Source organism: Brassica napus, chromosome C8 (assembly GCF_020379485.1).
Source record: "Brassica napus cultivar Da-Ae chromosome C8, Da-Ae, whole genome shotgun sequence".
In the NCBI taxonomy this organism is placed as follows: domain Eukaryota; kingdom Viridiplantae; phylum Streptophyta; class Magnoliopsida; order Brassicales; family Brassicaceae; genus Brassica; species Brassica napus.
Window position 1 is genome coordinate 30,824,490 of NC_063451.1, and position 143,272 is coordinate 30,967,761.

The following is a 143,272-nucleotide window of genomic DNA, read 5'->3' on the forward strand; positions in this document are numbered from 1 at the left end:
AGGTAAAATTGTTTCTTAGTTTGTGAGATTGAAAAGCGTAGATTGATTTTAAGCATGATTGATGAGAGGTTTACTTGCATCAGCTTCGTCTGCCGTGGGTGTTGAGTTTCGTCGGCGCCAAATGTTAGACATGCAAGAGAGAAGATCTGAATATGTTAATTTCGTGTTTTCTTTTTTCTTCTCTCTTGTTTTGTGGGTTCCACTCTTTGCTCAGACTGTACAAAAGATGAAGTCTGGCTAGGCCGTCTCACTTCTCTGAAGTATTCCCTTGATTAACCTCCCACCAACATCTATCTTCTGATTCTGTCTTGAAGTCGAGGAGCTTCCAGAAAAAATTAGCTTCCATCTGTTGTTCTGCTTGGAATAGAGAATTCTGAAATGCCGCATAAAAAACATATTGGCAAATAACTAATGATTGTCAACAACTATCACTATACTAAATAGAAAATAAATCAAGGTTTTTTGTTCTGCACAAACTAAAATCTTACAACAGGGTTGTCACGGTCTTTTCTCAGAAGCAAGATTTTTTTCCTCCCAGAAACCATAGTCAATGCAATTCTTGGGAGAGAGCTATCCATGACAGAGGCTAAAGTTGCGTAGATGAAAAAATAGATCAGAAACACAATAGATTTTTTCAGATAAGGAAAATATGGGATAAGTTGTTGACTAATTATCAGTTTCAGTTGTTGGTATGTCATTCCACTTGAATTTGCCTGATTGTAATCTTGCTTGGAGCTGCCAAATATGCTATGTTTACCAATTTCTGGGTTTGTGTTCGCAATCACTTGGAGCACCTAGCAACCTCAAAACGATCGACTTTCACAATGGAATCTGCTTTCAAAGATGGCATGTAATGATTAGCACGTCCGACGGGAGTAAACCCATGAATCACGGAATCTGCAAATAGTATTATCCAACAAAGAATCAGGAAATAAATTAAAACAATTATGTTAAATAAGGGTGATAAATCGAAGATTAAATTACCTTTTCATCAAGGAAAAGAACTGTGATTCCCACAAACTCCCTGTCTTTCTTGAAGTTCAGGGAATCCCAAAAGCGGAGGAAGCCAGAGGCTATGCTCTGACTACTAAGACCAAGACGGAGAGACTCGAAGGTTGAGTGACGGACGCCGGGACGCCGGTTTGACGAACTGGGGAGGCAGAGAGAAACATTTTCTAAAAGATTGTTAAAGGTAAGAGTAATCAATGAGTTTTGTGGAGATGCAGATTGGGTTCATCAAAGATGAGAATCATATATATATGGTTTACAGAGGGGCTACAAATCAGGAATATTTATGATCAAGCGATTTAAGATGGGGACATGAAGAGTTCACCGGTGAAAAAATAGATTACGAACATACACACGGCGCAACTCTGTAACTCAGACTTGTTTGAGACAATGATGAAAATAACTCATATTAAACTACAACAGTTTACAATATAGGAAAACCATAATTGTTGCAACCTTAAGTTTTTTTTCATATAACGTGATGAATCTCATTTAAAAATGAAACCCATAACACACTTGTAGGTCCGACCCTCAGAGGAAGCTGAAGAAGCAAGGGCTTCCGACCTTCATAAATATATATTAGGTTCGGCCATCAATGTACAAAGGTATCAGTTAGCTTAGTGGTATAAATGTTGGTGTTTATATCTTAATAACCCGGGTTCGAGCCATGGGTTTGACACTTTTTAAAAGTGGGACCCACAAAACGATGACGTGGCGCGCTGAGGAGTGAGCAAAAACTGATCTATTATAATACTAGGGTCGACCGGGATATAATATATTTGTGATATATAAAATTATAATATTCTATATAAAATATTCTTTTTGTATTTATTTTTTTGTTTTGAAATTTTTGGGTATATATTATGTATAAATCATTATTTTTGTTATTGTTTTTTTTAAAACGATTGTGTAGATTATTTTAGTAGAGCTATGTTTTATTTTTATTTTTGGGCTGTAAAACTTTTAGAGTATTTCATTGATGTTTTTTTGTTAAATTGTTTTATATTATGTCTTTAATTCAGTAAGTTAAATTATATATATATGTATATTTATTTTTTAATATCGCTATTAGATTTATGTTTAAGATTCTTTTTTGGAATTCGTGACATAAAAGTTTAAAAGAGGAAAATATATTAGATTCAATGTTTTTAATTTTCATTGATCTATGGGAATTGTTGTTTGATTTTTTTGTTCGTGTGTTATGACTACTAATGGGGGTGATATTGTATGTTAATGTCTTTTTGTATGTAATTATGTTTGGGTGGATTGTTTGATTGAAAGAAAAAATATAGGTGGTATGCATGGTCGTTTAATAACGTGTGCTAGTGGAACATTTGAGCGAGGTCCAAGTCTAAAAATAAAATTAAAATATTAAGAAATTTTTTCAAAACCAATATATAAATTTGGTTTAAAATTTCATGTATTATTAAATTTATAGTTTATAATTCGAAGAGAAACCTCAAATATTTATAGATAAAACTATTAATTCTTAAAATTATTTCATTACATTGTTAAATATATAGTCAATATTTTTTTTTTTGAACAGGGTCTTACTATAATCTAGGACGGCCTTGGTGGATTAGAATTGTCTTGATGTTAGTTGTTTTTAAAGATGTTTAGCTCATATTTGGGGGTCACTTGGAGTTTATTTTGTTGTGGACTCGTAAGGAGTGGTATTTGGGTTTGATTTCTTGTTTCAATTCACAGATCTTTCATGTTAATCTTGTTCAAGACAACTCTGATAGTTGACCCTTAAAACCCCTTTTTATTTGAAGTAGAATTTGAATGTCGCGTACTTAAACTAATCCTAAGTAATGGATCCTAGACAAAAAACAAACAAAAAAACTAATCCTGAGTAGTTAAATGACATGAGTAATATATCGACTAATTTAAACTTAGACAGATTTTGTTTTAAAAAAGAACTTAAATTTTATAAAGATTGTCCGAACCAAACATAGCTCCAGAGGGGGAAAACAAAACTAAAATTGTAAAGAAACACTGATGTGTTATTTAAAGAGGAAATACTGCATCCAGAGCTCTTATTATCTTAACCTATGCCGTCCATGCTTTCTTGGCCATCTTGGAAGCTGCTCCAGCTGGAGACTTCTTATTGGCGGCACCACTTGGAGCTGCTCCAGTAGTCAGTGCTTCCTGCATGTCTGCAAAAAATGGGGGGGGGGACCTGAGTTTCCTATGGGTTCACAAACTCTCCAACCAAGTGATCAATGATTGGTTGGAAGTATATTAGAACATATTCAGAGCAAACTGGCGGATAATGATATGCGCTGAAATTGACGTACCAACAGAACCAGCTTCACAGGCACTGATGTTATGTAAGTTTGTCATTTCCCAATCAAAACCATCAAATAGACCTTCAGCAGTATCATTAGCAATGGTCATCTCCACACGATATCAGTCAGTAAACATGCATTTAAAATCATGGGTATATCTGCGTGTGTGGACTTTTGGTGCAAATGATTGATAATAAAATGTTACTGAATGATACATACCGGAGGACACCAACAACATTAGTATTGTTGCAGTGCACGCAGGTAAAGGATGAGACAATCCACTGAAGTTTCTTGGTACACTTGGAGCAAGAAACTTAACACCACCCTTTGTCCATCTCGATGCCGTTGACCTTCCAGGTGCAGGCAAACGAAGTCAATCTCCTACATTCTTTGAATATTAGAATCACATACAAAGTTCAAAAATGCAGGACTAACAAATTCTAAAGCTAGTTGTACAACCTGAGATGGAGTAGTGATGATAAACTCGTTGTGATCAGCCATGGTCAAACGTTCAACCTTTACGTAGCCTCTAAAAAGTGAAGCTGCTGATGTATTCCCAGTGTCTTTGGAGACCAGCCTACATGGATGAACAATATCCAGGCAGATTGAGTGCAGGATAAGTAATATAACGTACTCATATAATTAATCATTTAATAATCACCAAGATACTTACTTGTAAAGTAACTTTCCCCTGCATAAGTCTCCTTGTCGAAACAGCTATGTGTCTCTGATGTGGCATTGTGAAACAGACGTGAAGAAGAATTCATAATCAACTAACGGGTTCTAAATTTATTATTCAAAAGAGGTTCAATGAAGATATGAATACAAAAGTCTTATAATCATGAGGTGAAGAAGAAATCATAATCAACCGACGGGTTCTAAATTTCGCATTTAAAAGTGATTCAATGAATATATGAATGCAAAGGTCTGATAATCATGAGTTTTAAGAACATAATAACCTTAGAATCATGAGGAGAAGCATATCGATGCCATCAGCTCACCACCGAGTTTGACGTTCCTTGCTGCCAAGAATCTGAGCAGTCGCACCTCAACGGTGGAGGAACATCGCCCGTCTTTCAAATCAGCAAGAAGGATTGATGAATTAGCCATTATACTTTAAATAAGTTTTCTTTGGTGTTTTACGAATGAAGAGAATGATTTTCAAGGGATGAAGACTGACCTTTTATAGTTGTGAATACACCGCCTGGCGTAAGGAACTGCTTGTAGATTGGTGAAGGACCCTAAACTAAGTCAACAGAGGCAATTTTTGTCCATATAAAGATGCCATTGACAGAGCTGCTGTTGAAGTTCTAAAGGAAAGAATCCAAAAGGAGTTAGGACCGAGAAAATATATTCATCTCCAATGTCCATCTTAACCATACTAAACCAAAGTCTCCAAAAGCTCTGTACCTAACGCTCTTTGTATTACATGTTACAGAGCCGCATGCTCAATTAGATTAAATTAATATGGACCACAAAAGCATCTCAGAAAGTGTGTAACTCAATTATTTTCTTACTCTTTTGCAAAGGATCTGTCGCATAATCAGCTGCTTCAGCCTAAGAAAAACAAAACAAAAACTATAAATAGATAAAATAAAAGTGATTAAAAAGAAGAAGAAAATTACATGGGTGGATGAAGTGGAGCATCTCTTGAGCTCTCTCGTCCATGGATTAATTCAAAAGAGAAGACACATTCAGAGAAAGAAACGAAACCATCGTTGTTTCAATCATGAACATACATGTCTCTTTGAGTCATATTCACGATCCTTTGCGGAAGAATGCATATTCCACTCAGTCAAATTTTTCAAAAAATCAGACATATGAAAATGACATGAGGCCGAAAGATCTAAAACTTAAAGCATATCAAAACTCAATATTTTCTATCTCAGTCCAAGTTCTCGGGTAGCATAAAGATGATGTCGTGAAATCTGCAGTATAACATATAAGTCACGTTACCGAAAGCACTGTATTTTCTGATGAGTTAAGAACGAATGAGATGTAGTCTCCGAGAGAACCATGCATACCTTTTTATAGTCGACTCAAACGCCTTGCACATCAACAATATCGCATTGAATCCAGATCGTGGGTGATAGATTAATGGAAGGGGGGGATTAAAGATGATTGATTGATCGGTTTTTGAGTGCTTGCAACGAAGGAGACGGAAGGTCAGCTGCGCAAGAGGTGTCGCCTTTCGATCTGGAGACGCGAGAAGCACTCCGAGTAAACCTAATCCTTAACGGGGCGTTTAGTCACCATTATGTTCTAAAACACGTGATGGGCTGCATGCTGTAAGGCCCAACAAAACAATGGAACCCAGAGACAACGACTTAAGAAACGCTGACGTGTCACGATTTCCCCTCCTCTCCAGAATGACGTTGACAGCCTAAAAAAGCAGATACTTCAACTTTATAGTTATAGATAGATTATGACATATGTTTTACAAATTACATAGACTACAAGTTGATTTCTTGTCAAGTTTTGTCATCAGAAATATGTACATATAAATTGAGCTATATGACTCAAAAAGAAAGATAGGGTGAGCCGAATAAAAGACTCTTTTTGGTGGTAAAATTGTTGAGGTCATTTCAAAAGGTGTTTTTACATTGACATTGAAATTTTATGGTGAAGATTAACTAGGATATTTCCATGATCAACACACAACATGCTAATAAATTAATAACGTACATTTGGTCCCTTTCTTTGCTAAAAGATTAATAAAAGTAAAGACTAAAGAGTCATTGAAATGTTTAGCGTTTTGAGTCGTGTTTTAATTAGTTTCATATTTTTATTCGTGTATTTTGGGTTTTAGTGTTCACTTTTATAGGTGCTTTTCCCTCTTTTCCTCCCTCGAGGTGCTGATTTTATGGATTTTTCTACAAGAAAATAAAAATAAGAAAATGATTAATGTACTTAGTTGTATCATTCTCCATTCACCCAATTCATTTTATACTTTCGTTTATACCTCCTTTTTTTTTTACAATTTGCAACATTTGCCAAGAAAGAATAAACAGAAATGATGAGATTCTTTGTATGTATCCTTTTTACTTCCATGCACATACTCAAAATTGTTTTTAGGACATAGGTCTCTGGGTCTCTGTGAGGTTTGCAAGTCATCATCAGTCCAGACAAACTTATCTCAACCATTTGAATTTTTCCTTAACAAAACAACTCTTCGACATGAAACTGTATTGTAGCAGCACAATAGTATCTGTATTAATTGATTAAACCTTACTTAGTATATTAAAATAGTCAGCACCTTGTTTGTATTGTAGAAGTTATACATATAGATGCCGCACTAGTGTCTAGTGACTTGATCGAGATTGATTATGTAGTACGACGATAGATTCGTTTGGGACTATTTTACTGAAGTAATTTGTTTTATTTAAAATAAATCATAAACTTCAAAGTGGCATTTTGGACCCATTTAACGGCGGATATCTCAAAAGGTAGTATTATATAACAAATGAGTTGATATGCAAATTGTAGATATAATAAATGCAAAAGGGAGAATAATTTGAATTTGATATATCTTGTAAGCTAAGAGTATACTTTGCTTTATTTATGTTATTACTGTTACCAATACTGAATGTACATTAGTAGTAGCATAAAAAGTTCGGAATATATAGATTATATCAGAAACAATTACATTCATCGACACTTTTTGAGTTTGTAATATCACAATAAGATATTTCACACTTGACACACATTTTTTCATTGTCCAAATACCAAAATACCCTCTAGACAACTCACTATCGTTATCTCTTTCCCAACTGAGGCACGTGCGTTATCTAGATTTCAAATAAAAAATCAAACCGAAGTAATTTGAATCGAACAAGAGACGGTGAATGAAACAGAAGTGGAGCAAAACTTATTATATAATAGAGTTACACTGTTTTAGTGGGAATTATAGAGGAAAAATAGGTTTGGGTTGGAGATGGTCTTGTGGCATCTCCAACCCCATTCTATTTTCCCCTTTAAAATAGAGTTTAGAGTAAAAATTTTCTAATGGTATTATATTTGTTACTCTTTAATAGTGTAAACTTATTTTTTTACTCCATATATAGAGTAACTTTTTATTTTTTGTGCATCACTCTATTTTCACTCTAAAATAGAATATCATTGGAACAACATCCGACTCTGTTACAGAGTTACTCTATTTTAGATGAAAAAATAGAATAAACCATTACAAGATGGTCTTACATCATCAACCTGTTAGTTGTCAACGTCAAACAAATAGAAATTTACGTTTATGAAAAACCCAATGCAAGAATTGCGTTTGAAACAACCAATGCTTTAGATAATGGTTGATAAAATTTTGCATTACAAGTTCAAAAAGGCAAATGCATAGCTGTTTCGATGTAGCCAAAGACCTCTGTCGATAAATATACACATCTATATATTAATCAAACATGAATGGCAGTTCTGTATACTTCGTGGAGACAGATATGTACCTTTGCGGTTATGATACATTCGTACACATAACAACTGGTTCCTGATGTGGTCCAAATTCTCATAAAAGCGATTAGGATTGATGATTTTGAGTGTTTATCCATTGTACATGACAAGTGCTTATATACAATTGTTGATATATACAAAAAAACAGGACCCCAAGGAAAGCTATAAACTTGGTTTGGAAGTAATATATCAATACCGTTACTTCTATTCTAAGCCAAGAAAGATTTCGAACTAAAAGACTAAGAAGTAGTAACCAACAAAATGCATGAACTGGACTCTTTCTTAAGGTATTTATTATATCTATATGCATATTATATCAATTAGATATTAATCATATTATTATTATAAATATCAATCATTTTGTGGAGAGACAGAGATGGGTGGTTACTAGAAGAGCGAGAAGGAAGTGGCAGAACAAGTCATTTCAAGTAGAGACAGCTGTAACTTCGTAAAGACATCAAGTGGTAGAGACAAGTGTGATGCTTAAGGTTGGTAACATTTTTAAAAAATAAAAAGTTATTACTTTTCCAAAAGCATTTCTGCTTCTATTTTTGTAGTAGTTGTTGTTGTACTCACCTCGACTCAATCAATATCACATTACATCATCAGACGTAGACAAAAGTAAGAGAAGCCAGATTTGTCAAAGTAAGTGCAACATTGTTAGAAGGGATCTTCTTTGTTCTTTGATTAAAAAAAAAGGGGATCTTCTTTGTTCATAACTTCATATGCTTATACTTTTTACATTTAAGCAGAGAAATATATGATCCAGTTGATGATACATAAGGATATAATTGTGGTGGTACCATTAACTATTCTCGTTTTATGATTAGTAAATGTTAATGAGTTTCTAACAAAACCAAGAAGATAAAGAAACTTCTCGAAACGTGATATTGATATTGATATCGAAGGATTTAAAAAAGCAAACTAACAGATCATGTCAGGTTTAGTGGGTGGATGAAACTAGGATTTTAATAGTTTGATTTTAATATTTTGTTCAAAACAAACTTGTAACCGTCTCTGATTCCTGATCCATTTTAACATTAGAAAAAAAACTTATCTATCAATTAATAAGGCATTACCTAATCACAAGATAGTGGTCTAGTGGTAGGCGGACATTGGGATTACCAAACAATTCAGGTTCGAGAAAACCCAACTACACTTCACCTTGTGTCCACGCAGATATGAATATACTTTACGGTCCATTTGAATACCCGGAATAAAAGTCCATACATGGGTTGTATCATCATTTTGGATATTAGTATGGACTTCTACATGAGCTTGGAATACCCAAAAATTAAACAAAAATAATAATAATAATATTAGGGTTAATGGATAGAGGTAGTACTTGGTTTACTAGGTTAATAAGTAATGGTTTATGGATATAGGAGGTACTTTCGTTCATTCGGTTAACAGGTTACAGGTATGGGTTTTAGAGGTAACACCGTATTGAACTTTTGATGTGATTTTATGTTTAAATGTGTAGTCAAAGTTTCTTTTTAGTAGAGTTTACTCTTAACTATAAAACTAAATTGAAACTATCATCATTAGTTCTATCATTCTATGGTTTTGGGTGGACCTATCTCTATATATAAACCAAGGTCGCCCCCCTATAATTCTACTACGACTACTCTCCACAGCTATTTGACATCATTATCATTATTCTACCCTACACTTTTCTTACCCACATCAGAAAATAAAAAATATGAATTTTTTTTTACCAGAAACTAAGTAAAAGGTGAAAAACTAGACATAACTTTGTGTAGATGATGGGAAATGTGTAAGGTGTGAAATGTGAATATGAATAATTTCATGTGGTACTGAGTATATTGTACCAAGGGTTCCTAAAATCAGAACAAGGACCAAGACTTAACTCTAACGTTCATCATTCATGCAAAATGTGGCCCTTTCAAAGTTTCCTTTTGAACACACAAGAGTGTCATCTTTTATAAAGAAGATATTTCATATGATATGCTAGAGATTGTATATTCTCTGTAATTATAGCTTTCCTTATCAGTCTGCTTCCAATGTTGTATATAAACCTATTCTCTATGTTAATAAGATCACGCTTCACGTTCTTTATCTTTGTTCCTACTAATTTTTGTCCTTTTATAAAAACCGTGAGCGTTTGTGTTCTATGATTTAACAAGACACTGGTTTCATGTTTGTTCAGTTGTTCTCACGTGCACGTCATTGAAACAATGTTATTAGTTGTCGTGAAAGATTTCTAAAGAGATTATGTACAACAAGAAAGATAAAAGAGGATTCTCACATTAGTGGCACAAAACAGAACAAGATTCAACCTTATGGATCTTTTAATATCATCCACCCTCGACTTTGCGTTGTGGTGGATGGTGAGTTATACATTTTTGTATGAGAATGGGAAGATAAAAGAGTACGTTCAAAAGGAAGATACTTGAAAAGTTGTCATCGGTGAAGTCCCTATTTGTGATATGACAGATTCAAAATCTTTTTGCGAGAAATATATTTTTTAGCACGTCAAGTAGAACGTTCCAACATGATCTTGATTTTTTTTTTTTTTCCCAAATTGAAATTCATTCATACGATAGTTTAATACAAAAGCTGGCAGATAAAAAATATCTCCAGAACCAAGAGCCTAAGGAACAGACAGCTAGAACCCACGCTGGGGCAACTTTCGAACCCACCCCGGGGTAACTTTCGAACCCACCCTTAACTAACCAAAAGAACAACAACACACTACAGCTCAATAAACTAAAACAACTACACCAAAGCAAATGACAAATCAGTGCAAACGATCTCCGAAGAAGCGGATAACAATAATCTAGATAAATCGATGCTACACCGTAGCGCCTTTTCAACCCGGATCTATCGCTGCTGTCTATGGCCCGCCAAACGATACCATCCCCACTCGCAACTAAGAACCAAGACTTCACAACCCGACCAGAAAGATCGCTTCACGATCCACACATCTCTCGGATACGGCATGAACGCACTGACGTCCACTTTACACCTAGATAGAAGTCCACCAAAACCTCCACACAACCGAGCTTCGTCGCTCAAAACCCATAACCATGATAAGCACTAGCACACATAAGCGACGAAAGATCATTGCATCCACTACAACTCGAAGATAATTTTGCAACTGAATGATTCAATGCACTACCCGCTGAAACAACACTGCCCTTTTGCACCATAATGAGAACAAAACATCCTACAGCAGAGAGGATGACCCTTACACAACCTAAATAGACCAATCGATACAAAAACAAAGGCTCAACCGAAAACCCTCAAACCAATTCGGAACCAATTTCAAGAACAAAGCTGATGGTCGCCGTTTGATTAGAATGTAGCCCATGTACCACCGGCTGCTACACCGAGCGGCGCGCATCCGAGTTTGGTTAGCTTTCCCGAGAAAGCTAGGTCTTGATCCTTAGCCAGACACAGAACCGAGTGGATAAAATGCGGACCTTGACACCTCAACCGGACAGGATAAACGAATTCCCAGCTTCAAGGGTGTGGAGCAGAAACCGCCGACGATGGGATGTATGGCTCCACCACGCACCTGCAACAAGGTTCACATTGACTACTCTGTCCTCGTGAAACCTTCCGGCGCGTTGCCTCCGAGAACTGTAGAAGCAAAACTCTTTTCCACCGGCCACTAAACCACTCCTCCAATGATCTCACCGCCGTAGGGGAAGCTAGATCGATGGTGAAAAGAGAATGGAGGGGTGCCTCCGACACCGGCAAACACCGGGCCGGAGCTAGACGATTTAGGTGGAGGCGTGAGTTAATACTTAATCATAACATGATCTTGATTCTAAAAATAAAAATGTTTCTTAATTTTTTTAATAAATATACAAATTAATTTGAAATGTATTTCAAAATTTAAGGCCTAAAATTTCACCCTAAAAATTATATATATATACGAAACTATTAAATTTTAAATCTAAATATTATTACTTCTTTAAAATATATAGTTTTTAAACAAAATTTTGAAATGATTTGAAACTGCACTGCTATTTATCTGCTTTCTGGTTTCGTGGAAAGCTTCATTTCACTACTAGAGACCCTAATCGTACCGCTACAGAGTCAAGGGCCGATGTACCTGATATCCAAGGTTCTTCGTCATCATTGTCTATCTAGCTCCAAGTCTGTTTTGGGTTCACGCTCTTGAAAGCAAAGGGCAATGCACCTAACAAGTCAGACATTGTTGTCTGAAAAGTCATTTCAAGCAAGGACTTAGGTACTGCTGACAGAGTCGGATCTATGTTGGTGGGAGTGTCAGCTGACACCCCTTAAATTATAAACCTTTGTTTTTGTTATCCGTTTGTTGTTAAACACACTAGCTCAGTTGGTAAACTCTGCCCTTTTGACACCCCTTTCACCCGGGTTCAACTATCCCTTGACTCCTTTTTTTTTTTTTTTTAAGATACGGGCCTAAAGCCCATTATATTTTCTTTTGTTTTGTCTAAAACAAACTTTTTTTTAGGCTAAACCTATAAATATAATTTTGTTATTTATTTTGTGGGTCTTCTAAATCAAAATTGAACATTTGTGTATGTGTTTATATTAAAATTTGATATTTTAACATTATTGAAATATATATTATATTTTTTGTTAAATATTTATATTATTTAATATTTAAATTTATATTAATAAATATTAATAATATTTTATTAAAATAATAATTAAATTATGACATCAGTAAAAAAAATTTCTGGATACTGCTGAACTTGTAAGCCGCCAAGTGATGATGAAAGTTTAAGAGCATTGCTTTTCTAGATGCCCTAACGTTCTTAAGAGTCATCATTAGCTTTTGTCTCTCTCCTTCAACCTCTGCAAACTTGCGGCTTAGCTGAGAGTAACGGTCATGCATCTCCTTAAGCTTCTACCGATGCATACCGGCCTTTGGTCTCCAACATTTCTTCTATTAGATCGCTTATATCTCTGAAACTCTGGAAGATTCCACACCTGAAAGCAACTGTACAAGCTCCTATTACAAATCCAGAAATCTAGTGTCTGAATCATTATCATTTTGAGGTTGTAGTAAATTCTCATTCTTCATCCGTTCTAGCTGTAAAGAAGACAAGAAAAAAAGATTCACTGACGCTATGAACTAACATAATATCGTTCTCACTATACTAACCAATAAGTAGACATTGTGATACAAAACTATCACCTCATTGTTTAAGTGATCCAAGCTAGACCTTGAAGTCTCTGCCCTACAACTATCATTGATCCAAGTAGCACTCTGAATCTCTGATGAATGAGAAACATATATTAATAGGTATAAACATTATAAGCAAGATAAGAAATATAAAAACTAAAGGAATAGAAAGAAAGAGTGAAAAAGTTCTCCCGGGCACTTTTGTCAAGAAAGCTTCGAACCACTGGTCTGAAGAAGTCTTCATACCTTTACACATCACTCTTTTTCCTTTTACTGCAAAAAGCCACTGCAGCGATCCGGAATATTTCAAAGTCACAGCCGAATTTGGCAGTACACGTTGGTCCCTAGCGGTCTCTGCTCTTAATCCACCGGGTTCAGCCCCCGACCTGCGGTCGGAGGGTCCGCCATGCTCCGGCCAACTCGCCGCCGATGAATACTTTGTCTTCCTGAAGTTAGTGATACAGGGATTCCTGTCTGCTCCTTTTGATACTAAAACTCATCTCCCCATAAAATTTTTAAGGATTGAGTCAAAATTGCTCTGTAACCACCAAACCACAGTACAACCGGAGCTTAACGATGCATAGACGACTCTCTTCTGCCGAGAAGGGTAAAGGAGTGGTAACGGAGAACCACCAAGCCCCCCGAACTGGTAGAATCCGAGCTCAAGCCCCTAACAACCCAGATCTTCTACGACAACATGCCCTCAAGCTTATTGGAAAGGTAACAAACCCCTCTGTTCAACGGGTAACATCTCTTATACCCTTCTTCACAGAGTTGTGGAAAGGCGAGACAAGACCAGTGGGTTCAGACTTAGGGAATGGCATGTTCCAATTCATTTTTGAGACCGAAGATGACCTGACCTCAGTACTATAGAAGCGCCCATTTCACTATGCGAGGTGGATGATTATAGTTCAACGGTGGGAGCCGACCTTCTCTAGTGATTTCCCCTCTCTCATCCCATTTTGGATTAAAGTTCAAGGTATACCGGTACACCTCTGGTCTGAAGAAACCATCAAAAGTATCGGAGAGGACCTTGGAGTGTATGAAAAATCAGAAATAACGGCCTCAACAGTTAGAATGCGGGTGCAAGTAAATGGCTGACTACCTCTATTGATGAAGTATGTCATAGATTACTCAAATGGAGAAGAGGTGACTGCCTCACTGAAGTATGAAAAGCTAGAAAGGCATTGCTCAAAGTGTTTTCGCCTAGATCATGAAATAAAAGACTGCCTTGTAGCTAAGGCTCAACTTCGAGCACTGAAAGAGAAGCAGCAGGAGGCCTCTGGGAAAAACAGCAAATCAGGCCTACACCGTTACGACGAAGGTGAATCAAGGAGAGAGAACAATACCTTCCAAAGTACGGTACAGGCACCTCCAGAACGGAGATATCCAAGAGGCTTGGAGAGAAACGAGTACTATCCTCACAGAGACCTGTCAGGGGTTCACTCTCGCAACCAGTTCCACCCCCCCCCCCCCCCCCCCCCCCCCCCCCCCCCCCGCGGACCGAAGAGAGGAGCACTCCTCGCGTAGAGAGAGCCATCATTCCACGCCCAGACAGCAAAGCAGGGACAGGGAGGAACACTCAAGACCCCCTCGATACAAAGAGAGAACACGGCCCCCAGCTAGTCTCCAGTGGCGCCCCCGACAAGTTAGCACCTCCCCAAAGGATAGAGAACGGGACCAACTGCACAATACTACGAGAATGGTAGAAGCCAGCTCCTCTCCAAGGTGCCAGAGTCCTCCAGTAAGGGGGTTCCCCTTCGGAGTGAACAATTAGAAGCATCTCAAATGGCGCTAGAAAAATCTGCAGGAGAAGTAAGAGAGTTCATGACTCAGTATACCAAATGTGTTGATCCCACGGAGAGTGCAGCAAGACAAGAAAGACTGCGCCTAGCTGAGGAACAAGGTGAAATAGAAGAAACAGCCTTGATGATAGTGCAAACTACAGGGCCAATGGGGAACCAAATACCCATCTAGGAACCCAACCCCACTAGTATTGAGCGCATCTCAGCTTTATAGAGGCTTGGTCCCCAAGTAAAAGATACAACCATAACCGGACCTTCTGGGGCCCCTGAAGCTAAAAGAAAGCCGGGAAGACCACCGGGGAGGAAAACAATTAACTCAAGTCCTAAGCAGCTGCCGGGGTCAAGCACCAAAAAAAGAAGGATTCCGAGCACAAGGCCTCCACTGAGTAGACGAAAATTAGCTACTGATGCCTCCAAAAGTAATAGAGACAAAAAGCTCTCCAAGGCAAGATCGGATGCATCGCGGAACTCCTCTGAGCATACAAATAGCGCCAACTCGGACAATCAGCCACTAAGGAACATGATCCCACCAGTGTCGTGGAAGAAGTCGGGTTTTCGTACCCCGGCAGATCCGCCTCCTTAGCAATAGGGAGTTGGAACTGTCAAGGGTTAGGGAATCCCGCGACAGTTCGACGTCTCCGGGAGATCAAACGACAGGTTGATCCGGATATCATCTTTCTAATGGAGACCAAAAATCCCGATGACTTTGTAAAAAAGAAGCTGGAGCAGCTCGGCTACGAATCGACCTATCTATTCCCGCCCAAAGGCTATGGTGCTGGAGGACTTGCTCTACTCTGGAATTCAAATATCAAAATTGATATCATGTACTCAAATGCAAATTTGATCGATACTTTTATTGAATATCAAGGAAAATCCTTCTTTGCTTCGTTCATACATGGTGATTGTGATAGGAAACAAAGGTTGTTACAATGGGAACACATGCTACAGCTAGCCTCGCACCGAGACTCCCCCTGGTTTGTGACAGGGGATTTTAACGATCTGCTCAGCGAAGAAGAAAGGTGGGGGGGCCAGCGAGAACTGAAAAATCCTTTGGAGACCTCAGAAATTTCTTTTCTGAAGGCGACCTCTATGACCTTAGACATTCAGGAGATCCATTATCATGGAGAGGTAAAAGAGGCGACCACCTTGTCCGGTGCTGGCTGGACAGAGCGGTGGCTAATAGTCACTGGGCAGAGAATTACCCGACAACACGTTGCCAATACCTAGATTATGAAGGGTCAGACCATAAACCACTTCTGTCCTTCTTTGAACCTGACTCAAAGCGACGCAAAGGAATCTTCCGTTACGATAGAAGATTGAACGAGAATGATGAAGCTAAGCAGGTTATCCTTAAGGCATGGAAAAATTCGGGGAACTGTTCCGTTAGAGAAAAAATAGCAAGCACCCGAACTGCATTGACAGAGTGGAACAAAACACAACAGTGAAACAGTAGGCTCATCATCGAGCAGAAACAAAAAGAACTGGAACTAGCTCTTACATCCCCGCGGAACGACACAGAACTAATCCGTGACATAACAATAGCGCTGAATGAAGCGTATCTGGCGGAAGAATCGTACTGGAAGCAACAGAGCAGATTGCTCTGGTTATGACTTGGGGACCGTAATACGGGTTTTTTCCATGCCACTACAAAAGAACGTAAAAGGGCTAACAGTTTCTCAGTCTTGGAAGACTCTGACGGCAAAGAGTGCTATAAAGAAGAGGAAATTGTAAAGGTGATAGTGAAGTATTATCAGGAGATGTATACGTCCACAGCTACAACCAGTAATAAGGAGGAAACAATAAGACAAGCGCTTCAGCCGTTGGTCACGGAGGAGGAAAACGCAGCTCTGATTGCGGTGCCTACGGCGCAGGAAGTCCGGGAAGCGCTTTTCTCCATACATGCAGATAAGGCACCTGGCCCGGATGGATTCTCGGCAACCTTTTATCAGACACACTGGCAGGAGATTGGGTCGGACATTGTCAAAGAGGTCCAACACATGTTTGAGTTAGACAAGCTACCCGCCAGCATCAATACCACTCATGTTCGACTCATTCCTAAGATAAAAAATCCGCAGCGGGTAGCGGACTACAGGCCCATAGCCTTGTGTAACGTCTACTACAAGATCTTCTATAAAATCCTCACCCGACGGCTACAACCCATACTATCATCCATTATCTCTGAGAACCAATCGGCCTTCGTGCCGGGAAGGGCTATCTCCGATAATGTGTTGATAGCACATGAGGTTCTCCACTTCCTTAAGACATCAAAAGCGGAAAAACGATGTTCGATGGCGGTTAAGACCGACATGAGCAAAGCCTATGATAGGCTCGAATGGGATTTCATTTCCCTTGTGCTGCGACAGCTTGGCTTCCACCCTAGATGGATTAATCTGGTCGCACAATGGATCTCAACGGTTACATACTCCTTCCTCATTAACGGCTCGGCTAGAGGTTTGGTTTCACCGAGTAGAGGAATCCGTCAAGGAGACCCTCTATCACCGTACTTATTTATTTTGTGCAGTGAAGTCCTCTCGGGCCTTTGTAACCGAGCACAAGAAGATGGAAGCCTAAAAGGCATTAGTAGCAAGGGGATGCCCCCGGGTCAACCACCTACTATTCGCGGATGACACTATGTTCTTCGTACAAGCGTCACGAGAAGCAGCAGCAACACTCTTGAAAATCATCCAGCGCTACGGGGATGCATCCGGCCAGGCAATCAATGTGGATAAGTCCTCGATCACATTTTCTAAGAGAACTCCTCAGCCCCTAAAAGCGATAGTGAAGAACGTGATGAACATCCAAAAAGAGGGCGGAGTAGGCAAATACTTAGGCCTCCCGGAACACTTTGGCAGGAAGAAACGAGACCTTTTCTCGTCCATCGTCGACAGAATCAAACAGAAAGTAGGCTCCTGGACCACGAGATACTTGTCTGCGGCAGGGAAAATGGTCCTGTTACAGAGTGTGCTGTCTCCTATCCCCTCTCACGCCATGACAGGTTTTCAACTCCCAGTCTCACTATGCAAGGAGATCCAATCGGCCATCACAAGGTTCTGGTGGGACGACAGCTCGGGCAAGAAAAAGATGGCATGGATAGCTTGGACGGAATTGACAAAACCAAAAGCTTTGGGCGGATTAGGATTCAGGGATTTTCAACGATACAACGAAGCAGCACTTGCAAAACTCAGTTGGAGGATATTTGAAAACCCTGATTCTCTGCTAAGTAGAATGCTAAAAGGGAAATACTTCCCAGAGACTGATATCCTGAGCGTAGAAGCTGTTACAGCTATCTCACACGGGTGGAGAAGTGTACTAGTTGGTAGGGATCTATTGGTTCAGAACTTGGGTTGGGTTGTGGGAAATGGTCAGAGCATCAACGTTTGGTATGACCCTTGGCTTGATCACTCGAAACAGAAGCGACCTTACGGGCCAGCCTCAGAAGCTTTTGTGAACCTTACTGTGGCTGATCTGCGAACAAACCGTCAAGGAGAATGGGACGTAGAGAAAATTCGGTTGTTTCTACCACAATACGAGAAGGACATCCTGACCATCAAACCAAGCATCAAAAATGCCCAAGACAAACAGGTCTGGCTAGGAACCAAATCAGGAGCTTACTCTACCAAATCGGGCTACTATTTTGCTAGCTCAGGAGGAGGGAGAAGAGGACACAAGACCGAGTGTGAACTGCCCCTGGTACAAGAATGTTTGAAACCTGAAAGTTGCTCCGAAGGTAAAGATGTTCGCTTGGAAAGTCCTGAAGAGAGCAGTACCAGTAGGAGCACGCTTAGTCGAGCGCCACATTGATGTCGATCCTCGGTGTAAGCGCTGCGGAGAATCTGAATCTATCATTCATCTACTATTCCACTGCCCTTTTGCTCAACAGGTCTGGCGTGATGCCCCCTTGGCTTTGGGTTTTGATCATAGAGGAATCGTAGATTTAGACACACGATGGACGTCCCTCTGCTCAACTCCAGCACTGCCCCCCACAGGGCTAATTACGAGTCAACTAGTTCCATGGATCCTCTGGACCTTGTGGAAAAAACAGAACAGATTCGTCTTCAACGGTGCTTCTGCATCACCAGAGGACACACTAGCTACCGCTATTCGAGCGGCCAAGGAATGGGAACAAGGGCAGAAGATAGAGAAGGTTACTCCTCCTCAGTCAACGCCATCGGCAACTGAAGCGTGCACTGCAGCTACCATCGTTCGCACTGATGCAGCCTGGAGGAAGGAAGATAAAAAAGCTGGGCTCGGCTGGACAGTGAAGACAGAGAGGTTTGAAATTAGAAGGAAAAAACCCCACGGGCACGTATCTTCACCGCTCGTTGCGGAAGGGCTAGCCATTCGGGAAGCTCTGTTGTTCTGCAGAGAGCATAATTTGAACGACATACTCCTAGAGTCTGATTCAGCACAGCTGATAAAAGCGATAAACCGAAAGGAAAGCATCGCGGAGGTGCATGGGATTCTCTCGGACATTCTCCACCTGAGCGGACTCCCCGACATTTCGATCTTGTTTTCTTGGATCCCTAGAGATAAAAATCTTGTTGCTGATTCCTTATCAAAGGAAGCACTTTGTATGGTTGAGGGTGTTATTGCCCCTACCTAACTCTTTTCGTTTGAAGTTAATGAAAGTAGTGTTCAAAAAAGATAAGAAATATAAATTGAGAGATATAAATAGTAAACATTAATGCTGTAACGAAGTTGTTGTGAACAAACGTGAATCAACTTTGAAGAAAGCAAAAGAAAGATCAAAACGAATTGAGGCAAATACCCGTTTAGGATTTTTTATTATTATGTGAATGTATAATTTTACAAGCTCTTAGATCCGTATTTATAGCAGCCTCAAAAACTCGATTTCCTTTTTCCTATAGGAGTACATACTTATCTAGAAAAAGTAAATTTTCTAAACCGAAAAGGCATACCGTACTGTGGAGGCCGCAAGCCCCCGCATCCCCAGATGTCAACCTTGATAGCGAGTTTATCTTCCTAGCACCAACGAATGCTGGGGTTTTACTGGTGCAAAGAGATTTAAGACACATCCAGATGCAACAGAAGTTATTACCGGTATGATTAATCACATAATGTTATCCCCAATATCTTTAATTCTCTTTAACAGGTTGGATTCTGCCTTCTCATCAATGGAATCTTGTAGTTTCATCAGAATTTCCTCGCTTTACTTCTTGGACATGGTTAGTTTATGTTGAAGTTCCTGCAACTAAGTTTCGTATCGTTCTTTGATGACAATGATTCTCAACGACTCCTGCTGTGGAGTTAATGGGGATTGATAGCCCCGCCTTTTCACGGGCATGAGTGCATTTAGCTTCAGCATCGTCCTTAAGATCTCTCAAATGGATGGACAAGCTTTTGAACTCTTTTGTTTTCAGAATCTTCCGCTTCTCAGCGAGCTCATTGCACCTATGTTTCAGTTTTTCAAACTCACTGGCACCTTTTCCACACACAGCTCACCTAGTTCATCTTTTAGTACCTCCACTGTAATTTCAGCCTCAGCCTTTAACAATATCAATTTTTATGTCTAACATACTCCAAACTCTGAAAAGACTTTTCAGATTCCAGTTCAGCTACCATCTTCTCCAACAGAAAATGCTTTTCATCTAACTCGGATGCAAGTTCTTCTATCTGCTGTCTAATTTATTTCTCTCAGCATTCAATTCTAATTTTACAGAGTCCAGATATGTCAATTATCATCCATATACTGAGCACCTACACATTACGAGAGCCATTGAGTGCAGTCAGTACCTCAAAATGTTCCTTGTGGTGCTCCTCAGCATAAGTCTCCTACTCACTTCTTGTGAAACCAATCTGAATATCTACTGCTATTGAAAATTCCATCATTTCAAGTATCTGAGATTCCAGATTGGAAATATATGATGTGTTAGGATCAAGCTTCTCAGAGATGTTTCATATCCAGATGTTTTTTATTATTATTGACAAATCTTTTATACTATTTTTTTTTGTGAAAAACACACCATCTTAAAACAATAGGTTTCTTTCTGTGTTTTTTAGGGTCTAAGAGCATCTCCAAAAGAAACTCTGTGACTTCAAATATAGAATTTTTTGCTCTCCAAAAAGGAACCTCAAAATTTCAAATTTAGAGTTTTAAAAAGTGAAACATCATATTTGAAGTTTCACTACTCAAAACTCTAAATTTGAAGTTTCATCTTTTTATTTGCATCTTGGTCCTTATAATTAATGACACATCACATTTATGATTCATAAATATTTTCTCATTATTCATTTTAATCCTTATAACTTTTGTATATTTTAAATATTTCAAATTTATTTTTATAAATTTAAAATTTATACATAAATTTTTTAAAAATAAAAATAAGATTAATAATAATTTAAAAGTAGAATTAGACAACAAGAATATTACAAAAGAAACTTAATAATTTTTTTTTTAAAAAATACATGAAGACATAATTATCACACAAATTTAAATATTACAACAACAAAAATAGTCTAGTAAATTTGCTCCGGAACTTCTAAAATATTGTCCAAACAAATTTTGTGTAACTGAAAATGGAGCACTAAGAAAATAATTTTATGTAATAATGCAGTATTTTTCTTGTAGTTTAATATTTAATTATGTATTTCTATTTATAATTTTATATTTTAGTGTAAGATTTTATTAATTAATATTACTATAATATTTTTATATATGTGCTAGTTATTTATAAAAGTTGTATGGAATTATATTAATTATGACAAATATAAAGACCATAATGTAAATTACAAATAATTTTGAAGTTAAATTTGAAGTTTTGCTTTTGGAGAATAACATCTTGAAACTTCAAATATAGAATTTTACAAACTCTATAATAGAGAGTCTTTTTGGAGATGCTCTAAATGGTACTTCCTTCGTTTCTTAAACAATAGATTTGTTTAAAAAAATTAACATCTTAAATGTTATATGAAAAGCCCAAAAAGACATATAAGCGGTAATGTTTACAACTCCCTAGTTTTAACACTTTAAATAGATTTGTATTTCTGTTAAATAACAAACAGCAGTTTGCTAGTATAAAGCTTTCTAAATGTCTATTGCTTGCTTTTATATTGGTTGTAGTATGTATATGGAACCAAAACACTTAATAAATCAATTCTTTAAATCTAGGAATCAAAAAGAACAAAAGCATCATCATTATTATATTTCTTGATTTTCTTATGTACTTAAAGTATAAAGTCGTGTGCAATTGCGATCGATTTATTTACTATACTAGTGGTTTTCCGGCGCCACGCGCCGGGTTCGTATGTTTTATTTTTAAATTAATTTACAATTTATTTTGTGGTCTTAGTAAAAAAAAATTGATTGGAATATGAAGATGAAAATATGTTGAAAGAAAAAATATTTGATAGTGGTTTGCGACTAGTGTATTACTTTGTTTTCAAGTTGCTTATTTTTAAACGGAAAGAGCGGGGCTATTAGAAGAGTCAAGTTGCTTATTTTTAAACGGAAAGAGCGGGGCTATTAGAAGAGTGCAAATTTCCTCATTTGTTTGTCATAGTAACATAAATTGCAAACTAATCTATTTTGGTTTTCAATATTCCAAGGAGAATTTTAAATACCATGTTTTACCTCTAAGCCAGCAAAAATGCCTGAAAACTCTATGTAAAGGATTTGACATTAATATAGATGACATTGTTTTGCCCCAAGTGTGACAATCTTAAAGGAATAAAGAAAAAGTTGCATGGACCTGACGAATGAAGGGTGTCAAAAGGAAATAAGAAAATGTTGCATGGACCTGACAAATAAAGAGTGTCAAAAGGAAATAAGAAAATGTTACATGGACCTCACAAATGTTCCATGCAAACCTAGTGTTTAATTGAAACATTATATGAAATAATTTGCACTAATATTCATAACATTATAACAATTTAATAGGGGTTTAAAATACTGCCTTGCAGTTGAGAAATTAGTAAGGCTGATTTAAAAAAACAAAAGGTGAACAGAAAACATTGCAATATAGTTCAATGACAACTCTTGTTAAACGCTGTGAATTAAAGGTAAAAGAAGCGGTTGTGAAACCAGAACTCCAACTTTCACTTCGATCTCCTGGAGTTCAACCATTTCGTGGCTTCTCTGCAGAGGTCCACAATCTTCAACAGGGGACTCCTCGAAAGGAACGCCGTCCCTTACAGCCGGACACGGACCATTATCTTTACCCTTTTCTCATGGAATGTCTTCAACCTGCACTTCTGCAGTGATTTCAAGTGGTATTGACAGCAACAACAGTGTGACAGAGGAAGCTAGTAAGCAGGATGGGTTTCATTACAAAGGTTTACCAGCGAAGGGGAGTTGGTGACATATGAATTCAGTTCCTAAACAGTCAATGATTCAAATTTCTTGACCACAGTAATTTTTTTGGGTGAAGAGGAAGAACCCTCATCAACGTGAATAAAAGGAAAATGATGGGTCTAAACATAATAGGACCTTTACAAAAATGATAAAATTATTAAATGCATAAACTCTTACCCCTTGATGCAACTTGTGTCGGCCTCACACTCACATGCAAAGTAGAAAAGGGTTACTGAGGCTGGGTTTAGGAAAAGACGTCATGCAATAAGGTCAAAAATTTAGTATGTAAAACTGTAAATCATATTACTAATCCGGGACATGCATACCTCCAACCAATTTTGGATTGATATTGGTAGCTGAAATAACCCGTGGTTCTACGCCATGGATAACCAACTTATCAAGGAGTTGCATAGCAAGATTGTCAAAAATAAATGTTTGCCTCCCTGCGCGATGAAAGAGTAGATTAATAACTCAGTTCTAAAAAGTAAACCATCCTTTCTTGTTAGTAGTCTAAAAACATAGAAGATAGTAGGTGGGCAGGCCTTAGAATGCGTATTGTTGCCTTAATACTCTCCCTTTTTTTTTGGGTTTCTTCATTGTAGGTAGTTTGATTCCAAAACACGTCACCAACAATATCTGCAGGCATTTAAAATGGACATTTAGGCAGACTACATGATAGATATAAATGGGGAATATAATGAATTACCTTGCAAGTCAGTGTTTGTGTTAGCCAACAACATTGAATGATCGTAATTTCGGAACCTGAAGAGTTCCATCGGGATCAAGGCCATGTTTTTTTGTCTGGTTTGTAAAACGAATTGATACATGGGAGTCTGAAAGGCGGAAGCTTTGGTTGGTGTTTGTTACATCAAATCCACTTAGATCATACAGCCTGCCTTGCTTCAAAATGTTTCTGAAAGTAACCATTCCAAAGAGCACGTAATCACCTTATTTCAGAATGAGTACATGTTATTAAAGCGAAATAAAGACCAATATTCGTTACCTTCCTTTCTAGCAGTACCGTAAAAGCCTTCTGACAACACTCTGCCTGCAGAGGCCAGCTTTGAGCTCAAATAAATGGAACTGTTGATTTGCCATCCTCGGGGCTAACTTAAAACGATTTAGGTTTTCTAATCAAGAATCAAGAACTGGATTCTCGGTGAAGCCTCACAGAAGGGCTCCATATATCGGCATGAGTGACGATGAAAACGAAGTAAAAAAGCAATGAAGCAAAAGTAGTGGGGATAATTGATGATTGATTGCCATAACGACAACTGTTTTGCAGAAAGAAATTTGTGGGAGGTGAAGTGAAACGACTGAGGCAAGAGACGTGGATTCATCTCTGCAGAGTTTGTTTCTGAAAATGTAACCCTAACTTCTCGTATTGGGTTAGTGGGCCAAACTTAACACTGAAGTCCATTAGTCCAAGTTAAAATGAATCGAAAACACAATTTTGAGAAAGTTTTTCAAACAATGTACACGTGTCCTAAAATGATCCGTCCTACAGGTGGCACAAGGAGAAGGGAGAAAAGTATCATTTATTAGTATATATAGATAGATAGATATTGTGACTTTCTTCCATAATGTCTGATAATATTTATTAGTAATTTATTGACACTCAGGTTGCTAATGGGCAGTGAGTAATACAAATATAAATAAATAAAAGGGATTTGATCATTATGGTATTTAGATGCTTTGTTTCTTAATACCATAATACCCTTACGGATGCAAATGCAATGGATTTGGTTGCTAAACCTGTTCAAGTGGCCGAGTAATCATTAGCCAAATATCTGAACTGTTCTTTCTTGTAAAAAAAGCTACAAGTTGTAGATTGTATAGGTTATAAAGACTCTTTATTGGTGGTAATGGTTTTACAAAAGATAAATGATCGTTCTCAAGTAGAGTTTGAATTCAAATTCGACAACGTTGAAACAATACGTTATCTATGACTTATAACGTCTTGTTTAGCATGAGTCTTTCACTGCAAGAAAACAGCGACATACTGAAAGAAAAAATCGTCGGTATGTCGTCGGAATAACGTTATTCCGACGACATACCGACGAAACAAGTCCTCAGAAATAACTCCTCAGAAATTCATTTTTCTTCGGAAATCCCTCGGAAATTTCCGACGGAATTCTGAGGAAACGAATTTCCGAGTAAAATCCGAGGACCACCAGTTCGTCGGAAAGCTCCTCGGAATATACCGAGGGAGGACATCCTCGGGATATTTCGATGGACTTTCCGATGGTCCAATCCTCGGAAGTTCCGACGAAATGTTCCTCGGAATTTTCATCGGGAATTTCGAGGAACGGAGCCCTCGGAAAATTCCGAGGAATGAGTCCCTCGGTATATTCCGAGGAAGAAGTCCCTTGGTATATTCCGAGGGTTCATTTCTTCGGAATTTCAAAAAAATTTAATATTTTTTAAAAAAATAAAATTTTGAAATTTAAATTCGAAAATATAGGATTAAAATTAAAATTGAAAACATATTAGATAATATTCAAAGTTGTACAAATAAAAATAAAACATTCCGAGTTTTTGAAAAAAAAAAAATTACGGGTCTTGCACGTTCGGAAACACCTCGTTCGGGTACATCCTCTGCATCATCTCCATCATTTGCTGGTTCAGCCTCCTCTGTGCCTCATAGCCCGCCTGTTGAGCCGCCATCTGGGTCTCCAACAAAGATATGAGATCATCCTTGTCCTTCAACTGAGCCGTAAGTACTTCTGGATCAACAAAGGGCGGTGGTGCAGAAGAAGGAGGAACCGACCGGGTGCGATGACCCAAACCGACCAAACGTCCCTTCTTCTTTGGAACCGACTGAAATAGAAAATAGCCAAATTTAAATCAAGAAATAAATGAATTGAACTTTAAAAAAAAACTTACGGATTCAACGATTTCATTGATTCAAAACCGGAACAAGTTGGTCGAAGCTGTCGAATCGTCATCCTCGGTTTGAAGCTGAGACACTTCGTCTTGCACCTGAGTTTGGACCAGGGTGACCACTTCCCTCACAAGACCGTCATCAATCTAGCCGGTCTTCTTGTTGGTATACGCCCTCTTCATTGGGGCGAGATATCAACCGGCTCGCCATCATTTTCTTCCGCCTTGAAAAAACATAAATTAAAGAAACATTAGAAATTAGAAGAAATACACAAAAAATAAAATTTCAAAACTTAAATAATTGAAGAACAAGCGGCTGAACTTACCATGCGATCCCCCAGAGAGGCAATAGATTGAGCACCCAAGTTATGCTTGAAGACGCCATTCCCTTTACGGTCGCTCCAGCGGTTGTTGGAGTTGGTGGAAGAAGTTTCTTTCATCTCTTCCTTATCCCAATGCGCACACAACTCCGTCAAGACCGTGTTATTTATCGACTTTGGGACCTTTTAATAAATTAAAAAAATAGTTTAATAAATTAAAAAATTGTTTAATAAATTAAAAACAACCTTGTTGATTTTCCACTTCTTCTTCCACTCGTAGATCTGTTTCTCATAGTTATCCATAACTTTATGGACGAAGTGGTGATAGATAAAGAGCGTTTCATCGGAATTCCAGTTGAATTCTTGCTGGAAAAAAAAAACACAATTAGTAGAAAATTTATATTAAAGATTAAAAATATAAGTAAAAAATTAGAATACGTACCGCAAACTGACGAAACCACAGATGCTGCTTGTCGGTAGGGAAGTCAGTGAAAGTTGGATGTCCCTTGTCAAGGGCCGAGTACATCATACGGTTGATCCATGCGCTGATCCCGTTTCCGGATCGGTTAAACCTAATAAAAAGAACAAACGCTTAATAATGAATCAAATTTTAATGAAAAACAAAATATGTTTAATTACCATGTTTATCCCACTCCATGTGGATACGGAGTGAGATAGGGAAGATGGTCACGACCGGGCTGTCGAACCAACTCCGCAACATTCATCACTCCCGGAGGACCCGGAGGAGCAGGAGCGGGTGCAGCAGCGGGAGCGAGAGGAGCAGGAGCGGGTGCAGCAGAGGGAGTTGTATGGTAGGAGCTGTGGGGCGAAGGAGAATCCTGAAAATGGCTGGAATCCCGAGACTGGCTCCCCGTACCACCACGACCACGACGCTGTCGAGGCCGGGTCTGATACTCATTAGACCTGCAAAATTAAAAAAAAAATATTTAATAAATATAGAAATATATAAATTTTTTTTTTTTAAATCCCAAATAATAGTTTTTAATCACAAAAAAAGTTTTATAGATATTAAAAATGTTTAATAAATATATAAAAATAGTTCTAATAAACAAAAAATAGTTTTAATATATAAAAAATAGTTTTAATAATATTAAAAATGTTTAATAAATATAGAAATTTACATTATATATATATATATATATTTTAAAAAAAAAAATCCCAAATAATCATTTTTAATCACAAAAAAGGTTTTATAGATATTAAAAAAGTTTTGTAAAATCCAAAAATCCGATTTATATACAAAAAACGTTTTGTAAAATCCAAAAAATGGAATTTACATACAAAAATCATTTTATAAAATACAAAAATCGAATTTATACACAAAAATCGAATTTATATACAAAAATCAATTTTATAAATACAAAAATAATAAAAAATTTATAAAAAAATTCTAAATCAATTCAACAAAGCAAATTATTCAACCAAATCACAATTCTAAACCTATTATACAACCAAATCACAATCCTAACCAATCACCCTAACAAAAATCTATCAAATCTACACAAAAACCTAACAAATAGAACCTAAGAGAGTGGGATAGGGTCCTTACATGATTTGTGTAGGTTTAGAGAGGATTCGCCGGAGATATCGTCGGGAGAGACGGGGGAGATCGCCGGTGAGGAGGGAGAGGAGCCGGAGAGGAAGAAGAGAGAAATGGGGAAGAAGAAGTGTTTCGTCGTTATAAAACCTGCGGTCCGACGGATAGTTTTCGTTGGAATTTTCTCGGTATTTCAATTTCAATTTTTGCAAAATATTTCGCGGCTGGTTTGCCCGGTTAAATGAAAATATTCCGAGCAGACACTTAAATATCCGTCGAAATTTCCTCGGATATTTCATTAATTCGAGGAAAAAGAATATCCTATGCATGTATTTCTGTTGGTTTATATTGTTCCTCGGAATTTTCTTGGAATATTTCGAGGAAATTCCGAGGAACACATGTTTGGGGTTTCAAAACATCAAATTTTTTTGCCCCATATCATTTCTTATACAAATGCAATGCATACCATTGAGGAATCTTTGTATAGATGATCATAAACTATGAAATAACAAAATTTCAAAACGAATTGTAAGTATTCCCTTTACCGTTCATTAAAGTGTATAAGTGTTTCTCTTATGTTGTGGGGATTTCGTTCATACAATCGGAAAAGTGTTTATTATAGGGTAAGGAACAAATTTTTGACTTCATAATCAGTTTAAGACACTTAATAAGAGTTATATAAGTGTTATTCAAACCGCAAAACGTTGTTTTCGGTTTAAAAACCCTACTTCCTTGGAATTTCCTCGGAATATTCTGAGGGAATTCCGAGGAAACCCTTATCTTCCTCGGAATTCCGTCGGAATATTCCGAGGAAATTTCGAGGAAAAAGACTCTATAATCAAATCCCTAAATCGACAAGGTCTATTCCGAGGAAATTCCGAGGAAAACCTATCTTCCCTCGGAATTTCCTCGGTACTTCTATTAAAAAAAAAAAGTCGATGCTAGTCTGTTTCCGAGTCATCATCACCAGATGAATCTGAATTTGGATCTTGGTGAAACTCTCCAATCACTGGTTCATCCTCTACGTGAACGACGGCTTCCTCTCCGAAGTCGGTTAAATCGACTACAAGGCCAACTCCAGCTAAATCTTCTGCTGCACTTAAGTTGCCGGATGTGCTTGGTTGTAGTGGGTCTTCCTGCTCAGAACTTCCCTGAACTCGGCCTCTCGGGTTGAGTCTTGTAACAGTAACCCATGGATCATTTATGTTCCTTACCCGGGGGTACTTGATATAACAAACCTGTAACATTTAAAAAATTATTAGTAAAATTATAAATTAATACACATAATGATGAATCATTCTGAATAATTAACATTTAATTACCTGATCGGCCTGAGAAGTAAGAATGAAAGGATCATAATATTACAGCTTTCGCCTCGAATTTACTGATGTAACACCAAATGCATCTGTTCTCACACCTCGATCTAGAGTGTTGTCGTGCCAATCACAATAGAAAACAGTACAGCGCAATCCAACCATGCCCAAATACTTGATTTCCAAAATCTCATGTATGTGTCCGTAGTATACACCATCTACTGATGCAGAACAAACGCCAGCATCATAAGTCGTACTCGAACGTCTCCTCTTCTGAGTTGTGAATGCATATCCTCGAGTACAAAATCTCGGATATGACTTCACAACAAAGTTTGGTCCAACGACCATCTCGCGTATCCAATCGTCAAATGTTTCACCTCTGGCCAAACCAGCAGACACCTATTAATAGCACATATATATGTTATGTCAATAAATGTGAATTAGAATAAATATGTGATAAATGATATTTTAATTTGTTTAAAGCACTCACATAAATAAACATCCATCCAGAAAATTCTCTCTGTTTCATTTCTTCTAGTTCGTCCTCTGTGGCGTAACTATATTCAAACCGCTTTTCTGCCATGAAAATTCTGTACATATGATGACAATAATGTAATTAATTAAGATTTAAATTTCAACTTGTTAAAATAAAAATTTGTAAGCTAATTTATTTACCTCTCATATTGAAGAACATCTTCGCAGTTGGTGAGCAAATATGTTTGCAAATTACTGCGCTCCTGATCAGTAAGTCGACGGTCCTTTGGTTTTCCGCTAAGTCGTCCAACGTCTGTGAAAATGTCTAGAACCGTAACATGATATGTTGCCCGTTCGCCTCTATCATCATGCTGAGCAGGTCTTCTGTTTTTGGTCTGAACTTCTGCTGGAAAGTAGTACTCGGCAAAGTTTGAAGTTTCTTCATTTATCATCTGTGCGACTATAGAACCCTCCACCTTACTTAAAATTTTCACGATCTTCTTCAAATGGAACATATACCGCTCATACAAATACATCCATCTATACTGCACAGGACCACCAAGTTCCAATTCTCTTGCCAGGTGAATAACAAGATGCTCCATAACATCAAAAATGAGGGAGGAAATATTTTCTCAAGGTTGCACTGAATCACGGCTATGTTAGTCTTCAAATTTTCAATACCTTCAAGAGTCACTGATCTCGTGCATAAATCACGGAAGAAACCACTTATCCCTGCAATTGCTTCATGAACATTTTGTGGTAATAGTTCCTTGAAGGCAAACAGAAGGAGGCGCTGCATCATTACATGACAATCGTGGCTTTTCAAGCCAGTAAAATTTCATTCCTTTCTGTCGATACAGTTACGCAAATTAAATGCGTAACCGTCTGGAAATTCCACATCGTTTGAAATCCAATCAAAGAACGCATCTTTTCCCTCTGCATCAAGTCGGTATATGGGAAAAGGAGCCCTACCATTCTCATCAACATGAAGTTCTGAACGAGCACATATATCGACTAAATCCAGTCTTGACTTCAAATTATCCTTTGTTTTACCTTGAACATTAAGGATCATGTTCATGAGATTATCAAAAAAGTTCTTCTCAATATGCATGACATCTAAATTATGCCTTAGCAGATGATCCTCCCAGTATGGCAGATCCCAGAAAATATTTTTTTTGTGCCAGTTATGTAGGTCTCCAACAGCATCTACCGGAAAACGCTCATGTCCACCGACGTCTGGCGTCTTTTCTGCACCAAAATCTCTTAGTTGTGTCTTCAAATCTTTCCCACAAATTTCCGGAGGTGGACTGTCAAACACCCTCTTGTTCTTCGTAAACAAATTCCTACTCCTACGATATGGATGATCAGGTGGTAGGAATCTCATGTGACAGTCAAACCAACACGTTTTTCTTCCGTATTTTAGTTGAAAAGCATCAGTGTTATCTTGACAATATGGACATGATAGCCTTCCATGCGTTGTCCATCCAGATAACATATCATATGCTGGAAAATCACTTATTGTCCACATTAGTACTGCCCGCATTTGAAAGTTTTCTTTACACGAAATATCGTATGTTTTAACACCTTGAGCCCATAGTTGTTGCAACTCATATATTAGTGGCTGAAGAAACACATCAAGTGATCTCTTAGGATGCTCTGGTCCAGGAACGAGAATCGAGAGAAACAAAAACTCTCGTCGCAAGCACAAGTTTGGGGGTAGGTTGTATGGTGTAAGAATGACTGGCCATAGAGAATATTGTCTTCCACTCTTGCCAAACGGGCTGAAACCATCAGTACATGCACCAAGGTAGACATTTCTCCTCTCATACGCAAAGTCGGAATACTTTGATTGGAAATGCTTCCACGCTTTTGCCTCTGAAGGATGTCTGATCTCACCATCTGTTGAGTGCTCCGCATGCCATCTCATTGGTTGCGCTGTGCGTTCAGACAGATACAACCTCTGCAACCTTTCCGTCAAAGGCAAATACCACATCCTTTTATATGGCACTGGAACTCTTCCACTCGTATCTTTATAACGAGGCTTTCCACAAAATTTGCATGTAACCCGCTGTTCATCCGCCCTCCAATTAATCATATCATGCAGTTGTCGCTGCATACATCTATTACCTGATACGATAAACCAAGACCAGCTACGAGTTTCTGAACCTCGTAGTATGAATCAGAAGCTACATTATCCTCGGGTAGAATACCTTTTACAAAATCAGCAATCGTTTCCACACAGTCTTTAGCCAAATTATAATCTGTTTTAATGCCTATCAATCTTGTAGCAGATGATAAAGCTGAATGACCATCTCTGCAACCTTCGTACAATGGTTGCTTTCCAGCATCCAACATATCATAAAATCTCCTAGCTTGTGCATTGGGTAAATCTTCCCCTCTAAAATGATCATTTACCATCTGCTCAGTACCTACACCATAACCTACATCCGTTCTAATTGGTTCTTCTAATCTAACCGTTGGCTGAGGTTCGCTAGTACTACCACGTTCATAATCAGTTTCCCCATGATGATACCAAATTTTGTAACTTCGTGTAAACCCACTCAAATATAGATGAGTCCAAACATCCCACTCTTTAATAACCTTTCTATTTTTACAATTAGAGCAAGGACATCTTAACATACCTGTTTTTGCTTCCGGTTGTCGGTGAACTAACCCCATGAATTCGGTTATACCTCGTTGGTATTCTTCCGTAAGCAATCTCGTGTTCGGATCCAAATGAGGTCGATCGATCCAAAAACGAAAATAATTTGAAGAAGACATGTTTTTTATGAATCAAATTCGTGTGTAAAGAGAGTAAGAGGGAGGATGAAGATATGGAGTGAATGAAGAGGAAGAGGGGTGCTTGTATTTATAGTTGAAATCCTGCCGACAGACCGAGGAAATTCCGACGGAATTCCGACGCCAACGGCTAGTTCGTCGAAATTTCCTCGGAATTTTTAAAATCCCCCCAACGGCTCTCCAACGGCTCTTTAACGGCTATAATATATCCTCAGAATTCATCGGTTTTTTCCGAGGAATACATTTTTCCTCGGTATTCCATAAGAATATTCCGACGGATTGATATTTTCTCAGAATTCCGTCGGTATATTCCGAGGAAACCAAATTTTGTGTTTCCTCGGAATATCCTCGGAAATTCCTCGGGATATTCCGAGGATTTCATTTTCCGTCGGAATGTCCGTCAGAATACCGCTGTTTTCTTGTAGTGTTTGGGAAAGTTTATCACTGTTTTGTTTCTTGTACTAGTAGTTGCATCTAGCACGACTCTTCAAATATTTAGACAAATTAAATACGCTCTAATTACCTAACTAATTAAAACGCTAGTGTGCAGTATTCCTCGCTGTATTATATGGTCACTTTGTATGGACTACGAACAGTGTCCATGAGACGGACTATGTTCATTGCTTCAACAGTTGTGCCAGGTGTGTTTTAGAATAATCCGATGCTTAATACTTCGTCTTTGTGACATTATATTATATACACCTCTCTAGATAATAATAAATACGCTTCTTTTGTTTTTTATATAAAGTTATAGTACATCTACAGTTTATGCATTATATATAGTACAACGTGGATGTAATCATATCCGGATCTAACGTGGATTTGCATCAAATTCATATTTTCTTTTGTTTATCGTATGACCACCGATTTAAGTTTCTATTTTAATGAAAGATTGTCGTCTATATGATGTCGGACAAATATTTACTGTTAATAACATGCATTTAAACAAACAAACAAAAAAACATTCGCTCAGCATGACTATATCTATATGTAAACATGATTTCTATAGCTCAATGATCAGAGATTCATGATCGTCGCAAAAAGTTCTGAAACGGGTCATCACAAATTAGTTATCATCTATTTATGGAAAATCGATTGTCTAGCTCTCAGTCGTGATAGTTTACTGGTATATCGATTAGTCTTATATATATATTCAGTTAAAACCTTCAATCTAAATTAGCGATCAATAATACATGGGTTTAATGGTTAGTTTACCAGATTTGACCGATCAACAAAGACGTTGCAACATATTTTGCTTTAACTAATAGAAGTAAAACTGTATTTGTCTATCTGCTCGGGATAGAGGAATGACACTGGAGAGTGGAGAGACACTACTAGAAATGAACGCAACAATAGCATTGATGTAGTAGATTCGCCACTATATACGTACGCATAACAAGTGGGAAACATAGGCAATATTATTTTCAAAAACGGACCCACGGATTTATCTATATATTCATCCCAACCCCTCCCCCCCCAAAGTACCAAACAACATCTTTCACCAAAATATTTTACATTTTATCATCTCTTTTCATATTTTAACATATTTTCTCCAAGAGAAGATCTATAGAAAATTTCCTGTGATTTTTCTAGATTAACTGAACATGTCGCTAGACGGACTAGGAGGGATGGCTATGGCGGAGGCTTACACGGCGAGGAAGTTTCATAGAGAAAACATGAAGACTTTGACGGCAAGCACATCCACAACCGTCGGTGGTGGAACCGAAGACAACGGTGGAGGATATAGCCTGTGGTTCTTCGGAAAGCGGAGCACCAAGAAAAACTCGGCTAAAGTTTGTGATCTTATAACTATAGAATAAATCGATGGTCACATCCATATATAATCTAAGGAATAAGAAACTTTATATATCTTTTATGTTACTTTATTTCTGCTTTATGTTTGATGATGTCTATTGTGATTTTATTTATGAAATTTTAGGTGAGATTTTGTAAAGCGATGACATTTTCTTAAATTCTATAGTTCATGTGATAATTTTTCGTTTCTACATATTAAGAAACAGAAAAAAACATGTATTAATTCTTAAATGTTAGTGACGTTAACGAAAATGTTAACGCTACTGTTATTACCTTATACAATTCATCTGATGACGTCGAAATTCAGTTTCGACGCTAATGATGTATATAAAAGGAATGAAACATGTCCACTAACTAGTAGACATGTCAATTAGGGCCGAAGCCCGTAGCCCGTAGCCCGTAGCCCGATCCCGCACAGCCCTAAAAATTACCGGGTTTGGGCTTCGCTTTATAAGCCCAAAAAAAATTGGGCCTTTCGGGCTAAGTCCATTTGGGCTTTGGGTATTTTGGGCTTAAGCCCGTTTGGGTTAGGGCCGGCCCGAAAACCCGAAATTTATATTTTAGCGTAAATATTATCCTTTTTTCTTGTAATCGAAACTATTATTAGTATTGATATATTATTTTAATATTTTTATCCAAACTCTAATAAAGCAAATATAAAAGTTGTTAATGCACTTTATTGTTTCATCGTTACAAGTGTTACATTTTAAATTTTACAAAAGTACCTTCTTCTTTCATGTACAACATGTTTTTATTTTCAAAATACAAAGTATGAAACGTTTGACCATGTTTATCATAAATTTTGTTCTCTTATATTTTTTGTTTTAATTGATAATTGATTATTTAAATCTTATTAAATTTGGTTTGTGTATAAAATGTTTTTAAAGCATACGAAAAAATAAAAAAACTGTGATAGAGAAGAAAATTTTAAACTCACTTTATAAATTTTTTATTTTTAAAAAATGAAACCCTTTTTTTTAATTAAAATTCACATATATTAAAACGATGGAAGTGACAATGACAAATTATTTTTTGAAAAGCCCACAAAAGCCCGAAAAGCCCTATAGCCCTATAAGGGCCGGGCCGGGCTTTGAATTCTAGGCCTAAATAATTTTCGGGCCGGGCCGGGCCGGGCTCAAATATTTACGGGCTTAGCGGGTTTAGGCCGGGCCGGGCCGGGCCAGCCCGAATTGACACCCCTACTAACTAGTAACTACTATTCAGAAAAGACTAAAGTTGCTATAGCTAATGACTTAAGTTTTAAACTTGGCGCACATATGTAGCCGTAAAAACCATATACTATATGGTTATGGAAACTAATACTGTAGTTTCAATCATCGTGGAGACGGCATATAGCACGAGCCACGAGGTTTCACTCATCTTGATCTTGCCTAGGTTAGGCCACACAAGAATATCAGTGGGCTTTATGAGCTAGGCCCAACTTCGCTATTTAGGCTTTTGCGTTGCAATTAAAAAACCTATCTTTATTCATAACATAGAGGTTCTTTATATATGAGATTACACCGTCATAGATAAATGAAAAGATTACAAATCATAATCTCTTAGTTATGAGTCATCTACAATCTGGTTCATAACACTCCTCTTTGGATGCCATAACCATTTAGAGCTTGTAATGTGCTTTAATGTTGCCTCTTTAAAACCTTAGCAGGAAAACCTAATTGGGACAAAACCAAGGTGAAGGAAAAAGAGTACAACACACATTACTCCCCCTGATTTGGACATTACTAAGGTCCCTTGGACCTCTCCAATTTTCTGCAATCTGTGGGTGATGAAGATCTTGGGCAGAATATGCTTCGTCTATAGTTGGTTCTTCTTTACCATCGGCCATGCCACAATATGATCGAACATATTGAGTCATTGACCTCAAATACACACACGAAATCTTGGATGATTTCGCTGTGATATACGTGTACCACCATGTGTAAAACATAATCTGTCTGAAAACAAATCAACAAAACCAAATAACCCCTCTTTGGGCTGGTTAGTATAAAATAAACCAAAATCAAAGGCTTTTTCATCGTCCTTCTTATGGACCAATCAGATCAGTGTCTAAAACAAGATTTCTGCATCGTCCATCTCATGACAAAATAGACTTCTTTATCGTTCACCTTTGGACTGAATGGATCAGTGTCCAAAACAAGTGATCTCACGCCCATGTACTATATAATGGGTGAGACTGGTCCATATTAAATCTCTTGAGTACCCTTTTCTGTATATACTATTTGATGCACAAAGATTTCATTGTTAATGTACTCAAGCTGTAATCCCAAACAAAACTTTGTTTTCCAAGATCTTTCATCTCAAACTCTTTCTTGAGATATTCAACTGTTTGGGAAATTGTATCCAGATGTTCCTAGGATATTCAGATCATATACTTTGATGATTATCAATATTGTTCTCGAGAACTTGCTGTACTTTCAGCTCAATACCCTCTAGTACTTTCATTATCCAGTGGACCATATAAATATGCAATTACTACATCGACTTGCTACAAGTCTAATTTTCTCTCTTATATAGTCAGACTTATGAGAAATCTAAAATTAGTTGCATCCACCACATGGGAGTATGTCTCCTCATAATCTATTACTGGTCTTTGTGAGAATCCTTGTGCAACATCAGCTTTATATCTCACGATTTTTATTCCTCACAAGACCCATTTATATCCACTGGTTTTAACATCATATGGTGTCTTAATCATATGGTCAAATACGCATTTCTTCTTTAAACTATTTAACCCCACGTTTCCATTCAATCCAATCTGTTCTACGAATGCACACTCTTATATTGACGTGGGTTCATGATCCTCGCTTATATTCATAAATTCAAGTGCTACCTTGTATGCAAATAAATCATCTTATGTCGACATTCCTTATTGGTTCCATTATGTTCCAAACATGATATAATCGATTGAGATTCATTATTATCAGGACCTTTAATACTTTGCAGCTTGGCGTCCCAAGCTACATTGTTTGGTACCTGTACCTTAGAGCTGGCCGGCCTTATCTCCATGTCTGGGATGGTTTCCTTAGTAACCTCGGATTTGGATTTTGATTATCATTCTCTGCACCTTTATTTTGTTTCCGAGGATTCTTATCTTTTGGAACCTATTTGGTCTACCACGTTTCATACGTTGTCTAGACTCTGTAGCAACTTGACTGTGTCTCTTCTTGGACATCAAATTCGTTGGTGCTTTACAAGATGGTTTATATATGACTTAGTCATTTTTTTTCGGGTCAGCAAATGTGTCTGGCATTTTATTAGCTAGCTTTGTAAATGTATAATCTTTGGACGTCTATTTCACATTCTTTAGTCTGAGGATCTTGCCAAGACATTGATGGTTGATTCCATTCTATTTCTTTTACCATTCTTTTACCAGCTTTATTTTTTTTTCTCCTCCTGGTCTTAAAATAATCCGTGTACCTGGCCTCAAATATAATCATCCATAGTTGGCTCAAAGTACTTTATTATTGTGGGAGAATAATCATATCCAACATATATCTCCATCCTCCTTTTGAGGTCTCATCTTAGTTCTCTGTGGTGGAGCAATTAGTACATATACAGCACATCCAAATGTCTTATGATGGGGTATGTCTGGCTCTTGACCCGTTAATAATTGTGATAGGGGATATCTATGCTCACTAAATGGCCTGATGCGTATTAACTTAGGTGCATGTAAATTTCGTGTGACCCAAGCTGTGGATGGGAGTTTTTCACCTCATAATTTATGGTCTATCAATCAGCTATTTGCGTTTTAAAAGATTTTGTTCAAGTCGTTCTTGGTATGAACATGTATCACAGAATTTTCTACACTTACCCCCATGGACATACCATAATGATTTAAACGCTTGGGACATGTATTCACCAGTATTATCTAGACATATAGTCTTTATTATGAAAAAGGGGCTCGTAGCCGTTTTACTGGTGATGGCCTAATGAGTTTCCCTTGTGTACATGCTACACACGTGAGATTCTTTGGGATAACTCTTCTTATCTTTTAATGTGTGCCTTTTGCATCATGTTTGGACCAGGATGGCCAATTCGGTCGTGCCATAAAGTGTATATTTTTGCAGGCTTTTAGCCTCTATCATACTGATCTATGCATAGTCTAGGTCAGTAGAGAATGCATGTATAGTCTTTAGGACGTATTATGGCCTTGGGCAATTTTGTACATATATCTGAAGGAACTCTTTGTTTCCTTCGCCCATTGTTTCAATATGGAAACCATTCATTCTTATATCTTTAAAACTCAATAGGCTGCTCTTGCTCTTAAAGCTGGGTGAATATAACGCATCATTGATTTATAGATGCATACCCTTAGGCAATAATATATTAGCCTAGCCATAGTCTTCTTTCAGACTGGCGATACCTGCTTTAGTACTTATATTGGCGTTTTTTAGTGTACTCGTATAGAAAAATCATTCATTCATTTAATCTAAGCAGACAATGTAATAGAAATAAATTCAAGGAGATAAAAATCAGAGAAAACATACAAGCAAAACAATCACACAAGTTTGATGTCGAAATAAGATTATCAACTTGATTCTTTTAGGCAATCATAAGTCTCATATTCCATAAGATCATCTTGATCATGTTCAAAATTATTTTTACCATCTTTATAGACCAAATGGGTTTCAGGATTCTTCCCTTTCAGACTATCTTTGATAGAGGTCACAAAAATGTTTGGGAGTCCTTCATATCTTAGCCCAATGGTTCTCCATTCCACATCTACGGCACAATGATTTGGTCGAGCTTTGTGGTTTAAAGGATATACCACAGCCACTTCCTTGACCATGGCTCAAATTGGGTTGATACCCACGGCCTCTGCCATAGTGATTCCCACGGCCAAATGTGCTATAGTGGCCATGGCCACGTCCTTTCCACCCTCCACGGCCATGACCGTGTGGTCTATCATTCTGGACGTGATTACCTTTTTTTTTTCTGCGGCCTTATTGGTATCAGGTAATGGGGTTAATCCAGGAGGTTTCAATTCACTGTTTCTCATCAGTAATCAATTATTTTGCCCAGCTAGCAATAGACTCATCCACAGACTTATAGTCCTGGATTCTGGGATTCCTCCAATCAAATAGGGTCTTTGGTAATAACACCGTTCTTTGGTGATCATATCTCGATTTTTAACTCTGTCCAAAGGTCTAGAGGATTCTCTATAGTCAGATACTGATCTTTGAGACTCTTAATAAGATGATGACTAATAATTAATATTGTCATGTATCAATCTTTCTCGTTGGCATTATTGCCTATGATACATTCACCAAGTCTTTTTTTTTACTTTAGGATAATCTTTGTATCCAATGCCCACCGTAAATAATTATCTCCAGAGAGATTTATGGCTGAAAAATCCAGGTTGATTTTCGACATCTCAAATCATATATCACTCAATATTTAGGTATAATTTTCATGCGGTCTTACTCTTAAAAACAATCAATTCGGATTTCAATCTTGTGAGGACAATGAGACTATCAATTTTAAAGGCATTTAATCAATCAGTCAATTTCTAGCAAGTCTCAGCAATACTATTTCTATACGCTCATAATATTATGGTTTATCAAGACTAGCAAAAACGGATTCAATTAATCATGCAATTAGGGTTTAACAATCAATGGATTTTAGCAAGCCTAGTAAAAAGATTTATTAATCACTCAATCAGTTTCAAAGCTGATTTTAGCAATACTAGAATATAGATTTCAAGCATGAATTTCAATGAATCAGTTTCAAAGCTGATTTTAGGAATACTAGAATATATATTTCAAGCATGAATTTCAATGAATCAGTTTCAAGGTTGATTGGTATTTAGCATAAACCATGTGTAAATAATTTATCTAATATCAGAATTTATCAAACCTCAAAAACATATAATCAGATCAATCAATTTAATCGAACTTAGCATACAATCTTAAACCCCAATACATTAGATTTTATCATGAATCTATCAACCTAGTATATGGATTCTCAATTCTCAAAGACATCCAAATCAGATCAATATAACCTATCATACGGATTATTTAGGGTTTCTATTTAAAACAGATCAGATTACAAAACTATCAATCCTAGCAGATGATATTAAACCTCAAGAATCATGCAATCAGATCATTTGGATTTTAAACAAGTAAACCTCAATCAATCTATCAACCTATCAGATTCAATCAATGTTTTAACAGGCTGGTCGGTTTAAACAATTTAAAATCAGATGAACTATTAACCAAGTAAGATGAGAAAATAAATCTATCAATCATAACTGTGATTAAAGCATTAATAAAAACAAGCAGGTCAGATTTAATCAAGACTTAAATAGATCAAAATTATTAAACTAGGAGGATGAGAATAATAAATCTAGCAACTTAACAGTCAAACAATTCTAGCAACATAGCATCAGATTCAATCAAATTTAAAACCTCAATGATCAAAACCAAAAACAGTTTTGATTTCAAAAATATTCGATTAGAGTTTTAATATGTGATTTGTGTTATTATAGTATAATTAATTATGATATCTATATTATTTAGGGTTTATAGATATAGGGTTAGGGTTTATCGGATTTTAACTTGTAAAATCCGATTTGGGGTTTTAATCATGTAGGAAAATGATTTAGGGTTTATCGGATTATTAGAATCCGATTTGGAGTTTTAAGGTTTTAGGGTTTAGATGTTTACCTTAACCTCCAAACGGGTTGAACGGACCACCGAGAATCGAGAAGAACTTCGCGAGCTGGTACGTGCCGGATCGGATCGTCGGGTCGCGAAGAGCAGTCGAGATCGTCGGGTCGCGAAGAGCAGTCGAGATCGTCGGGTCGCGAAGAGCAGTCGAGATCGTCGGGTCGCGAAGAGCAGTCGAGATCGTCAGTCGGATCGTCTATCAGATGCGCTATCGGGATCGCCTGGTCGTCGGTACGTCAGGATGCGAACAGATCGTCTAGTCGGGTACTTATCTGATCGTCGGATCGACTGAGCTTCTATCGGGTCGTCGGATTGACTGGTCGTATCAGATGGCTTTATCGGATGAGAGGGTAACCGCTGAGAGAGAAAGAAAAATTAGGGTTTATGATGATCAAGGTTTCAAAACGAGAAAGAAAAGAAAAATAGGGTTTCTGGTCGATTTTAGAACTCATGGAATTAGGGAACTTCGTATTGATAACATGTTATAAAAGTAATGGAAAAATCTATCTTTATTCATAACATAGAAGTTCCTTATATACGAGATTACACCGTCATAGATAAATGAAAAAATTACAAATCATAATCTCTTGGTTATAAGCCATCCACAATCTAGTTCATAACAATTATATTTTTTATTAATTTTTTGTTGTTGGCGTACACTCATCAACACTGTGAAATATGATTTACTTTAGTTCGGAATTTAAAAGATAAATGGATCGTTTTTCATGTCGAAAACCTAATCCTAATGTTACAGTAAAGTTAAGGAAAGCGTTATTCTAGAAGAAACATGTTCCTTTTAGCATGTCATCAACCAATATGAATAATGAATCTTATTATAAGGAAATAAGGATTGAAAACTATATAAGAGTCTTTATTAAAAAGCAAAACAAAAGTATACTGGGAAAAAGGCATGCTTGTCTCTGTCGAAACACAGATTTTATTAGCCAAGTGGTGCAATTAAAGAAACCAAGCGTTGATTAGGCAAAAAAAGCAAGATTAGATTAAAAATGTTATCTTGGAGAGTTGGGTAGGTCATTAAGGGCATGATTATCGCTGAAACTGCGAAGGAATTTCTTAAAAAAATAAATAAATTTTGTTTGATTAAAAAATAAAAATTAAAAATTAAAAAGAGAACTAATCGCGGACCGCCATGTGTCAATGAGATCCGGAAACAATACAAAAATGATCCTTAACCGATTCTTATGTTTTTGTGAGGCCCAAATCCTTTAAACCTCTCCTAAAGATCCCTTTAAATACCCTGATAAAAATGGTCTAAAAACCCAATTATTTCTCGCTAGGCGTATGAGTGATACTTATAAGATGACACTAACACTGGACTACTCCAGACCCCTTCACATTAGAGTGAATAAACAATTTAATAAAGCATTAGTCTTGTACATTTTGCGTTGTAGTCCACAAAATACGACCTAATTTGTAGAAAAAAAAATTAAAAGTTTTTGTGGCAAAAAAAACTTTTTGTGACTAAAAGACTTTCTAAAAAATCTATTTTAAACTAATTATAAATATAAATTTAATTAATTTTGTCCTATAATATAACTTATATGTCAATTGTTGAGCATTTTTCTCTTAATAAATAGAAACGAATATTGAAGAAAAATACAACAACAACAAAAGTCTATGCGATTAAGATTCTAAAAATTATAAAAAAAAAAAAAACAGAATAATTCACGAAACTGTGGAGCCGATTGGGAATATTCACACGAGCAGTGACGTGTCGGCCGACGATAAGAAACCAGCTCATCAACGGTGTGAGTTACGTCATCAAACGCGTATTTTAGATACATAAGCGCATGTTAAAAGGTAAGCGGAAAAGACTACGACTTTTCTCCCAGTGCTTGTGTCGTACATCTTCTTCAACTTGTATTTTAGATACATAAGCGCATGTTAAAAGGTAAGCGGACTAAGACTACGCCATGAACTATTCAAACCAAAAAGGAAGGAAACAAAAAAAGAAATATCTTTGCTTTTTTTTTCTCGTTCTTCTTTGTGTGTACACGCCTTCACCTCTAAGCTTTGACCAAAGTGTCGTTATTTTCTCTTGTCTCTTGAAACGGAATATAGACTCAGGAACGCGTTTCAGCTAGAAAAGTCACTGTTCATATCTCGACTTCGTGATGAATCAATGGTTGGTTGCATTGTTTTGGTCAAATTTTGTAATGATTTGTATTTTGCTTTATTTGGCTAGTTTTCTTACAAGACTCGAATCTTTGATGGTGTTTGGTCTGATTGTTGCGTAAAAGGAGCTTCTTCTATCTTCTGCGTGTGCCTTGAGCTTGTTATAATTGATTTTTTTTTTTCTTTACAGATGATGAGCTCTTCATCTTCTAATACACAAGCTGTACCATTCAGAGACATGGGGATGTATGAACCGTTCCAACAGTTGTCTGGTTGGGAAAACACTTTCAACACCATAACTACTAACAATCATAACAACAACAATCAGACTTCTTCCACAATTGCCAGAACAGAAGCAGATGCTAACAATAAGGTCAGATTCTTCCCTGATTCATGTTTAAGATTGGTTACTTTTTTTGTTTGTTTAATTAGCGGTTAATAAAACGCGCAGGGAAACTACACTTGTTTGTATAATAACTCTGTTGAAGCAGAACCGTCTGGTAACAATGACCAGGGCGAAGTTCAAATCAGTGATAAGGTAAAACAAGAAGACGAGTATATGAGAGAATGATAAAACTAATGAGCCTATTTGTTTAAAGGGGGAGACACGGCGTGATAACATTAATTCTTGTTCATTCTGTATCCACAGATGAAACGGAGATTGGCTCAGAACAGAGAGGCTGCTCGCAAAAGTCGTTTGAGAAAGAAGGTAAGACATGTGTCCCTTGGTTGATTCTTTCTTTTGGTAATGAAGTAACAAAGCTTACATATCCTTTTTCAAAAAAAAAGAAAACAAAGTTTACATATAATTATGTGAGTTATGTATATTGCCCCTTTAGGCCCATGTCCAGCAGTTAGAAGAAAGCAGGTTAAAGCTATCACAGCTCGAGCAGGAACTCGTAAGAGCTAGGCAGCAGGTAAGCTCAAGCTTGTTTCCTTTTTTGTGTTCTGTCTTTCACCAAAATGTATCTGTTTTTAATGTTCACTTAGTGATTTTTTTTTCTTTGTTTCAGGGATTGTGTGTAGTAACATCAGACGCTACTTATCTTGGACCAGCTGGGACCATGAACACAGGGATCGCTGCGTTCGAGATGGAACACAAACACTGGCTAGAAGAACAAAGCAAGAGAGTCAGCGAGATTCGAACCGCGCTCCAAGCGCACATCAGCGACGTGGAGCTCAAAATGCTCGTCGACGTTTGCTTGAACCACTACGCCAATCTCTTCCGCATGAAAGCTGCTGCTGCGAAGGCTGACGTGTTCTTCTTGATATCCGGAATGTGGAGAACTTCCACCGAACGTTTCTTCCAGTGGATCGGAGGTTTCCGCCCCTCCGAGCTCTTGAATGTAAACAAGCCTTTGACACGTTACAGTCTTTTCACTCGTGAGAATGTGTTCATCTATTGTTTGTTGTTTGTAGGTTGTGATGCCGTACATTGAGCCTTTAACTGATCAGCAACTCTTGGAGGTGACGAACCTTCAGCAGTCGTCTCAGCAAGCAGAGGAGGCTCTCTCTCAAGGCTTGGATAAGCTTCAGCAAGGTTTGGTTGAGAACATTGCTGTTGTTGAGTCTTTGAATCATGGAGGAGCTCAGATGGCTTCAGCCATGGAGAATCTTGAATCTTTGGAGGGCTTTGTGAACCAGGCGGATCATCTGAGAAAGCAGTCTCTGCAGCAAATGAGTAAGGTCTTGACGACAAGACAAGCTGCTCGTGGCTTGCTTGCTTTAGGAGAGTACTTCCACAGGCTTCGTGCTCTAAGTTCTCTTTGGGCAGCTCGTCCACGCAATTAACAATTTTAGGAGGCACAAGGAAGAAGAGTCAACCTCAAATGGTTTTAGCTAGGCATGTATGGAGATGTAGAGTGATTTGATTATCCATTAGAACATCATCTTCCTCATTGATGTTTTGTTTGTTCTTGAGAGAAAATGAATAAAGAAGATATATATATATATATCTATGGGTTGAAACATTTGTAAAAAATAACACTCTTTATACTTGCTGCATAATGTCATATGGAAATTAAAATGTCTAAAGTTTATAACGGAGAGATAGATTGTTGCGAGAGATCTTTGCAGGTTTCAAAACTGATGAAGATTAAGCAAACCGAATGTGACTTACAACTACCAATCATGAATTTTTGTAAGCATATTCTATGAGATAATGAAATGTTGCATCTCATCAGCTTATAGTTTCATTGACGCTGAGCTCTCCTCTCTCCCCGGGCTTCTTTCTTTTTCACCATCTCCAAGTATGTGTTCATGATCTTCTTATCTAGTTCATAATAGACTTCCATTTTCTTCAAAGGTCTCATATCAAGATCAATGAAATGTACCTGCCAACATAGAGCTCAGTGTATGAGACGCATTTTAGAAGCAACTCAACAAACCAAAAGATCAGGGTCTGAATGGCAATAGAAGAAACCGCATTAATTACCCCGCAGTAAATAGTAACAAAAATATCTACATATACATATGTATATATACATTTTTGTTACTATTAAAACCTCACCTCCTCCGCATATTACTGTTCGGATTAAGTATATGCAGATAAAAGAACTTACCTTGTAATCAAATTCTTGCTTTGCTGATTCAAGATGCAGATTACTATGAGAAGATGATCTAGAGATCACAGCATCTGTTGATCTAAAGCTTATCATCACACTACAATCTTTTGCGGTGGCAGATATCAAGAACTCCTTCAAAACATTCACTTTCTCAGCCATCGGAATCGAATGCATGAAGCTAAACTGACTTGTTGATGATGTTTTACTCTTTTCCAACTCTTTACACACTCTGCATGGCTGGTTAATGAGGTCATAGTACACGTGAACCGCTCCTTCGATGTTATACTTGTCTAGCTTTTGAACGTCTAGGAGATGATCTAGAACTCCAGAGGTGTAAACGGTTTCAGCAACAAGCTCTATGAAATGATTTGCACGTGAACCATCTTTGGTCTTGATGATATCTTTGAGTAGATGCTCAAAGTCTTGTTCAACCTTTGAGGTTGTTTTGCATGTGCCACCACCTAAGCCTCCAAATACAAGAGAGCCGTTCAAGAACACGCGGAAGTTGTTCTGAGGAGTCGCGTAGAGAGCTCTTATTGCTTTGTGTATTCTATCTTTTGATCCAGAGAAAAGGTCCAGAGGATCATATTCACTGATTTCTGAGATCTGCCACACAACTTTTAACGTGTTAGACATGGCCGGTTCTGGATACAGCGGATGAAACATTCACCTCTCAGATTTTAAAAGAGCTATTATATAATATCATATGGCTTCCAAATTGTCAAAAAAAATATTAAGATTAATTTTAAAAAAAATTATAGCTCCCAAAAATATCAGATCCGGATTTGTTATGCTACAAAGTTTGGTTGTAAAGAGATTTTAGGGGGGCTTAGGAGAAGTACCTCATTATCATGAAGCTTCAGAACTTGGTGCATCTCAAAACGAGTTATACTCTTCTTGATAACATTTTCTTCTGCTATGAAGCTTGAAGATGGAAGGAATCCACATTTTGGCTACTTAATCAGAGCAAACATGCAATGTATATCAACTGAAAAGTCGCTGGAAAAAAAAGAAGAAAGAAGAAAAGCACAGGTAATGACCAAGAACACCTTTATTTCAACACTTAAGCATGGTTTATCCTCAACACGACCTGAAAGCAGAAGAGATCACTAACGTGACATATATTTATAAATCAAAAACCATAGCTACATGGACAAATAAACACTTACCGTGTGCGAAAAGTGTCAAATCATCCATGAGAAGAACAGAATTGCGGTTAGTATCCACACTGGCTGCATCAGCTCGCCAAGAAGGTCGCTGTGATGTCACAATGTTCTCAACAGACTCAAGAAACTCCTTTGCTACAAGAAGACGCATCTACAGAAAAATATGCAATAAGAAGATCTCTAGAGACACCGCAAAACGCTTAAAAACATATCCAGTACAGAAAAATAATACTCCATTTCATGATGACAAGAGAAAGAGGGAAACATACTCCAGGATTGACATGTTTATGACCCAACAAAGGTCTCATGACATGTTTGACAAACAAAAACTCCACAATCTCCTTGTTCTGGCAAGAAACAAGTTCCTTGCATTCTCCCCATATAACCTTTTCATGTGACGTGAGACCATTTCCACTTGTGTTTCCATTATCTTCTTTCCCATCATTTGGCATTTTCTGTATTCTCATCATCTTTCCCAACTTCACACATTACACAAACGAAGAGAAAAATAATTAATGTAGAATCAATGCTAATTAACTACTACCTTTTTCCAATAATCAAATCAAGAACAGATTCAAAATATTGAAAATGAGAAAGAAAAAATGGAAGAGACTAACGAAAGAGGGAGAGGATCCAGTGTAAGCGAGAACCAAATTAACAGCTCCTTCACCTCTATATGACCAATCAACTGCATCCTTTGGTTCCAAACCAATCTCCATCTGAATCGAAACACCAACACAGATTAACAAAACTCACTTTCTGATTATTTTTAAGTAAAATCCAATATGATAAAATGAAAAACAAATTACGTACCTTGCGAGGAGTGATCTCGATCACAATCAAACCGTGATGAGATTTCGTGAGTTAATTAGGTCTACAGATTTCTTTTGCGATTGCTTCGAAATGAATAGGTATCATCACTGTATCAGTGTGAGACGGCCGGATTGATGTATGTATTTTATTTGTTTGATACAGGTTACAAAGAGTGCGGTGAAATGGTTAACCAATCAAAATGTCACGTAGCACTTGTTAAAAAAAGACAATAAAAAAAATCTTATATATTAAAACAGAAATTAGAACAGAAGTCACAACTTTGATTCATGTGTGATTTTTTTTAAAAATGGACTTAATAGACATATTCCTAAAAAATCATATTACATTTAATCTCTAATATTATTATTTAAATTTTGGGCCTAACAAAAAATTTTATTGGACTATCAATAATTGGATTTAAACAATAGATGATCCATTAGATTTAAAAAATAGTATAAATTAAATAGATATAATTTAATGTTGTAATATTATACCTCCATATGTTAATTATTTAAATATTTATCGATGTTAACTTTTAAAATTATAAAAAAAAAATTAATATCAAAAATCATATTATCTAACAATGATTAATATTTACTACCTTAAACCAATGAAAACAAATTTTAAACTATATAGTTTATTTTAAAAATTAAACAAAAACTAAATGTTTAATTATTTACTCGATAATATAAATCTATGAAGCTAAAAGTTTAATTTTTTAAAAACTTTCTAATTTTGTGAAATGTTACAATATCTTTGAATATGACAACACAACAATATTTTACTAATTTTTACATATATAGTTACGATTTTAATAATGAAATAATAATCCGAAAATATATATATAGAAGAAGATACAAATACAAGTGAAAGTTTGAAATAATCTATTCAATGAAAAAATATATCGTAAACTTATTATGTTTTAAAAATTGATAGACACATATATATTATAATATATATCCATTTAGAATTGAAAAAAAAATATTTATATGAAAATAAATGAAAATAAAAATCTGCGCGGTTGCGCAGATCGAGATCTAGTTAAATAGTTAAAAATAACAACACCTACGTTAATTAACACTGTCTGCAAAATTCTAAATTTTAAAAACATGAACTCTAAAAATATAAACCCTAAATCAAAAATACTAAACCATAAACCCCAATCTTAAAATCTAAACCTTAAATTTTAAAACCTAAACCCAAACTCTAAATAATAAACCCTAAATCCTAAAACCTAAACCCTAAAGTCTAATCCCAAAACTCTAAACCATAAACCCTAAAGTCTAACCCCAAAACTCTAAACCATAAACCCTAAATCCAAAAATCTAAACTCTAAATCCTAAACCATAAACTCTAAACTCATAAACCATAAACTCTAAACTCAAAACTCTAAACCCTAAACTCAAAACTCTAAATCTTAAACCCAAACTCTAAATCCTAAACCCTAAACTCAAACCTCTAAACCGTAAACCTTAATCTTATTAATTAAAAGTTGGGTTTACAGCTTAGAGGTTTGGGTTTAAGGTTTAGGATTTAGAGTTTAGGGTTTAGGATTTGAAGTTTTGGGTTTAGAGTTTAGGTTTTAAGATTTAGGGCTTATATTTTAAGATTTAGGGTTTATGGTTTAGAGTTTTGGGTTTAGAGTTTTGGGTTTAGGCTTTAGGGTTTAGATTCTAGGATTTAAGGTTTATTGTTTAGAGTTTGGGTTTAGGGTTTATATTTTAGGATTGAGATTTATGGTTTAGTGTTTCAGATTTAGGATTTATGGTTTTTACAATTTTGCAGACAACGTTAATTAATGTCGGTGTTGTTTTTTTATTTCGGTTATTTATTTTTTTTATTTTTATTAATTTTTTCAACTATTCTTACATGGTATTTTGATTGGTTACGAAGAGCGCGGTGAATTTAACCATTTACCATGGACACGTGACTGGGTGTGCATAACAAACGAATGAATCGAATATATTATAATTAAAAAGATTTTCTAATGAATGATTTTTTTTTACATAAGGAATAGGATTCATACGATATATGACTTGATAAAAGTAAATAAAAAAAAACAAACAAAAGAAAGAAAAGGCTTAAAAATGTCTTTCTATTTAATGGTTAAAACTTGGTTTAGGCTAAGTTGAAAGGGGTTAAGATTAGATTTAATCAAACAAGTCAAGTCACTCATATATTAGTTTGAAGATGTCGTAAATGAGCCCGATATCTAATTCCATGCATCAAGGGACTAGATTGCAAAACTCAGTGTGTTATGTGAGCTAATGGCTCCTCAGGTGAGTGCTGATGTAATTTGAGGCCATGCCTGCCCAGAAGTCGGACTAGATTGCAAAACTCAGTGTGTTATGTGAGCTAATGGCTCCTCAGGTGAGTGCTGATGTAATTTGAGGCCATGCCTGCCCAGAAGTCTTTTGCATAATTTCCCCGGGAAATTTAATTAGTTGTAATTTTTAGAGGAGTGAAGAAGACCGGTTAAAGAAAGTAAACCGGGGAAGTGGAAGATGACAAGATATCAGGTGGTGGAAAAGACCAATGATGAGGAGCTGGTGAAAAAGAACAGAACAGAAGTCAGTCAGTGACTTAAACATCAGTCTTCTTCATTGGGAAACCCTATCTTTATATCTTAGCTGTACTTTTACATTTTTCTCCGTACCGTATATTCTCCCTTATTGGCTTCTCTTTTCCGATAAATAAAAATATATTTATATACTCATATTTCTTTCCTTGACATAGTTTATCTTACATGGATTTTGTATATTTATATATATTATAGTGAAATATAGAAGAAAATCGCTGGATTTAAGGTATAACCGTATAAGTCGATTCAAAATCAGACTAGAGGATTTATCAAAAAAAAAAAAAAATCAGACTAGAGGAATGGTAGAAGCTCTGAAAATATTTATATGAAAATAAATGAAAATAAATGAAAATAAAAATCTGCGCGGTTGCGTGGATCGAGATCTAGTTAAATAGTTTAAAATAACAACACCTACGTTAATTAACACTGTCTGCAAAATTCTAAATTTTAAAAACATGAACTCTAAAAATATAAACCTTAAATCAAAAATATTAAACCATAAACCCCAATCTTAAAATCTAAACCTTAAATTTTAAAACTTAAATCCAAACTCTAAATAATAAACCCTAAATCCTAAAACCTAAACCCTAAAGTCTAACCCCAAAACTCTAAACCATAAACCCTAAATCCAAAAATCTAAACTCTAAATCCTAAACCATAAACTCTAAACTCATAAACCCTAAACTCAAAACTCTAAACCCTAAACTCAAAACTCTAAATCTTAAACCCAAACTCTAAATCCTAAACCCTAAACTCAAACCTCTAAACCGTAAACCTTAATCTTATTAATTACAAGTTGGGTTTACAGCTTAGAGGTTTGGGTTTAAGGTTTAGGATTTAGAGTTTAGGGTTTAGGATTTGAAGTTTTGGATTTAGAGTTTAGGTTTTAAGATTTAGAGCTTATATTTTAAGATTTAGGGTTTATGGTTTAGAGTTTTGGGTTTAGAGTTTTGGGTTTAGGCTTTAGGGTTTAGATTCTAGGATTTAGGGTTTATTGTTTAGAGTTTGGGTTTAGAGTTTATATTTTAGGATTGAGATTTATGGTTTAGTGTTTCAGATTTAGGATTTATGGTTTTTACAATTTTGCAGACAACGTTAATTAATGTCGGTGTTATTTTTTTATTTCGGTTATTTTTATTTTTATTTTTTATTAATTTTTTCAACTATTCTTACATGGTATTTTGATTGGTTACGAAGAGCGCGGTGAATTTAACCATTTACCATGGACACGTGACTGGGTGTGCATAACAAACGAATGAATCGAATATATTATAATTAAAAAGATTTTCTAATGATTTTTTTTTACATAAGGAATAGGATTCATACGATATATGACTTGATAAAAGTAAATAAAAAAAAAACAAACAAAAGAAAGAAAAGGCTTAAAAATGTCTTTCTATTTAATGGTTAAAACTTGGTTTAGGCTAAGTTGAAAGGGGTTAAGATTAGAATTAATCAAACAAGTCAAGTCACTCATATATTAGTTTGAAGATGTCGTAAATGAGCCCGTTATCTAATTCCATGCATCAAGGGACTAGATTGCAAAACTCAGTGTGTTATGTGAGCTAATGGCTCCTCAGGTGACACTACAAGAAAACAACGGTATTCTGACGGACATTCCGACGGAAAATGAAATCCTCGGAATATACCGAGGAATTTCCGAGGAACCCCATACCGACGGAATTCCGAAAAAACCTCAGTCCGTCGGAATATTCCGAGGAAATTCCGAGGAACAATGTGTTCCTCGGAAAAAACCGATGAATTCCGAGGAAATATTATAGCCGTTGGAGAGCCGTTGGGGGATTTTACAAAATTCCGAGGAAATTCCGACGAACTAGCCTTTTCCGTCGGAATTCCGTCGGAATTTCCTCGGTATGTCGGCAGGATTTAAACTATAAATACAAGCACTCCTCTTCCTCTTCTTTCACTCCATATCTTCATCCTCCCTCTTACTCTATTTACACACGAATTTGATTCATAAAAAATATGTCTTCTTCAAATTATTTTCGTTCTTGGATCGATCGACCTCATTTAGATCCGAACACGAGATTGCTTACGGAAGAATACCAACGAGGTATAACCGAATTCATGGGGTTAGTTCACCGACAACCGGAAGCAAAAACAGGTATGTTAAGATGTCCTTGCTCTAATTGTAAAAATAGAAAGGTTATTAAAGAGTGGGATGTTTGGACTCATCTATATTTGAGTGGGTTTACACGAAGTTACAAAATTTGGTATCATCATGGGGAAACTGATTATGAACATGGTAGTACTAGCGAACCTCAGCCAGCGGTTAGATTAGAAGAACCAATTAGAACGGATGTAGATTATGGTGTAGGTACTGAGCAGATGGTAAATGATCATTTTAGAGGGGAAGATTTACCCAATGCAGAAGCTAGGAGATTTTATGATATGTTGGATGCTGGAAAGCAACCATTGTACGAAGGTTGCAGAGATGGTCATTCAGCTTTATCATCTGCTACAAGATTGATGGGCATTAAAACAGATTATAATTTGGCTGAAGACTGTGTGGATGCGATTGCTGATTTTGTAAAAGGTATTCTACCCGAGGATAATGTAGCTCCTGGTTCATACTACGAGGTTCAGAAACTCGTAGCTGGTCTTGGTTTATCGTATCAGGTAATAGATGTATGCAGCGACAACTGCATGATTTATTGGAGGGCGGATGAACAGCGGGTTACATGCAAATTTTGTGGAAAGCCTCGTTATAAAGATACGAGTGGAAGAGTTCCAGTGCCATATAAAAGGATGTGGTATTTACCTTTGACGGAAAGGTTGCAGAGGTTGTATCTGTCTGAACGCACAGCGCAACCAATGAGATGGCATGCGGAGCACTCAACAGATGGTGAGATCAGACATCCTTCAGATGCAAAAGCGTGGAAGCATTTCCAATCAAAGTATCCCGACTTTGCGTATGAGAGAAGAAATGTCTACCTTGGATTATGTACTGATGGTTTCAGTCCGTTTGGCAAGAGTGGAAGACAGTATTCTCTATGGCCCGTCATTCTTACACCATACAACCTCCCCCCAAACTTGTGCTTGCGACGAGAGTTTTTGTTTCTCTCGATTCTCGTTCCCGGACCAGAGCATCCTAAGAGATCACTTGATGTGTTTCTTCAGCCACTAATATATGAGTTGCAACAACTATGGGCTCAAGGTGCTGAAACATACGATGTTTCGTGTAAAGAAAACTTTCAAATGCGGGCAGTACTAATGTGGACAATAAGTGATTTTCCAGCATATGGTATGTTGTCTGGATGGACAACGCATGGAAGGCTATCATGTCCATATTGTCAAGATAACACTGATGCTTTCCAACTAAAACACGGAAGGAAAACGTGTTGGTTTGACTGTCACAGGAGATTCCTACCACCTGATCATCCATATCGTAGGAGTAGGAATTTGTTTACGAAGAACAAGAGGGTGTTTGACAGTCCACCTCCGGAAATTTGTGGGAAAGATTTGAAGATACAACTAAGAGATTTTGGTGCAGAAAGGACGCCAGAAGTCGGTGGACATGAGCGTTTTCCGGTAGATGCTGTTGGAGAACTACATAACTGGCACAAAAAAAGTATTTTCTGGGATCTGCCATACTGGGAGGATCATCTGCTAAGGCATAATTTAGATGTCATGCATATTGAGAAGAACTTTTTTGACAATCTCATGAACACGATCCTTAATGTTCAAGGTAAAACAAAGGATAATTTGAAGTCAAGACTGGATTTAGTCGATATATGTGCTCGTTCAGAACTTCATGTTGATGAGAATGGTAGGGCTCCTTTTCCCATATACCGACTTGATGCAGCGGGAAAAGATGCGTTCTTTGATTGGATTTCAAACGATGTGGAATTTCCAGACGGTTACGCATCAAATTTGCGTAACTGTATCGACAGAAAGGAAGGAAAGTTTACTGGCTTGAAAAGCCACGATTGCCATGTAATGATGCAGCGCCTCCTTCCGTTCGCCTTCAAGGAACTATTACCACGAAATGTTCATGAAGCAATTGCAGGGATAAGTGGTTTCTTCCGCGATTTATGCACGAGATCAGTGACTCTTGAAGGTATTGAAAATTTGAAGACTAACATAGCCGTGATTCAGTGCAACCTTGAGAAGATATTTCCTCCCTCATTTTTTGATGTTATGGAGCATCTTGTTATTCACCTGGCAAGAGAATTGGAACTTGGTGGTCCTGTGCAGTATAGATGGATGTATCTGTATGAGCGGTATATGTTCCATTTGAAGAAGATGGTGAAAAATTTAAGTAGGGTGGAAGGTTCTATAGTCGCACAGATGATCAATGAAGAAACTTCAAACTTTGCCGAGTACTACTTTCCAGCAGAAGTTCAGACCAAAAACAGAAGACCTGCTCGGCATGATGATAGAGGCGAACGGGCAACATATCATGTTACGGTTCCAGACATTTTCACAGACGTTGGACGACTTAGCGGAAAACCAAAGGACCGTCGACTTACTGAGCAGGAGCGCAGTCATTTGCAAACATATTTGCTCACCAACTGCGAAGACGTTCTTCAATATGAGAGGTAAATAAATGAGCTTACAAATTTTTATTTTAACAAGTTGAAATTTAAATCTTAATTAATTACATTATTGTCATCATATACAGGATTTTCATGGCAGAAAAGCGGTTCGAGTATAGATACGCCACAGAGGACGAACTAGAAGAAATGAAGCAGAGAGAATTTTCTGGATGGATGTTTACTTATGTGAGTGCTTTAAACAAATTAAAATATATTTATCACATATTTATACTAATTCACATTTATTGATATAATATATATATGTGCTATTAATAGGTGTCTGCTGGTTTGGCCAGAGGTGAAACATTTGACGATTGGATACGTGAGATGGTCGTTGGACCAAACTTTGTTGTGAAGTCATATCCGAGATTTTGTACTCGAGGATATGCATTCACAACTCAGAAGAGGAGACGTTCGAGTACGACTTATGATGCTGGCGTTTGTTCTGCATCAGGAGATGATGTATACTACGGACACATACATGAGATTTTGGAAATCAAGTATTTGGGCATGGTTGGATTGCGCTGTACTGTTTTCTATTGTGATTGGCACGACAACACTCCAGATCGAGGTGTGAGAACAGATGCATTTGGTGTTACATCAGTAAATTCGAGGCGAAAGCTGCAATATTATGATCCTTTCATTCTTGCTTCTCAGGCCGATCAGGTAATTAAATGTTAATTATTCAGAATGATTCATCATCATGTGTATTAATTTATAATTTAATAATTTTTTAAATGTTACAGGTTTGTTATATCAAGTACCCCCGGGTAAGGAACAGAGATGATCCATGGGTTACTGTTACAAGACTCAACCCGAGAGGCCGAGTTCAGGGAAGTTCTGAGCTGGAAGACCCACTACAACCAAGCACATCCGGCAACTTAAGTGCAGCAGAAGATTTAGCTGGAGTTGGCCTTGTAGTCGATTTAACCGACTTTGGAGAGGAAGCCGTCGTTCACGTAGAGGATGAACCAGTGATTGGAGAGTTTCACCAAGATCCAGATTCAGATTCATCTGGTGATGATGACTCGGAAACAGACTACCATTGAACTTATTATTTTTTTTTTTTAAGAAATACCGAGGAAATTCCGAGGAACACTTGATATAACCTCTTTCCTCGGATAATAGTTATTTGGTTTATCTAGCAAGGCAAAGCTGAATACGAATTAAAAACTACTCAGAACACAACCAAATAAAACGAAGAAACCATGTAAAAGAAATACGAACTCATAATTAAGAAACCCAAAAAAAAACTCAGTTCAAAATTAACAGAAAATAAGACCATAAAACGTTAGAATAGAAAAAAAAATAAAATAGCCGGTGATAGCTCCTACTCCTCGTCTCCTGCTCCAGATGTTCCTGCATCGTTGGGTCTCTTGGACCTCTTTCTTACCCTGTGTGTACCACTCGAACCCGAACCAGAGCTGGATGGAGAGTTGTCCCGATGAACTACATCATCCTTTTGGCAACGACACGGCCTGATACGTGAAATGGCAGCCCAGATCTTGTGTAGCATGTCGTTGTTTGTCTTTATGCTCTGATCTCTCCAATGTTGTTGCTGGCGCGAAGTGGCGTTCGGTGGAAGCTCTTGCAGCTTGTACTGGCTGGAGTCTGATGGGAGTAGCTGATGGGGTTGTGAATCATCTGGAATGGCTTGTGCAGCCTCATCTTCTCCTTCTTCATCAACCACGCCCTTGCCTTTGGTCTGATATTTTGGCGTGAAGAAGGATGGCTTGTCTACTAGTGCGGTAGCAGGGGGTAGGAACTCAACTGCAGCCTCTGAAAGTAGAGAAGTCAGACCGATCTGAGGCAGGTGGCAGTAGAGTGTTTTCTTCGCTCGGTCATGGAATACGTAGACGTAAGGACCATCCCGATGGATCCTCGAGTGGGGACCAGCTATGAACTCCTTACTTACTAGAGAAATGACATCCAGGTAGTTCCAAGCAATGTTGTTCGATCTGTCCAGTGCTACCTGTTGGTTCTTGCAGTCTACACCCACATGTCTAAGGATCCGAGTAATCACTGCACCAAATCCACATGCATTGCTCTTGGAATTGGTTACTTTCCCCTTGTATCCTGCTAAGTTTGCGGCCAGCACCGCTCCCATGTTGAAGGCAGTAGCAGGTGGGAATGTAGAGTTTCCAAATGCCGGTAGCAAATGCCTCACACCTTGGTACAGGAGGCACAACTCCCATTGCGTGACTGATGCGGCTGTGGTTGTCCCGTATAGCAATGAGCCAATGAGGCGTGTGGCATATCTCAGTACTGGGCTCCGGATAAGTGACTCCTTTGCCTGAGAAGATCTATAAACCCCTGTGCCAATCGTTTCCCAGAAGTTCAACAGCTCTGAAGTCCAATAAAGACCAGATGTCCTCTCCCCTGCACTCAATCCAAATAGTCTGCAGAGGTCTGTGAAAGATACCTCATAGTATACTTTCTGCACTACGAATGCCAGAAAACCTTCCTGATGGCTATCATCGGGACGGGTGACGTATGCGGATGCTATGAACTGGCGTACCAACTCCGGATAAGTGGGTTCGTTGAGGTTGCATAGTTGGCCTAGACCCATGTTCTGGAACAGTCCTTCAATGTCTGCTTGGATTCCCAATATTGTCATCGTCTCAGGACATGCTAGTTGTGTAGCCGGAACGGCTACCTTCTTCATGTTGTTGTAGTGGGTGGTATCAGACTTATCCCACTTCTTTGGCCTTTGCTTCTCCAGCTGAGACAAACCCTCTTCTTGTGTGTTCTTCTTTGCTGACATTTTCGTGCGCTTCATTCTCTACAAAATAGAATCATTGCTCTCAACATGGTTATAATCAATTAAGAACTCAAAGCAACATGAAAATGAAAAGCGAAATCGAGTTGTGATAAAAAAAAACCAAATTGAAAAAATTCTCAATCCTTAAATCATCTCAAATCCTGTTCCAAACTCGTTGATCACAGACAATTGTGTTCTATTCCATGTTTAAACATCTGTTTCATGCATATTTGATCAAGGAATCAACACGGAAATAAGAAATTCACAAAACCCAAAAAATTGCTCAAGAACACGATTTCAGAATGTGGAGATTCGCGGAGTATACCTGTCTTAGGGTGAAGACGAGTGTAGGAATCAGGTAGAGCTTGAAAAATCAAGTGAAATGGAGCCCAAAATTGTTCAAATCGGATGATTATAGAGAGAGAAAGGGGGGGGCGAATTATAGGGGAAATCGGAGGGGATGAGAGTTCTAAGGTTTAGATCCAGAAAAGGTCGGGTTTTGCCTTATAATTCTGTTTTCCGAACAGGCATCGATCGATGCGTTTTTGTTCTATAACGCATCGATCGATCACAATCTTACGGCCCGGTCCATCTTTGTAATCGATCGATTTGTTTTTGTTCAGAAACGCATCGATCGATGCGTTTTTAAAAAAACATACAAGATTTTCCGAGGACATTCCGAGGAACAATTGAGATTCTCGATCGATCGATGGGTTACTCTCATCGATCGATCACAATCTTACGGCGCGGTCCATCTTAGTAATCGATCGATTCGTTTTTATTCAAAAACGCATCGATCGATGCGTTTTTAAAAAAACATACAAGATTTTCCGAGGACATTCCGAGGAACAATTGAGATTCTCGATCGATCGATGGGTTACTCTCATCGATCGATCACAATCTTACGGCCCGGTCCATCTTAGTAATCGATCGATTCGTTTTTATTCAAAAACGCATCGATCGATGCGTTTATTTAAAAAAAATTACGTTTTGAAACCCCAAACACTAGTTCCTCGGAATTTCCTCGGAATATTCCGAGGAAATTCTGAGGAAGAAGAGGGTTTCCTCGGAGTTCCCTCGGAATACTCCGAGGAAATTCCGAGGAAATAGGGTTTTTAAACCGAAAACAATGTTTTGCCGTTTGAATAACACCTATATAACCCTTATTAAGTGTCTTACGTTCATTATGAAGTCAAAAATTTGTTCCTTACCGTATAATTAACACTTTTTCGATTGTATGAACGAAATCTCGCAACATAAGACAAACACTTATACCTTTTAATGAACGGTAAAGGGAATACTTTCAATTAGTTTTGGAATTTTTTATTTCATGGTTTATGCTCATCTATACAAAGAATCCTCAATGGTATGCATTACAATTGTATAAGAAATGAAATACGGCAAAAAAAATTGATGTTTTGAAACCCCAAACACTAGTTCCTCGGTATTTCCTCGGAATATTTCGAGGAAATTCCGACGGATATTTTACTATCCGTCGGAATTTCCTCGGAATATTTTCATTTTACCGGGCAAATATTTCGCGAAAATTGAAATTATAATTCCGACGGATAATGTCCGTCGGACCCTAGGTTTTATTACCACAAGCCCGTTCTTCTTCCCCATTTCTCTCTTCTTCCTCTGCGCAAATCCTCTCTTCTCTCCGGCGATTTCCCCCTGAAATCCGACGATATCTCCGGCGATCTCCCTCTTCTCTTACACAAATCATGTAAGGACCCTATCTCACTCTCTTAGGTTCTATTTGTTAGGTTTTTGTGTGGTTTTGATAGATTTTTTTTAGGGTGATTGGTTAGGATTGTGATTTGGTTGTATAATAGGTTTAGAATTGTGATTTGGTTGAATGATTTGTTTTGTTGAATTGATTTAGAATTTTTTTATAATTTTTTTTTTTGTATTTATAAAATCGATTTTTGTATTTTACAAAACGATTTTTCTATATAAATTCGATTTTTTGGACTTTACAAAAAAAATTTCTATATAAATTCGATTTTTTGGATTTTACAAAACATTTTAAATATCTATAAAATTTTTTTTGTGATTAAAAACTATTATTTGGGATTTAAAAATATTTTTAATATATATATATTATTAAAACTATTTTTTTGTAATTATTAAACTATTTTTATTTATTACAACTATTTTTTGTTTATTAGAACTATTTTTATATATTTATTAAAAATTTTAAATATATATAAATCTTTTTTGTGATTAAATTATTTGGGATTTTTTTTTTTAAAAAAATTAATTTATATATTTCTGTATTTATTAAATATATTTTTTTAATTTACAGGTCTCATGATGATCAGACCCGGCCTCGACAGCGTCGTGGTCGTGGTGGTACGGGGAGCCAGTCTCGGGATTCCAGCCATTTTCAGGATTCCCCTTCGCCCCACAGCTCCAACCATACATCTCCCTCTGCTGCACCCGCTCCTGCTCCTCTCGCTCCCGCTGCTGCATCCGCTCCTGTTCCTCCGGGTCCTCCGGGAGTGATGCGTGTTGCGGAGTTGGTTCAACAGCCCGGTCGTGACCATCTTCCGTATCTCACTCCGTATCCACATGGACGGGGTCAAACATGGTAATTAAACATTTTTTTTTCTTTAAATTTGGATTCATTATTAACCGTTTGTTCTTTTAATAAGGTTCAACCGATCCGGGAACGGGATCAGCGCATGGATCAACCGTATGATGTACTCGGCCCTCGACAGTGGACATCCGACTTTCACTCACTTCCCAACCGACAAGCAGGTTCTGTGGTTTCGTCAGTTTGCGGTAAGTATTCTAATTTTTTACTTATATTTTTAATCTTTAATATAAATTTTCTACTAATTGTGTTTTTTTTTCAGCAAGAGTTCAACTGGAATTCCTATGAGACGCTCTTTATCTATCACCACTTCGTCCATAAAATAATGGACAACTATGGGAAGCAGATCCACGAGTGGAAGAAGAAGTGGAAAATCAATAAGGTTCGATTTAATTTATTAAACCATTTTTTAATTTATTAAACTATTTTTTAATTTATTAAACTATTTTTTAATTTATTAAACTTTTTCTTTCTTTTTTATTAAAAGGTCCCAAAGTCGATGAACGACACGGTCTGAAAGGAGTTGTGTGCGCATTGGGATAAGGAAGAGACGAAAGAAAGTTCTTCCACCAACTCCACCAACCGCAGGAGCGACCGTAAAGGGAAGGGCATCTACAAGCATAACTTGGGTGCTCAATCTATTGCCACTCTCGGAGATCGCATGGTAAGTTCAACCGCTTTTTCTTCAATTATTTGAGTTTCAGAATTTAAATTTATTGTGCATTTCTTCTAATTTCTAATGTTTCTTTAATTTATGTTTTTTTTCAAGGCGGAAGAAAATGATGGCGAGCCGGTTGATGATCTCGCCCTAATGAGGAGGGCGTATACCAACAAGAAGACCGGCCAGATTGATGACGGTCTTGTGAGGGACGTGGTCGACCTGGTCCAAACTCAGGTGGTAGACGAAGTGTCTCAGCTTCAAACCGAGGATGACGCTTCGACGGCTTCGACCAACTTGTCCCGGTTTCGAATCAACGAAATCGTTGAATCCGTAAGTTCTTTGTTTTTAAAAGTTCAATTCATTTATTTCTTGGTTTAAATTTCTAAATTTGGTTTTTTTCTATTCAGTCGGTTCCAAAGAAGAAGGGACGTTTGGTCGGTTTGGGTCGTCGCACCCGGTCGGTTCCCCCTTCTTCTGCACCACCGCCCTTTGTTGATCCAGAAGTACTTACGGCCTAGTTGAAGGACAAAGATGATCGTATATCTTTGTTGGAGACCCAGATGGCGGCTCAACAGGCGGGCTATGAGGCACAGAGGAGGCTGAATCAGCAAATGATGGAGATGATGCAGAGGATGTACCCAGACGTGCCAGACCCGTAGTTTTTTTTTTCCACAAACTCGGAATGTTTTATTTTTATTTGTGAAACTTTGAATATTAATTAATATGATTTCAATTTTACTTTTAATTTCATATTTTCGAATTTAAATTTCAGAAATTTTATTTTTTTTTAAAATTAATATTTTTTACATTCCGAGGAAATTAATTATATTTTTCACTAGATCGATCGATGCGTTTTTGAACAAAAAGCATCGATCGATGCGTTTTTTAAAAAACGTTTGGGCTATACCGAGGGACAGGTTCCTCTGTTTATTCCGAGGAACCAGTTCCCTCGGTATATTCCGAGGGACTAGTTCCCTCGGAATATACCGAGGGAAAAGTTCCTCGGAATAAACCGAGGAAAAGGTCCGTCGGTATACTCCTATCGATCGATGTATATATGTCCAAACACGCATCGATCGATGAACTTCCGAGGAATTATACCGACGAAGTTCTCCCTCGGTATATTCCGAGGATATTTCCGACAAACTAGTGATCCTCGGAATTTCCTCGGAAATTTATTTCCTCGGAATTCCGTCGGAAAATTCCGAGGGATTTCCGAGGAAAAAAGAAATTCCGAGGAATTATTTCCGACGGCGTGTTTCGTCGGTATGTCGTCGGAATAACGTTATTCCGACGAAATTCCAACGATTTTTTCCCTCAGAATCTTTGATGTTTTCTTGTAGTGTGAGTGCTGATGTAATTTGAGGCCATGCCTGCCCAGAAGTCGGACTAGATTGCAAAACTCAGTGTGTTATGTGAGCTAATGGCTCCTCAGGTGAGTGCTGATGTAATTTGAGGCCATGCCTGCCCAGAAGTCTTTTGCATAATTTCCCCGGGAAATTTAATTAGTTGTAATTTTTAGAGGAGTGAAGAAGACCGGTTAAAGAAAGTAAACCGGGGAAGTGGAAGATGACAAGATATCAGGTGGTGGAAAAGACCAATGATGAGGAGCTGGTGAAAAAGAACAGAACAGAAGTCAGTCAGTGACTTAAACATCAGTCTTCTTCATTGGGAAACCCTATCTTTATATCTTAGCTGTACTTTTACATTTTTCTCCGTACCGTATATTCTCCCTTATTGGCTTCTCTTTTCCGATAAATAAAAATATATTTATATACTCATATTTCTTTCCTTGACATAGTTTATCTTACATGGATTTTGTATATTTATATATATTATAGTGAAATATAGAAGAAAATCGCTGGATTTAAGGTATAACCGTATAAGTCGATTCAGACTAGAGGACTTATCAAAAAAAAAAAAAAATCAGACTAGAGGAATGGTAGAAGCTCTGCCTTCTCTCTAAGATTAAGAGAGAGAGAGTCTTCGTGGTGGTTCCTCACGACGGTACTGACTCTGGCACATGGTGGTCTCTTCGACGCGGTGTGGCCGGCTCTGACTCCGGCGTCGCACCTTTTTCACGGTGGACGGCTGGTTTTTTGACTCCGGCGTTGTACCTGGCTTTAAGGTGAACGACCGGCTTTAAGATCCGCGTCGTCTGATCCTTCGCAGTCGACGGCGGTTTTATTTGGAAGCGTTCTCTGACTTTGCTCTCGGCGGATGAGATCTCGTGATGATTCCGATGGAAGCTCTCCGGCGTTGAGTTTGTGATGATGAGGATGTAAGAGAACGGGAATGATGAGATCTCGGAGATGGCTTGCTGAAGCTCTCCGGTGAATGAGAGGGTGACGAAGTTGGGCGCGGTGGTTTGTCTCCGGCGTGATTCGGCGAAACATTCGGCGTTTCGTTTTTCTCCGGCGAAAATCTCGGCCTTTGCATCACAGAGTGTGATCGTATGACGCGTGTTGCGTACTTTCGGTGGGTTCAATACGTGGCGTCCATGCGAGTTGACCAGACGCGTGTGTCGCGTGATGATGGATTCAACGTGTGGATGAACACGGGTGTGGGTTTGGGCTTTTAGGCCCAGGTTTTATGTTTGCCCTTTGTTTCGGGCTTTGTTTTTTGGTTTTTGGGCTTTTGGCCCTTTATTAAATAAAATTAGATGGAAAAAAATAATTCAATTCAAAATCAGTTTTTATACATAGGGGTGGACGAAAAAACCGAACCGAGAAACCGATGTGTTTTTGTAATTATTTAAATTAAAAATATTAGTAATACCAATATACTAAAATTCTAATACTAAACCACATATTTTCTATTTTTTATTGATTAACATATATTCTTCTAACCTAAAATGTAATCATCAAAATATTTGCTTTAAAATATTTCATTCATTGGAGGCTTTTTAATTTTAATGATGTTGTTTTTTTTACTTTAATTAACTTTCATTTGTTTTAATTCTTCTATATACTTTTTGTGACTTTTTAAAAGTTTTTGTTTGAGTTTTATATTGAATTGAGTTCACATATAAATATGTTTACATAATTTATGTTGTAAAACATAATTTCTCTTATAAAAAATAAACTAAGAAAAATCTAATTAAACTGATCCAAAAAATAAACCGAACCGAATACAAATCAAATCGAATACAAACCAAACCAAAAACCGAACACAAACCGAACCAAACTAACTATGGTTTACTTCAGTTGGAAAAACACAAGAACCGAATTAACCAAACCGAACCGAACCCGAACCGAACTGAGAAAATAACTGAAGTGCCCACCCCTACTTATATACTCCTTTCGTTTCATAAAGATAGACTTTTTAATATTTTCACACATATTAAAAAACACATTAAACTGCGATAATAAATATATTGTTTTCTGTAATTTTCAATTTTTAATAACTTTTAACCAATAGTAATTCACCAAAGTAAATTAATTTTCTTAAAGTTTACAATTTTTTCATAGAAAACACAAAAAAAACATCTTTGTGAAACAATTTTTTTTTCTAAAAAGTCTATCTTAATGAAACGGAGGGAGTATAAATTATCTCCAATAAATGAAAACAGTATTAGCTGTGTGCACTGTATGGTATATCGAATATTAGCTGTTATGTTTCCCTTCCCTTCTTTTCTTTTGCCTTACTATCTTTCAATAATAAGTATTCAATATTTTGAATATTTTCCTTTAGAACAACCAAAGGAGATTGTGATTGGATTTTTAAATATTTTCTCCTACAAGTGTATCGCTTCTCTATAGTTTTCACCGGGCCAGACAAACCCTCGACGAAGATGAATTACATTCTGAAATTACAAAACAAGAAAACAATAGTACTTTGTAAAAAAGAACTCTGATATTCATATGATTATAAGCCGGTAGTTTCTTTAAACTCTATGTAATAGTAATATTACTTAGCTAATAAGGACTAATTAAGTAACAATTTTAATCAACTAAGGACTGGTCTGATCTCTCGAACTGTCATACCAACAAAACAAGACTTCATACACTTTCCCCTCGGGGATCCTCCTCCTCCCACCATCACTCCGCTCTCCACCGCCGTCTCCTCCGCCGCCGCCACCGCTAGTACAGTCTTCCTAAATCCATCTTCACTACCACCATGCACATTGCACTTATCCTCATCATAATTATGGATAACACCATCATCATCAGAGGCCGTAATAATAACACTCTTATCAACATTATCCGCCAGATCATCCAAGTCATCACCCACCTCGTGATGATGATCATCAATATCATCAACATCATCATCATCACACTCATGCTCATCATTATGATCATCTTCGCCAGATTGGTAATGAGAGGGCTCTTGGGGAAGGTCCAAAACGTCGTCGTCTAGAGGAACAAGGTGGAGAGTGAGACGGCCATTGGCTCTATGCGCACGAAAATACTCGTGATGACGAACCTTCTCTTCTCTCAGAATAAGCCTCCCGTCGCTCGTCACCACACGCTTCAGAACCCATGGCATGTGCGGGAGGAGATTCTCCGTCTGAGCAAGCAAAGGTATCAGCGGAGGAAACTCACGCGCCGCCGCAGCTCTAGCTTCTCTTTCCTCTCTCCTCCTTCCTCCGTAACGATAGCGGTTCGAAGGCCTGGTGGGGGCAGAGACGACGCCGTTTTCTTCGAGGATGTCGAAGCAGCTCTCCGTTCCAATGTAGTCTCCGAAGGCGGAGGAAGAAGATGATGACGTGCGGGAAAGCATGGATGACGTCACAAAATGTGAGGTTTGATGATCAGAAGAAGAAGCCATGGAGGTTGATGACTCGGAGGAGGAAGAAGAGGCTCTCTCCATATTTCTAGATTTTAAATAAATAAAATACAAAACTCAGAAAAAATTATTTTTGGTGGGTTTTGTTTTTATTTTATTTTGTTTTAATGAGATGTTAGAGTTGCATGGAGAGAATTTAAATAGGGAGACAGCTAAGTGAAGGTGATGGCGTCATGGAAGGGATGGTCTCTGAGATATTACTGAGAATCTGTGACATTTAATGTCTTTTTCCTGTGAAAAGGAAAAAAAAGGAAATGTATATTAGACCAAAATAGACCCAAGTAGAACTTTTTTTACTAAAATGTAATCATTACCAAACAGAAATAATATATATATAAACTATTGACTAAGATATAAGAGCATCGTCAACGGAGGTTCTTAGGACGGGGCTCTTACCAGAATATAAGAACTCGATTCTTAATTTTTAATCGGCTCTTAAATAAGAGATTTAAGAACTGACTCTTAACTTTTTTAGTTAAAAGTTAAGAGTCGGGTTCTTATATTCTGATAAGAACCATGTACTAAGAACCCTGCGTTAATGATGGTCTAAAAACTTCAACAAGTTCTTAGAAATTCGATATTTCCCTTACACATTTTTTTTTATCCAATAAATAATTGTATCTATATTTCACTAACTGAGATCCTCAAATTTCTCTTTAGACAACCATAATTCAAAAAAAAAATCTCAAAATAGGATTAATTTTGCATAGATAACTTGAATATATAAATCGTATGTTTACAGCTGTAGTTAAAAACCTACAACCCAGAGATGATGCAGAAATTAAGGTCTTTCCAACTACACAGAGAAACAGGAAAAATGATAAAAATGGCTTAGAAATAAATGTAGGAATTAGGATGAGTTAAAAAAAGTATATAATCAGTAAGAAGATGTGTTCAAAAAAAATTACTAAGAAGAAGCAATGAGCCTATGATCTTCAAACTGGTTTCAGATACTAATAAACGGTATTAAAAAAAGAGAAAGGGAGACTAAAAACAGCTAAAATCTGTTGCCAAAGTTTTATAAACGTTATGATAAAAACAATAGCTACACGTTTTTTATTTTCACCTCATTAAGCGTTTCTATATTGTTTCCGTTCTTCTAAAAACTTTCTCTATCGTTTACCAGATTCTGTCTATTCTTGAACGCAAAAAGCAACTAAGATGCACGAAATAAACAAGGTTGACTGATAAGATTTGATAATTAATTATTTGAATTATACAAAAAAGGCATTGGTCAAATCGAACAAGCTACATGCACCTTTTAAAAACATAGCCGACTTCCACGAAAAAGTTCCAAGAATTTGTTTAATCTGCATCTATCTTTCCAAACCACATTTAAATCCAAACTCAAAGAAAAAAAAACTAGAATAATCACGAACATTCTCATGTCGCACCTAGGAATTAACGTTTATAATATAAACGAAGGGATGAGAATAATATCAAAAGAAAACCTAATCAAGTAATCATATGAATCGTCGTACATCATCAATCAAATAGAATAGTTATCAAACACGAAACAGATTGAATGTTAATATTAAAATGAAAAGATAACGACAAAGGAGATATAATAATTGAATCTAGTAATTAATTTACCTGTAGACATGGATAAGCAAATGAATTTTCTTCTGGTGAAGTTGAAGGATGAACGTTACGCGAACTTTTGTTCTCTTATACACGCACTCACAACGAAGCAGAAGAGGATTTAATTTATCGAAACGGAATCGATAAGATATACTCTATGGATTAACACGGATATTTAATCTTATGGGATTAAGGAAAGATAATCAAGCAATATTAATTAGTAGAATTTTAAAAAGGAAACAAAGCTTAAAATTAGGCGTACGCGGAGGAATTAATTAGGATGTTTAACCAAGTCGGGCCGTTTCTCTCTCGCCTGCTGTAAATCCTTAACCTTTCCTAATTTGTGGGGTTACGGATAGCTTTTAACTATCTTGCAGCGCGTCCATGGTAACAAAATATTTTGGAATTTATTATTCACTATTTTCTCATTCAATGGATAATGACTTAGCCAACTTAGCAAATAAACAAGGGGGTTATTATTGTAAATCAACTCAACTAAAGTTGCAATTCTGTAGAATTGTATATTTAGGAAGGGTTATCTAATCACTTATTTAAAGTTAATTATTTATATTTTATGATACCTAGCTATGGTTATAAATTTGATAGCATTTATAAAATTCATGTCTACAGATACTAAGTTTTTAGTTAAATTTTGGATTTGTTATTTATAAAATCTATTGGAGTTCATACTAAAAAGTTCAACATGTGAAATTATGAATATGCAAAGAATAGTATGACTCTTACACAACACCAAATTTGTAAGCTCCGAGGCGCGATTAAAATAGGGACAAAAATCCAACAAAAAGTTTTAAGAAAATTAGAGGTATATCATTATGACCAGGGAGATCACCTGAAACGAGATAAAGTTCTAATATCAGCATTATGCACCATTGTAATATTTCATTTTTGTTACTAAGTATGTAAATTTTAGATCTGTAGAAGTCGGTGAAGAAACATATAAATTTGAATTCAAGTGTATAATGTATTCAGTAGTTTACTTACCAGGATCGACTCACAGAGGTGCTTGCCACAAGCTCTACCGAGGTCAACGTTATCTGCAAGGGAAACGTTTTAAAGATTTTCGAGAATAAGTCAAATGGATGAGATGAGCTCCAAGATATTTTTCTTGTTAGATAATACTAGAACGCTTCTTGTGAATAGAATAATCATTTTTGCTTTGATGATTCCCAAAGCAGCTTATCATTAGTCAGACGCTAATAAATACTATAGAACATAAAAACAAAAGAATCGATGGTCATCATCAAACTTGCCATTTTGGAACATAGACGAGTGATATTAATCAACTGAAATGATGATACTCAAAATTGCTAAGAGGAGAAAAATATCGAGCTTGGCTTGTGGGGCTTTCCCCTAGATTCGATTCATTAGATTCAATAAACAAATCAAGCAAAAATATCAAGTGGTAACTAAGACTTTTCGAAGTCACTAGTTCAACTCTATTCGAAAAGAGTGATTTAGGTCTTGATTCTTGAATATATTAGTGACTGACCCTAGACATCAGAAGAAATTATAGACCAAAGGTCTAAAATTTCTAAATGGTTTATAAAAGAAACACGAGAAAAGGCATATCATGGCCTGAAAGCAATCAACTTCTAATGCTTAAAAATAATGTAGTACTTACTAGAATAAATACTAGGAATATTACTTGCGATTTGGAAAATGTTTATCAATCCATACACACAAATAATAATATCGGCTTCAAGATTTTCGTTGCACTTCTGCACGATGCATAAATGTTCTACAAGCTTACTTCCAATAGAGCATGTGAGATTATTGAAAATCAGGCCTAAAACCAATTACTATATTGACTGCCGGAAAGGAACTATGTTGCAGACTCTTCTAAGATTATCGATCACCTTAAATCTAATCCTCAACTTTCTATGTTAACGAAGGACTGCTATTTGAGCGAGAGAGTTTTTTACTTTTTACCTTAAACTAGCTAGGCTTTATTCTATAGTGTTTAGTGGGCTCTTTATCGACCCATCATTGATTTCTTATTGGTCCGGCCCTTTCTTCCTTCCATTGAAGGGTGTAATTTCTTGTTTTTGTTTACTCACATGTGTCAAGAAACTAGAGTATCAAAAATTATTGTGCCAAAAAAAAAAAAAATCAATACCATGTAGGCATGTACACAATTCCGGAGGATTACTTCAAATCTTAGTATTACCAGTAATACTCTATAGTACATGCATTTATATTTCTACAATCGCGGATATGCACTATCGGACGTGAATTAAGGTAGTGTGAATGTGTAATATATATGGAGTGCTGGTCTCGAACTATATTTTTCATCATATTGACTTCAAACATGAAAATTTTCTTACAACCTAATATAGATAACAAAACGTTTCTTACAACCAAATACTATTCAAATTTTGTGACTTACCAAATCATTAACAAAAGAAAATAACTGTTAGTACAAAACCAAAGATTTAATATTTCTATATTAGTCTAATAATGTTTTGTACTAACAGTTATTTTCTTTTGTTAATGATTTGGTAAGTCAAAAATTTGGAATAGTATTTGGTTGTAAGAAACGTTTTGTTATCTATATTAGGTTGTAAGAAACTTTTCATGTTTGAAGTCAATATGATGAAAAATATAGCTCAAGACCGGCACTCCATATCACACTACCTTATTTCATATCCGCGAGAATATCAGGTTTTGTACCAAAACGTCTCTTACAACCAAATATTATTCCAAATTTTGACTTACATTTTTTGTACCAAGGTTTGGTACAAACTATAAACTTCAAGAAGAGAAACCTGAGAAGATCTACAAACACGTGGTGAGAATGACAAAATCTTATGGAACACGTGGGAGTGGGAACAAAAGAATCATCAGAATCCAGAATTGAAAACGTGTCCTTGGTTTACACGTGAACAATATGGAATTTGTCTTTGACTTTTTTTAGATGGGATGTACGGAGTACGGTCTTATATGTACTTCCAACTCAGTCAAGAATCTAAAGGATGTGTACTTCCTCCTCGGTCAAGAATCTAAAGGATGTGTACTTCCTCGTGTCTTAATAATGTGAAAGAAGATTCACACGAATTTAAAATAAACTAAATATATAATTGTTTATGTCATGCTAACAGGCGACAGCTGTTATTATTTTATAATTACGGTTTCAAGGTCTTTTAAAATAAAATGAGTTTGTATTTTATTTTTGTGTGGATAATTAATTAGTACGCGCCCTGAAAGTTTTTATTATTATTGTTATTAACGTTCGATTAAAAATAAAATAAAATGATAGGATAAACATAGGAAAATATGTTTTGAGCGAGAACAAAAATGTGTCGAAATTTTAGGATAATTTTTTAATATGAAATATTTAGGGGTGAAATCTGGTATTTTTATTGTCAAAAACTGGTATACATTTCAGACAATTTGTTTTTCTACAATCGTCTCAAATCAAATAAGAAAAAATATTTGGGGTTGATGCATAAAAATAAAATTGTGAACATAAAATAAATAACATATATGGACTCATGTTTCTGACATTATTGGCTACTGAGCTGGGGAACTCTTGTTTCATAGTCGTCGACCACTTCAAGCTTAGCTTGTTGTGGTGCCTCCATAGTCGTAACTGCCGGGATTTCACTTTGCTGACCTGGCATCATTTCCTCTATACTGGGTCCTACACTTCCATGCTGGCATTGGCCAAAATCTTTATGATGCTAATATTCATTTTTTGCTTAGTGTAAACAATTACTTAATCTTTAAACAAATAAAAGACCTGGTTCATAGAAGGGAACAAGGCCGATGATGAATACGCCTGGGCCCACTCAGAGAACATGTCACCATTGTGATTCGTTACGTGACATTCACTCATGTTGTTTTGGTTCGAACTTGAGCTACTACCTTGCATCAATGGTTCGTACATAGCCGATGACAATTCTCTGTCAAATTTTAATTAATTTAACAAAGAGTTTATCATTTTTCTGAATAAAATGTGCAAAATATTCATGTTATGATGTTTTGATTCGAAAGAAAATAAATATTTGAGGAAGCATTGAAATTTTTTAATTAGTACCTGAGTTGGTTAGAATGAGCCGATGCATCAAATAAATTGACTTGATTGTGTCCATTTTCAGGCAACCAACCTTCGAGGACGCCGTTTGCGAAAGGACCTGCAATGCCTTGTTGCATAGTGGATGTTTCGTATGAAGATAAATGGCTGCTTACGAGATACTCTCGTCGTTGGACAACATGTGTTAACGTGTCGAGAAGTTGCTTCTCACAAACTTCATAATCCTCCATGCTAGTGAATCTTACTGGATCCGGTTCGTATCTCCTGCTCATATTATGTTACACAAAGGTATCCTAATATTGAATAATTAACATCTTATAAATTATCGCATATACATAGAACAGGTTATTGTTTTCAAAAAAGACCTTAGCTCTTCCTCTGCCATTTGGAGTTGTTGATGTAATCTACACACTTCTTGCTCAAGTTCCTACATTTTCCAATTACTCAATTAAACTAATTAGTGACAAATATATGAAAATATATTTTAATGGATGGAGAACATGAATATTAATCACCTCGACATCGGACTTGATAGCTGCAGGGCTTTATTCAAATTGGTATATGGAAGAAAAAACAGTGTATAGTTAGATGAGAAAAGCAGAATGTGTATGTTGGTGAACAATAGAAAATATCAAATGGGAATTATAAAGACATAAGAAGGAAGTTTCGGACTTGGTGAGTTGAAGAGCGATGTCATTTTCAGTCTTGAGCTGCTGCAAAATCCTTAATAGACACTGTCAAGTAATAACATTATCATTATTATTAGAGAAATACAAATCTATCACATTTTGAGAGGAAAACAAAAGTTATTCAATAAGATCAGTGGAACCTCTTTGCTTTGGATGTCCCTGCGTATATAAAAAGGTAAAAGATATGCAATAATTAATTTTTCTTATTAATTGTTAGACCCAAATGATTATGTAATGTAATTAAGAAAAAGTGATACTTACGGGCGTCTATCCTGGTCAGGAAAGACTAGAGCACTGAAAAAAAGTAAAGAAAAACAGAAGTCAAAATTTACGAACAATCTTGAAAAGTGATTGAAAGGAAGCTAGTGTTAGCTTACTTCTCTCTTTCTTGGTTAGAGAGATTAATAAACCTTGTGAAAACATCTTCGATCCTGAAGAGAGAAATTAAGAATTTTATAAATCATATGGTCACACTGCATATATGTACGTAGTATACAACTATGATAATATATTTGACGTAACCAAACCCAAGAAAGCTAATGTTAATGGACCAAAAGGTTCAAATGATATTAATAACCTAGTTTTGCCGGAAAAGAGGCTAAGACGATCGGAAGGAGAGAACATGATAAGAGCAATGTCGATGTCGCAGAGAATCGACAATTCATAAGCTTTCTTAATCAAACCATTTCTACGTTTTGAGAAGGTTACTTGTCGATTCGTTGTGTTCTCAATTCTTTTGATCTCCAGTTTCACCCGACCCATGTTGGCAAAGCAAGAAAAGGTTTCTCTTCATACAAATGGAATTTGTTGTAAAGCTGATCAAGTAATCTCCAAGAGAGAGAGAGAGAGAAAAACATGCTGTAAGAGGATAGTGGTGTTAATATAGGGAGGGTGGAAGAAGGTGCATATATTTAGGCATTTTAGGAGGAACTAAAAATAGAATGGTTTACTAAGTTCCTCTCTCTCTCTCTCTCTCTTGCCTTTGTTTTGTTGTAAATCATGAAGCCTTTCACTTTTTGGTTGGAGATCTCTAAAGCCTACATTAAAACATATGAGGCTTGAAACAATTAGAATATGAAGACCAGATGATTTATACATATATATTTTTTATTTTATTATAGACTTCTGGTTTAGGTCTTTTTGTATCTAAAGAGGTTCAGTTCCTGATCTTGGCATCTACTTTGTCCTCCATGTTGTAATATTTGTTATAAATACAAAAATGAGTACACAATGAGTCGGTCTCATCTCAGGTCACAAAGCAATGGTGTCAAAGTTAAAATCTTCCAACTCAAATCAGTCAAATGCAATGAATGAACAAAAAAAAAATCCCACAAAAAGAGAGGTTCATCCGAACATATTTGCCCTTGTTCTTTATTGTACCAAAAGAGTCTTTCATTCATATGTGCATATTCTCAAGAAAGTCAGACAACCTATACAAGACATAACACAGCAGAGTTAAAATTTGAAAGTGACTGAAACAAGAGACTGACTTGAGTAGTTGGAAAGGCACCACATACCTTATATCTTTAGCTATCACAGTCTGCCCATCTTCTGCATCTAGATGCCTTGGAACCACTTCCTCCAAACGACCATCATGAAATGCATGCTGCAAATCCCACACACACCTTTTGAGTTTTAGAGGTACATCCATATAATATCAACACACCATCATCAAATATTACATCTACCATACCAAAAGCCGACCTAAGAGGCTAGGACTCTCACTTTAATAGAAACTTTAAACTGTTAATAGCTATCCTCATTGGAGGAGTCATAATCGGAGTCCATATCCAAGTTCATCAGTAACATCATCATATCCGTTGAAGTCAGTTCATTATCATCATCATCCGAATCTTCAAATCCAAAGGAACCATACTCTCCTTCTGACATTACGTTCGCCATCATATTAAAAAACGCGTTAATCTCTGAGAAGTTAGATCCAGGGGTGGGCCTTGGACGCCTTGGAGGTGGCCTGTGGTGTCTCCATGCATATGACCCTGGCTTCACAGTGTGCTGTGAACACAATAACATCCAATAAAAGGACTAATCAAACTTCCTAAAAGACTTAACTTAATCTATCACATTGTTTTATCTCAAACACAAAACAAATTAATGTATAATCCTGAGTTTCAAGAGGTCTATAGTGACTCAAACAGATAAACACAAAATGTTTGTGAATGTAATCACTCTTCAAAGATAATAAGACACAAAACTGATTCAATATAGCATCAGATAATACCAGAAAAATTAACAGCAATCATGATTAGATATAGTACCTTGTAGAAGCAACTTGTCCCAAACGGACAGTTCCCATCTCCAAAATTGAAGTGCTTGCAATCAATTGACCTGATAGACAAAAAAAAAAAAAAAAGAAGGAATTTCAATTTTACACAAAATTGATACCACTTTTCAAATTTACGATAACCATTTTCATAAATACCTTAAATTTGTGATAAAAATTAATTTAACTCTCCTAAATCATTTATAAATGTTTAAGAATAATTTCTAAAACATTTATTACAAGTTTATAAACCCTAAACCCCATCTTCTAAATGCTAAACCCCACCTTCTAAATACTAAACCCTAAACAATACTCATTAAACATTAAACATTAAACATTAAACCCAAATGTTATGGTATTTTTCATTGGATGTATTTTCGAGAAATAGTATCCAAATTAGGATATTATTTTAACCAATTTCTCCAAAAACAATTTATTGCATTCATATAAACGAAGAACTATTCATTGAAATGGATTATATAAGCATGCATATAATTCTTCTAGTGAACTTGGAAACGTTTCATAAAGCATGTAATGCGATGTTACCTGAGCTTGTCCCTGTAGTTGTCCATAATTTCCTTTTTCTCATCAGGATCTGAGAACCAGATGACACTAGGAACAACAAAGTAGGACAACTTGCGGCATATGGGGCAAGCTCTCAGCGTGCTGTTGACATCCATACCAGTTGAAGGAGCGCTGCTGCGCCAGTTCCTGATGCACCCTATGCAGAAAGCGTGATCGCACTCGGTGAGTATCCCGAACTTCCGTTCGGCCGGAGTGGGTTTGGAGAGCACACGCTCCAAGCAGACGCAGCACTCCACGTCCTGGCTAAGCTTCAACGCTTCGAGCTGCTTGTGCTTCTTCTCGCACGATCTCTTGTGCTCCTCTCTCTCCTCTGGTCTGAAGGGATGCAAGCAATGTTTCTGACACGTTGGGCAGAGGTCTCCGTGGATGTGGGGGCATTGGTCGCCGCGTGGGCAGTCGCCAGCTGCGGCGTATGAGCAGATGGGTTGGTCTTCTGGTTTGGTTGCGTCAGTGTTGTTGACCTCATCGTCTAAGGAAGCCAAAGTCCACGCTGGTGATGAGCTTAAATCTAGAAGATAGGTAGGTGGAAGATGAGGCGGGAGATGGATGAGGAGGGCGAGAAGGTTTGACATGTTCGTACCTGCATCTGCTTCCGTAAGAGCAGTTGCCTCTTTGGTAGAAAGTGCACATCTAGGATACACAAAACAAAAGTTTCAAGTTAATGACTAAACGGTGGTTCATCATATATACATTAGAGAAGAAGAAGAAGAAGAGATTACATTGTTTGAAGGATCCTTCCAGTCATGTGAGAACTCACAGTTGTCTCCTTTTAAGCAAGCACCGTGAGCAAAGAACTTGCAAAGGATCCTAAGAGACAAAACAAACAAACCAAAAGGAGTGAGAAAGCATACATAGAGATGAATCCATGGATGTGATCATTCAAAAATCATTACTTTTTTTTATATCAAATTGCAATTAAGAAACAAAACAAGTCGAGTTTGAGCATAGGCGTTAAGAAGCAAGAGAAGAGACACGTCTGAATAGGCAAAGGAAGCACCTTTTCGACATCGGGACGATCGGGAATCGAGAAAAGAGCAAAACTTTTTAATCGGAGGAGTGAGACAGCGTCACTGGCTCTGGCTCTGGCTCTGAGCTTTCGACACGGTGTTAGTCTACAAAAGGTGGCGATTTCGTCGGAGGGGCGTATCTTAAAAGGTGCGTTTCTCAGGATTCTTCTTCTTCTTCTTATTCCAAATTCCAAATTCCAAATTCCAAATTAGGACAAATGAACTGTAGACGTATTCCGACCGTACACTCTTACTACAACGCCGCGGTCTGATTGTCATTAAACCTATTTATCTTTTATATATAAATAAATGTGGAAGGCCCAATGAACCCATCTCTAATTATCATTAAATCCATAGTATTATCCTATATATAACCCAACGGGCCCATCTTGATGAATGATCGCATTTGTTGCCATATTCAAACCTATGAGCATGATTAATCCCGGTTTTTAAAGTCTTTAATTAAGAACCAATTCTTAACTTTTTTAGTTAAAAGTTAAGAAACAGTTTATTAACTTCTGCTAAAAACTACACTTTAAAAATTCCGGGTTAATCATGGTCTAAAGTCTAGCTGCAGAACCTATTCTAACAGCTGTTTACAATGTTCGGTATATATACAAGTATTTCACTCCTCTACATCTACATATATATATACGCTTTTGTATGCATATTTACATGTTTCTTAATATAATCCGTACGAGATTCTCCTGTGGCTGATCAAGAAAGTGTGAAGAATAAATATAGCAAACTTAGCTGAACTTACCAATCTTGTTTTTTCTTTCTACATTGTTCCTTAACCATGGTTATGAACGAATCCACTATCTCTGGTACCATGAATATACCTGTAAAATTAACAAAAATTATTTTTTTATGCAATGTGACAAGTACTCAGTTTTGTCTTTGGCGAAGAAAGCATGTTATTAAACAAGTAATCGGTTCATCCCTTTTGTTAATTTTAATTAACATTTTACATTTGTCTTTTTGCAATTTTAATAATGTTGAATGTCATCATTTACAAAGCTAAATTTGTTACTTCATGTTTTGTTAATGACTTTTCCCGGTTAAAACTTTACAAATTGATATTAGCTGTGCTGTTCATTGAATCTCTATAGATTTATATATTCAATAAGCTATTGTAATGATTAAAATCTTCTTACTCTATTAGTTTAGTCGTTCTCAAGCGTGGGTTGTACCTGAAATAAAAAAAGGGTATAATTCATACCATCCACTTTCTTTTGATTACTAGTATTGCATTTTAAAATGTTAGGGTTGTTATCATTTGTTATTATAATTTGTACTAGATGAACTAAAATAAATGTATTTCTTTAAATTTTCTGATAGCGAAGGGAATCAGGTATTACAATAGTATCAACAGAATTAATGTAATCATTTTTTACTAAAGCATATTCCATTTTTAGAGTATAAAACCAATTACAACACTTGAATTCAACAAACCCTTTCATTTAATATTCCGCTTGGAATATTATTCCTGATAGAAAGAATCTCTTATTTCGAATAATTCGTTTCTATTAAAACAAAACAAATAGTGCTAATCCTTACTCCATTTTAAATTACTTGTTTTTTAGAGAAAAAAATTCATCACAAAATAAGTGTCGTTTTAAAGTTTAAAGGAAAACTTTATTAATCTTAATCCTCTGTTAAATTTTCTATTGGTTGAAATATAATTAGGCGTATAGGTAATGATATTTTTCTATTGAAAATATACAAAATTAAATATTTTTTAATCTGTGTGCAAAAATCTAAAACGACAACTAAAATAAAACGGAGAAAGTAATATTTTGTGTGTTTTATAAGTCATTAGACTACCACCGTCTGTTTAGTTATTTTTAACAATGAAAGTGATGTAATGATCTAAATATTTTTGGACATGTTAATTAATGATCAATCATCACTGATCATGAACTTTTCCATTTGATAATAAGATAATTGTAGACATACTATTTTAGATTCAATTTTTAATGCTAATATTTTCCCTCATTAAAAAACGAAAATGTCCTTGATTCTATTATTTATGTGAATGTATTTTATAATCATATATACAGAGTGTGACCCTTACGAATGCTAAAGAGTTCAATTTTGCAACGTCGTACATAAAACTTGGGAAGCTTTTTTGTATTGTTTTGGTTTGTGTTAATCATGGAATATGTGGACTTATGTTAGGATATGATTAACATGAAACTAAACCGATTGGATAGCTTGCAATAAGTAACTTCAACAAATTTACATGTACTAAATAATTGGATTGACGAATCATATGATTAACATGAAACTAAACCGATTGGATAGCTTGCAATAAGTAACTTCAACAAATTTACATGTACTAAATAATTGGATTGACGAATAGTTGTCATTAATTAATCCATTAGAGAAGATTCTGTCATTACAAATCTTCTTGATTTTTTTCGGGTATGGATCAAGATTATGGTAAACAAATGTTTAAGCTGCGTGGAGCGTCGATCAAGCAACGGTTATAGACCGTCCGATGCAACCCTTTTGACAAAATCAAACCAACGAATGGTTTTTAGAATATTGTATTTTTTTGATATTAATTATACCAATAAAAATAGCATTACAACTACAAGCCGGCAAGTACGTCCCACAATAATCTTTCCTATGTGTTTTTGGCCGTCGTGTTCTTTCCTATTTAAACTCTTATTCACACTCCAGACTCAATAGATACAGTGTAAGAGAAGATACATAGAGAGACTTGAATACACAAACTCTCTTCTCCGATCCAAAGGTTATAAGCAAAGATGGACGTTTTTGATGGACTTCCAGATCCTATCGTCGTCGATATCTTGGACAAAGTCGGCGACGTCAAAACCTTGCTTCGTTGCAGTTCCCTCTCTAAGCGATTCTACTCGCTCGTCCCTCAGTCCGAGTCACTCACCCTCCGTCTCGACCAAGTCGTTACCACCGAGTCACCACCCGATTCTCCCGTCAGCAACTTCTTTAAATCTGCATGCAAACCCTTTCACGGTTTGTTCTCTCTGTTTTCTAAACCGGCTAAACCAATCCCAGCCACAAATCTTTCTCCGGTTATCCCTTCCAAGCTTCTCTCCCGGTTCGACCGGATCAAGAATCTTGACGTGGAGCTTCCCGGCGAAGATGCAAAGCCGGAGAAAGGCGCCGGAATTAAGTGGAAAGCAGAGTTTGGTAAAACTCTCAAAACATGCGTCGTTGTAGCGTTTCGCTCCGCCTCCACCGTGTCTTCTCCCGGCGTTGAGTCAGACGCCGAGTTCGTGACTGGTCTGAAGACGCGCGTGGAATGGACGATTAACGCGTTGATGGCCGCGTCGACACGCCACCACCTGATGAGCCTAGTCGTGAAGGAGCACAAGGAGATGGAGAGCTTAGTGATGCATGAAAGAGGTGGAGAAGGGACGGTGGTGATGAAATCCGAGGGGCTGAGAGAGTTTCGAAAGACGGAGGCCGCGCGTGATCAAGAACTCGAGGAGCGCGTGGAGAAAAAACAGAGGAGTGTGGTCCCGAGCGTGAGGATGAGCATGAGACACGCGCCGTCGCTTAAGCTAAAGAGTGGTATATGTTTAGAATCCGCAACGCTCGTGATCGTAAGGCCGAGCGAGGAATATTCCGACGTCGGAGATGATGAGCTGGCTACGGAGGCTTTCGCCGGGAGTTGTATGTACGGTGAAGCGGTCGTCGCTTTGTTAAAGCGTAATAAGAATACGTTAGATATGAATTCCTTTTAGTGGGCCTTGTGGGGCTTTCTGCGTTTTTCATTTGTAAGATATGTTTTTCTTTCTTGCACGTGTGCTTGTGCAGAGTGCGCATGTTTACACTGTACAAAGTTGGCTTCAACATTCTTGACTTTGCATACCATTTTGGTCAATAATTCGAAGCATGTGCGGACTTTGATCCTCTCGTGACCAGAAAGATACAATAACATGGTATGAATTGTGCCCAATAACGTAAGAAATTTACTAAGGAGGTGTTATTCGATTCGTTGATGGATTTGATAGTTGCACTCTGTTTCGAAGTCGAAGCTGTAAGAAATGATCTTTGTTTCTTATCATTAAGTCCATTTGTTAAAACTAGTATCTTTTTCTTTTGTGAGCTGTAACTTATACGTAAGCTTTTCTTATATTAGCAATCCTGTGAATAAATTTGAGATTATATGTGTTACAAAAATCCACTGAAGTTCATTTGGATCTTCTAATTCGATGCCAACTTTGTCACCAAGGTACATAACTAATTCAATTTTTGAGACTCCTAACTTCTGATTGGAGAGTGGCTAAATATTATGTGGAATGATCACTTCATGCCGCACCGAGGTCATAAGGCGTCACTCGTTTCTACGTAAAACCATGATTAACTCCAGTCTCTTATCCGAAGTTCTTAAAGTTCTTAGAGATATAAAAACTGTATTTTAGTCAAAAAATGTAAAAAAAAAAAGAAATCAAATCATGAGTTAAAAATCCAGACTAAAAAATCGAGATTAAACATGCTCTATCAATCTTTATTGTAAAAGAATTTCTCAAGAAAAATCACGCGGAATTGAAGATCAAAATAGCTTCAAAATATGCATTTTTTTCTCTTCTCCCCCAAGTTTGTTCTATGAATAAACTCAAGCCTACTTACTTGATCTCTATAAGGCAATTTCTAGCTCTCTTATTGTTGTTGTTGTTTTATGTTGTGGTGGATCATGTTTTTCGATACTGATTTCGTCTTATGATTTTTTTTTTGGTTCTGGATATGCCAGTACCTATATTAGATTTTGATTCTCTAATCTAAGATATTTCTTCAACAAAAAAAAAATGGTTACAACAAAAATTAGTTTCTTCAAAAATGGATATAATCAACTAGACTAACTCATATAATTTTGAAATTACTAAATTAACTCTTTAAGCATGCAAATTTACGATTTTGCTTTTACTAATAATTATATCCTAATTAAAAATATATATATTTAATACTATAAGAAAGGAAAAAAGGCAAGCACTTTACCTTTGTCGGGTTTCTCCACCTACGGCGAAACGTTTTCCTCGTCGTCTCCTTCACCTCCATCTCCGATGGTCCCTTTTCCCTCACAACCAGCTTCGTCTCCGTCACCAGCGTGAATCCTTCGTCTCTTCCTACTCGACAAACCCGAAATCGATTTCACCTCAATCACATCCGGCTTCAACTACAAGTTACTCTAACCTGTAAGTCTTTAATCTATGCTATTAGAATTGTTGTTATCATAGATTAATTGATTGCATCTTGAAAATTTGAAACCCTAACTCCCAGTTTCATCTCACTGACTTTCAGATCTGTTAATTGTATTTGATAATTAACATTTACTCTCTGTTTTTATTTAAAGTTGTATAAACTAGTAACTTGGTTTCGGATTGTTTGAAAGTGTTTTCTCTTATGTCTGATGAGATACGTACGTGATATTGGCAAGATAATAGTAACAGTTCCATGACAAATTTTCTGGGAAGAAAAACAACTGTTTCTTGGTGAAACAGTTCGGCAGAGGCAATGCTAATGTTTAATTTAGCAAAGAGAGCAACAACCTCTGCAAACTCAACTCTTACAGGCACTCTGGTAACACACAACTCTTTTATTTTCCTCTAAAGTCTTTTTAATCTGTTGGATAAAATGTTGTTTAAGGACACAAGTTACTGCCTTTAGGTAGTACACACTCTAAAGTTTGGATCTTTTGTTTTGAATTTTGTTGGTTTACATGTGATTAACGAATGGATCCTTTTGCTTTGATTTCAGGTTTGGCGTACCAGAAGACGGTGACCATTCAGGTAGCTGACAAGGAGAAAGGTGTGGTACTTGGAACCACCAAGAAAAAGAAACAAAACAAGTTTATAGGTTATAAAGATTTTTCATGGACAGTTTAGTTTCTTGCTTGCAACACCTCCATTGTTATGTTCTTTTTCTCAAAAATGATAATAAGAAAAAACTAGTAAGCTGGTTGCTGTCCACATTCCTTGTCAGCAGACAAGTAATACTAGTAGCTGCTCTTTGATGATATTGTGAATACAATTCATCGATAGTGATAACTTATAGTACCTCTGAACTTTATAGATATGTGATATGAATTGAAAGAGAGAACAATATCTGATACAAAGTTACAAACTCAAGAACATGTCAAATTCAAGAACCTATTCTTACATATAAGGACTTAGCTGCACGCCTCTCTGCTGAAGAATGTCATTATGCCATTTATGATTTTGACTTCGTCACTATTGAAAACTGCCACAAGAACAAGATTTTTTCCGATAACAACATATTGTTCAAGAAACTATAAATGTGGGAACATATGTTTAGCTCTACCAGCCATGAACAAACGTTTACTTTGGAACCATTACTGAATACAAAATATTTCATTTCATGCATTCAAAATACTGGTATGTTGTGCACGCTTCCTAATCCTTCCCTAGATAACGCTTGAGCTGAATGCAAGGAATAAATATTTAAATCTATTGTTTGCATCAACTTCCAGGAGAGCCAAAGTTCCAGGATTTGTCATTCTAATCTTGTGCAAAGTAATTCCACTTCGTATTGCAATAAGTAATTAAACTACCATGAAAAGAGACAACTTGATAAAGAAGAAAAGATGGATGAAAAAGATGACGACAATTACCGCAAGTTTACCTAATTTTGATTTTAATTAACCTAAAAATAAACCAAATTCAAAATTTATATAAACAGGTTCGAAACTGAACATTAAATTAAGTTTGATTTACACAAATTCAGATTTTCGTCAATAAATCTGCCACAATATAAATTAAAAAGTTTGCTACCACATAAAAAAAAGTCTACCAATAATTTTAAGTCAGATATATAACTATGCCGTAAAAAAATAAGTTGAACATAAGAAAATAAGTCGGCCCACAGAAAAATAAGTTGACCACAAAAATCTACCATTTATAACAAATATGCTACCTCATACGACAGACTAATTCTTTAAAATTTATTTTCTATTTAAATTGGATAATTAACTTTATTGTGGAAACAAATCTGATGTTTATAAGAAAGTCTGACACCACTTTAACGGTAGACTTTTTTTTCTATACAGATTTTATAACCAGACTTATTAGTCGATAGATTTATTTTTTTGATCGATCAAATGTTAAGGGTACTTTGGTAATGTTTTTTACTATTATAACTATAAACAATGACAATTTTGACCAAAAAAACATTCTAATAATTTTCAAAAAATATGAATCATTCTAGTAATAGCACAATTAATTTGTGTCATTTTAGTAAACTTCCCTTTTATTTTCAGTCTCAATGTTGTGGAACACATATGTGATAGATCAATAAAAATTTAGTGTTTTTCTAGATTCTATTAATATTGCATTATTATGATAACGCCTGGATCATCCCCAGGGAAAGTACACACCTGTTTGCTGGAAAATTGATTGAAAACAGTATAAGTAAATATGAATTAACTTTTTACAGCAGTCTCTGCTCTATATATATGAATAATATAGGAAGAAAATATTACCAGTAGACTGAGAAAAAAAGGAGAAAAATAATTAAGAGTAGAGAAACAACTTGAAATTTTTGTGCTGACATTATTACTGCCTTTGTAGCTCTATTTTTTGGTGAAGATAATTTTTTGGTTTTGTTTTGCCTCAAGCTTCTTACGATAATGGTCATATCCTTTTACATATCGGTACAAATCCATCCATATGGTAATTGATTTCTTTTAAAAAGGAAACAAAATATACATACTTTAAAAACCAGATTGGAAGATGTCTTAACATATCTCATAAAATCTTGCATTAATTATAGAATAATATTCTCTGCAACAAATATTCAATCTAAATTAAACAAAACATTATGGTGACTAGGTTTTATTGTAGAGTTTTCTATAAGTTTTTATAGTATCATTTAAATCAACTTTTAAAACCGGCCAGACGTTGATGGCGGAGATAGAGAAGATGCATAGAAGCAAGTCAGAGAGTAAGTTCTTCGGGATTAAGAAGGATGTCATGGGGTTCTTGACATGTCTCCGTGATTTTGATTTACGGTGTTTCGGTGCGTTTCCTCCGGTGGATACAATCTCCGACCAAGAAGAAGAAGAAGAAGAAGAAGAAGAGAGAAGCTCAAAGACCTTTTTTCAAAATGGTTGATGGTTCTACACAAAAAGCAGAGCAGTGACGAGTGTGGCGACAACAATGAAGCGTTTCGGACCCGAATGCGGTTCTGCCGCCAATGCTGATGCATTGCAGATCTGCACCGGTTAAGAAATGGTTACAGTTAGAAGGGGAGAACATAGTAGAAACATAGTAAAACACTAAAGACGATAAGGAGACAATGAGAAAGAAGAAGGATCTGAGATCATTGATGGAGGAAGAGAGAGATGTTGTGAACCCGGTGGTGATGAGTTAAGACATAAACTATTACAAATTTTCGGTAGATATCGCCAAGGAAACTTGGGTTGTAGGTGGAATTCAAGATCCTCTGTTTCGAAGTTGAAGCTGGAAGAAATGATCTTTGTTCTTGATTATTAGTCCACTTGTTAATACTAATACCTTATCTTTTAATTTTCTTCTTCTAACGAATCGGCTCCCGCTTCACAATCTGTTAGTCTAACGAATCCTAACTCCGATTGATTCTCTTAATGTTTGATCTCACTTCTCTCTCGCACTCGTTTGCAACCAAGAACGACAAAAGAAAAGAAAGGCAAATGCACACACAGATTGTTTGCCCAGTTCGAGTCTCAATGTGAGATCTCTACATCTGGGTGCTTGACGACACAAGCAAACGACCTTATTCAATCACTCCAAAAGATCGTACAAGCAGATTGAATCAAGAGACTTATGCATAACCGCTACAAGCTCTTGATCTTTCTGTTACTCACTTTCTCTGATTATAACTCGTCGTTTATCATTCTTCTTCTCGTGATAGTCATGAACTTCTTTCTCTCTCAGCTATATAGAGGAGACCGGTACAACGGATTAAGCCGACTCCAATAACCACCCGGTTATCGTCTTCTTTAGTCTTGTACCAAGAGTTAATGAACCAGCCCGGTACACTACTCTAACCGTTGTTGAAAGTCACAATCTCAACAATCTCCACCTTGACATCAACAACTAACGTTCATCCCTTATGCCATCAAGCGTAGCTGCGCACTTAGCACTTAGCTACTCCAAGATCAACAAGTGCTTGATCAAACTTGTTGCTCAGAATCACCTTTGTCAACATGTTTGCTGGATTTTTCGATGTGTGAACTTTCTGTATCACCACTTCTCCAGCTTCTGTCATGTCCCTCACAAAACTCATCTTCAACGCTACATGCTTTGAAACTACTACATGCTTCGTCCTGTCGTGGAAGACGTTATTCTTGGCCAAACATATGGCGCTCTGTGAGTCACACCCAACCACAACTTCTGACTGCTCGTACCCCAGTTCCTCTGTTAGACCTCTCAACCACAAACCCTCCTTGATGGCTTCCACCAGCGAGATGTATTCGGCTTCTGTCATTGACAATGCTACGACCTGTTGTTGTCCTGACTTCCAGCTCACTGTGTTGCCTCCAACTCTGAAAACAAACCCAGTTGTTGACCTTCTGCGATCAAGGTCACCTCCAAAATCCGAATCTGAATAACCTTTGACAGTGAACTTTTCTGCACTCTTTGTGAACACTAGACCAAAATCTTGAGTCTTCACTAGATATCTCAGAATCCACTGTACATCTGACCAATGTTCTTAACTTGGATTGCTCATAAACCGGCTTACAAGACCCACACCAAACGCAAGATCAGGTCTTGTACTGATCATCGCATACATTATGCTTCCAACTGCATTAGCGTATGGCACTTCATCATCTGAACCTGCAAATCCCTGCTCTCCTTCCTTGAGTGCTTTTAGCTTGATTTGAGCTCCAATAGGTGTTGAGACACATTTAGCTTCACCCATTATGTACACTTGAAGAACCTTCTTCAAATAAATTGACTGAGACAGCTTCAGAACTCCACCTGCTCTGTCCCTTTCTATATCCATTCCTAGAATCCTTTTTGCAGACCCTAGATCCTTCATATCGAACTCTTTGGCTAGCATTTCCTTAACCTTTGTTATCTCTGTCATTTCCCTTGCCACCAGTAGCATATCGTCAACGTAAAGTAGTAGGTAAACATAGCCACCATCTTTCAGCTTCTTCATGTACACGCATAGATCAAACTCGCTCTTCACGAAGCCATTCTTGATCATGAACTGATCAAAACACTTGTTCCACTGATGCGGTGCTTGATTTAAACCGTAGAGCAACTTCACCAGCTTACACACCTTGCCTTCTTGTCCTTTTTCAACGTATCCCTCAGGCTGGCTCATATATATCTCTTCATCTATGGTACCATGTAGGAATGTCGTCTTTACGTCGAGCTGCTCCAGTTCTAAATCTTGATCCACCACTATTGATAGCATCACACGGATTGACACGTGCTTCACCACCGGTGAGAATATCTCTTGATAGTCAATCCCTTCCTTCTGGGAATAGCCTTTAGCTACTAGTCTTGACTTGTATCTCGGCTCCTCAACTCCAGGTATTCCTGGCTTCCGCTTATACAGCCATCTGCACCAATAGCTTTCTTGCCTTTTGGTAGATCCGTGAGATATCATGTCTTGTTCTTCTTTAGTGATAACATCTCATCATCCATTCATGCATTCCATTTCTTCCAATCTTTACTGCTTATAGCGTCTTCGTAATTGTTAGGCTCTTCTGACTCAATGATCTCAGCCGCTAGCAATGCAAATGCTAACTCAGAGTCTTCAGTAAACCTCGCTGGCTTCACTATCTCCCTGCGTGTCCTATCTCTCGCAAGTTGATAGTTGCTTAGATCTTCCACCTCTTCAGCAACTTGATGTTCTTTGTCCTGTATAGTTTCTAAAGCTCCACCTTCAGCTTGAATCTCTTCTGCTGACTCTTAACTTTCTCCTATCTCAACGCTGTTTCTGCTGATCAAATCCAAACCTCATGTAGCTTCCTTCTGTCTCTCCTCTTCTTTGCCTTTCTGTATATCTTTGTATACAAGGTCCTCTCTGAATACTGCATTGCGACTTATCACGCACTTTTGATCTTCAAGTAACCACACCCGATATCCTTTCACTCCAGTAGGATACCCAACGAACACTCCTTTCAACGCTCTTGGCTTGAGTTTCCTTTGATCGATATGCACGTACACAATGCATCCAAATCTTCTCAGATGTCGATAACCCGAAGCCTTTCCCAACCACACCTCCTCAGGGATGTTGTAGTCATTAGCAGATGACGAAATGCGGTTGATGATGTATACTGCAGTAGCGACCGCTTTAGCCCAAAACTTTTCTTCCAGTCCAGACTCATTCAGCAAGCATCTGACCTTCTCCATCACCTTGCGATTCATGCGCTCTGCAACTCCATTCTGCTGGGGAGTGTAGGAGCATGTCCTGTGGCTCTCTATACCTTGCTGCTTACAAAACTCATCAAACGCAATATTACAGAATTCTAAGCCATTATCAGTCGTAAGGCATCTAACCCTTTTATTTACTTGATTCTCTACTAGTTTTTTCCATTCGCAAAATTTCATGAAAGCCTCATCCTTAGTAGCTAGAAAGTATACCCAAACTTTTCTAGAGTAATCATCTATAATAGACGTGAAATACTGCTTCCTGGCTAGAGACATTTGCACATTGGGAGATCCCCAGAGATCAGAATGAACATACCTCAACACCTCCTCACTTTCGTGTTTACCTACACTAAAGCTGAGGCGTTTGTTCTTACCCATGACACAGTTCTCGTAGAACTCCAGATCACTAATTCTCTTCTTGTCGAGAATCCCTTTTTCTGCTAACAGCTTTAGATTTTTAATGCTTGTGTGTGCCAGTCTGCTATGCCACAGAGCCGTGTCATCCTTTGATGTTGCTGCAAGTGCTGCAGCCTTTACTGTGTCACCATCCAGGAGATACATGCTACCACACAAGGTACCTTGCAGAGCCAACTTCCCGTTCTTATAGAACGAAGTCTTCCCAGCTCCACCTTCTTGTTTAAAACCCTGCAGATCAAATGAGCTCACAAAAATAAAGTTCCTTTTGAGATTAGGAACGTACCTGACGTTTTTGAGAGATTTGACCGTGCCCCCTGTGGCATTAATTCTGATCGTTCCAATTCCTTGTACTGTAACAGGCCTATCGTCAGCTCGCAAAACTTTCCCTCCTGCTGCCTCTGAGAACTCTGTGAACCACTCGCGCCTGGACGTCATGTGGTAGGAACACCCAGAGTCTATGATCCATCTTTCCCTTGGATCTTGCTCAGAGATAGTCAGCGCATCTACTTCATGTAGCTTATCAACCATCACAGCAGCTTCCCCATTGTCTTCAGCCTCCATTCTTTTCTTCCTGGCAAAACAGTCCTTTTTGACGTGTCCTTCTTTCTTGCAGTACCAACTGGTCAGCTTCGACCTTGACCTTGATCTGGACTTGTTTGAATTTCTGTTTCTGTAGTCATCACGCCTCTCAGGCCTTCCTCGCGTGATGTATGCATCACCAGATCGTTGTGATGTTGAAGCTTCTTTCACATCCTTCAGCTCTATCTCTTTTGACTTCACAGCGTTTGTGACATCTTCAATTGTCAACGTCTCTCTTCCATACTTCAATGTTTCCTTCAGATGGTTGTACTGAGATGGCAGTGAGCTCAGCAGCAGTATCGCTTGAACCTCCTCTGAAACGGAAACATTTACACTGCTTAACCCGGAAACTAACTTCAAGAAATCATCTATATTCTCATCTATAGATTTAGATTCGATCATCTTAAACGTATAGAACTTATGTTGTAGATGAATTCTATTGGGAAGAGTTTTGGAATTATACAACCTTTCAAGCGCTGACCAGATCGTCGCCGCCGTGGTATAATCCTCAAGTTTCCGCAGTACATGATCACCAAGATTGAGAATGATCATGTTCATGGCCTCTCCGCCCTCTCTGACTTCTCTGTCTCGAGCTTCTTGATCCGCTCCTTGAAGTCTTCTTCTTCCTCGCCTTTCTTCAACTCCAACTCAGATCCAGAAGTTGCCGGTGCTTCGATCAAAGCATCCTTGAGGCCAAGAATCGAGAGGTGCGCCATCATGCATTTCTTCCACATTGAGAAATCCCCTTGACCGTCGAAACAAGCGATCTTCACCTCCGCCATCGATTCCTTCATCCTAAGGAACCTGGCTCTGATACCACTTCTAACGAATCAGCTCCCGCTTCACAATCTGTTAGTCTAACGAATCCTAACTCCGATTGACTCTCTTAATGTTTGATCTCACTTCTCTCTCGCACTCGTTTGCAACCAAGAACGATAGTAGAGAAGAAAGGCAAATGCACACACAGATTGTTTGCCCAGTTCGAGTCTCAATGTGAGATCTCTACATCTGGGTGCTTGACGGCACAAGCAAACAACTTTACTCAATCACTCCAAAAGATCGTATAAGCAGATTGAATCAAGAGACTTATGCACAACCGCTACAAGCTCTTGATCTTTCTGTTACTCACTTTCTCTGATTCTAGCTCGTCGTTTATCACTCTTCTTCTCGTGATAGTCATGAACTTCTTTCTCTCTCAGCTATATAGAGGAGACCGGTACAGCGGATTAAGCCGACTCCAATAACCACCCGGTTATCATCTTCTTTAGTCTTATACCAAGAGTTAATGAACCAGCCCGGTACACTACTCTAACCGTTGTTGAATGTCACAATCTCAACACTTCTGAGTTGTAACTTATTCGTTTTTATCATTGCATTCCTGTGAATAAATTTGAGATTCTGTGTGTTAACAAAAATGCATTGCATATTCCACTGGACAATGACAAGAGAAGCTCATAGTCGAAATCTCTAGAAACAGTCGTTTCTTTGCTCAAGACATTGTCTAGAGAGCCGTCCTCTGTTTTGATAATCTTATATTAATCTTGCATTATTATGATATTTTGTTTCTTTTCACTTTTTTTTTTGTTTACCAAACTTCTGCTATTCTACAAGAAAATTTAACAATTACATGATCCATAATTTATTTTTTATCAAACTTTATGATAGGTGATGATGACACAATTATATGTGTATATATGTATCTCATTCTAGAACAAGATTATTTTTTCCGTAAACAACAACATTTGTTCATTGTCTCAGGTGGTGCGAGGCTATTCATGCAGTTCCAGAAAGTTGGATCATCCCCAGCGAACGTGCATATCTTCTTGCAATCGTCATTAGTCTTACAAAAAGGTCTGTACTCACATCTGTTGGCTGGAAAATTTGATAAACTAATAATATGAAGAAATATGAATTAATTCATTTTACGTAGCTTATAAGAAAGAAAATATTACCAGTGGATTGGGAAAAAAGAAGAAAAATGATCAAGAGTAGAGAAACAACTTGAAACTTTTGTGCTGACATTGTTGGCTTTCCTTCAAGCCTTTAGAATTAAATGGTCATGGTCAAATACATTTATATATATATAAGGTCATCTCTAACAATGACACCAAATTTGATGTTTTTGTGTCAATTTTTTTTTGTCATCTCCAACCATGATACCAAATATTACACCAAAAATAATTTTATATATTATTTGATGTTTTCAGTTTTAATATTTATTATATTTTTATTATTTGAAATGGATAAATAATTGTTTTATCACACTTAAATATTATGTTGTTAAATTTTTTAATTATATGTTTATCAAATTTATCTACATTTATATTTTTGGTTTAACAATATTATACATTTTATGTATTTATTTTATATATAATAATATATTAAAAATTAAAAACTATTAATTATTAAAAGCACATAACAAAATAATATATTTATTTTAATAAAATTTGTATTAGTTAGTAATAAAAGTATAACTATATTATAAAATAAAAAATAATAATGTTATTTTATTGTTTGGTGAATTTATCAGCATTACATAAAGTTTTAATTATTTACTATTAAATCTAACATTACAATAGTGTAATATTATTAATTTTTCATTACTGATTAAATATAACTTGAATAAACATTATAATCGATATTTTAAAATAAAATACATTATAAGATAAAGTAAATGATAATAATGATTTTGTGACTTTTTATTTGAAAATAAAATAAAATATAAAAGTTCTATGATATTTTATTTTTTACAATATAAAAAAAATGATAATAATCACTTTGTGATTTCTTATTTGAAATAAAAGAATAAATATTTTAATTATGCAATTTAAAAATATAAATAATACAATATATTTATGTTTAATTACAAATTTGAACTGGTTAATAATAATAATTGAACTATATCAATAAATGAAACATAATAAACTATAAATATTTAACATTTGGTGTGATGAATAGTGTTACACCACCAAATTTAGTGTAGAATGAATAGTATTACACCAAATTTGGTGTAATACTATTCATTCTACACTAAATTTAGTGGAATAGTGTCACTTTTGTTGTTCCATTGGAGATGAAATCACACCAAATTTGATGTTTTGGTGTCCTATTAGACTTGGCCTAAAGGGTTAGATCGGTAGATCTATCTTTATTATAAATTTTTGAAAAATGAAAGGATTATTTAAACACTAAAAATCAGTTTGGACAAAAGTCTTAACAAAATTTGGTGTAATACTATTCATTCTACACTAAATTTGGTGGAATAGTGTCACTTTTGGTGTTCCATTGGAGATGAAATCACACCAAATTTGATGTTTTGATGTCCTATTAGACTTGGCCTAAAGGGTTAGATCGGTAGATCTATCTTTATTATAAATTTTTGAAAAATGAAAGGATTATTTAAACACTAAAAATCAGTTTGGACAAAAGTCTTAACAAATCTCATGAAAATAATGCATTTAATTATAGAATATATTCTGCAACTAATACCCATATTTAAGTTTAACAAAGATTAAATGTACATTTTTTTCTCCATCTAATGCCATTTCGAACCAAAATTAACAAAAGAAATTACCAAAAGCGGACAGAAAAGCATTTTGTTTTTTTAACTCGACTAAAAAGAAAAGAAAAAATAATGTACATAAAACTTTTCCTATTTTTCTTCTAAGAACCATGTTATCAAATTTATATGGTATACAAACAATGAAACGAATAGGGATTGTTGGAGAACATAATAGAAATCGTGGCATAAGGAGAACGAATATCAAAATCAGGGACAGAGAAGTCATCGGCTCTTAGAAAACAATTAGAAGTTTAGAACTGGTATACAACTGTAGTAAACAATAATAAATCTTACCGTCCTTAAACAAGGCCATAAGCGCAAAACTGTTATGGACCATTAATGAATGTAGGAGACCTGCGCCGGTTAAGAAATGGGTAGAGTTAGAAGAGAAGATGACAGAAACAGAAACAGAGGATGTGAAAACACTAGAAAATAGAGCTGAAAAGTCGAGAAGGAGACAGTGAGAAAGAAGAAAGATTTGAGATCATTGATGGAGGATGACAAAAATGTTGTAAACACGGTGGTGATGAATTACGACATAAACTTTACAAACTCTCTGCAGATATCGCCAAGGAAACTTGGCTTGTAGGTGGAATTCAAGATCTTCTGTTTCGTAGTTGAAGCTGGAAGAAATGATCTCTGTTCTTGAAGTCCCTTTGTATATCATACGGAAGCTATTTTTATAATAGCATTCCTTCGAATAAATTTGAGATTCTGTGTGTTACAAAACCCCATAGCATATTCCACTGAAGTTCATAGCCTAAATCTTTAGAAAAGGTCTCTTCCTTGCTCAACACTTTGTACAGAGAGCCGTCCTCAGATCGTCCGTGAACTCATCTCTGTTTTTTTTTTTTTTTTTTTTTTATTATATAATGCCATTTTGATCTTCTAATTCAATGCCATTTTTTTGCTTACTATACTTCTACTGTTCTACATAACATGATCCATACATTATATTTTATTAAATTTTATGATAAGCAATGCCACAAATTTATGAATGTGTATTCTTTTATAACAAGACTATATTTCCTTGGTTTGAATGTTTACAACAACATTGTCCATTTATTGGGGGGGGAGTCAGGCATCTCCAGTACGATGGATCATCCCCAGGGAAAGTGCATAACTTCTTGCAATCGTCATCAATTTTACAAGGACCTCTGTACACACATCTGTTTGCTGGAAAATTGATTGAAAACAGTATAAGTAAATATGAATTAACTTTTTATGTAGCAGTCTCTGCTCTATATATATGAATAATATAGGAAGAAAATATTACCAGTAGACTGAGAAAAAAGGAGAAAAATAATTAAGAGCAGATAAACAACTTGAAACTTTTGTGCTGACATTATTATTGTCTCTGTAGCTATTTTTTGGTGAAGATAATTTTTGGTTCTGCTTCAAGCTTTTTAGATTAAACGATCATGGTCATATCCTCTTATATAAGGGGTTAGATCGGTACAAATCCATCCCTATAGTAATTGATTTCTTCTAAAAAGGAAAGAATCTGAATACCTTAAAAATCAGATTGGAAAAGGTCTCAACTTATCTCATAAAATCTTGCATTAATTATAGAATATATCTCATAAAATCTTGCATTAATTATAGAATATATTCTATTAAATAAATATTCAATCTTAATTAAACGAAACATTAAGGGGGTGTATTTAATCTAAAATTGGAGGTGATTTGATTTTTAATAAATTTTAGATGATTTTATATAATGAAATTTTTAAGTGATTTTAGTTAAACCACTCTAAAATATCAGCTAAAACCATAGGATTTATGTTTTATTTTTATTGTAATTTTGATATTTCACCCGAACATTCTAAAATCACTTGATAACCTTGAAACTCTACAAATTAAAATATTTTAAATAATAGCGGGTTTCAGATTATTTTATAAAATGTCAAGTTCAATAACAATGAATTTTAAATAAATTTTGAAATTTAGAATAACATTAGATTTGTCATTTTAATAAAAATCACACTAAACTCTTAGTTAAATACACCCTTAAGTATTTTCCCTCATTCTTTTTTTGTATATTATATATAATATGTAGAAGAGAGCCGTGTTTTTTTTATAACACTGATTTATTAAAACATTACATTTATGAGAAAGATTACAATCAATGAGTATTTTCACTCGGTCTATTAAACAAATTTATGACAAAATAAAATATCAGGTCAAACAAAAAGAATTTACCAAAAGCCTTAAAAATACATCTTGACTGTTGACTAGATTTTATTGGTAGGGTTCTTTTAGAAATATTTTATATCATTTAATCAACTTTTAAATGAAGTATAAGAAAAACATTTAAAACTACGATGTTTTATTTTAAACTATGATGTTTATGTATTTTTTTATTTATATTTTCATGGTATAGTGTTAATCTCTTAAATATTTTAAAATAGTTCAAATAATTTTATATCATTAATTTATTTTATCGAATAATGTAAAAAAACATAGAGTAATGAAGACGAAATAACTTGGTCCCAAGAAAATGATTATTGTAAGCAAATTTTCAGGAAACTGAATTTTATTCCCATTTATATATATAGTCTTTCGACTCTTTTCCAACAACACTGTTCTATACAGCATGAGAATCCTGTTTTAGAAAAAAAAAAACAACATGAGAAATCCAAAGATGATCTTTTTAAGTTTTTTTTTTACCAAAAGAACCATAAAAAAGACGAAAGAGATTTTATTAAAAGGTAAATATGCATTTTTCTCCTTAACGTTAATTAATCTAGAGTCACTATTTAAATTTGAGGGGTAGAGTTTCGGAGTTGGCGTTTACAATTTTAAAACTTAAATATCAAAAATTTCAAAATTAAAAATATTTTTTTATAAAATTCAAAATTGAAAAAAAATCTGAATTTTTTTAATAAAAAGCCAAAAAAGTAAAAAAAAGTATTAATAAATAATTTGAAAAAAATATATTTCGAGAACTATAAAAACTTATTTTATTTTTATTATTTATTTAAATAATTTGGTATATTTGTATTTATAAATTTATAATATATTAATTTTATAAAAACTTATACTCGTGCATGAGCACGGGAAAATCACCTAGTAAACATAATACATCGGTTAATTGGTTATACCAACCGTGGCTTTATCTCAATAAAAATGTGATGTAATTTCATATCAAGACTCTGAGGATGTTTAAAATTTGGCACATGAAAAGTATTAAGCAATTAACTATGTTTTTTTCATATTCGACATACAATAGGGAATTAAGTAGCTGGTTTAGTCCTTACTTTTGATTTTTATATAACCAGAGCCAGTAGTTGATCAAAAAAAAAAATAACCAGAGCCAGCCTTGGAAGCAAACCAAAATGAAGCTTGTGCTTCCGGCCGCAAAACACTATAAACGGCCACACAGTAACATCAAGTTCTTAGTAGCATAGTGGTTGGCTTGATGTTACAAGTATTAAAAGTCATGAGTTCGAAATTGACTCCGGCCAAATTTTTTTTTATCATGGCTTCTGTATATAATTCTGAAGTGTTTTTGGTTTGATTAATTATTATTATTATTTTTTTTTTGTAAACTTGGTTTGATTAATTATTACATTTGTTTTTCTGATATTTGACATCTCGATACGATCATGATTTACCGATTTTTGTCTTTTTGGTATAGGTTGTTTTCGGAAATTAACTTTTTTTTGTCACAGTGGGTTGTCGTCGGAAATTAACCAAACCCAATATGTCGTATTCACAAAACCATATATTATACTGCCATTTTATCAAAATTATGCTAAAACATAAAAAAATATTGACGCCGTATCAGTGCCGGTCCGGACTCGCCGGGCGCCTAAAGCGGCTCACAAAAATGATGCCCCTTTACTATAACTAAAATTTAGTGTCTTTTAGCAATATAATCAAAATTGTATCAAATATTATTAAACTAAAGTTGTTTTCAACAGAAAAATATCAAAACATTTTTTGCACTGTTTTTTTCATATCCAGAGTTCAGTTGGTTGATTTTTTTCTAAAAAATCGAAAGAAAAAATAACTAAATATATATTTTATAGATAGAGTAAAATATGTAGTTAAATATGCTAACATCAAATTCAAAAATTTAATTGTTTTCACAGAGATTTAGAAAATATTAAATGATAGGATAGTTTAATTTTTTTTTTAATTTCAAAAGTTTCGAACCAAATTATATTTTTTAAAAAAATATAGGATGACGTATTCCGGCAAAGCTCAATCACATTGAAACATAGGAACATGAGAAAATAATATAATTCAAGTTAAATGTTTTACACATAGCTCTATTATAGGAAAACCAAAAAAAAATAAGAAAGACAGATGGACAAGATAAATCACTATTAATAAAAGAATATAAATAATTAAGTTTTGTTTGATTAAATTGTTTATCTAATAACATATTATTTAATGTAACATACATAACAAAAGAGTAAAGTTGTTTGAACATGTAACCGCAAGTCTTCGGTAAATTTATAAATCTGTTATTCTCAGAAAAAAAAATGATTATTACCAAAAAGTAGGAAAGTAAAGTGTGGGTTTCGAACTTTCAACGGAGGACATCAAGAGCAAGTTTTAACCACTAGACTAGAGGTAATTTTAGTTGAAATGGCGCCCCTAAAATATATGATATTCTGTGGCACCTAAAGCCTGAGCTTTATGGGCTTTATCTCAGGGCCGGCCCTGCGCCGTATAATTCCTTTTTCGGAAAAAATATTGACATCATGTATACATATTTTTTTTAAAAAATATATATATCATACGAAACACACTATTATCTAACAAATCGGAGAAAGTATATTCTACCCAGATTTCATCAACAAAATATTTTAACAATCATATCAGTTATAACCTAAAAACGGGGAAGCTGACTGCACTCAATATTTTCTCAACTAAATATTTTAGCAGAATTGAATCGAAAACGGATTTTTTGGTCCGGTTTGGCAGATTGGTTTGGTTAATAACTGCATGCCTAATAAATTTCATCAAAGAACAAATGTCTTACATAAGATATTGTTTTGAAAATTTGTCAAACAACAATATGATCAACCAAAGTAAAAACATTTTAAAAAATATCTGCTTTTATTTAACCTAACAAACACATTTGCAGACCGAAACTATTATCTTCTCTATTAAAAGAGAAATATCATTTTTATCTACCATAAAAAAATCATACTAGCCTTATTTAGATCTATTTCATTAATTACATTTATTTAATTATTTATATTAATCTATTCAATATATAAATATATTAATAATAAATCAATTTTAACTGTAAATTTAAATTTTATTTTTAGTTATAACAAAATATTAAGAAAAAATCTAACAAAATCTTTTTGGAGTGTCTCAAGACCGTCTACCACTTGATCTTAAAAGATGGGTGTTGACAAAAAAAATCTTTCTAAAAATTTAAAATATTTTATTTAAATTAATACCATTGATTAATTTCGTAATTAATAATAAATACTATTATACATTAATTTAAATAAAATTTTATTATGAAACAAAATAAAATAAAAGTGTATGCTATTTTCAAATTTTATAATTATATTCTATATCTTCTTTATAAAAAGAAATACTATAAAAAATCATACTAGGCATATTTCATCAATTACATCTATTTGACTATTTAAGTTAATCTATTTAATATATAACATTTATAAAAAATCTTATAAATTATATAGATATTAATAAATAAAATTTTAACTGCAAATTTTAAATTTTATTTTACTTATAAAAAAATATGTTAAAAAACGTACCAAAATCTTAATAAAATTTTAAAATATTTTTAAATTAATGCAGCGATTGATTTCATAATTAATAATATAGTATTATTATAATGTATTTACTTATAAAATCCCACAATATACTAAAATAAATAACATAGAAATATAAATTATGCTAAGAAAATATCAGTTTTATAGTATAACTAAATAAAATTTTAAAATGTATTGTATTCAGTCTGTAAAAATTAGAAAAAATGAAAGAGATTCTCAATTTTTTATTTCATACTATGAATTTATTTTACCAAACTCGAAAATATATTAATATATAATAACAATTAATAATAAAGTAAAATATATAAAACAAATCATTATACATTAATAATATCGAATAAGAAACATAACCAATAACATTATAGATTTACACAATATATAATACTAAAATGTAAATATCTTTTAAAGTTTTACGATGGTATCCGTTATATATTTATAAAATGAAAATCTACCCGCACGGACGTGCAGGTGAAAAATCTAGTATTATATTAAAACATAAGTACAAACAAAATTTATTTATTTTAAAATAATTGATTACAATATTTACTTTCTTTTTCACTCATCCTAACTACTTCATAAATTTTTATTACCATAATAATTCAATAGTTAGCATTTATTGTCTTTTTATCATTTAAAAACAATAAAAAGAACATAACTAATTCGATTTTCAAACTAACTAATGTTAAAATAACTAATTAATAACTATTACAAAATAATTAATACAAAAAGTGTTTATTAATGATTTTTCATGTTAAACATGAATTAACTAAGTAACATGGGTTGTGGAAGGGTATTTTCATTAACTAATTAAACCGAATCCAAGCGGAACCTAACCGAATTTGACAAAGATGCTGAATGGATCTTTATTAAAAAAAATTTCATTAATACAAGCATATTTTTTTCTAACAAGCATAAAATAACCTAATGCAAATTTAACACGATACATATATGATAAGAAATGTGAATGATACAATTGACGATTCAAAGAAAATTAAATTAAATTACCGTGTTCAAAAATGTTATTTTATACAACTATTTAATATGGGTAAATGTTAAAAATATACAGTACTTTTTATTTAAAACAAATATTTAATTATAAAAAGTAAAAAAAGTTTGAAACGTTTGTACTGACATTATAATTTTTGGGTTGTCTTCAAACATTTAGATTAGTGGTCATGGTCAAATACGTTTAAATATATATAAGGGATTAGGTTGGTACATCTATCCTTATTATATATTTTTTGGGGGTTTTTTCTCTTCTAAACGCTTTAAGTGGTAAGAAAATATGGATTTTCATGGACTTCGAGGTTACTAGACATGACAATTAGGACCGAAGCCCTCAGTCCGAGTCCGCCCAACCTTAAAAATTACCGGGCTTTGGCTTTGTTTTATAAGCCCCAAAAAATCTAGGTCTTTCGAACTAATCCTATTTGGACTTTGGGTATTTTGGGCATAAACCCGTTTGAGCTAAAACTGGCCGAAAAATCCGAAATTTTATACTTTAGCTTAAATATTATCGTTATTGCAATCCAAACGATTATTAGTATTGACATTATTTTGATATTTTTATCCAAACTCTAATAAAGAAAATATAAAAGTTATTAATGATTTTATTGTTCGACCATTACAAGTGTTACATTTTAAATTTTATAAATGTACATTCTTTTTTCTTGTACAATATGTTTTTTTCAATATATAAAGTATGAAACGTTTGGTCATGTTTATCATAAATTTTGTTTTCTTACATGTTTAGTTTTAATTTATATTTTATTATTTAAATATTATTAAATTTGGTTTGATTTTAATATGTTTTCAAAGCATACGAAAAAATTAAAATATTTTGATAAAAAAGAAAAGTTTATACTAATTTTATATTTTAAAACAAAAAAAAAGAAACTGTTTTTTAATGAAAATCATAATGTATAAAACGATGGAAGTTACAATGACAAATTATTTTTCGAAAAGTCCAAAAAAGCCCAAAAAACAATATAGCCCTATAAGGGCCGGACCAGACTTTGAATTCTATACCTGTCCGAATTGAGACTTTTAGTGGTGATTAGTCTTTAGATCTAAAAAATCTTTGGAATAACACCTTGATTATCAAAAAAACAAAAAAAAAGGCAAAAAGTATTCAAACTTTAAAAATCAGACTGGTCAAAAGTCTTAACAATTTTATGAAAATATTGCATTAAGTATAAATATATTCTCTGGCAACTAATTCTCATCCTCTATACTATATTTGCGAATTGATTTATACATATGTCCTCTCGACAATCATTCTCGCTGAAAAAAAAGATGACATGGCTAACAAGATTGATGACATAGCTTATAATTAATATGACATAGACAATCACATTTATTACTGACATATATTTTTGGTAAACTTTATAGAATATGACAATAACTAATACATTACATTTAATGTTGATTTATATTTTTGTTAAACTTTTTAAAATATGGTAATAATTCATAAATCATCAATAAAATAAATATATTAAAATATGCATTATAAATTTCAAAATAAATTATTTAATTGTATTTTTATAATTATACAATTTTTATTACTAATATTTTCAAAATTTTTTACATCTTTTTAAAAAAATTAATAAATTATTAATTGTAATTTCATTAGTTTCTTTTAGATATCTACAAATTTTATAAATATTGTTTAGTTATAATTTTCAATAACTATATAATTTTATATGATTTTTTAGTAATTTTATACAAGTTGATTTAATACATTTAACCAAAGTAAACAGATAAATTGTTTATCTAAGATTCAAATTTTAAATATATTACATATATATTATTAAATGTAATTTAAAATAAACAATTTTTTTTTTAATTTTATGCTTAAATAATCAACTTTATATCAAATATTAGTCAAAAATAATAAAATATATGATATTAATAAATTTCATTTTTAATATAATTTAATTTTTAAAAAAATTATCACTGCACATGGTACAGGAAAACAAATAATATTTAAGGTAAACAAAAGTTGCTCAAAAAAAAAGTTAAAACAAAAATTAAATCTACAATTTTTTCTCCGTCTAGTACCATTTAGCAAAGCCGGAAAAAGAAGCATTTTGATTTTTGACTGTTGACTAAAAAGAGAAATAAATCGGTGCATTAATTCTCTGTCTTTTTCCTTATGTCATCTAATTTTATATGCTATACAAACGAAATCGTGGCATCGGCTTATATGGAAGTCGTCCATCTTTGTTTGTTAAAAAAAAAAATTCGATATGACTTTCATGTAAATTATCTACAGTAAACGGGTTAGTTTTACATTTAATCTGATTGTGTTAGAAATGTGACTTTTTCTGGACGGTCGTCCAGTAGAAAAGTAACAAAAAAAACAATATTTTTGATACCTAGACGATATCCATGTAAGTCTTCTCAGGTTAGTTTTGCAACTGAAAAATAAAATAAATTTTTTTTTTCAAGACAACTTACACGGAAGTCGTCCGTCCGCCGACTTACACGGAAGTCGTCCGTCCACCGACTTACATGGAAGTCATCCAAGATAGGCAAGGTTTGACCATAATCTCGGAATAAAAGCATGGACGACTTTCATGTAAGTCGTCTAGAAAAAAATAAATTTTTATGTTTTATTTTTCAATTGCAAAACTAACCTGAGACGACTTACATAAAAATCGTCAAGATATAACAAAATATTAATTTTTTAATTTTCTACTTGACGACTTATGGTAAGTCGTCCAGGAAAAGTTAAATTTCGAACATAATACGATCAAATGTAAAACTAACTCGTTCAACCTAGACGACTTCCATGGAAGTCGTCTCGAATTTTTTTTTTACAAACAAAGATGGACGACTTCCATGTATGTCGTCTCTAAAAACACATTTAAAAGTTAATTACAAAACTAACCTCTACATCGACCAGACGACTTCCATGTAAGTCATCTACAACCAGAAGACTTACCTGGAAATCGTCTGGGCGAATAGATCTGGAAAAAAAAACTGATTTCATAGTTTCAACCAGTGATATAACTTGTTTAGCACATATAAGTCTTCTCCAATCACCCAGAATCTCAAACAAAAGTGATCCACCAAGAATCGTAAGCTTCAATGGCTCTATGAACCATAAAAAAATTTCGAATCAAAATCTTGGGTTTTTTGGATGAATATAGAGAGAAAGTGAAAGAGATGTTGTTTTTAGTTCATAAGAATTGAGAAAGAATAAGTGTAAATGGATTTGAGGTGCATCAAGAGCTTCAAATTAGTTGTTCATGGTGGTTGGTATATTGATGACAATGACAATCTAGTAAATACTTGAAGATGATGAGGTTGAGAGAGTAAAAATATCATTTCTGAAAGAAAAAATACATGAATAATCTAAACTTGTGGGGTGAATAGGGCAAATGAAATGTCCAAAAAAACATAGGTTAATTTTGTGATTGACTTTGAGTTTTGAGTCAATTTTGCAAAAAAACAGTTTATTTTAATAACATAATATATTTTTGATAATATTTTGGTTCATTTAAAAAAAAATATCGAATATGAAATAACATAATCCTATTAGTTGGTGAACATAGAGATTCACCCTAAAGGGTGAAATTAGGGTGAACTCAAGAATAAGTCAACAAAAAATATGATATGGATCTTTGTTAATTATGACATGGTATAAAATTAGTTATGACATAGTTCAATTATAGAAATGAAAAATTTAAAGTAATAAGTAAAACAAGCAAATTAATAACAAAATAAAATATTCATTTGTTTATTGAAATTTATATTTTTTCAATGTTCCAAATGAGAATTTAAATGGTATAAATGTAACTTTACTATATTTAAGTTTTATGAAATAAATTATTTTGGATACCGCTCATATTTATGATTTTATTAAATATAATATATATACATGGTATTATAATTCATGTTTAAGATATAAAATAATAAAATATAGATAAACATATGTAAATAGTTTTACGGTATTTTTTATTCTGTAAATAATATTTTCTGTGGAAACTACTTATATTTTTATCTACAAAATTTATCTACTGTTACAAAAAATATTTTTAAATATATACTATTGCGTTTAAATAATTATATCATTCATTTTAAATAATACCATATATACTATTTACCAATTAATTGTTTTAGTCTAAAATCACTATATGAAAAAATGATGACATAAATTATTTTTAAAATGTGATATATATTGATCATTATTTTACAACAGTAAAAATGTATAAAAATTATTATTTCATAAAAATAAAATTATTCATTTAAACTAAATGCATAAACTAAGTAGAATCTCAATTAAAAATAATTACTTTTTAGTTTAAAAATGAAAAAATAATTAAATAAAATTAATATAATAAATTATTTTAAAAAAGTTATTATGTTTGCGCATGGCATAGGAAAACACATAGTTAATGTTTAAAATTAGAAGTCTATTAATTAAAAAGTCCATCAGCATCCAAAAATAACATGCAGTACCAAGTACTGACCAAGGTTGTATTGAAGTTTCATCGGATGTCCACTTCCCGCTCAGAACCTCGTGGAAGTTTATGGAATCTCGCTTTCAAAACGCTTATAAAATATTTTCTTTAAACAACGTTTGAAGCTTATGATTCCATTTTGGAATCACACTTCTATTTTTTTTTGAGAAAAACACAATGTCATAAATCAATAAAAAATATAAAATTATAGTTTTTAATTTATATAAAATCCAAATTTTAATAACAACAAAGTAGAGAAAATATAAATATAAAAATATGAAAACTAATACTATAAATTATATTTATCCATTGAGGTTTTTATTAAAGATATATATATATATATATAATATTCAAATATATTTTTCCAATTATTTATGAAGTATTAAAAATAATTAATATAATAATTTCTTTTAAACTTAAGTTATGTGTATTTTCACAATTTTAATATGAAATCATTTCAAAATTATTATAAATGAATAAATGTTGTATTTTAAATGTAAATCATATAAGTTGTAGTTTTAAAATTTATATAATTTTCTTATATTTTAATGTATATATATATATGGATATACGCGTACGTAGCCAATTCCTAATTTTTTAAAAGATCTTGCTTTTGCCTTTGTATACACTTTCGCTTCCACGTATCTGTTTTCGTTTCCTCGTAATATAGGTACTGACTTGCTTTACGGTATTAATATGATAAGTTATGAAGAAAAAATAGAACAACCATGTCTTAAGTTAAAAAAAAAGCGTACTGGTAATTTTAAAATTATAAAAAAATAAGTTACAGCATATAATAGTGTTACTTGTTTTAGTTTACAAACAAAAGGAAGAATGCGGTTGATACACAACCTCTTTTTCAGGGTTGTAACACTTGTAATTAAGATCCAAATTACCAACCAGTAGGTAGTAATTAACTACTAGTTTTAAATAAAGAGCAAATTGCATCTAGTCGGAATAGTAAAGAGAATCACTGCTCAGGCGGTTAATTTCCGTTTTAAGATAGAGCTACGGCCCCGGGTTCGATACCTAATCATTTAAAAATAGTAAAATATATAGTCCCACCCGTGTTCCTTTTCTAGTCCATCACCTCTGCAACTCTCTCTCTGTTTCTTTTAAGTAGATTACCACTTCCTATTCAATCAAAATACCTCCGGTGGTAGATTAATTCCGCCCTAGTTTTCAAAACAGAGTCTTTTAAAATCTTGATGCCAAATGAATTACAACTTACTAATTAGGGAAGACAAATTTGCTTTACCTTTGTTTGGGATGTCCACTAAAGGCTTACCGTAAACAGAAACTTCTTTATTTCAATTGTTTTTATTTTCTTGGTCTTTCTTCCCCTGAAACATTATGATCCGTTGATCGAACCCTAACAAAAGAACAAGAGAAAGCTTGAATTACACCGTCTCCTTCTCATTGTGGTGAGTTCCTCTCTCTCTAATCGCTCATGATTGAAGTTTGGACCTTTTTCTAAAAAAATTTGTGAATTGAATGTAAAATTGTATTTGAAAACGAAAAAGAAAACTGTTTCTATACAACATTTGTCTGAGAGTTTGTTGAGTTCTAAACTGATCATATCTTCTATCTCCCAGGGATTTGATGAACATGATGCTACGCTCGAATTACACTGTCTCCTTCTCATTGTGGTGAGTTCCTCTCTCTCTAATCGTTCATGATTGAAGTTTGGACCTTTTGTTAATTTTTTTTGTGAATTGAATGTAAAATTGTATTTGAAACTCATGTACGTAGTATGTATGCATATTATCTATTGAAAACGGTATACTTCCTTTACTAATAAATCTTGATCTGTTTTATTTTGCTTTCAGGTAACCAACTGTTGAGTCCGGCATGTCTCGGTCAGATATGAGTTCGAGACCGGATCTAGCGAAGTTCAGAAGTCTCTGCCTTGTAATCTGTTTCTTGGCTGTGGTTACCTCGGCACGTGTGAGTCCGAGAAGAAATTTGGATTCTCCGGATCTCAGAATCGCTACTCTGTTTGCTATAGCTGAAGATGTAGGTTTACCGCATGTACATGCAGAGAGTTGGGTAGGAAATGATACTTGTCAACAATGGTACGGGATTTCCTGTACAGATGGTGTCATCACGGCGATAGCCTTTATAAACTCCAATCTGACAGGTATCATATCTCCCAGATTCGCAGAGCTCAGTTCTCTGAGTGAAATTGATCTGGCTCATAACAGACTTACCGGCATCATCCCTCTCGAGCTTCTTACCAAGTTGAAGAAACTGGTCATTCTTGATGTTTCCTATAATGACCTGCATGGTAAAATTCCAAAGGTTAGGAAAGAGGTTGTATTTGCTGAAGGCAACACGCAGATTGAGAAGGATCGGGTTATCTCGAGACAGTCTTTCGTTTGGATTGGTATTGGGATAGGGTTTCTGCTCGCTGGAGTAATAGGAGTTCTATATTACTATCTGGTGATTAGAAAGAAGAGTTCTGCTATGGAGACAGAACCAGAAACGATTGAACTACAAGCTCAGCCATCTAGTGTCGTGGTAGCTGCTGACGACAACATGATTCCCTTTCATATTCTCAGGGAAGCTACTTCTGACTTCAGTGATGGTAACCTCATCGGTAGAGGTGGGTTTTCACTTGTGTACAAGGGCACACTATCTGATGGAACTGACATCGCAGTCAAGAGAATGGGAAAAGATGACCCTTTGATTGGTATCGACACCTTCAAGTGTGAAGTCAGTGTGTTAAGTAAGATCCATCATCGCAATCTAGTGGTTCTACTAGGGTACTCTATCGAAGGAGAAGAGAGACTACTTGTTTATCAGTTGATGCATCAGGGCCCGTTGAGCAAACACCTATATCACCCGAGGGATCATGGATTGGAACCCCTAGACTGGAATAAGCGGCTTAAGATTGCCCTTGATGTTGCTAGAGGGATCGAGTATCTGCACACATTGTCTCGGCAAAACAGAAGTTACATTCACCGAGATTTAAAACCTTCAAATATTCTTCTGGGAGATGACTTGCGAGCCAGGGTATCTGATTTCGGTTTAGTCCGGTCAACAGCTGAAGGCAAAGATTCATTCACTACCGAGAAATCCGCTGGAACAATTGGTTACCTTCCACCTGAATACACAAGTATAGTCTTTTATTTTTTTCTCAAGTCAAATATCTAAACATATTTTACTATTTTGTAATATATTTGTTTTACTAGACAAATGACATTCATTTATTACAGTGACAGGACGGATTACCAGAAAACTGGATGTCTACAGTTTCGGAGTGGTTTTGATGGAGCTACTAACAGGACAAAAAGCCCTCGACAAAAAACGATCTGAAGATCCCCAGATATCTCTCTGGTTCATGAACCTGGTCAAAGAAGCCTCCTGCGAAATTGTGATCGATAAGACCATTCAAATCACTGAAGACAACCGAGGCAGCATTTCTGAAGTGGCTAAACTGGCCAGTCACTGTTGCGCCAAAACTCCCGAGCAGAGACCCGAGATGAGCTATGCTGTCGCTGTGCTTGCCTCGTTGACCGAACAATGGAAACCCAGTGAAGTTGGAGAGACGAAAGATGAGTTTCTTGAAGAACTTGGAAAGAAGTGGCATGAGCAGCACACGCTGGAGGGAACTAGTGGTACGAGCAGCGCATGGCAGGAGTAGACCAACAAAACACAAGTCTGGAAGTTCAGCAACAGCTTGTAAAGCTGATAAGAAGCTTCAGTTTTACACAAGTAAGCTCTGATTGCAAATGGGTGTTTGTATGTCTTAAAAGTTGTAAAATTATTTACGAAATTGTTTGTTAATGCAGAGGTCAAAGATACACTTACTTCTTTGTCTGTCCCATAGGAGATTGGTAAGGTAAGCACCATTCTTAAATAAACTTTCGTTATTTATCCCAATTGCCGCTAAAGTAGTAATCTCTGTCTGGACGGTTGCGGTACTGCAATCCGAGTAGTGTTTTGTTCTTGGTCTTGCTACAGATTTATGTTTTGTCAGCCACTTGTACAATTAGTGTTTACATTCGAGTCTTTGAGTGTCAAGTTTGAAAGCTTTGAACCTTTTTATTATGGTTATTGTTCAGAAGAAGAAAACTAAAGGCGAATAATCTTTTCCTGCCCTCTCCGACTTTCTTCCAGAATTTGCAAAAGGCATCAAGAGCTCGTGTATGTCTCCACTTTCATTGTTGCTTAAACTATCTTTGTTGTGATCTGAAAAGGGTTGTATTGTGTGTGTGTGTAGTTTGAAGGAAGGGGAAAAGACTGAACAAGGTTCTAGACCATCCAACTTTTCAAGCCGATCCATTTGGTTCTATATTTCAGCACCTGCAGAATGAACAGCCACCAGTGGTAGAAGAGAAACCAAAGAAAGATATATATGTACATGATGAGTGTGGATCCCGAAAATGCTCCTGATCAGCCTGAGTAAGTTTCTTTTCTCTAAAGTTTCTTGTGTGAGTCAAGAGCTTTGTAAAAGGAGTTTATTATATACCAATAAAATAGATTTTACACTTTGCATCATAACTTATGGTACTTGAATGTTGTTGTACATTAACAGATACATTGAGATAGGGATAGAATCTGGACTTCCAGTGGCACTCAACGGGAAGTCTCTCTCTCTCTCTCTCTCCAGCCACCCTTCTCTCCGAGCTTAACACAAAAGGAGGGAAACACGGCATAGGCCGGATATGGACATGGTCATGCATAAGCCGTCCAAACAAATCCTGTAACAACCCCACGCTTAGACTGAGAAAAAAATTAGAAGCACTCTCATGTAAAGAAAATCTTGAATCTGAACGTGAGAGAGGACCACATGAATGAAGAGTGTGGTTATAGCTGCTTCATTGCTTACATGTAAAACTGCTGTACACTCCCACCAATTCATAGCCAAACCAATTGACTGTTCTGCATCTCGCCATAAAATGCAGAGTCTGATCTCAAAGCCAAGGATACCTTTGTGCACAGGCTTGCAAGATAACCAAAATATTCTCTCTGCACCCACTTGTGGCAACAGCGTAAGTGACACTACGTCGATGGTCTGAATTGTCTTGTATCTCCAACGATGCCACACTTGATATTCAGGTCTAGTAGACTTGTGTACAAGATAACGGCATGTTCTTGAGTTACGCCAGTCACTGCATCAAATGTCAGGAAACTTGGTGTTGTTTCTTCATGTAGACTCATGTCAATTTTCATATGTGTGGCATGCAGCTGATTTGCTGGAGACGTTTTCACGGCCAAGAACAATGAAGAACATGAAGTTTCCTTCCATTTGATGATCCAAGCCGCTTCTTTCCATTCCCACCAAACTGGTCCTCAAAAAGACTGAATGCGAACTTTTCTGGATGCCTCTGGAACCATATCAATACCATGAAACACAATGTCTGTCTGGTTCAATGCCTTTTTCTCAAACTTGAATCCTTCCCATGTCTCAAATCAGTGGTACGGCTCAATTTGTTTCACTTGGTGAGTATATCTCAAGAACAGTGACATGATTCGATTTGCCACACTTGGTGATGCTATCATCTGCACTATATTTCTCTCTCCTTTGAACATCTTCCCTGAGCGAAGTGGATTCATCTTTGTACAACAGCTCATAGCAGAACCACACCATTACAGAGAATATGATCGCAATTATCAACAATCAATACACACCAGCTCGATAACCTAACTGAGAATCCTTCCGGTTTCGTTCTAGATTGGGAAACAATACCTCCTGAGAATTCAATTCGGTGTCGGAGGAGCTTCTCTCGTTCGCAAGTCACCTAACTGTCACTAACGCGACTTCGAAGATTCCGATGTCCGCCTCTGGTGAAAATCACCGCCACTCTCATGCGAGTTCGTCTTCTGCATCATCGTCAAACCACCGCAGCCACAAGCTTCGCTTCCTCCAATCTCAACGGCAAACCTGTGGTTTCCTCCACAGTCTTTACTTCTTTCTTCTTCTTGTCCAGCTTGGATGCCACATCATCACAAACCTGAGGGACGTGAGATACAAATAATTTCGAGAGATCATGGGTCAAATAACTATATCGAAATTTATTACATTTTTTGCTCATGAAAGGAACCATTAATTAATCAGTAGTATTCTATGTTTTTTTCGGATACATATATTTATCCACTCTCAAAAATATATTTTACTACTATCTTGGAACATTTTCGATATATACAAAAAATGAATTGAGATTGCTAAAGAGATTGACATAATAAATAAACGAGTGAAAAAAAAAAGTCAACCTAGACAAATAGGGCCAAGGCGAGACTAAGGTAAAAAGGTTGATTTATAATTTTCTTTGCTCTCTAATTTCATTTACACATATCTTGCGCTTGACCCCTATTTTCTGTTTTCTCTTCCTTTTGTCTAAAGTTCCTCTCTACATCCTCATTTTAGTGCAAGGAATGGCAATGCACATATATATGTGTGTGTATATGCTATTTCTTATTCATCACCAAAAATACAATTTAAATGTGAGCCAGAATCGTTTTACTCAAAATTTAAACATTGATTTGATTATTGTACAAACAAACGAGGCCCAGAATGAAATATTATGCTCATAAATTGTAAGAACTCATAATATGGGGGAGTAAATCAAAGATTTAAGATTTATGAAGCCCGCAATACAAAATTTCGTTTGTCTTCACTACTGAATATATAAATTAAAAATATTTCGCGTAGGAAAAAGACATAACACAGACGAAGACTTGGTCGGTGAGAAGACTTTTCTTATTTTTGTAGATTTATCACGTCACCCTCCCGATTGAACACAAAATTAGGGTTTCATTTTTCCCCCTTTTCGATTTGCTTCTTCCCCTTTCATAGCCGCCTCATGATGATTCCTCCCTCCTCTTCTTCCTGAATTTTGCAGATTTTCTCTCTCTTTAATTTAGAATAAAAATGGGAAAGTTTTGTTGCTTCACTTCCCCTTCCAAGGTAAAGTTGATTGGATCTTCCAGAAACATAAAGAACCTTCCTTTGCTATGATTTTGTCGTGTTGTAAGTAAAAAGGTTTAAGCTTTCTCTGTTCTGTTTTTTGTTTTGTTCTTACAAGGTTGTGGGTCGATCTGGTAAAGGAAGAAGTGACGAAGGGTTGATCAAGTACGGTTTCAGTCTAGTGAAAGGCAAAGCTAACCATCCCATGGAGGATTATCACGTCGCTAACTTCATCAACATCCAAGACCACGAGCTAGGTCTCTTCGCTATCTACGACGGTCACATGGGTGATACTGTCCCTGCCTACTTGCAGAAGCACCTCTTCTCCAACATCCTCAAGGAGGTACAAAAGTGATTACTTAAAAAGAGATTGTGTTTAGTAGTACACTTATGATCATGGGATGATGATGATGATGATGATGATGTTTCAGGGAGAGTTTTGGGTTGATCCACGAAGGTCTATAGCAAAGGCTTACGAGAAGACGGACCAAGCCATTCTTTCGAATAGTTCTGACTTGGGACGCGGCGGGTCTACGGCTGTCACGGCTATATTGATCAATGGGAGGAAGCTGTGGGTAGCTAACGTTGGTGATTCACGAGCGGTTCTTTCGAAAGGAGGTAGGGCAGTGCAGATGAGTACGGATCATGAGCCACGTGCTGAACGGTCGAGTATTGAGGATAGAGGTGGATTTGTATCCAATCTACCAGGTAAAATAGAAGAGAAAGTCATCTGCTTTGAGTAACAATTCTTTGATCAGTAGTGTATGTAATGAGTTGTTGTGATTAATAATAATAAATAGGTGATGTTCCTCGGGTGAATGGTCAGTTAGCGGTGTCTCGTGCCTTTGGAGATAAGGGACTTAAGACACATCTGAGTTCAGAGCCTGACATTAGAGATGTTGTTGTAGATAGCCAGACGGATGTTCTTCTCCTGGCCAGTGATGGCATTTGGAAGGTAGTTTAATTAATCGCATCTGTTTATGTTTTTTTTTTATAAAAATACTAATTTTGAATTTGTGAAGGTGATGACAAATGAGGAGGCGATGGAGATAGCTAAAAGGGTGAAAGATCCACAGAAGGCGGCCAAGGAGCTAACAGCTGAAGCGTTGAGAAGAGAGAGTAAAGACGACATATCTTGTGTCGTGGTCCGTTTCAGATGACAAACTCTGGATTTGATTCTGACACTGATGATTTTGGTTCCGGTTTGGACCGGTCTAAAGTGCGTTCGTTGTTATGTAAATTGTTTGTTTAAAGAGGAGTTGGTGGGGATGGGGATTTGATTTGTTGATTTTAATCATCGTGATATAATAATATTAGTAGGCCTTATTTTGAATGTTATTATATATGTGGAAGTACTTTTTTGATTTGTTATAAATATTGGGTTGATTTGTTGTCACGGTGCGGAGGAGAAAATAAAGTAGAGCGTGTGACATTTGCAAGGAGATACAACAACAAAACTGAGTGATAAAATCAGATTATATCAAACATCATAGGAGAGAGTTGGAGATAGGCAATGTTTTAATGTTATAGAACGTCAATGATCGGAAAACATCATCAAGAAAGACCTAAGATAAAAGAGAATTACAGATACAAAACCATTCAACGTAAGAAAAAGGAGATTGCCTCCTTCCTCTGGGAGGTCTGCAGTCTCTGCAGTCCATAAGGCGAGATTGTCACTAAGTTTCTGCATGATACGAGTGATGTCCTTGTATGGTTGCTCGTTTAGGCTGTCAAGCTCAGCGATTGCATCATCCAATGCTTGCTTAGTCAATTGGATTGCACTGTACAAACAAACACATAGTTTCAAACTGTTAAGAAAGTGTGACACAAGCGATTGATTATGTTGTAAGTTATAAAATAATTTCCAAAACCTTTCAGGAGAGTTTAAGATCTCATGGTAGAAAACCGAAAAGTTCAGCGCCAAGCCAAGTCTAAGTGGATGTGTGGGTGCCAAACCAGTCTCTGCAGCAGCAACAGCAGCCTACGTACCCAAAAAAAAAAAAAAAAAACCAAACCTTTATTATATCGAGTGCATGCTCTAAAAAAAAAAAAACACAATCCCATGTAGTACCTACCTTATATGCTTCAAGAGATTGATCTCCAGCTTCCTTACGTTCAGCACCAGAACTAAACTCTGCCAGATAGCGATAATAATCTCCTTTCCTAATATAGAAAGAACATTATTTAAAAGTAAAGCCAACAAGGATGACTCACAATGTGTAGCAAAATACGGTAGATTCCACAGTGGTAGACGATGGGAGGAGGACAGGAGGTGCTTGTCAATGACAGACAAGATGTCATTACAGACTTTAGCAATCTCATCTTCAACTCTTTTGCAATAATTCTTAATCCTCTTGACATTTTCCTCGTTTTCCTTGGACCATTCCTTGTGCTCGACGGAAGATAGTGTTCTCCAAAAATTTCTCTTTGCGCCAATCACAGTCCTGTACCCAACAGACACGAGATTCCTCTCCTCCAACGTGAGCTCCACATCAAGCTCAGCAACTTTCTTCATCGCCTCAACCATCTCTGCACAAAGCAACTCTCAGATCAAATGCTTCCATGTTTCATACTAAAGGCAGTAAAGAGAGGAGATCTTGATGAGAATCCAATACCATCGTATCGTCCGGTTTGCTCGGAGAGCTTCGCCAAGTATATTTGTTTTTCTCTGTCCTTCTCCATGGCTGCTGCTTCTGCTTTTGTCTTCTTCTTCAATTGTATTTCCTCTTTTAACTAAAAAACGTTTACAAAGAGAGTTCATATTTAATTTATACACAATCTTGAAAGCCATATATAGCTAGAGCTCATAGACACATGGCTCAATCTCAACACTCCATTCAAAGAATCAATGGCTGAAAATCCGTTTGTACGTACAGCTTCACCCCATTATCACTCCGACGTCATCTGTCCTTTGCTTTTGTTGACTCCTCCATTCTCTGATTTCAAAACACGACCGACCGTTGCACGGGTAAAACACTTGTAGATGGGCCTTTTGTTTCATTATTGGGCTTGTCTTCGTCGTGGCCCACCTGTGCCTTTTCTTTTGTAGTGACTTAAATGATCTCAAGTTTTGAAATTATAAAATTGAAACCTCAACGTTTTCAGTTTTACACATAAATAGCATCAACTAATGATTTTTCAATTTAACCCATTAAATACGCAACTCATTGTTAAAACTTCGAGAAATTTTGAACAATTTTAACTTCGTTTTTCTTCGCTATGTACTTATGAAGAAACTCTACCTCGCTGAATTATTGGCCTTATCGAATTTGGAATTGAACCGGTTATACCAAATTATCAATCCAATTGCGACGTATTAGGATCTAGTTATTGTGGGCTTTTAAAGAGTCCCATATCGTTGGCGTATTGTAATGACTAATGAGTTTTCAAAAGATGTCGACTTGGTCTTGGCATCTACTCATGTGGACTTACTTGCATCTGCTTTGACTGTTTCTCTTACTATAAAAATGACAAAAAAATTCCTTATAAATCATTTGGTTTGAGCTTTGAAGACGCTGACGAGGTAGGTTTACGCCCTCACATAATGTAAATTAGCTTCTTGCCAAAATAAAGAGAATTGAATTTGGGACTATTGGAAATAGAAAAAAATATTGGGGTGAGAGACGCTCGAACTCTCGACCTCAGGATCACTCAATAGCTATGAGACCTACGCGCTAGCCAACTGCGCCACCACCCCTTGTTGTTGGTATCGACCTTTATTAATTATTTTACTTAATTTAAACTTCTTTGTGTTACGACGTCAAAGCTGAACTTTCCAGTGAATTGGCTAATATTTCTTGTGGTGTTTGTTCAGTGACAAGTGACAAGTGACAACAGAGGTTGCGGGCCGCCCGCAATATATTTAACGTGAAATTTAAGTTTCTTATTAAGTCAATTTTGAAAGATACTTATGTATAAAACGTTAAGTTAAAACCATTTGAATTTTTTATTGATATACATGGTAAAGTTTTGCATACCATAAATAATATGTTAAATTAATATATTATTTTGTAAATAAAAATTTTATTATTATTTTTACATTACAAAATTATATCCTAGATAGTTAAAAACAAAAAAAGTATTTCATATGTTGAGTTACTTTAAGAGTTTTCTGTTTTTAAATGATTTTTCAAGTGCTATTAAAATAAGTTTACTCTAAGAATAAATTTTATAAACAATAATAAAATCTTATTAGAGATATTCTTACAAAAGCAATGACCAAGGGATGACCAAGGCCATATTATTTTTTAAATAAGTATTCCATTCCTTTCCGAGAGTAAGATTTTTAGAACAAAATTTTATGTTCTAATATGTAAGATGTTTTCATATTTCTAGGTAGCTTTACCTTTATCAAAATCTGTGTTATCAATCAAATTTAATATTTATCGTTCGTAATTGGTTGAATAGTTTTTAATTTATAGTTTTAATAATATTTTTTAGATAAAAAAATAATTTAATATGCATGTTTTACTTAAGTATTACATAACTGTCAAGCTTAGTTGACAAGCAACTGTAGAAGAAATTAAACCAAATCTTCCTTCGATTTAGATGAAAGGCTAGCTCGGTGGCTCGCTCTAGCCACGCCCTAAGAGAACCTTGTCAACAACCATCTGGAAATTTAACTCCGACGAACCACGCTTAGGCTCAGTCGCTTCCTCTGCCAAGAGCCGCCACTTCTCCGCCTTCTCCCTCATTTTCTTTCCTTTCTCTCCATCCATCAGCTCTCTAACCACCGCGTCAACCTCCTCCCTCTTCACATCTCCACCGATCTCCATCCCCACCTCCCACTCGTCACGACAGAACTTACAGTTCGTTTGTTGCTCAGCAAAGAACGGCCAACACACCATCGGAACTCCACCGCAAAGACTCTCCAAAGTCGAGTTCCACCCACTATGCGTTAAAAACCCTCCTATCGCCGGATGAGACAGAACTTTCTCCTGAGGACACCAAGTCGCTATCATCCTCCTCTCCGCTGTCTCCGTCAAAAACTCTGTTGGAACAACAGCCAGTTCACCATCAACTAGGTCCGGTCTGATCACCCACAAGAAATCTTTCCCTGTCGCTGCTAAGCCCCAAGCAAACTCCACGAGGTGTTTCGCGCTCATCACGGTTATGCTACCGAAGTTTACGTAAACAACGCTATTTCTAGGCTTATTGTCGAGCCAGTCCACACACTTTGTATCTTCTCTCCAGAGATTCGACCCCATGTGTCCGATCTCGGTATCTTTATCGATATCCCGGTTCACTAGTAGATGGAGCGGTCCAATAAAGTACACAGGAGGTGTAATGGATTGAATAGCTTGTATGGTGTCATGCTCGAGATCATCGAATGTGTTGAGAATGATAGCAGAAGCACGTTTGACTCGGTCAACCTCATGGAGAAAACAATTGAGCATTATGTCGTCGCGATTAGTCGCACGGATGAAGCTTGGGATGTCCTTTAGTCTTAGGTTTTTCATCGTTGGAATCCAATCTATTTCTGTGTCTAAGCAATTCTCATCTGCAAAAAAAAACACCACTATTTTATTAGTAATCGATATGTATCATCAATAAATAAGAAAACAGTGTATTCATATGCAAAGTTTGTTACAAATTTTCTAGCAAAAAAAAAAAAAGCTTTGTTACAAATAAAATGGTGGTTTTAAAAATATTTGACACCATAACACTGATTATATATCATTGCATACCTTTTATTGGGCATAGCCCCTTTTCGACCAAACGGTCGAAGTATAGATAAGCCAAGAAGCCACAAGCACTTGTGGTCCAGAAAAGAACATTCGGGACACCGAGCTCCTCCGCAGCGTCAAGAGTGAAAGTCATCAAACCGTCTGACACAATACATGTCACCGGAGGAACATCATCTCGAGCGTTGATCCGCTGAAGAAGTTCCTTGAACGGAGCCAGACAGTTCGTCATGGTGGACTCGCAAAGAGAAGGGACATCCTGCATCCTATCCCCATCGGTCTCCGCTAGACCGTCAGGGATAGACTCGAACCGGAACGAAGGAACACCGTCGAGCGCTTTGGCACCACGTGACCGGAGGAGACGGTTGTGGTTGTAAACGTTGTTTACGAAGGTGACGTGGAAGCCTTTGGCGTGGAGGAGTTTAGCCGCTTTCATCATCGGGTTGATGTGGCCTTGAGCAGGGAAAGGCACGCAAACTACGTGTGGTTTTTGTCCGTTAGAAACTGCATGAGATGCCATTTCTTTTCTCAGTGTGCCAAGGAGAGATGAAAGATGGATATGAATGTGAGTGATCTGCGAACGATTTTGCTACACTTTATAAGACTCCACCATGAGAAGGCGAGAACATTAGATTCTTCCACGTCGAAAAATTACGTGCCACTTGCGATCTCGCGATATTTATGAAATTGATTACTATGCTGCCACAAAACAAAATTAATATGGTTGTGTACAAGTTGAGTGTACAGTAGTAGTCTGTAAGTAAAATAAAATGCAGACTAGTGACCCTAAGGTAATAACTCGTGAAAGTAATGGTTATCTAACTCCCAACTTCGTGGAATAAATTTAGGTCTAGGACCACCTGATCTATTAGTGGTTTTTGTTTAAAATTGCTAGAATATATAAGCATGTATTAGTAAAACAAATATCGGCTTAACTCCTAATTAGTCACCAAACAATCGGTAAGGCACTAGGTCTGATTCTAGCACCTGATTAGCGTTTAGCAACGATACATATAACGTGGATGAGCTAAAACTTGAATAGTTATAAACTATTCAGTTTTTTTCATGTTATTATCTCCCTTCAATTTGTTTCCCAAGGTATTACTGCATGTATTTTCTATAATGTTTACATCTCTATGTGTCTCTCTCACACACATAGAAAGTAATACTTTTTGAAATATAATTTTATTTTTCTAACATCTTAATAAATATAAATCTTAACTGAAAATTTTATAAGGTGTAAGTATAACAGTGAGATAATCACTAGAAATAACATACTCCCTCCTGTTTTCGAAAGTAAGATTTTTTTTCTTGTTTTACAAAGTTAATTTCATACTATATTTTAAGGTATTTTGTAAAATTGAGAATATTTAGATTAATTAAATAATTAGTTGATAGTTATTAGAAAGTATATTGTAAAACTAAAAAAAAAATTTAATTGTAAACATTCATTATATTCTTAATATAAGTTAATACTGTAGAAAAATAAATCTTTCGAAACTATATTCTTAATAATAATCTAATTATAATCATTCATTATATTCTTAATATAAGTTAACAGAGGGAGTATACAGCTTCAAAAAGTTTCTGTAATATATTATACAGTCAGGCTTAATTTCTATAAATTCCTATACAGCTATTTTGGCGCAGACCAATCAATCATTATGCTAGTAGTAATAGAAGATAGAAATTGTTGTATCCAGATCACCGTATTTATGATACTGTCATATTACTTTGAGAAAGAGAAGCAAAAAACGTAAAGAAAAAATTGAAAGTTGATATCGTGTTCGGAATCTGCATAGGTGTTGGCAACAAACTTTTCAACTTTCAATTAATACGATACCTGTCATTATTATGTGGCAATTATGTCCACCAAGGCACACATACCTATATCTTTTTTTTATGTAAAAAAAAAAAAAAAAAAATGGTTTCACCTCTTTACAGGAAACCCAAACAATGTAAATAGTTTTTCTCATCGTTAATTGAATTCAAGTGGCGGTAGTTACAGCCGCAACCTCTTTACCACTAGACCAACTCAACGATGGTTATTTTTTTTTTTTGTAAAAATAGTCCATTAATTAAAAATGAGATAATATTGTGTCTTATGTCAAAAAAATGTATTAACAAAGTTGATGATTTAGGACGAAAGAGTAACCACTTGCCTTTAATTTCATTTATACTCTTGTCTTTTACGGATAAAACTGTCAAATGGACCATCCAGAACCCATTTGGGAAGGGCCAATTGGACCATTTCTGTTTGGGACATTAATGGGCGGTCCATATTGGACAATGGTCCACAAAAACGCCCAAACCCAATAAAGACCATGTCCAATGGACAAACCCATGAACACCCAATAAAGACCATGTCCAATTTGTATAGTTTTAAAGTAAATTTTTTCTTTGTAAAATTTTTACCTATGTTTAGTTAACTTATATGTTTCATATTAATATTTTTCACAATGATTTTTATACTTTTAATTTTATAAGATCTATAAATTATTTATTTGTACTAATTTACATATTTTTGCTTAACTTAATTTAATAAAATCTGTAAGAAGAATCTATAAGTAGCAAAACTTCAAAATTATTGCATAAAGACATAAAACATAATAAAAAAATTCAAAGTTATAATATAACTGTTATCATATCAGCATGATAAACTCAAACACAACAATAACAACGTCATAAACCCAAACAAAACAAAGTCATAAACTCAAACATAACAATGATTCAAACATATCAAAGTATAAGAGATAACAAGTTTTAGAGAACATAGTGAACATAGCAGACTGAAACATAACAGTCGGGCCTCGTCCATCTGCAAACATAAACACACACAAAGGCAGATGGACGAGGTCTGACTGTTATGTTTCAGTCTGCTATGTTCACTATGTTCTTTAAAACTTGTTATCTCTTATACTTTGATATGTAACGTCTCGTATGAGACATCGTCAATATGAAAACATAACCAAACTTGCAAATGGGAGAGTAACCAAAAACACACAGTGGAACATTGTAACGTTTCCTATGAGACTCTCACCTATCAATATGAAAACAGAAGCACAAACACACATAGACACAATCAATCATTGTTATTAGAGAGCCTCTCAATATGAAGACATAACCAAACTTAAAGATGGGAGAGCAAACATAAACATAAGGAGACACAGTCAATCATACATCTTTTCTCTTCCTAAGAGGTAAACTCAATCTCATCACCAATTTCTTGAAAGCCACGGAACCAGTTCCTCACGCAGATCAAAGCTTGAACATTTGTGGGTAGTAGACAGCTTCTATACTTGTTGAGGATTCGGCTACCGATGCTAAAGGATGATTCCGACGCCACTATTGTGATAGGGATACTAAGCACATCGCACGCCATAGAAGACAACTCTTTGAAGCGGCTTGCATTGTCTTTCCAGTATGACACAACATCCAAACTTCTAAAGCTCTCCATATCAACCACTGGCTCGGTCAAGTATGTGTCTAATGCTGATTTCCCACTACCACCCGTCTTTTGAGAGCAGTAAGCATAAAAGCCATGTAAACAACAACAAAGCAACGATCAGAGTCTGAAAACCAACGTGTCTAAAAGATCAAAACAAGTCTCGTGAATCATATCAGCTCAATAAGGGTCTAAGCACCGCAATGACTTAGCTTTCTAGCTATTTGGTGCCTTAAGCTAAACATGATCTATAAACTATAGCCAACCACTCTTAGTATCAGTACATAAAATAAGATAAGCAACAACACCAAAGCTATATATATAAACATCAAGTTAGGTTCAAGAAACACTTCATCGAATCATAAAGAGATAAACTTACATCATATCCTGAAGGGATGCTGTGTCGAGGAGCATGTGAAGTAGATGCTCTAGTGATGCTTGTGTCTTTCTTATATGCTCCGTAATGCTTGACCATCTTCTCACGAATATACTCCACGTTCAATTTGGCAGTGTCTGGATCTAGAATATTGTAACAATACTCTAAAAAGCGTAAGCTTCAGTCGAGGATAAGTACTCCCGCGATTGCTAATATGTCACTGAACTCTTCCCAGTATTTGTTGAATTTGTTTTTCATGGCCTTGACCATTTAACAAATAACTCGATCCTCTGAATCTTCATGACCTCTCAACCAACACTTAATCGACCATACTTGCATAAAGTATAGGTTTGTTGTCGGGTAAGATGAACTAAAAATGAGCTTCGTGACTTCAGCAATTGGTTCCAGTAGCTTGCAGATCAGTTATGATCTGTCCCACTCTTGCTCAGATGGAAAGCTCTTGTAGCTCCTATCAACTTCTCCAAGGTTTCTCAAGGCATTCTTAAACTCAATAGCCCTCGATAGCATCAAGTGTGTTGAATTCCAGCGTGTTGTTACATCAAAAATCAGACTCGTTTCAGCTCGTACTCCATCTGTCTCGACACAGTTCTGAAACATAATTTCTCTAGACTGAGATCCTTTCACGTTCTTAACGCTCTCCCTGATCTTATATAAAGCTCCACTGATAACAGCCAAACCATCTTGCACAATTAAATTTAAGATGTGAACCGAGCACCTCACATGAAAAAAATCACCATCGCACACCAAATTTCTTTGCAGCTTTCCTTTTCAAAATAGCTTACATCATTAGCTGATATGTTATCTATTGTTAGAGAAAAAAACTCCTTTTCTCTAACCCCCACTCTCTTAACAGCTCAGTCAGCTTAAGGGCTATAGCAACACCAGAGTGTGGAGGCGGAAAAGCACAAAAAGATAAAATCTTCGTCTTCAAAACCCAATCATCATCTACGAAGTGGACTGTCAAGCACATGTAGCCTTCTATTGTTATGGCTCTCCACAAATATGTTGTTAAGCAAACTCTCCCAGCGATGTTAGCCAAGACTGCCTTCAGCTTCCTTTTCTCCTTCTCATAGATATTGTACACATCAGATGCAGCTCTGTTGCGAGACCAAAACTGATACGTCCTAGATTCGGAGAGGATCACTCAACGGGATTTTGGATATGAACTCGCCAAAGATGGGAGAACTGGGTGGTTTGAAATGCGACGCAAAAGGTTGCGGAAAGACCTTATGATACTACCGGCTTCGATTGTGGTTTGGAATTTACGTCAAGACCAACAAAGGAAGATTTGTTTACTTGGAATATCACTCGACAAGAAACAAGACTATTCTAAGCAAAAAACAAAGAGATAAACTCATAAACTTTGAAAGAAAATCGATTTATTGATTATGAGAAAGAGTTAAAATATTTATACTACTTGTGGTCAGAGAAAGAAATTAATAAAACACTTAAGAAATAACAAAGTTGACTGAGAATGTTGAAAGACAGTCAAATAAACTCTTCAGATCAGATCTGGTCAAAGTGACTCTTCGTCTGATGTCCAGATTCATCCAGACAAGTTGGAGTTGTCGCGGTAAGGAGCTGGACGAACGCGGGACGGTCTGGACAGTCCGCCGGTGATCAAGGAGTGTACTGATGCGGCCTAAGTCTTCAGAAAGCTGGATGATTCGTACCTTAGAGAAATCTGAATGATAGAAATCCAAGAGAATGTCGGACATGAGAGATAGTCCATCGGTTTGGTCTTTAGGACACTTGGTTCGTGCCAAACGAACCAAGAGAGAGAAATCTCGATAATTTTGGGAAATCTCACGATCCAAGTCAAGTCTGGCTCGGCTGTTGGCTTTGGCTTGTCGAGATGGCTGGGAAGAACGCGTACCAGCTCGGTCAGTTCGGATGTATGGACGCGGGTCTGGTCTAAGCTCCTTCCTGGATGTAAGCGGGTCGAGGCGGTACACGGTACGATCATCCTGTTGGCACGACTAGGTATGCGAACCTCGGCTGAGTTGTTCTGATTGGTCTGATCTCCAATCTGGTCCGGTTCCATGTACTAATCCACGGACTGAGGCGCATCATTCCCTCTCTCTTCAAAAGGATTTGTCCACAAATCTGGATCATCTGCAAAGAAAGGAGATAGATCAGAAACATTAAAGCTTGGAGAAATATTATACTTACCTTTCAGATCCAATTGATACGCATTGTCACTGATTTTCCTAAGGATTTGGAATGGCCCATCGACCCTAGGCATGATTTTGGACTTCCTTTTGTTGGGGTCAAAAACGAACAAGACGAAGTTAACATCCAAATATCCGTAAAATTAAGCATGAACATTTTTACGAAAAATAATCTTTGTAAAGAAATCTTTACTAAGAACTTTGCAGAGAAATATTACACTAACCCCGGTTGATTCATCGAAACTAAACACCCATAGTCCAAGAACACGTTCATAAAACGTCAGAAAAGGATCCGAAAAAGGTCGCCACGTAGAGACCGGTCCGCGAACGAGCCGGTCGCTACGTAGCGACCAACCAAGCCACTCGGTCGGTCGCTACGTAGCGACTGACCCGCAAATGAGTCGGTCACTACGTAGCGACCGACCAAACCTTTCGTTCGGTCGCTACGTAGCGACCGATCCAACGCGGGCCAGGTCGCTACGTAGCAACCGAAATGTCTCGGACATCGATCAACGGGTACGACCCAAATCCATGCATTCTCGTCTGTTCCTCAATGCTAGCTCCCATGTACCGCGGCCATATCATTTCTCACATCATTCCGATCAAAGTTACCGTTGAAACTTTACGATAAAAACCACGATAACTTGTTTTTGTCGAAAAGAAAATCGTAACAAATGTTTCCTGTCGAAGGACAGCCCCACGAGGTCTAAAACACGACTACAATCCCACTTACGAATTTTTAAGAATGAACCCATAGATGCTATGACGGTTTATTTTTTTATTTTACAAAAACAAATATAAAGATAAGTCTCCGCAGAAAAAATGTTAAGTTTCCGCTGATAAACATGAAGATTGGAAAAAATGGAATATTTCTATTTTTCGCTTAAGACGGCTTAAAAGCAGGAAGGGAAAAACTAAAACCGACCTTGGAGGAGTATATAAGGAGTCCTAGGTGAGAGGCATAAGGAGATAATTTTTTCAGAGCAAACTTAGTACTTAGAGCAATTTTAGGCAACTTTCCGTTTTTGTTATTCGAGCTACGACTCAATTAGGTTTTGCAGTCTTAGGGTTTTAGAACTAGGAATCTCGCCGACAGCTCTCGTAGTCCAGGCTCTTACCTTGTTGTAACGCTCAAACGCGAATTCGGAATAAGATCTATTTTGCTATCTTTTCGATTTCTTATTTTTCTCATCTTTATTTTGTTTTCTGATTGCTTGGCGTGTGGTTTAGCAGATATCTGGGACCTCTGAGAAATTAGGGTTTTCCTAAATTTTCTTATTTAAATGGAAATCGACAGTGCGAATTTCGGTTTCCATAGTTTGGCGCTAGAAGGAGGGGGTGGGCAATGATCAATCTAACTCCCAGCCGTAAAACGCCCAATCAGATATGACGATTGACGATGGAAAGAACATATGAGACTCGACCGATACGGACGTCATCTCTTTTAAGGGGGGAGCAACTGTCAACCAGACCAAACCTCACAACGATCTCGTTGTCATCGAGTTGACGATTCTGAACATCGACGTCGCGAGAGTCCTAATCGATACTGGAAGCTCGACTAATATTATTTTCAAAAACACCCTCGAAAGAATGAAGATTGACCCGACTGAAATCGCGGAAAACCCTAGCCCGCTAGTAGGACTCTCAGGGGAAACCACTATGGCTCTCGGGTCAATTAACTTCACAGTCAAAGCTGGAACCATAGAAAAAATTGCAGAGTTCCTAGTTGTTGACCGACATGCGTCATACAACGTAATCATGGGCATACCATGGTTGAATATTATGCAGGTAATTCCATCAACGTACCATCTTTGCCTCAAATTCTCAACCCCTCGCGAAATGGAAACAATCTGGGGAAACCCGAGGGTATCGCAAGTCTGCTTCGCCGCAAAACTAAAACGAAAAAATCAGATTCCGAGGCCACTCCTCGAGAAAAGTTGGCCTCCGATAAAAAGCTCAATAACAAGATTCGGCAGAACTCTTCTGGCAATTGCGGAAAACTGAGATCCTAGAAGAAAAGCACGAGCAGGCCTGCGAACCCGTGGTATCAGTATGTGTTGACGAAGCATTCCCCGAATGATGCATCAAGATCGGAGCCAACCACCATGAACCTTTAAGGACTAAGCTCATAACTTGTATAAAAAAGAATCTCCACACGTTCACCTGGGCTGCGGAAGACATGCCAGGGGTTGACATCAACATAACCTGCCACGAGCTGAATATCGATCCAACCTTCAAACAGTCAAACAGAAAAGGCAAAAGTTGGGACCCGAACGCGCTACTGCGGTCAACGACGAAGTCGAAAAACCGCTTAAAGTCGGATCGATAACAGAAGTAAGGTACCCGGACTGGCTCGCCAACCCTGTTGTGGTCAAGAAGAAAAACGGGAAGTGGCGAGCCTGTGTTGACTTTACTGACCTTAACAAAGCCTGGCCAAAGGATAGCTTCCCCTTACCGCACATCGATCGATTGGTCAAAGCAACAGCGGGAAACGAACACTTATCCTTCATGGATGCCTTCTCGGGTTACAATCAAATTATGATGAACCTTGACGATCGCGAGAAAACTGCATTTATTACAGATCGCGGAACTTATTGCTACAAGGTGATGCCCTTCGGCCTCAAAAACGCCGGCGCAACTTATCAACAGCTTGTGAACCGGATGTTCTCCGAACAACTCGGTAAAACTATGGAGGTCTATATCGACGACATGCTCGTCAAATCCCTCCATGCGGAAGATCACGTGTCTCATCTTGAGGAATGTTTCACGCGACTAAACTTGCACAACATGAAGCTTAACCTGGCAAAATGCAGATTTTCCGTAGCGTTGGGGGAATTCCTCAGTTGCCTAGTGACATACCGCGGTATCGAAACTAATCCTTAACAGATCGATGCACTGATCGAGATGGCTTCGCCCAAAAACAAGCGGGAAGTACAAAGATTAACCGGAAGAGTCGCAGCACTTAACCGATTCATCTCACGATCAACGGACAAATGCTTACCTTTCTACGATATCCTACGGGGGAACAGAAATTCGAGTGGTCAGAAGAGTGCGAAAACGTTTTTCAACAGCTGAAATGCTACTTGACCACTCCTCCGTTTCTCGCAAAACCTGTCGAAGGAGAAACCTTGTTCTTATATATCGCAGTATCAGCAACAGCTGTAAGCGGCGTTCTGATCAGAGAAGAGCGCGGTGAACAGAAACCCATTTTTTATATAAGCAAAACATTGCTAGATGCTGAGTCACGGTATCCGCTAATGGAAAAACTAGCATACGCAGTCGTAACATCGGCACGAAAGCTCATACCGTATTTACAATCCCTCACAATCGTCTTCCTCACGACCTTGCCTCTTCGGACGATTTTGCATAGTCCGAGCCAGTCGGGAAGACTAGCCAAATGGGCAGTCGAGTTAAGTGAGTGCGATATAGAATACTGACCAAGAACGAGTGCAAAATCCCAAGTACTCGCAGAATTTTTGGTAGAGCTACCGACAGGAACCGTGACTAACAAGGAACCAAATTCAACATGGGTCCTTCACGTCGACGGATTGTCATCTAAGCAAGGATCTGGCATCAGAATTCGCCTCACGTCACCAACCAGTGAAATCCTAGAACAATCGTTTAGACTGGAATTTCACGCATCCAACAACGAGTCCGAATACGAAGCGCTCATTGCAGGACTACGATTAGCTCACGGATTGAAGATACGCAACATCCATGCCTACTGTGATTCTCAGCTAGCCGCAAGTCAATATAGCAAAGAATACGAAGCAAGGGATGAAAGAATGGATGCATATCTCAAAATGGTCCAGAATCTAGCTCAAGATTTCGACTGTTTCGCTCTCATGCGAATCCCCCGCTCCGAAAATGTCCAAGCCGATGCTCTCGCGGCCCTAGCATCAAGTTCAGACCCAAGTCATAAAAGAGTAATTTCGGTCGAATTTATTGAACACCCGAGTATCTGACCGCCAGTCATTGTCAACCTCATCAGGTATCAAGACGACGATGTAGAGGAGGTCGCAGTACAGCCAGAAGAAAGATCAGAACAATTCCACTACGGCTGTGATACGCCATGGCTGGAAACGATTCGAGCCTACATCATCGACGAAAAATTACCTCCCGAAAAATGGGAAGCCCGCAAAATCCAAACCCATGTCGCGCGTTATGTAACAGTCGACGGGAAAATTTACAAATGGAAATTTTCCGGACCACTCATGGCATGTTTGGAAGGAGAAAAGGCGAGAAAAGTCATGGAAGTAGTCCATTCTGGATTCTGCGGAAACCATTCCGGTGGAAGGTCACTTGCAGTGAAAATCGGAGATAGTGAAAAATTCGTACGAAAATGCAAAAAATGCCAAAGGCATGCTCCGACCATCCGACAACCAGCAAAAATTCTTTCTTCCATCACGTCACTGTATCCTTTCATGCGCTGGGCCATAGACATCGTCGGACCCCTTCACAATTCAAAGCAAAAGCGTTTCCTCTTAGTCCTCACTGATTTCTTCTCAAAGTGGGTGGAGGCGGAATCATACGCAAGTATAAAAGATGTCCAAGTTGAAAATTTCGTATGGAAAAACTTTATCTGTAGACATGGAGTTCCTTACGAGATCGTAACCGACAACGGATCTCAATTCATTTCCACCCGATTCGAAGCGTTCTGCGAAAGATGGAAGATACGATTAAACAAATCAACTCCCAGATATCCACAATGCAACGGTGAAGCCGAGACAAACAATAAGACCGTTCTAGACGGACTTAAGAAACGCCTAGACGCTAAAAAAGGCAGGTGGGTAGAGGAACTTGAGGGAGTTCTCTGGTCACATCGCACGACCCCAAGATGAGAAACGGGACAAACGCCTTTCGCCCTCGTGTAAGGGACATAATGCATGATTCCTGCAGAAGTCGAATTCCTCGGCGTCCGAAGAAGATTACTTCCCGAACGAGAAGAGATCAACAACGCCGTGCTTCTAGACAATCTCGACCTCATCAACGAGCACTGGGATCGAGCGCTTGTCCGAATTCAAAATTATCAACACGCAGCCGCAAAATACAATAACTCCAATGTTAGAAATCACCGATTCAACGAAGGAGATTTCGTTCTGCGCAAAGTCTTCCAAAACACCGCTGAACGAAACGCGGGAAAACTTGGAGCAAACTGGGAAGGACCCTACAAGATCATAATAGTCGTTCGGCCGGGTTCCTGCGAGATAGCCAACATGCAAGGCGTAAAAATTCCAAGAACTTGGAATGCAATGCATCTCAAAAAATATTATCACTAAACAAATTGCTTCGCAACTACTGAACTACGAGACGGCTTGATCTCCGAAAGAGGTACGTAGGCAGTTTGTGGAAAGACAAATTCAGCTGTCCCTCTGTTGCAGGCTGGAAATCAGGGATGGCAAAATGGTTGATGGAAGCTTGATGGATCGACCAAAAATATGATCGGATGGGCGATATGATGGAATGCAAGTTATGATCCTGAAAAAAAATGAGATATGATTTCTAATATGATAAAACAAGATAAATAAAGATAGATAGGATGGAATTAGGCTGCTGGTCGTGTGACACTCTCAGCCTAATCAATTGATGATTGAAGTGGATTGAGATGGTGCTTTGCTTGCTGGATGTGTATCACTCTCAAGCTTGGCAAACGAATTGGAATGGAAGGATGGGGAATTGAGGACGCCACAAGACTCTATGAAAAGGAGCCTTGATAAGTCAAGGTGCTTTGGAGTTGCTTTACACAAACTCAAAAGACTTAGAACAATAGTTTTAAGAAAACTAGAAAAACTGAATAATTCTTATTACTTTCAAAATGGGGTGATTTACAATGAAGCAAAGACTAGAGCTTTATAGGCTCGACAAAGGACTCTCTAACAGTCTGAAAATGACATAAGGAAAGAAAATAAATCGAAATAAAAGTCTTGGATGAGAAGGCTTTGATGGCTCCATGAAAACTAACCGTTAGCTCGATTTGTGCCTTCAAAAGGATAACTTGGATGATCTTGTATCTGGACAGCTTCTGGACATGGCCATGATTTTCAAGCCTTCCTTAAATACTTCTTGGTCTTAATAGAAGATAATATGGCCGTTGGTCTTGGGCAAAAATCTGTAGAAACTCATCCAAAACATTTAGTGTAGATGTTGCCATATATGGAATGTTAATGGAAAGAGAGATCCGCCTGATCTCCTGGGTGCTGGTGCAGCTAAGGACTCTTTGGATGTCTTCTGAATGGTCTAGATGATCTCCTGGTTCACATAAATAGCCCTGGGTCGAACCAAGTTGAATTGGTTGAAGACTTTCTTTAAATGATGTCGGTTTGGCCAATTGATGCAAACCGGCTTGATCTTTTGGTTTGATTGGGATCCGCCTGATCCAGTATGGCATGGTGCTTCCTATGATGTTGTGTACTGCCTATGAATGACTTAGAAGGTCTCCTGGTTGCCATTATTGAGGTTGGTTTGATGTGAAACCCGGATCTTCCAAATAAGGCAAGTGTAGAGCTGGTTTGGCCGGTTTTTGGAAATTGATCATATCTTCCAATTCCTTTGACCATTTCTCGAGATCTTGGGCTTTATGGAAAGCTGATAAACTCCTATTGAATTCTATGATCGGTTTTGGTTCAGGACACTTCTTCTTTGGGCTTGAATCCTCTTGTAAAGTTGCATACTCGCAGATGGACGGGCTGAGAAACCTCTGACTTGTAAAATTCATAACTTCTTGCTCCGTGAATATTTTGGCCCAATTACAATTGTCCTGGACTCCTTCTTTAGTGTAGAATCCATAAAAATTATCCTCATCATTTAAACCCTCCTGTTTTGTAAGATATGGCATGTTTAGTGCACATATGTCCTGGTTGGCGCCTTGGCTGGTTGAGTAGGGTTTTGGGTTGACCTCTGGTTCAGTTACTGATCTGATGGCCGCATCATACCCTCCTCCTTGAAAAATTTTTGACCTCGAAACTGGATAACCTGTACCAAGATAGAGAAAGTCAGCTTTCATACTCTTTTGAGATGCTAAGGTCTTACATTGATATTGTTTCGGTTTGGGGATGGATTGTGCATCAGGTGGCTCTTCTTTCAGAAAATAGGATAAGATCACGCCTCTGCTATGGAATTTAGCATTGATTCTCTCATTCAGTGTATGGCCCTTCATACTCCTAGTAGGCTCGGTTCTGACCATCTTTGGGGTTGATCCTCCTGGCAACAAAAGATTATCCGGTGGGATTTCTTTGAAGCATTCTTCTTTGCAACCTGAAATTTTTTCAACATTCTGGACAAAGACCAAGTGAATTATATCTGATACTGGAGTTTCATGAACAGAATTTGTTATGGTCGAATTTACCTTGGATGCTTTAGCATGATGAAGAATGATATTCTTCCTTGGACAAGTTTGGTTTGGTCGCTGCCTTTCTTGCAACTTTCGATCTTGGTTGGTATGATCACCTTCTTTCGATAGCTCAGCTCGGTTTTTATTTTCCTCTTGACTTATCCCTGGATCAAAACATCTTGGTAAAGACAAGTATATTATTCCAAAATAAAGGGATTTATAAAATGATATAAACATAGAACAATTAACCCTTAAATCAGTTGTGGCAGCAAGAACTTCTTGTTCTTTCTTTGCCTTGTACTCACCTTGGTTTCCTGTAATAATTTCAATTTTCCTTGGACAAGACAAGTGCATTAATCTTGTCATGGAATTAACAATATCATGATGATCTAGAGTGAAATTTACCTCAGGTTTTGGCACTTGAACAATCTTTTGTTCAGATTTCGGTTTCCACTTGTGGTGTGGATTTTGATTGAGCTCATGTTCTGGTTCGGTCCTTGTAACCTCAGTAAAAATATGGCTCTCATCTGGTACCCCTGTACCAAGAAGATTCACGTTTAAACCAGTAGCTAAAGGATGTGTTAGACACTTACCTTGGTTTGATACTTTTATTACTGGTTTTGCTTCTTTAAGCAGATTTGATTGCTTTTCCTTCTGGTCCATTAGAAGGTTTGCTCTTAGTATGTCATCTCTGTGGGATCTAGACTCTTTAATACCTGTAATAACACCCTTGGACAAAGACAAGTGCATCATACAAGTGGTAGATGATTTATGAACAATATCATCAAGTATAGGACTTACCTTAGCCTTTACTTGCATAGTAGCATGCTCTTGTTTTTCTTTGGACCTGATCAAAGTGTTTTGGCCGACACTTTTACTCATATTCATGGCCTCTGGGATGTCACTCTTCTAGTCTAAGCAGTGGACAATGGCGTGCCCTTGGTTTGGCTGAAAGTAGTCTTGTTGAGGCAAGACTCTTTGACCTTCTTGTGCCACAATTTTTCTTGCTTCTTTGAAACCATGAGTTAGATACCTCCTTGGGAATAGTTCTTGGATTTCAGAACTTGTAAACTCTGGTGCAAACTCATATCTCATGACTTCTTTAAGAGCTCTCCACGTTTTGATAGTTGGCTCCTTATAAAACCGCCTATCATCTTCTTCTTGTACCCACCATTTAAAGGCTTCTTCTCTAAGTTGATCATTAGCATAAGCTAGCCTCTCTTTCCTCAGGATGTTGTTGAAGTGAAACCATTCATCAAGGTTCCTCTCCCATCTTAGATAACCTTTTTTCCTGAAAATTTAAAGAATTCAATTTTATAAGCAAAAGAATTATAATCAAACCGAGAATTAACAACATGATGGTTGTGAGTTTTAGAAGTTGGAGTTTTATTGATCCTTGGAGGATCTGGTGGCTTGGGCTCAACATATACAGCCCCTGGTACATCTCCAAAGCTTGTTTTTCCTTGCTGTGGTCGTTGGCCTTGTGCCTGATTTCTTTTCTCCAATTGAGCAATCTTAATTTGGAGCTTTTGTAGAGCTATGGACTGTTGGCTCAATGTGGCCTCGAGGTTTTGGCCGTGTCCCTTCTCTTCCATTGCTTCCTGAAAACAATCTCAAAGAGCAAGTGAAAGTATGGAAAGTTTTGGTAGAACCAAAATAAGATAGATGCAATGATGCAATTTACACTAATCCGAGAATTATGCAAATGTGAACCAATATGAACTAACTATGCAATAAATAATTTTTCTTTTGGTTTTCTGAATGTAAATTCGAAATGAAACTATATGATATGATAAGAAACACAAATGGAAAGAAAATATGAAAAGCAAACTAGCAATGAATTTTTTTTTTTGAATTTTTCTCTTAAGATGAAACAATTAAACCAACAATATGCAAATGATCTAAACTGTGGTTTTAAATATTTTTTTATTTTCTTTTCTGATGCAAGCACAAAATCAATCAGTATGGGATGCTATGAGCAAAAATAGAGAGAAAAATACGGAAACAAACAAACAAGAATATTTTTTTTTTTGAGTTTTTAGTTTAAGAAATGCAATAAACCAAACAATATGAAACAAATGATTCAAACTTATGATTAATGATTAATGATTTTTTTTAATGCAGAAATATGATATGCAAGAAATACTTCAACTAAAATGGTCTAATAAAATAACAAGGATGATTTTTATTTTTTTTAAAAGGATATGCAAACAAGGAAACAAATTCAAAATGGCAATTTTTATGGGATTTTTGATTATGGAAACAAAACAAAACGGAAACTAACAAGAATTTCGAAACTAAGTGCAAGTAACATGAATCAAAAACATCTTTCTTTTTCTTTTTCGTGGTTTTAAAATGTGATGAACAGCAAGAACACAAAAATGAAGAAACAAAACTTGAAACAAAGAAACGGTTTTTATGGGTTTTCGGTTTATAAGATGAAAAAAAAGAAAATATGAATGATGCAAGGATAGAGTGACCTGATTCAGGAGCTTGGGCTCTGATACCAAATGTTGCAGGCTGGAAATCAGGGATGGCAAAATGGTTGATGGAAGCTTGATGGATCGACCAAAAATATGATCGGATGGGCGATATGATGGAATGCAAGTTATGATCCTGAAAACAAATGCAAAAACAAATGAGATATGATTTCTAATATGATAAAACAAGATAAACAAAGATAGATAGGATGGAATTAGGCTGCTGGTCGTGTGACACTCTCAGCCTAATCAGTTGATGATTGAAGTGGATTGAGATGGTGCTTTGCTTGCTGGATGTGCATCACTCTCAAGCTTGGCAAACGAATTTGAATGGAAGGATGGGGGATTGAGGACACCACAAGACTCTATGGAAAGGAGCCTTGATAAGCCAAGGTGCTTTGGAGTTGCTTCACACAAACTCAAAAGACTTAGAACAATAGTTTTAAGAAAACTAGAAAAACTGAATAATTCTTATTACTTTCAAAATGGGGTGATTTACAATGAAGCAAAGACTAGAGCTTTATAGGCTCGACAAAGGACTCTCTAACAGTCTGAAAATGATATAATGAAAGAAAATAAATCGAAATAAAAGTCTTGGATGAGAAGGCTTTCATGGCTCCATGAAAACTAGCCGTTAGCTCGATTTGTGTCTTCAAAAGGATAACTTGGATGATCTTGTATCTGGACAGCTTCTGGACATGGCCATGATCTTAAAGCCTTCCTGAAATAATCCTTGTTCTTAATAGATGATAATATGGCCGTTGGTCTTGGGCAAAAATCTGTAGAAACTCCTCCAAAACATTTAGTGTAGATGTTGCCATATATGGAATGTTAATGGAAAGAGAGATCCGCCTGATCTCCTGGGTGCTGGTGCAGCTAAGGACTCCTTGGATGTCTTCTGAATGGTCTAGATGATCTCCTGGTTCCCATAAATAGCCCTGGGTCGAACCAAGTTGAATTGGTTGAAGACTTTCTTTAAATGATGTCGGTTTGGCCAATTGATGCAAACCGGCCTGATCTTTTGGTTTGATTGGGATCCGCGTGATCTAGTGTGGCATGGTTCTTCCTATGATGTTTTGGAGTGCCTTTTAATGACTTATAAGGTCTCCTGGTTGCCATTCTTGAGGTTGGTTTGATGTGAAACCCGGATCTTCCAAATAAGGCAAGTGCAGAGCTGGTTTGGCCGGTTTTGGGAAATTGATCATATCTTCCAATTCCCTTGACCATTTCTCGGGATCTTGGGCTTTCTAGAAATCTGATAAACGCCTCTTGACTTCTATGATTGGTTTTGGTTCATGACGGTTCTTATTTGGGCTTGAATCCTCTTCTAAAGTTGCATACTCGCATATGGACGGGCTGAGAAACCTCTGACTTGTAAAATTCTTAACTTCTTGCTCCGTGAATACTTTGGCTCAATTCCAATTGGCCTGGACTCCTTCTTGAGTGTAGAATCCATAAGAATTTTCCTCGACATTTAAGCCCTCCTGGTTTGTAAGATATAGCATGTTTAGTGCACGTATGTCCTGGTTGGCGCCTTGGCTGGTTGAGTAGGGCTTTGGGTTGACCTCTGGTTCCATTGCTGATCTAATGGCCGCATCATCCTCTCTCTACAAAATGGGTGGGAGGGAGGGAGCGGGTACGTATATGTATACTCGTATACTCCCAAGTTCAAAATATCTGACATAGCGCTCGATATTTTCGAAACTTTTCTAACGCAACAATACCACAAAACCGCACGACCATTTTTGGTCCACAAATTATATGAGTCCTAAAATTCACGAACTTATCAGTCACTAGGTAAAAACCAACCTTCGGCATTGCGAGACGTCGTAAAAATGCCTAAGAAACTATTTCCCGCCAGACGATAGTGTCTACCACCAAGTTCGTTGCTAATCAAATCGAGCTCCCAACGTCCTAAACAGACTAAGCCATCTCACAAAGATGACTCTCATACATCCGACACAAGGGTAATAGCGTTATAAAAGAAATCCGAAATTTTGGTCAGCACTTCCAGGAGACTTAAAAATTGTCCTTGGAGAGATGCTCGATTCCACCCAGACAAGTCATATAAGCCGAGAACCTATCGCGGACTTTAAATCGGTATGAAATCAGGTCGAAACTGTAACGGGATACGTAAGTTGAATTAGTCATCGCACCCCCTAAAACCAGAAGTAAACCTAGGTCTTGCCCTAAACCCATCACACTGGTCTTTAACATCTCAAGGTATGATATCGAAGATACGAGATCCTAAAGCATGCCTCTATGCTTATATTCAACGTCCTTAGAAATCCCACGAAGTTAGGACTTTGCGGAAAATTCTCGAAACGGACCACAAATATAGCATTCCACTTTGGAGGAAGATATAAGATGACAACTCATAATCTTCCTTCTACACCATCCAAATTACTCACATAAAAACGCAAACTGAATATCCATTCATAAAAAGCCGCAATGCAGCGGGGATTCAAAGCCACAAGCGGCCAGTCCCAAAACATAAACATGGCCATACAAGGCCAGAGCAAGTACTAATTCATAACATTAAAAAAAAATCTCAAGCGAGATCGTAACCTTGATTGTCATCTGGAATCTAAACCTCCCTTTCACCCATCGCCTCGTCCAAGCTCGGGGCCGCACCGCCTCCGTTTTCCCCGACCGCAGGATCTTGCCCCTCTGGGTCTTCTGAACACGTCGGAAGGAAACACTTGGACTTTAGATCGGCCAAGACAAGGTCGAAACTCCCGTCCACGACCACCAGATCTCCCTTGCAAGCGGACAACCTGGCTTCGTCGTCCTGTAAAGACGAAGGGGTTTCACCCTAGAGTGCCTGAACCACAGCCATCCCACCATCGACAGTCGCCAGGGCCAAATCCCTGCTGCGAATGCACTCGAGGGAGCCTAAAAATTCAGAAATCTTCGCCAAACGGGTCTGGAACTCAACGCGGAGTGCATCCTTGGCCTCCCCGACCTCACGGTTCGTCGATCCTTCACCACTTTCAATCTGACACTGAAGTCGACGTACCTCCGAGGACTTGGTCTTCCTAGCATTTTTCTCCTTAAGCAAAGAACTCGCCGTCTTCCTAAGGTCCCTCACGAGTTCCCCAATCAGAACCTCGAGCTTAGACACCTTTGCGGAATGAGAATCCTTGATAGCTTTCAGCATGGCTTCAGACTCATACAATTTTCCCAGCATCTCTGTCAAATCTCTTGCAAGACGACTAACCTCGGAACCACACTCGCTGATCATTCCATCGATCAGCGACACAAACTGCGAGATGAGATAACAATCAAAGATACAAAGCAAAACATGGCTAAACAGAATCCAACGCTCTAAGAATAAAAAGCCAAAGTGAAAAATGAACCTTTCCGCGGAATCCTGATGCCAGACTCAATCCTTCCAGCTGCGAAGATTCTCCGTCATTGCCCCTGGTGCATCTCCTCTTCCAGCCCTTTGGTTGAACAACCGGAGTAGCACTAGGAGCACGCAATTCCAGGAAAATCTCCTTTCTAGCTGGATGAGGACGCATCTACTCAGTGGCCTTTTCTTAGCCATCAACGAGTATCGGAGTCGTAGAAGATCCGGAAGGCTGAGTCGAAGAATCTGGCAAGCACGAAACGCCTGTTTCGGCTTGCGCTCATGCGTCTTGCGGAACCTGAACCTCGGGTACATGAGTCGGAGTGACGACCAGAACGGAAGAGGACGGAAGCTCGGTGTCATCACGCACCGGTTCCTTCTTAGCTTTGCGGCAAGCTAGTTTCTCTCGGAAAGAAAGGAAGCCGGCGACACAAGCTGGCGCACCATCGGAGGGAACCAGTCCTGGAACTTGGGAGGTGGCCTCACCCATCTCTGCATCGGAACCTCTCTTGTCACTTTGGGATGAAGACATCTTGAAAGCTAAATTGAGGAGAGAAGCTAGAGAGAATTTGGAAAGAACGGAATGTGTGAAGGGAATGAAAGATGGGAGCTCACTACTTACATAAGTATGAGTTTAGGATTTTGATTTATTATATATATATATTTCTTCGTCGATATTCTTCCGCGGAATTTTGAATGTAAACTCCGTCCAACTTACTTATCTTGCCTAACTCGCCAAACCGCACGCTAGAATCTCAGCGACAATCCACGATTCTAGCGGGCTGGGGGGGCTAACTGTTGGGGTCAAAAACAGACACGACGAAGTTAACATCCAAATATCCGTAAAAATCAGCATGAACGTTTTTACGAAAAATAATCTTCGTAAAGAAATCTTTACGAAGAACTTTGCGGAGAAATCTTACACTAATCCCGGTTGATTCATCAAAACTAAACACCCATAGTCCAAGAACACGTTCATAAAACGTCAGAAAAGGATCCAAACAAGGTCTCCACGTAGAGACTGGTCCGCGAACGAGCCGGTCGCTACGTAGCGACCAACCACGCCACTCGGTTGGTCGTTACGTAGCGACCGACCCACGACCCACCAAGCCACTCGGTCGGTCGCTACGTAACGACCGATCCAGCGGGGGTCAAGTCGCTACGTAGCAACCGAACTGTCTCGGACATCGATCAACGGGTACGACCCAAATCCATGCATTCTCATATGTTCCTCAATGCTAGCTCCCATGTACCGCAGCCATATCATTTCTCACATCATTCCAATCATAGTTACTGTTGAAACTTTACGATAAAAACTGCGAGAACTTGTTTTTGTCAAAAAGAAAATCTTAACAAATGTTTCATGTCGAAGGACGGCCCAACGAGGTCTAAAACGCGACTACAAGCCCACTTACAATTCTTTAAGAATGAACTCATAGATGCTATGACGGTTTATGTTTTTATTTTATGAAAACAAATATAAAGATACGTCTCCGCAGAAAAAATGTTAAGTTTCCGCAGATAAACATGAAGATCGGAAAAAATGAAATATCTCCATTTTTCGCTTAAGACGGCTTAAGGTCAGGAAGGGAAAAGCTAAAACCGACCTTGGAGGAGTATATAAGGAGTCCTAGGCGAGAGGCAGAAGGAGAGAATTTTTCCAGAGCAAACTTAGTACTTAAAGCAATTTTAGGCAACTTTTTGTTTTTGTTATTCGAGCTGCGACTCAATTAGGTTTTGCAGTCTTAGGGTTTTAGAACTAAGAATCTCGCCGACAGCTTTCGTAGTCCAGACTCTTACCTTGTTGTAACGCTCAAACGTGAATTCGGAATAAGATCTATTTTGCTATCTTTTCGATTTCTTATTTTTCTCGTCTTTATTTCGTGTTCTGATTGCTTGGCGTATGGTTTAGCAGATATCCAAGACCTCTGGAAAATTAGGTTTTTCCTAAATTTTCTTATTTAAATGGAAATCGACAGTGCTAATTTCGGTTCCCACACCTTTCCTCCGGAAATCGTTCCTTTCTCAAATGAACCCAAACAAGATCGCGTTCCTCAAAAACGACCTTGCTTCTTTTCTTATTTGCCTTTCTCTCGTAGATCTTTGTCTTGGCCGTGATGTTGTCATAGACTTTCTCATGCAACTTCCGAATGGACTCTGCCTTGTTTTCCCCATCTGTACTAACTCTTTCACTCAAAGGCAAAGGCAAAAGATCAAGTGGAGACATAAGGTTGAAACCATAAACAATTTCAAACGGTGAGAACTTAGTAGCAAAATGCACAGAATGATTGTATGCAAATTCAACATGTGGCAAACATTCTTCCCAAAGTCTAAGATTCTTATTAACCAAAGACCTAAGCAATGCAGACAAAGGTCGGTTCACAACCTCAGTTTGACCATCGGTCTGTGGGTGACAAGTGCTCAAGAATAAAAGTTTAGTTCCTAGCTTAGACCACAAGGTCTTCCAGAAATAGCTAAGGAACTTAGCATCTCGATCAGACACAATTGTTCTAGGCACGCCATGCAATCGGACAACATCTCTAAAGAATAGCTAAGGAACTTAGCATCTCGATCATACATCAGTTTTATGACAAGGTATTTATGACAAGGTATGAAATGAGCCATTTTTGAAAACCTATCAACTACTACAAAGATAGAATCTCGTCTGGCCTTAGTTTTAGGCAATCCAAGCACGAAATCCATAGAAATATCTACCCAAGGATGAGATGGAATGGGTATAGCTGAATACAAACCTTGGTTTTTCACTTTGGACTTGGCCTTCTTGCACACCACACATCGGTTGCATATCCTCTCCACATCTTTCATGAGACTCGACCAATAGAAGTGCTCATAAACCACCTTGTAGGTTTTCTTGATTCCGAAATGTCCCATCAAGCCTCCTCCGTGAGATTCCCTGACAAACAACTCCCTCAAAGAACATTGGGGAACACAAAGACGGTTATCAAAGAATAAGAAATCAGAAACTTGATAATACTTCCCATAGGCAACCTTGGAACATTTTCTGAAAATTTCCTTGAAGTCTGGATCAGTTGCATACAAGGCTTTGATAAACTCGAAACCAAGAAACTTGGTCTCAAGAGTGGACAGAAGAACATACCTTCTGTACAAGGCATCAACTACCACGTTTTCCTTACCTTGCTTGTACTTGATTACATAAGGAATTGTCTCAATGAACTCGACCCAACGTGCATGCCTTTTGTTCAACTTCTGCTGGCCCTTAAGTTGTTTCAAAGACTGGTGATCCGTATGAATTTCGAACTCCTTAGGCCAAAGGTAGTGCTGCCACGTCTGAAGGGCCCGGACCAAAGCATACAGTTACTGGTCACAAGTGGGATAGTTGAGTGTGGCTCCTCCAAGATTCTCACTGAAGTAAGCAATGGGTTTCCTATCCTGCATCAAGACAGCACCAATTCCTACACCCGAGGCATCACATTCGATTTCGAAAGTCTTACAAAAATCAGGAAGAACAAGTAATGGGGCTTGAGTCACCTTCCCTTTGAGGATCTGGAACGCCTCTTCTTGGGCTTGTTCCCACTTGAATCCAATGTTCTTCTAGATCACTTCGGTGAGAGGGGCGGCTATAGAGCTGAAGTTCTGGACAAACCTTCGATAGAACCCGGCCATGCCGTGAAAGCTTCTCACCTCGCCCACGTCAACGACCTGGGCCAGTCTCGGATGGCCTTGATCTTTTCCTCGTGTACCCTGAGTCCATCTGCACCTACAACAAAGCCTAAGAAGACCACGTGATCTGTTCCAAAAGAACACTTACCAAGATTAGCAAACAAACGACTTCAAGAACAGATTTCAAATGTAATTTATGATCATCAAGGTTCTTGCTGTAAATGAGAATATCATCAAAGTAGACAACAACAAAATGGCCAATAAAGGACTGCAAGATATGATTCATCAAACGCATGAATGTACTAGGTGCATTGGTAAGGCCAAATGGCATGACAAGCCATTCATACAATCCTAGTTTAGTTTTGAATGCAGTTTTCCATTCATCACCTTCTTTCATTCGAATTTGGTGATAACCATTTTTCAAATCAATTTTAGAAAACACAGAAGAACCATGCAACTCATCAAGCATGTCATCAAGCCTAGGGATGGGATGCCTATACTTTACCGTAATGTTGTTGATAGCTCGGCAGTCCACGCACATGCGCCAAGAACCATCCTTTTTGGGCACAAAGAGGACAGGAACGGCACAAGGGCTGAGGCTCTCTCTAATGTATCCCTTCTCAAGAAGCTCTCCAATCTGTCTCTGAAGTTCCTTTGTCTCCACAGGGTTGGTTCGGTAAGCTGGCCAGTTTGGAAGAGACGCACCTGGGACGAAGTCAATCTGGTGTTCAATGCCTCGGACTGGTGGCAATCCCTTAGGATTCTCATCTGGAAACACATCAGAGTATTCCTGCAAAACATCTTTCAGATCACTCGGAATTTCCGGTGCAATGTTAGAAGAGGAAGCCATTAGAGTTTCTTTGTAAACAAGCAAAAGAAACGGCTGTTGTGAGCATAAGCATTTATTTACCTGACTTCCTTTGATAAATAAGTTTGAGTTCCTAGGAGATACCTCAGGTTCGGATGGTTTGGGCTCTTTGTCTCGGCTCTTCTTCAGCTGGAGCTGATCTTGGTGGACTCCGGCCGGTGAGAGAGGAACCAAGGTGATTTTCTTTCCCTTATGATAAAAAGAGTGTCAGTTGGTGTAACCGTCATGTATTGTCTTCTTGTTAAACTGCCATGGTCGTCCTAGCAGGATATGGCATGCGTCCATGGGAAGGACGTTGCAAAGGACTTCGTCCTCATATCGTCCAATAGTGAGAGGGACCGCGACCTGTTCCCGTACATACTGTTCTCCAGTTTCGTTCAACCATTCCAATCTGAAATGTCAAAGAAGTGGTTTGGTTACGAGTCCAAGCTTCCTGACAAGAGAATCACTAGCAACATTAGTGCAACTTCCACCATCAATAATCAAAGAACAAACTTTTTCTGAAACTAAACATTGAGAATGAAAAAGATTCTCCCTTTGTTCTCGTTCATTGGTTTTGGGTTGAACACTCAATGTTCTTCTGGTAACAAGAAGTGGACCATGAGCTGGATAGTCGAGCTGTCCGTCCTCATCATCATAGATCGGCTCAAGTGTCTCATCAAAGGCCGGGTCTAGGTCGGTGTCCGAGTGTTCTTCAAAGATCGGACCAAGGCCTTCGTCCATGGTTCTCCTAGCGACTAGAAGTGGCCCTTGGTGTGGGTAGTCGAAGGATTCTACTTCCTCATCAAAGATAGGACCGTGGTCATCCTTGTCCTCTAGATCGTCCTTATCGTCCTCGGACTCAACTTTGCCATTTTCCAAGAGGATCATCACTTTCTGGTTTGGACACTTGCTGGTGTAGTGGCCAATGCCTTGACATCTATAGCACCGAATGTCTCTTGCTCGATTGTTAGTCTCAACTGCTTTGCCTTTGTCAACACGAGCCGGGGCATTAGTCTTAAAAGAAGTATTTTTTTTGTGATTGGAGACTTACCTTTGTCTTGATAGCTAGGTTTGGGAGGAAAGGCCGGTTTAGAGTAGTTCTTTCTTTTGGCTTGCTGCTCGATCAGAATGGCTTTGTGTAGCATTTGTTCCATACTAGCATACTCCTGAAGCTCCATTCGATCTTGAATGTCTCGGTTGAGACCTGAAAGGAATCTGGCCATGGTGGCGTCTAAGGGCTCGTCCACATCCGCCTTGAGCATCAAGACCTCCATCTCTTGGTGATAGTCCTCCACGGATTTTGTTCCTTGAAGTAGACGTTTGAGTCATTGGTGGAGTTCCCAGTGGTAATGTTCTGTAACAAACCGTCTCCTCATCAAGGCCGAGAGCTCGTCCCAAGTAGAGATTGGTGGCCCGCCATTCCTTCTCCTGTGAGTCACAACTTGATCATACCAGTTAATAGCATAGCCAACAAACTCAGTTGTGGCCAATCTAGCCTTTTTCATTTCAGAAAAATTTTGACAATCAAAAAGAAGTTCAATTTTTCTTTCCCATTCAAGGAAAGCATCTGAATTAATTTTACCATCAAAAGTTGGGATCTTAAGTTTCTATCTTCTTCACTCTCCATAGTTCCTGAAAAGCTTAACACAAAAGATTAGTACACAAAATTCCTCACACACTCATGTGTTTGATCTCGCCCACTCTTAGTGTTTCTCTCGGAATTTGGATGGTCACTCAATAAGTTGTCTCTCAAAGTTCTAAGAGAACAAGACTAGTAACAAGTTGGGATCTCCAAGAAAACGGGGGTAGTTTAAGACAGAAAGATAAGAACTTTGGTTTTGAAATCCGTTTTAACCACTCTAAGGCTGGATTTCTCTTCAGCCAGCAGGATTTCTCTTCCACCACCTAGCCACTTATCGAACTTTTTGATTTTTTTTCTCTTTTTTTTATATATATAAATCTCATTTTTTTTAATCTAATGGATGGTAAAGAGATGGCCCGGATTTGAGATAGAAAGAAGAAGATGAACAGATTTAGAAAATGGAAGATGAGAAGATGAAACGATGAGAAAGTGAAAAGATGATACCGGTTGAGTGGCTCTGATACCACTTTGATACGTCCTAGATTCGGACAGCATCACTCAACGGGATTTTGGATATGAATTCGCCAAAGATGAGAGAACTGGGTGGTTTGAAAGGCGACACAAAAGGTTGCGGAAAGACCTTATGATACTACCGGCTTCGATTGTGGTTTGGAATGTTACGTTCAACACCAACAAAGGAAAATTTGTTTATTTGGAGAATCACTAGACAAGAAACAAGACTGTTCTAAGCGAAGAACAAATAGATAAACTCATAAACTTTGAAAGAAAATCGATTTATTGATTATGAGAAAGAGTTTACATATTTATACTACTTTTGGTCAAAGAAAGACATTAATAAAACAGTTAGGAAATAAAAAGTTGACTGAGAATGTTGAAAGGCAGTCAAATAAACTCTTCAGATTAGATCTGGTCAAAGTGACTCTTCGGCTGATGCCCAGATTCATCCGGCCAAGTTGGAGTTGTCGCGGTAAGGAGCTGGACGAACGCGGGACGGTCTGGACAGTCCGCCGGGTGATCAAGCAGTGTACTGATGCGGCCTAAGTCTTCAGAAAGCTGGATGATTCGTGCCTTAGAGAAATCTGAATGATAGAAATCTTAGAGAGTGTCGGACATGAGAGATAGTCCATCGGTCTGGTCTTTAGGACACTTGGTTCGTGCCAAACGGACCAAGAGAGAGAAATCTCGATCATTTTGGGAAACCTCACGATCCAAGTCAAGTCTGGCTCGGCTGTTGGCTTTGGCTTGTCGAGATGGCTGGGAAGAATGCGTACCGGCTCGGTCAGTTCGGATGTCAGGACGCGGGTCTGGTCTAAGCTCCATCCCGGATGTAAGCGGGTCGAGGCGGTACACGGCACGATCGTCCTGGTTGGCACGGCTAGGTAGACGAACCTCGGCTGAGTTGTTCTGATCGGCCTGATCTCCAATCAGGTCCGGTTCCATGTACTGATCCATGGACTAAGGCGCATCAAAAACTCTATAGTCGGATTCACATAGGTGAAGGCTTCTCTCATCTTCTCATACTCGACTATAGAGTAAGGAAGATTGTGCTGAATAATAGCCACATCAATCATCTCACGGAACACTTCCATATCCAGCTTTTTAGGAGCACTTCTAGGAGTACTTCCAGGAGTGTTTGAGCAAGTCTTCATATGGCGATTCATGGTATTAGTTCCATTTTGACGCAGATTCAAGCAATAATACTTCTGACAGTATTTGCAAGTGACATCAGTTTTGCCATCAGAATGTTTCTTTCCTATAGTGAAATTGTTCCATCACTTAGCACGACGTCTACTTGAACCACTACTACTGATACCTCTTTTTGAAGAACCATTTTCTTGAGGCATTGGATCATCCTCATGGACCTCATCATTGTCTTCATGTTCCATGTCTTCAAGATAATAGCTATCTTCATCAACCAGGTTTGGAGTATCAAAATACATTGTCCTGTAACAATAAAGGAACTGAAATCGTGATCTTCTCAGTTCCTTTATATAGGCAATAACACAACAGAAGCTTAAGCTTGCTTTATTCGCTACTAACGTTCTCTACACAATCACAACCATCATGTTCTCTACATAATCACAACCATCATGTTCTCTACTAAAGTTCTCTAGAGCCGAGACGAGAGAGAGATGATGGAGAAATCGAAACGAAATCACGAGCCGAGACAAAGATCGATGAACCCACAAACACAGATCGAGCTATGGAGGAGAAAAGCTCAGAATCGCGAACCGAGACGAAGGAGAATCACCTTTCTTTTTTCCGCAAAATAAAAAACCCTAATTCTGTTAATAGGTTGGGTCGTCCAGAGCCCATTGGCAGGACCAAATTGTCCATGGGTGAAAGCGGTTTTAAGCCCAATTAAACCATATGTTATTTGGTCGCAACTATGGACCGTCCATCACAGTTTAGACTAGTCAAGCCCATGGGCGGCCACCATTTGACAGCTCTACTTACGGATAGCTTTGGTTGCATCCATATGATGTCAACGAATTTGTTAGTGAACCCGATGGACCACGTTGCCTTCGTTTTCATTTAAAG

General features: G+C 36.8%; 12 protein-coding genes, 4 long non-coding RNA genes and 2 pseudogenes across 26 annotated transcripts; 8 read left to right on the top strand and 10 right to left on the bottom strand.

The window, feature by feature from the left end:
* Window positions 1-2,843: 2,843 nt before the first annotated feature.
* On the bottom strand, window positions 2,844-5,897 carry LOC106431969. 3 transcript variants are annotated; one of them, XR_007327849.1, is made up of 10 exons: window positions 5,324-5,892; window positions 4,925-5,227; window positions 4,817-4,856; window positions 4,480-4,609; window positions 4,259-4,372; window positions 3,973-4,026; window positions 3,759-3,876; window positions 3,519-3,680; window positions 3,309-3,380; window positions 2,844-3,167 (listed from the first exon to the last, which is right to left on the bottom strand). It is a non-coding gene; the product is annotated as an uncharacterized LOC106431969 (long non-coding RNA). The 3 variants fall into 3 exon arrangements; XR_007327848.1 differs by having other exon boundaries at window positions 4,480-4,856; window positions 5,324-5,896; XR_002660594.2 differs by having other exon boundaries at window positions 3,309-3,680; window positions 4,480-4,856; window positions 5,324-5,897.
* Window positions 5,898-17,336: 11,439 nt separating this feature from the next.
* LOC106425905 lies at window positions 17,337-19,308 on the top strand. The gene is made up of 2 exons (XM_013866623.1): window positions 17,337-18,395; window positions 18,586-19,308. The coding sequence occupies exons 1-2, from the start codon at window positions 17,337-17,339 to the stop codon at window positions 19,306-19,308; spliced, it is 1,782 nt and encodes a 593-aa protein (XP_013722077.1).
* Window positions 19,309-22,539: 3,231 nt separating this feature from the next.
* On the bottom strand, window positions 22,540-24,892 carry LOC106425939. 2 transcript variants are annotated; one of them, XR_001285217.3, is made up of 4 exons: window positions 24,020-24,892; window positions 23,723-23,929; window positions 23,343-23,652; window positions 22,540-23,254 (listed from the first exon to the last, which is right to left on the bottom strand). It is a non-coding gene; the product is annotated as an uncharacterized LOC106425939 (long non-coding RNA). The 2 variants fall into 2 exon arrangements; XR_007327850.1 differs by having other exon boundaries at window positions 22,540-23,652; window positions 24,020-24,857.
* An 8,927-nt stretch (window positions 24,893-33,819) lies between these two features.
* LOC125591736 lies at window positions 33,820-34,358 on the top strand. The gene has a single exon (XM_048766507.1). It carries the CDS (start codon window positions 33,968-33,970, stop codon window positions 34,181-34,183), a length of 216 nt encoding a protein of 71 aa, XP_048622464.1. The 5' UTR covers window positions 33,820-33,967; the 3' UTR covers window positions 34,184-34,358.
* An 8,412-nt stretch (window positions 34,359-42,770) lies between these two features.
* Window positions 42,771-45,036, top strand: LOC106425973 (transcription factor TGA3). 2 transcript variants are annotated; one of them, XM_013866686.3, is made up of 7 exons: window positions 42,771-43,016; window positions 43,197-43,379; window positions 43,458-43,544; window positions 43,656-43,715; window positions 43,846-43,923; window positions 44,020-44,352; window positions 44,426-45,036. In XM_013866686.3, exons 1-7 carry the CDS (start codon window positions 43,014-43,016, stop codon window positions 44,795-44,797), a joined length of 1,116 nt encoding a protein of 371 aa, XP_013722140.1. In that variant the 5' UTR covers window positions 42,771-43,013; the 3' UTR covers window positions 44,798-45,036. The 2 variants fall into 2 exon arrangements, with proteins under 2 accessions (XP_013722140.1, XP_048622466.1); XM_048766509.1 differs by having other exon boundaries at window positions 43,846-44,352.
* LOC125591737 (inositol-pentakisphosphate 2-kinase-like) lies at window positions 44,936-47,735 on the bottom strand. Its single transcript, XM_048766508.1, has 8 exons — window positions 47,550-47,735; window positions 47,354-47,455; window positions 47,006-47,215; window positions 46,740-46,887; window positions 46,620-46,660; window positions 46,413-46,523; window positions 45,568-46,176; window positions 44,936-45,339 (listed from the first exon to the last, which is right to left on the bottom strand). Exons 2-8 carry the CDS (start codon window positions 47,453-47,455, stop codon window positions 45,199-45,201), a joined length of 1,362 nt encoding a protein of 453 aa, XP_048622465.1. The 5' UTR covers window positions 47,550-47,735; the 3' UTR covers window positions 44,936-45,198.
* Window positions 47,736-63,819: 16,084 nt separating this feature from the next.
* LOC125591738 lies at window positions 63,820-68,704 on the bottom strand. The gene is made up of 2 exons (XM_048766510.1): window positions 67,092-68,704; window positions 63,820-65,729 (listed from the first exon to the last, which is right to left on the bottom strand). The coding sequence occupies exon 2, from the start codon at window positions 65,520-65,522 to the stop codon at window positions 64,659-64,661; it is 864 nt and encodes a 287-aa protein (XP_048622467.1). The 5' UTR covers window positions 65,523-65,729; window positions 67,092-68,704; the 3' UTR covers window positions 63,820-64,658.
* Window positions 68,705-70,521: 1,817 nt separating this feature from the next.
* LOC106425954 (agamous-like MADS-box protein AGL104) lies at window positions 70,522-72,800 on the bottom strand. Of its 2 annotated transcripts, none has more exons than XM_048766511.1 (10): window positions 72,400-72,800; window positions 72,200-72,253; window positions 72,084-72,116; window positions 71,963-71,981; window positions 71,806-71,867; window positions 71,649-71,676; window positions 71,499-71,560; window positions 71,137-71,397; window positions 70,840-71,002; window positions 70,522-70,740 (listed from the first exon to the last, which is right to left on the bottom strand). In XM_048766511.1, the coding sequence occupies exons 1-10, from the start codon at window positions 72,582-72,584 to the stop codon at window positions 70,729-70,731; spliced, it is 879 nt and encodes a 292-aa protein (XP_048622468.1). In that variant the 5' UTR covers window positions 72,585-72,800; the 3' UTR covers window positions 70,522-70,728. The 2 variants fall into 2 exon arrangements, with proteins under 2 accessions (XP_048622468.1, XP_013722118.1); XM_013866664.3 differs by having other exon boundaries at window positions 70,522-70,753.
* Window positions 72,801-72,986: 186 nt separating this feature from the next.
* Window positions 72,987-75,945, bottom strand: LOC106425881 (annotated as a pseudogene).
* A 199-nt stretch (window positions 75,946-76,144) lies between these two features.
* On the top strand, window positions 76,145-81,702 carry LOC106425920 (F-box protein AUF2-like). 5 transcript variants are annotated; one of them, XM_048766515.1, is made up of 3 exons: window positions 76,145-80,881; window positions 81,079-81,266; window positions 81,444-81,702. In XM_048766515.1, exon 1 carries the CDS (start codon window positions 78,470-78,472, stop codon window positions 79,427-79,429), a length of 960 nt encoding a protein of 319 aa, XP_048622472.1. In that variant the 5' UTR covers window positions 76,145-78,469; the 3' UTR covers window positions 79,430-80,881; window positions 81,079-81,266; window positions 81,444-81,702. The 5 variants fall into 5 exon arrangements, with proteins under 5 accessions (XP_048622472.1, XP_048622471.1, XP_048622470.1 ...); XM_048766514.1 differs by having other exon boundaries at window positions 81,102-81,266; XM_048766513.1 differs by having other exon boundaries at window positions 81,124-81,266.
* Window positions 81,419-84,176, top strand: LOC106425906 (annotated as a pseudogene).
* An 8,392-nt stretch (window positions 84,177-92,568) lies between these two features.
* On the bottom strand, window positions 92,569-94,084 carry LOC106425955. Its single transcript, XR_001285225.3, has 2 exons — window positions 92,905-94,084; window positions 92,569-92,804 (listed from the first exon to the last, which is right to left on the bottom strand). It is a non-coding gene; the product is annotated as an uncharacterized LOC106425955 (long non-coding RNA).
* Window positions 94,085-103,800: 9,716 nt separating this feature from the next.
* LOC111198265 (receptor-like kinase TMK2) lies at window positions 103,801-107,539 on the top strand. Of its 2 annotated transcripts, XM_022710974.2 has the most exons (7): window positions 103,801-104,288; window positions 104,460-104,513; window positions 104,694-106,581; window positions 106,659-106,708; window positions 106,932-107,013; window positions 107,090-107,271; window positions 107,405-107,539. In XM_022710974.2, exon 3 carries the CDS (start codon window positions 104,716-104,718, stop codon window positions 106,018-106,020), a length of 1,305 nt encoding a protein of 434 aa, XP_022566695.1. In that variant the 5' UTR covers window positions 103,801-104,288; window positions 104,460-104,513; window positions 104,694-104,715; the 3' UTR covers window positions 106,021-106,581; window positions 106,659-106,708; window positions 106,932-107,013; window positions 107,090-107,271; window positions 107,405-107,539. The 2 variants fall into 2 exon arrangements, with proteins under 2 accessions (XP_022566695.1, XP_048622474.1); XM_048766517.1 differs by having other exon boundaries at window positions 103,801-106,581.
* LOC106425907 (receptor protein kinase TMK1) lies at window positions 106,136-106,510 on the top strand. The gene has a single exon (XM_022710982.1). The coding sequence runs from the start codon at window positions 106,136-106,138 to the stop codon at window positions 106,508-106,510; it is 375 nt and encodes a 124-aa protein (XP_022566703.1).
* Window positions 107,314-109,356, bottom strand: LOC125591739. The gene is made up of 2 exons (XR_007327852.1): window positions 107,699-109,356; window positions 107,314-107,570 (listed from the first exon to the last, which is right to left on the bottom strand). It is a non-coding gene; the product is annotated as an uncharacterized LOC125591739 (long non-coding RNA).
* Window positions 109,357-109,536: 180 nt separating this feature from the next.
* On the top strand, window positions 109,537-111,173 carry LOC106425971 (probable protein phosphatase 2C 9). The gene is made up of 6 exons (XM_022710986.1): window positions 109,537-109,621; window positions 109,713-109,777; window positions 109,896-110,120; window positions 110,209-110,485; window positions 110,578-110,732; window positions 110,800-111,173. The coding sequence occupies exons 2-6, from the start codon at window positions 109,742-109,744 to the stop codon at window positions 110,935-110,937; spliced, it is 831 nt and encodes a 276-aa protein (XP_022566707.1). The 5' UTR covers window positions 109,537-109,621; window positions 109,713-109,741; the 3' UTR covers window positions 110,938-111,173.
* Window positions 111,174-111,310: 137 nt separating this feature from the next.
* LOC111211224 (14-3-3-like protein GF14 epsilon) lies at window positions 111,311-112,304 on the bottom strand. Its single transcript, XM_048766912.1, has 4 exons — window positions 112,009-112,304; window positions 111,853-111,940; window positions 111,649-111,758; window positions 111,311-111,558 (listed from the first exon to the last, which is right to left on the bottom strand). Exons 1-4 carry the CDS (start codon window positions 112,302-112,304, stop codon window positions 111,312-111,314), a joined length of 741 nt encoding a protein of 246 aa, XP_048622869.1. The 3' UTR covers window position 111,311.
* A 1,905-nt stretch (window positions 112,305-114,209) lies between these two features.
* LOC106425979 (UDP-glycosyltransferase 85A5-like) lies at window positions 114,210-116,251 on the bottom strand. The gene is made up of 2 exons (XM_013866694.3): window positions 115,465-116,251; window positions 114,210-115,277 (listed from the first exon to the last, which is right to left on the bottom strand). The coding sequence occupies exons 1-2, from the start codon at window positions 115,979-115,981 to the stop codon at window positions 114,352-114,354; spliced, it is 1,443 nt and encodes a 480-aa protein (XP_013722148.2). The 5' UTR covers window positions 115,982-116,251; the 3' UTR covers window positions 114,210-114,351.
* Window positions 116,252-143,272: the final 27,021 nt, after the last annotated feature.

Bases quoted from the DNA above. Each gene is read 5' to 3' on its own strand.
- LOC106425905 (XM_013866623.1), top strand. From the start codon at position 17,337: ATGTTCTTCGTACAAGCGTCACGAGAAGCAGCAGCAACACTCTTGAAA. The intron at 18,396-18,585 runs GTACAAGAATGT...TTTGCTCAACAG, and splicing joins CCGAGTGTGAACTGCCCCTG to GTCTGGCGTGATGCCCCCTT.
- LOC125591736 (XM_048766507.1), top strand. From the start codon at position 33,968: ATGTCGCTAGACGGACTAGGAGGGATGGCTATGGCGGAGGCTTACACG.
- LOC106425973 (XM_048766509.1), top strand. The intron at 43,380-43,457 runs GTCAGATTCTTC...TAAAACGCGCAG, and splicing joins AAGCAGATGCTAACAATAAG to GGAAACTACACTTGTTTGTA. The intron at 43,716-43,845 runs GTAAGACATGTG...TTGCCCCTTTAG, and splicing joins AAAGTCGTTTGAGAAAGAAG to GCCCATGTCCAGCAGTTAGA.
- LOC125591737 (XM_048766508.1), bottom strand. From the start codon at position 47,455: ATGGAGATTGGTTTGGAACCAAAGGATGCAGTTGATTGGTCATATAGA. The intron at 47,216-47,353 runs GTTAGTCTCTTC...TAATGTGTGAAG, and splicing joins CTGGATCCTCTCCCTCTTTC to TTGGGAAAGATGATGAGAAT. The intron at 46,888-47,005 runs GTATGTTTCCCT...ATTTTTCTGTAG, and splicing joins ATAAACATGTCAATCCTGGA to ATGCGTCTTCTTGTAGCAAA.
- LOC125591738 (XM_048766510.1), bottom strand. From the start codon at position 65,522: ATGGAGAGAGCCTCTTCTTCCTCCTCCGAGTCATCAACCTCCATGGCT.
- LOC106425954 (XM_013866664.3), bottom strand. From the start codon at position 72,584: ATGGGTCGGGTGAAACTGGAGATCAAAAGAATTGAGAACACAACGAAT. The intron at 72,117-72,199 runs GTAAGCTAACAC...ACTTTTTTTCAG, and splicing joins TCTAACCAAGAAAGAGAGAA to TGCTCTAGTCTTTCCTGACC. The intron at 71,561-71,648 runs GTGATTAATATT...TGGAAAATGTAG, and splicing joins CTATCAAGTCCGATGTCGAG to GAACTTGAGCAAGAAGTGTG.
- LOC106425920 (XM_048766512.1), top strand. From the start codon at position 78,470: ATGGACGTTTTTGATGGACTTCCAGATCCTATCGTCGTCGATATCTTG.
- LOC111198265 (XM_048766517.1), top strand. From the start codon at position 104,716: ATGTCTCGGTCAGATATGAGTTCGAGACCGGATCTAGCGAAGTTCAGA.
- LOC106425907 (XM_022710982.1), top strand. From the start codon at position 106,136: ATGGAGCTACTAACAGGACAAAAAGCCCTCGACAAAAAACGATCTGAA.
- LOC106425971 (XM_022710986.1), top strand. From the start codon at position 109,742: ATGGGAAAGTTTTGTTGCTTCACTTCCCCTTCCAAG. The intron at 109,778-109,895 runs GTAAAGTTGATT...TGTTCTTACAAG, and splicing joins GCTTCACTTCCCCTTCCAAG to GTTGTGGGTCGATCTGGTAA. The intron at 110,486-110,577 runs GTAAAATAGAAG...AATAATAAATAG, and splicing joins ATTTGTATCCAATCTACCAG to GTGATGTTCCTCGGGTGAAT.
- LOC111211224 (XM_048766912.1), bottom strand. From the start codon at position 112,304: ATGGTTGAGGCGATGAAGAAAGTTGCTGAGCTTGATGTGGAGCTCACG. The intron at 111,941-112,008 runs GTATTTTGCTAC...TTTCTATATTAG, and splicing joins CTACCACTGTGGAATCTACC to GAAAGGAGATTATTATCGCT. The intron at 111,559-111,648 runs GTTTTGGAAATT...TTGTTTGTACAG, and splicing joins ATCTTAAACTCTCCTGAAAG to TGCAATCCAATTGACTAAGC.
- LOC106425979 (XM_013866694.3), bottom strand. From the start codon at position 115,981: ATGGCATCTCATGCAGTTTCTAACGGACAAAAACCACACGTAGTTTGC. The intron at 115,278-115,464 runs GTATGCAATGAT...TTTTTTTTGCAG, and splicing joins GGGGCTATGCCCAATAAAAG to ATGAGAATTGCTTAGACACA.